The following is a 144,179-nucleotide window of genomic DNA, read 5'->3' on the forward strand; positions in this document are numbered from 1 at the left end:
TCATCTCCACTACAAATAGGAAAAAGAGGCTACAATTTGCAAGAGCACACCAAAATTGAACAGTTGAAGACTGGAAAAATGTTGCCTGGTCTGATGAGTCTCGATTTCTGTTGAGACATTCAGATGTTAGAGTCAGAATTTGGCGTAAACAGAATGAGAACATGGAACCATCATGCCTTGTTACCACTGTGCAGGCTGGTGGTGGTGGTGTAATGGTGTGGGGGATGTTTTCCTGGCACACTTTAGGCCCCTTAGTGCCAATTGGGCATCGTTTAAATGCCACGGCCTACCTGAGCATTGTTTCTGACCATGTCCATCCCTTTATGGCCACCATGTACCCATCCTCTGATGGCTACTTCCACCATGTCACAAAGCTCTAATCATTTCAAATTGGTTTCTTGAACATGACAATGAGTTCACTGTACTAAAATGGCCTCCACAGTCACCAGATCTCAACCCAATAGAACATCTTTGGGATGTGGTGGAACAGGAGATTCGCATCATGGATGTGCAGCCGACAAATCTGCGGCAACTGTGAGATGCCATCATGTCAATATGGACCAAACTCCCTGAGGAATGCTTCCAGCACCTTGTTGAATCTATGCCACAAAGAATTGAGGCAGTTCTGAAGGCAAAAGGGGCTCCAACCCGTTACTAGCATGGGGTACCTAATAAAGTGGCCGGTGAGTGTATTTAGCCTTATGAGTGTTTAAAATTAGTTATATTAATTAATATTCTAAAAGAAAACAAACAAAAAGATAATGATGTAAAACACTAAACTAATGTCATTTAGGCTATTTTATTTATTAGTACCATAGGTATGGTATTGTACTGTAGGCCTATTGAATGTCTGTATATTTAAGCTATTGCATGTCAATCATAAACATAATTACTGTGGAATACTGTTCATTATTATTTGTTATGCTTATATTAAATTAGGCTTTACCTGAGATTTCTAGCTAACTCTGTAACCAGTAAAATCTCAAACTCAATTTCTTTAACATAAAAAATTGACTTCTTGGAAAATTTCAGCTTCCTATATCTGACCCCACAGCGTAGATATCAAAACCTGAAAGTGAGTAGCCTAGTATTTTAAATTGCACTTTATTACCCCTATGAGAAAAAAAATTAAGAGAAGTTTCAAGCCTGAAATGTTCTGCCCGAAATGTTTTATTTAGGACTGAGAATCGAAACCTTCCTATAATAAATTGAAATTAAAAGTGGATCCTTGTGTGATCTTGTTCATTACATTTGGACATACATTCTAAGTCAAAGGAACAAGAAACTGCCTTTTGGGAGCAACACCCATCCTTGAGGTTTCTGTACACCCCTATAACCACAATTTCTTGGGAAAGACAGCTATTGTGTTTAAACCAAGTAAAATAAAAAAATAAAAATTAGTGATTTTGCAATACCGACACACATAGAGGCAATCAATCAATCAATCAATAAATCAATCAATCAATCAAACAAATTTAGAAGAATTGAAAATGGTCAAGCAATCTCAATTGGACATCTTGAGATACACTGACCCTGCTGGTTTTACTACATTTTATTTTCATGATGTTGACACTGTCAACAATAATAATCCTAGACATTTAATCCAGTGGGATGGGTTATAACAGTTTAACTATAAGTAGTACCTTTATAAACTAAAATTACTGCGCTAAAGACATTTAAACAAACTGTGACATGTCATGAATATGCATGAACTGTGATGCATTTTATTGCAATGCATTATTTTGTGTATAATACGTTCTTTTCTACACTTTTTTTTATTCTATACTTTTTATATAAAGGAAAGAAAATGTATAGGCATATAAAGTTCTGTATCTTTAGGTTTCTTTCTCTTAATTATGTCTAGATAAGCACTTAGAATTACCATTATGATATGCCATATATAAACTTTGCCATTTATTTTGGTTGTTAAATTCTGTACAGTAAAAGTCCTTTATTTAAGCTTTATATTATTCAACAGTTTTATTCGGAATATTTATCGAGTAATGCTAACTCTTGATTTGTTTAAATATGTATTATTAAATTAATCTCAAAGAAAAAAAACTAGCCAACAGGTTGCTCCAGAAGAGAATTTGTGTCTCCTAAAAGACATTATGAAATGTTCTGACTACAAGCTTGACAACATCAAACTTGAAAATATATTATTTTAATAAAAATTGTTTAAATAAAAAACTACAATAGGACTTCATGTGAAGCACCGATAGTATTCAACTTAATGAATCTGACTTTCCAACAATAGTAAGTGGCTCAATATTTCATTATCAGTAAAAGCATCACGTCTGTGTACAGACAAAAGTGCATTAGGTAAAGGGATGTTTCATACAAAACATTATCCATTAATGAGGTGCTGTACCTTTAAGAGCGGAAACAGCTCCTGTTCGCTCCTCCACCCTCCTCTGTTCAATGACGCTTTACAACATCGCTTTCATCAAACACGACACGAATGAACGCAAGAATCAATTACAGGTAAAAAGCCATAGCATAGATTTCCTTTATCTATGAATTTGCATGTTTATGTTTTAATGCTTAGATTTGTCGTTAATGCGAAACATAGCGGGGCAGTTTCTCACCTGTCTTCTCGACTCCATACATCAACACCTTGTGCTTTTAGCTCAAGGGAGGCTGAAAACAAACGTCTGTCACGAGGCTGACTCCAGCTCCTTTTTCGCCAGCTCCTTATTCATCGAACTATTCGTTCCACCTTAAAAATGTTGGACAGTTGTTAACCCCTCTCTTACTGCGCTCTCGGTGCTTTTGGCCGTATTTTTTAAAGGAACAGTTGTATGTGAATTACAAGCCTGTGGATCGGGCAGCATTTTTCATTTAACAGTGATTTTCATTTAACAGTGAAAATAAATAGCCTATTCCTGAAAAGATCATTTTGTCTGCCTCTATAAATGGTGTAAGCTATGTGGTAAATTATTATTTTATAATTACTAAAAAATTTTTTTAAGTATGGAGAAACGTGACAGTATGTTTCCAACTGAGATTTAATGTAATGTAATTTCTGTTCTTTATTAGAAGTTATCCATTACTCCAGTCTAACATATTTATAATGTATGTATATATATATATATATATATATGTATATATGTGTGTGTGTGTGTGTGTGTGTGTGTGTATACTGGACAAAGCATACTAGAGGTGTCATTACTTTATTATTTCACAAGGTCTCAAAAAACAGGAACGTAGAGGCATAGATTAATTCATTCCTAAATGAAATCTTGCATTACAACATTTTCTTATGTGTTATTGTTGAAATATGGTACCCAGAATATGCCTCCACATGCAACTTTATGTACCGATGTAGCATACTGGAGGTGTCATTACTTTATTATTTCACAAGTTCTCATAAAAACAGGAACGTAGAGGCATAGATGAATTCATTCTTAAATCATATCTTGCATTCCAACATTTTCTGATGTTTTATTATTGAAATATGGTACCCAGAACATGCCCCACCATTGCAACTTTATGTGCCGACATAGCATACTGGAGGTGTCATTACTTTAGTATTTCACAAGTTATCAAAAAAACAGGAACGTAGAGGCATAGATTAATTCATTTTTAAATGAAATCTTGCATTACAACATTTTCCGATGTGTTATGTTTGAAATATGGTACCCAGAACATGCCCCACCATTGCAACTTTATGTGCCGACATAGCATACTGGAGGTGTCATTACTTTAGTATTTCACAAGTTCTCAAAAAAAAACAGGAACGTAGAGGCATAGATTAATTCATTTTTAAATGAAATCTTGCATTACAACATTTTCTGATGTGTTATTATTGAAATATGGTACCCAGAACACGCCCCACCATTGCAACTTTATGTGCCGACAGCATACTGGAGGTGTCATTACTTTATTATTTCACAAGTTCTCAAAAAAACAGGAACGTAGAGGCCTAGATTAATTCATTCTTAAATGAAATCTTGCATTACAACATTTTCTGATGTGTTATTATTGAAATATGGTACCCAGAACACGCCCCACCATTGCAACTTTATGTGCCGACAGCATACTGGAGGTGTCATTACTTTATTATTTCACAAGTTCTCAAAAAAACAGGAACGTAGAGGCCTAGATTAATTCATTCTTAAATGAAATCTTGCATTACAACATTTTCTGATGTGTTATTATTGAAATATGGTACCCAGAACACGCCCCACCATTGCAACTTTATGTGCCGACAGCATACTGGAGGTGTCATTACTTTATTATTTCACAAGTTCTCAAAAAAACGGGAACGTAGAGGCATAGACTAATTCATTTTCTAAATGAAATCTTTTATTACAACATTTTCTGATGTGTTATTATTGAAATATGGTACCCCAAACATGCCCCACCATTGCAACTTTATGTGCCGACATAGCATACTGGAGGTGTCATTACTTTAGTATTTCACAAGTTCTCAAAAAAACAAGCATGTAGAGGCATAGATTAATTTATTCTTAAACGAAATCTTGCATTCCAACATTTTCTGATGTGTTATTATTGAAATATGGTACCCAGAACATGCCCCACACATTGCCACTTTATGTCCCGACATAGCATACTAGAGGTGTCATTACTTTATTATTTCACAAGTTCTCAAAAAAACAGGAACGTAGAGGCATAGATTAATTCATTCTTAAATGAAATCTTGCATTACAACATTTTCTGATGTGTTGTTATTGAAATATGGTTCCCAGTATATGCCACTCAATGCAGCTTTGTGTGCCGACAAAGCATTCTGGAGGTGTCATTACTTTATTATTTCACAAGTTCTCAAAAAAACGGGAACGTAGAGGCATAGATTAATTCATTCTTAAACGAAATACTGCATTACAACATTTTCTGATGTGTTATGTTTGAAATATGGTACCCAGAACATGCAGCTGTATGTGCCGACGAAGCATACTGGAGGTGTCATTACTTTATTATTTCACAAGTTCTCATAAAAACGAGCACGTAGATGTATAGATAAATTCACTCCTAAATGAAATCCTGCATTAAATTTTCTGCTGTGTTATTTGTAATGACACCTCCAGTATGCTTCGTCGGCACACACAGTTGCATGTTCTGGGTACCATATTTCAACAATAACATCAGAAAATGTTGTAATGTGAGATTTCGTTTAAGAATGGATACATCTATAACTCTACGTGCTCGGTTTTTTGAGAACTTTTGAAATAAAATAATGACACCTCCAGTTTGCTTCGTCGGCACGTACAGTTGCATGTTCCGGGTATCATATTACAACAATAACACATCAGAAAATGTTGTAATGCAGGATATCGTTTAAGAATTAATTTATCTATACCTCTACGTGCTCGTTTTCTTGAGAATTTGTGAAAAAATAAAGTAATGACACCTCCAGTATGCGTCGTCGGCACATTATTTCACATTATATTGCATGTTCTTGGTACCATATTTCAACAATAACACATCAGAAAATGTTGGAATGCAAGATTTCATTTAAGAATGAATTAATCTATGCCTCTACGTTCCCGTTTTTTTGAGAACTTGTGAAATAATAAAGTAATGACACCTCCAGTATGCTATGTCGGCAGATAAAGTTGCAATGGTGGGGCATGTTCTGGGTACCATATTTCAATAATAACACATCAGAAAATGTTGGAATGCAAGATTTCATTTAAGAATGAATTAATCTATGCCTCTACGTTCCCGTTTTTTTGAGAACTTGTGAAATAATAAAGTAATGACACCTCCAGTATGCTTTGTCCAGTATACACACACACACACACACACAAATACACACACGTATATATATATATATATATATATATATATATATATATATATATATATATATATATATAGATATATATATATAGATACATACATACATACCTATATACATACATATACTATATACATACATATATATATATATATATATATATATATATATATATGTGTGTGTATGTATATATGTATGTATATACTGTATGTATGTATGTATATATATATACATACATACATATATATATATATATAGGCCTATACATACATATATACATACATACATTATATTAGACTGGAGTAATGGATAACTTCTAATAAAGAACAGAAATTACATTACATTAAATCTCAGTTGGAAACATACTGTCACGTTTCTCCATACTTTAAAAAAAACATTTAGTAATTACAAAATAATAATTTACCACATAGCTTACACCATTTATAGAGGCAGACAAGATGATCTTTTCAGGAATAGGCTATTTATTTTCACTGTTAAATGAAAATCACTGTTAAATGAAAAATGCTGCCCGATCCACACAGGCTTGTAATTCACATACAACTGTTTGTGCAAAAAGCACCGAGAGGGAGGGGTTAACAACCGTCCAACATTTTTAAGGTGGAACGAATAGTTCGACGAATAAGGAGCTGGCGAAAAAGGAGCTGGAGTCAGCCTCGTCAGCTGTCACTGTATAGTTCAATCAAACGATAGAAAATATCGTTGATTCTTAAATGTGAGCTTATTTGACCTCTTTAAAATATCACTACAGACTCAAATACATGTCGAGTTAGATTATTCGTGCTGCGTTTTATGGAGAAAGGTGGTGCATCAACATTTAGCTTGTATTTCATATCAGTTTTTTAAGTAAAGTGAGTTGTAAATTCACTGTACAATGGAGATTTCCAGATAAGGATGACATGTGTGACGTCACCCAGGGCTCGCTCCAGCAGTGAGTCTAGAGAAGCAGCGGATATGATGTGATGTGAACGGGAATCACCATCTGCCATCCGCAGCATCATCTGTGTAAACTGTGGCCTGGTTACATCTCCACATAACTGCTGCTGCATATTATAATTCATTCATTTAATCAAAATGTTGAGGTTTTATTAAGCATTAAACACTATTAAACGTTTATGTTGCATATTCCAAATAATTTATGCCAGGTTAATATGATTGATAACTGAAATTAGTATTCAGTTTAGACTTTTTAGGAATTCTTTCTGTACCATATATATGGCTGCGTTTTTTGGCTACCTGCAAAAGGTATTGTCACTAACTTAATACATAGGGTCAATTATATACATTATGGCATAAAAACAAATATTACGGCTCAATTATAGTACAAATAATACCAAGGTCCTCTATTGCCTACCTATTGAGACCAGGGGAAAGGAAGCCCATTCATTAAAATTATGTACCATGATTTGTAGTGATGGCCCTGTGACTGTGTGTAAATTATGCACAACATTTCATAACACAATAAATGCATGTTGTATAATTGACTGGTCTCTATGTTATATTACACAGCTCTCTGCTCTGTACTTTCATAGTAGATTTGTATGTAATAAAATTTACTGGAAGCTGCTGGATGTAAATTCTTCATATTCAATCAATGTTTTCAGATAGATATCTGATAACTACAGGATACAAAGGGACTAAACCCATCACTAGGCCTAGAATATAATGTTATGAAATATATAAAATGTCCAATAATAAGATTTCATCACCACACTTTAAATATATAAATTTGGCCTAAACAATCATTACTTTTTTGACCTTTTGACATTTTTCTGACATTTATGACTGCTTTTCAGTATAGTATATTTATTCATGTTTATTTTCATTTCAGGTTTGTAAGGCCTGTTTGACCTTGAAAACTATGGACCAGGTGTGACCTTGGCGTATTTCATATCATCTCTTTTACCAACTCTACGTTCTCTATCAAGATGGCATCATGTGTTTCTGGATGCTCTTCAGTGATGAGGTTCTGTCAGAAGCTCAACAGGCTAAAGACGCTGGAGGATGACGTAATGGCAACATCACTGAAGCGTTGTCTGACCACAGTGGACCTCGCTCTGCTTGGTGTCGGTGGAATGGTGGGTTCAGGCCTGTATGTTCTCACAGGAACTGTTGCTAAAGACACTGCAGGACCAGCTGTCGTGGTGTCGTTCCTCATAGCAGGAGTCGCGTCTCTCATGGCAGCGCTGTGCTATGCTGAGTTTGGCGCCCGTGTACCAAAGACAGGCTCCGCCTACATGTTTACTTACGTTTCTGTTGGGGAAATCTGGGCGTTCCTGATTGGTTGGAATGTCATTTTGGAGTATATGATTGGAGGGGCTGCAGTAGCTCGTGCATGGAGTGGCTATCTAGACTCTATTTTCAATCACCGCATCCAGAACTTCACTGAAAGTCATGTGATGCGTTGGGACGTGCCCTTCATTACTCATTACCCAGACCTCTTAGCGGCCTCCATCCTTCTAGTGGCTTCATTTTTCATCTAATTTGGTGTTCGTGTCTCATCTTGGCTCAACCACATCTTTTCGGCCATCAGTATGGTAGTCATTGCCTTTATCTTGGTGTTTGGCTTTGTACTGGCCGACCCAGTCAACTGGAGCGCTCGGGAGGGAGGCTTTGCCCCGTTTGGATTTTCGGGTATTATGGCAGGAACTGCAACATGCTTCTATGCCTTTGTTGGCTTTGACGTGATAGCGGCTTCCAGTGAAGAAGCCAGTAATCCTCAGAAGGCTATTCCTATAGCGACTGCCATCTCATTGGGCCTGGCGGCCACAGCGTACGTCCTGGTGTCCACAGTTCTTACATTGATGGTTCCATGGCATACACTCGACCCAAACTCCGCTCTGTCAGATGCGTTCTTCAGACGGGGATACAGCTGGGCCGGGTTCATCGTGGCTGTGGGTTCCATCTGTGGTGAGTATGAGTTAGTGGTTGACATAGGATTTTCAATGGCCGGTGTTGATATATAGTGGGCAGGGTGGTTGATTTAATATAAATATAATTAAATGAAAACAAAAGATGTACAAAAAAATTCATTTAATAACCACTTCTTTAACGCAATAATTATTCATTCACAAAAAATGTTTAGGTAATAGTGGCCAATCATATGAGCAAATTATTCGGTCTTGTTGAAAACTGTCTTGTTGAGGCAACATCACATCACTTTTCTGATGCGCTTTTAGGAATGTATTCAATAAAAAACCATCCTGGTTTGTTTGCATGTCACCTTACTGATTAAAAAAAATGATTACCTCCTTTAAAAATTTACATATTTTTTATGGCCTTGTATATAATACATTTATATTTTTATACAGCTAGGATGCACTAAAATAATCAAAAGTGGCCTTTATAATGTTACCAAAAATGTCTAATTCAAGTAAATGCTGTTCTTTTGAACTTTCTATTCATCACGGCATCAAAGTATAACAAAAATATTAAGCAGCACAACTGTTTTCAACTTTGAAAATAATAATAAATGATTCTTGAGCACCAAATAAGCATATTATTAGATTTCTGAAGGATCATGTGACTGAAGACTGGAGTAATAATGCTGAAAATTCAGCTTTGCAGTGAATATACAGTCTTGCAGTTTAAAATATAGGCTACTGACTTAGAAAACAGTTATTTTAAATTGTAATAATATTTCACAATATTAATGTTTTTACTGTCTTTTTGATCAAATAAATGCAGCTTGGTGAGCAGAAGAAACTTTTAAAAACAAAAAAATCTTACTGACCTTAAACTTTTGAAAGTGTGTGTAGAGATCCATAGTGTATGTAGAGATCCATACTGATGTTCATTTGGTCACATTGACGTAAAATATATATTTTTCTTTTTATTTAAGTTTTTTATTTATTTTTGGAAGACATGACTGAACTTTATAGCAGTCTCTATTATTGTTATGTTGATATATATGAAGAAATATGGAGTTATACTGTTTCCTATCTTGTCTAATTAAAACTGTCTAATCTCTTTCATCTAGCCATGAACACTGTGTTGCTCAGCAACCTCTTCTCTCTCCCGCGGATTGTGTATGCCATGGCGGAGGACGGCCTCTTCTTCTCTGTCTTTTCTCGTGTCAACCCTGTAACCAAAGTCCCGGTGATCGCCATTCTTGTTTTTGGCAGCCTTATGGCATTTCTTGCCCTCATCTTTGATCTAGAAGCACTAGTCCAGTTCCTCTCTATCGGCACTCTGCTTGCTTACACTTTTGTAGCGGCCAGCATCATCGTGCTCCGCTACCAACAGGATAAATGTACTGGAAGCTCCGGAGGAATCAAGACCGATGCTTCATCCACACCTTCACTGAACCAGTCAGGGCAGCAGCTGGATCCATCTGTGGCAGTGAACGAGACCCAGACCTTTGCACAGGACAGCGGAGAGCCGAAGGAGTATGAGTCATTCTCTGATAAACTTCAGCTGGTGGAGAGGCAGAAGGCGATGAAGGAGAGACGCGCTGCTGGGACACTGAAGGCTCGCTGGGAACCGTATCTGGGCCGTATACTGGGGGACTGTGAGCCGGGGGAGGTGGTGGCGTTCTCTGTGCTGGCTCTGATGGTCAGTGCAGTCTCTTTAAGTGCTGTGTTGGTGTTTGGGAGTAACCAGCTGCATCTGCCTGTGTGGAGCTTCACCCTTCTGCTGGTCATCTTCAGTCTGGTCTTCCTGCTCAGTCTGGCTCTCATCTGGGTCCATGAACAGCAGCCCAATAACAAGACCTTTCAGGTTAGTTACAAATACTGCAGTAATGAGGTAAATGGACATCTGGTAAGACAAAACCACAGATATTATACAGTTAAAGGGTTAGTTTACCAAAAAAATAAAACTCTGTCATCAATTACTCAGTGTCATGTCATTCAAAAACCATAAGATTTTCATTCATCTTTAGAACACAAATGAAGTCATTTTGAATAAATTGTGAGAGATTTCTGTTCCTCCATTGAAAGTCTGTTCTCCCAAAACTCTGATGTTCAACAAGTTCATAAAGAGATAGTAAAATAAATCCATATGAATTTAATTTAGGATTGTATTCACATATTGATCAGGGAAAATATTCACATATCGATCAGCAAACATGCATAGAGCATTCTCTTTATGAACTAAGTTTTGGGTGATTAGACCTTTCATGGAGGGACAGAAATTTCTCAGATTTCCTTAATTGGAACAAAATAAGTAATTGATGATAGAATTAAATTTTTGGTTGAATTATCACTTTTACAAAATGTATTGCTCACATGATTAGTTGAATTTAGTGTATTACTGAAGCAAATATGTTTTTATGCACACACATATTTGTCCTGTGTGGAAGCCTAAATCATATGTTACAATTGCTTATACTGTACAGTTGTGGTCATAAGTTTATATACACCTTGCAAAATCTGCAAAATGTTAACTGACTGAGCTTTTGAACTCAAATGTGTAATGAGTGACAACCGATAAGTACTAAGAGCATTTAGGAGTGAACTGAGGATATTGATATCTGATATAAAATCATGCAAAAAAAAATCAGTCTAAAGATGTAAATAGATTTCAGCATTGTTTAAAGCAGCACTAGGTAACTTTTCAACCTTCATAATATATTTCCAAGTCTCTTGTGATGGTACATCGACTTACAATAGGTTGAATGACACGTCTGCCATAGCCTGACGGGGTCTGTAGCGTTTTTAATCGTACTTTTAAACTTCGGGTTTCGTGTAGTAACCGGCGAACAAAGAGAACTACAAAATTCGACTGCTTTACGGCATATACGTCACTTCCCCCACTTACTCAAATTCTTACACGAGAGCCCAAGAAGCGTTTTTTTTTTACCTCTGTATGTTGTCATGGCCGAAGCAGCAAGTAAAACCAAGAAGCCAAAGGTTTTGTCGGAGGACAGTCGAGAAAAAGGGAGAGTGACAAAATAAAAGGCTGGACGAGGATCAATATTGGTCCAGTGTTCGCTCGCTGGCGTGAGCTAAAGGAGGAGGAGGGGTGCATGCCCGATGCTGGCCGTCAACAAATAAATAAATCAGTAAGCCTATGTCTTAACGGTGTGTACAAGTTTGGTAGGGGCTACATTCTTGCAAGTAAATAATACATGATTAGACGGACAAAATAATCTTTCAGGATAACTATGTCTGCAGGCTGATAGTCATGTTTGTTATTTATTTTTCTGGTGAAAGTGTCTTGCCTCAGGCTATAATGCAAATACATTTTTACAAATTTGCAGATTCATCTATGGTAGCTTGATATTATAATATTGACGATATGGCTATTACCTATCACACAAACATTGAATTGAATTAGCATATCTATTATGTAAAACAGTAGCCAATAGGCTACTATAAAGACGCTGGCTTGTAAACGTGAGCTACGCGATCTTTTGGCGTTATATGCCAATGTACCTGGGATGAAGACATTTCACACGCAACGCTGGCAGTCTGCCCAAGATGTGAGAACTCCTTCTGCAGAGTTCGGGGGTATCGCTTGTCAACATGCACGCTTGTATGGGATCAAATTCCCGCCAAATGTATTGCGGCCACGGATCAAAATATAATACGCGTGAATCAAAAATTGACAAACATGAATAAAAACTTTAAACACATTAAAAAATATTTTTCACAAAACTTTAACTTGTGTTCATGCTTTCTTTAAAATGATGTTTTCCTTGGTTTTATTACTGTACTTTGCGCTCTCTTTCATTTTCTGCTCATAATTTATTTTTTTGTATGCTTGTGCTGTTTTTCTCTTCGCTCTTCTTTCCATGTTCTGCGCTTGCTCTTCCAAATGTTGCAGTTCGAGTTTCATGTAAATTAGGGTGGGCTTAAGCGTCACCATTGGTCCACTAGTTCTAGATTGACAGCTCCTCCTCTTGCCAATCTAACGAAGAGGGGAGTTGACGTCACTCCAATGCGACTCACGCTACTGATGCTCACTCGTAGCTACAGGTGAAGAAGATAACCACCAGCTCAGCTGGCAAAAATCTTTCCGTGGCAGGACACCGTTAAACTGTATGTGTGCCTGCAACTCGACCTGTTACATCTACCTGGCGATCCGTTATCGTTAAATTCGTCACCCTAACGACGACAACCTGTTGTGTCGTCAGTTGACAGTTGTGCCTGTCTGACGATCCATCATATTCACCTTTAATGCCCTGGCCTTACTTCTGGACCTGGCACTGTGAGCGTCGATCTCCTGCGAGCCACACAACAGTGTTTCATTAAAGAATTCCTGATTTGAACGAGAAGTTTGAATGATTGACTCACTCATAAAGATAGTAACTTTCCACCACCTACTGGCCGTTTTACTTTCATATTTAATCTATGACATGGAAGGGCAATGTCGGTCCTGGGTGCAGAGTTTAGCTCCTCCAACCCTAATCTAACACACCTGAACCAGCTAATCATCATCTTAAGGATTATTAATACTGCTGCTAGGTTTTTATCGGAGTTGACGCTAAACTCTGCAGGACAGCGGCACTCCAGAAACGACGTTACCTATCCCTGATCTTTTCAATAATTTTCAGGTTGCTGTATTAAAAATTGAAGCTATATTTAAAACAATCCTAAAGTAATATGCAATTATGTAGCTAAATGAACACAATAACTAGGCTATAATAAATCACTGCATATCAAATCCACCTGGTTTCTGTAATCTCTGTAGGCTACACTATAATTTTCATTCATATTTTGTCAAATATTTCAGGGCGTATTTAACTGTAACGGATCACCATGGCTGTGTTTTTTTTTTTTCTTTTACAAAGGCTACAGGTTTATTTAAAATTTTAATGGAATTTTTTTGTTCTTTTGTTTTACATACTCTGAACTGTACCACAAATGCCTTTGTATTTGTCTTGCACTTTTTGCACTGCACTCAAAAAAATGATTCATTGGATGAACTCAATTTAGTTGTGGGCAGGATTTCCATCCAATAAATATATGTAGTCCCAACTCAAACTGAGTACATCCATTCAACAGAATGTAAATCAGTCAGCCTAACTCATTTGTATCAAATAGATGCAAAATAATATAAACGAGTGAGGCTAACTTATTTTTATCAAATACTTACAACAGTATGTAATTGAGTTAGCCTAACTAACTTTTACCAAATACAGCTGAAATAAAATAACTACATTAACTAAATGAAATTGATTTACATTTTTCCAACTCAAACTTACATAATTATTGGAAAACAAATTATTATCATCAATTAAATATATAAATAATTTTTCATTTGACCCATTCACATACACGAGACAAACCAAAATTTATGTTTTTTATTTTATTTTATTGAAATACATTTACATTTGAACTTCATTTACTTAGAGCCCCTTCACTCAAAAATGTTTTTCTTCCTGTTGGATGTTTAATGTTCGGATCACATAAATCCCCATGACTGTGGTTGCTAGGTCCCTTTCTGCATCCTCGGTCGCCGGTGCCTGAACACCACAAACACAGAAAACACAGCAAGTGTTTAATAAAGATGGACAGAGAAATAAGAGGACATAAAGTGATGCAGGGTTCCACAGGTGATGGCGACAGACATAAAAATACATCTAGAAAACATTTGTCCATTATCAACAGCACAACTTCATCCCCCAGGCCAACAGAACTCTAAACAACCTCCCCACTCCAAGCGCAGACACACTCACACACCCCCCTAAACTCAAAAACATGTACGATCACTTGTCTACACCAGTACATAAGAACACCTCTGTAGGGCTCTGTCAATATAGTGTGTAATGAGAGAAGTAAGAAGGAGTAACAGTTCAACACTACATGACAAACATATTGTGATGAATTTACCAGATATTCTTTGAAGAAGGTGTCTGGATCTTCATTGAGGTAGATGATGAGGCATCTCAGGATACACTCCCTCCTGGTGTTGATGTTGTCACGCTGAAGCAGGGGTGAAAAATTAGACCCAATTTAGCCAAATGTGGTTGTTATGGTGACACAGGGAAGGATCAGGTTGTCTAATTAAGATCAGAGGGTAATTTCAGTCTGAACAGGATGCCTAACCCCTAAATGCCCCCAACAAGCAAGTTGGTAGTTTTCTTGCATGTTTTACATTGGTGTGTGAGTATTACCCCTTTCCCACAAGGCAGAGCTGGTGCTGGTTCGGAGCCAGAGCCTAGTTTCAATTCGGTTCTTTGTTTTTCCACACGCAAAGCACCAGCTCCGAACCAGGAAAACTGGTTCTTAAGTAGCACCAAATCATTGCTGGTCTAGAACAGAGCCAAGTAAGAACCGCTTGCGTCAGGGGCTGGGGGCGGGGTTACCGTGACCAACAAGACGAATAGAAACTTGTGACCGCCATTTTTAAATAGCAGCTAGTCGAGCTAATAGCAGCTTGATTATAATATCTGTCTATGTAAGTTACGGCGAGCTGCACGAACGCGTTGGATTCCGATGTATTTTTGCAAACCCATGAGCATCCATAGTAACGCAACGTCCGTTATTGTTGATGGCTTGTTCGAGATGCATCGGAGCAGCGCGGACCGATCGGAGCTGCGGGAGTGTTTGGAGATCATACGACTCCTTGTGCTTTTGGATCGCTTTTGCAGTGCTTTGATGTCATGCGGCGATCGATCTGCGAGAAGCCGATGCATCTCGAACAAGCCTGGCGTGTTTGGCGCTACCGCACTAGCGTTGCTGGGCAACATGAGACGTATGCAGTGACGTAAGAGCTGGCTCTGTTGTGGCTCTCTAGCCGGTGGAAAGACAAACCGGTTCTTAGTAAGCTCTCATTCCTGCGTAATAATCAAGAAACTTTACTGCCGTACCATGAGTGCAGCAGGCGTAATGATATGACACAGCGCCTGAAAATAGGCTTCCTTCCGTCAACATAACGGAACTATTTTCAGGCGCTGTGTCATATCATTACGCCTGCTGCACTCAAGGTACGGCAGTAAAGTTTCTTGATTATTACGCAGGAATGAGAGTATAGTTCTTAGCCATATCAGCCTAGAAAATCGCTACTTTACATTTTCCGTCGGTCTTAGTGCACGATGTAACTACAGAAGAGTCAAGTTTTTAATAGGAAAAATATCGAAACACTTTGGTCATTTTTTTTTTGAGAAATGCTAATGGTCTTGTCCACTTCAATGATGTATGCTAAGCTATGCTAAAAGTGGTACCGCCAGAACCGGAGATCGGCTGAATGTATTCAAAAACGGTAAAACTCAACAGTTTAACTCTGGGGAGTTGTAAAATGAGCCTATTTCCAAAAAAAGTGGAGTATCCCTTTAAATAAGCAACTATGCACAATAAAACCTTACAATAACCACCCCAATACATGCAAAGGGATCTTAGATGCATTTCGACTAACCGAATCTGAGATAGACAGGACTTCCTTAATCCTCTGCCCCTTCACTCCTCCTTTGCTTTTGAAGATCTGCATCAGCTTGTTTGAGAAGTGGTCCAGCTGTGACATGAACTTTGACTGCAGTGGCTTGGTGGTGATCCTCAAACTCTGCATTTACCTGAAAAATAAACAAAATGCAGTCATTAAAATGTGTTAATTACCACCATCACATGACAATGATGCAAATAATTTTGTGCTAGCATTGAGCAAGTAATGTTAGTCTTATACCTACCATTAATAGGAGGTTGCCACAAACTGCTTTTCAACTTAAACTGCAAAAGATGAGATGCATATATTAGAGGTGTGAGCAATGGAGGAAATACTCTCCAATAAAGTAATTATTAATTATAGTCAAACACGTTAGTACATAGGTTTATATTGTAGGTTGAAGTAGAGCACCTATTAAAGGGGAAATGAAGCAGTCAATCAAGTTTACCTGATTTACAAGATGGATTTCCATTATAAACAACAATTAAATAAGAAACATGACAAATGTAAACATATAAAAGAAAAAAGAAAAACAGTTATATCTTTTGCGGCCAGGGCGCCGCCATTGTGCAGTATTCTATCCTGTGACGTCACGGGGTTGGTTGGCTTTAAAGGCTCTGGGCTGAGTTCAGTAAAACGCAGTGAAAGACATAAAACTTAACATTAAAACTACGCATAAAAAGCGTTCATCTGCTATCATATTATCATTTCAAACCTCTCATACATGTTTGCATCACACTGGCTCGTTAACAAATGCATGTTATTATTTTTTTATAGTGTTATACATTTCTTACAGATTATCACGATGATCATTGCGTTTGTCTTACCGAATGTGGTATCTTCCTGTCAGCAATTACATTTCTTCTATAAGCTTTTTTTTTAATTAATGCCGACAGTAAAAGGTTGCCAGATATAGCTACGAAAAACAAGCAAAAATGTAATATAAAAATATATAATAATCCGAAAGAAGTTGAAAGCTTGTGTTTGGAAATAAGACTAATATATCACGAACCATAACATGCAACTTCACACCTTAATAACTTCCTAAAGTGTGACATTAAATCAGAAAAACGAGTCCAGAAGACTACTGCCACGGTGTGCCACCTTTCCATTAGGTGGATCTGGCAACACGGAGGCTGCACCCGCGCCCTCACAACGCGCTCTCAAGCCCGTTCACTGCGCTAGCTTCTCACAGCTAAATGGATTGCAAACATTCATATGAGGTGGTTTAAACGGCTAATTAATCATTCAGAGAGCTTGACATTTTATTTTTGAATGTAAAAAAATTACCGAGGTCCGAACCTCTGTGGCCTCATAGCTGGCTACGGCTATGTCCACCACCGGCTGTCCGACATAGCGACGTACCACTGCTCGGTTCCCACGCCGTATCGGCTCAAATGCATAAGCAATGGGACGCACGGACTCAACAGGTCTTTCAACTTTGTCTTCCACCATTTCAAATCGAGTATTGAGTCCGATCCAGGAACGCTTCACTCACCAACGGAGCCAAGTTCAGCCAACCAACCCCGTTACGTAGGCTGTGACGTTGTAACACTTTTCAATTTTCTTTGTTGTCAACAGGTGTGTCACTATAAACGCACAAGGGGATCTTTTTAGAATGAAATCAATAATCAGAAAAATCATATACTTCAATCATAACACATTCTTGATGTTTTCCTTTATCAAATAACCATGCTCAAGCACAAATGCATGGAAATTAATGACCCACACCGTACCAAAACAAATCTTCAGACGGCGCTGAAAATCATTCAAAGGAAAAACCCATATCAACCCGTTCATTTGCTTGACGCGCTGAGCGCCATATAAACAAAAAAAAAACCCGTGCGTGTAACCCCACACTTTCCCCACTGTCCCAGTCCATAAACTTAACCCGAAAAGATTTTCAGGCTGGCCCAAGATCGCGCTACAGTCTTTCCAACCAAGATACAGTCAGTTCGCGAGACATAATCCTCTGTTGGCTGCGTGACAAAAAACGTAATCCACAACAAGGAAAAAATAGAGCGTTGAGTCTCTCGTGTTCCACTCCAATAAAAAGAATGAGTCAGATCTCACCAGCTCTGTCGATCTTCGGGCAATGTTTACTCACACAGTTTCTCAAACTTGGGTTCAAGCATGTCCTTCTGCTGGAAACGCATCCCCGAGTAAACAGTCCAGGTGGTTAACATATTTTTTGTCCCATTAAAGCCATCTCTTGACGTATCGGTTGAAAAAATTCTCAAACCCTAAGGAAACCCAGCTTTAACTCTGTGACGCTGAAGTTAACAAAACTGGCGCGCCTCTCTCTTCAAAACACATCACCACCATTAAAAAAGCTTAGGTGCGCCTTGTCCCGTAATCAAGGCCATCCGCAACCTTAAAGGGATATCCCCCATTATTACCAAAATACACAGTAGACACTTAGTATATTAACCAGGAATACATACGAACCATATACATGACATCCATCATTCATCATACATGAACATTACTCATAACCCATGTAATACGTTCTATGACACCATAACAGTTAATATTTTAAAGACACCTTTACATTAATGTGATAATGTTACAACGTCACTCCAAAATGGCGACTCACAAGCTAGATAGCTTGCTAGAAATTACTAAATTAATTTGGTCATATCTGTGGTTTTAACAACTTTTTTAAAATAAAAATTTAGGCAAAGTGATTTTTCTAATATATGTAGTTACTACCAGTGCCGAAACATGGACGTTTCATTTCCCCTTAAATATGAATTATTTTTAAGTTAACATGCAATACAGATACAGATTTAACTAACGTTACTGTGACTGTAAAAAATCTTAAAATTAAATAAAACCACTTTTCCTAAAGTAAAACAGTCTTCTTTTCAATTAGTGATATATGCATTCTTTAGAACTACTTGCATACATTATTCTTTCAAGCAGACATATTTATTTGTATGAATTAAATATAAATGAATACTTATTAAAGCTATTAACAAACAGTGAATGCTTTTTTCTTTTGTTGCTTGATCAAAATGAAGGACACAGACCGCATTAAGTTTATTACCCACTGTCACTTTAAGACATCGGATCCAATTGCACTGATGCACATCCGATACACTCACAACCGTTTAAGACATAACCAACCAATGTATAACCAACATGAATACTCTCCAAAACGGACATTTAGACATAATGCTATGTGTATTTGTCCATTCAGACGCGAAAGAGAGCTCAGTTTAGGACTCGCGCGCTGTGTCTCTATGTGTATGGCTGCACGCTTGTGTGTGCGTGCAGAAAACCGTACTGAATAGAGCTCTTTTTTGCGTCGTCACTCTTATTCAGATCTATATGTCTGCCCTACTCATTCTCCCAGACGTTTTCACTTTTTTTTTTTTTTTTTAGTTTTATGAGACCGCTGTGTAACGATCAGCAAATTACAGTACACATGTGCGCATCTAACACAAACGCAGGACATCAGTTCTGACTGAATCGCTTCCCAAATAGTCACTATTTAACATTTTCGTCTAGTTTTTATTAGTTGACGAAAATGTCAATAGATTTTCGTCATTCAAAACTAGGTTTTATTTAGTTATCTCGTTTTCGTCTGTGAAAAAATGTCGATGACGAAAATAATGACAAATACACTGGCCGCCATTAATGACACATGGCAGAAAAAACGCAGCTAACATTACCCAGTGTGTAGCCCGGTCTCGGCAGGCCGCCACAACTAGTCCACCTATACAGCCTAAATGCATAAATACTGAACGAGCCATAGATATTTAAACTAACGTTAACGTTGAGGTATTGACCGCTTCGGTCCTTGGCTGCTAACGCTTGTCGCCGCCATGTTAGACACACACACACAACAGAAATTCGGCATCTCTTCTTTTACTTTTATTTGTCAACAGGCCAGTTTTGCCCCGTCCAAAATTGCGGCGACGAAGAGCAACACATAAGTTAACCAAAGCAGTCAACGTGACTAACGTTAAAAGTACAAAGGTAGCACTAACGTTAGCTAGCCACCATAAGTTAACGTTAGCCAGCCAACTCCCTTAAACTTTGAAGAGTGAAATTAGGCTCGATTTTAACTGTTGCACACATTTCGGTCAATATTACCGTATTAACGATATTTGACAGTAAGATTCTAATCAGCTACAACAAATGAATACTTACCTACTTTTATGTAGTCTCGACCACCAAACGTTGCCCTGGCGTTGCACCCAGAGGATGGAGAGATGGGCGAAAAGAGCGCGCTGTCCCGCACATGCGCAAAGGGCGGTCCCGTATGACACTTTTTTTTGGCGATCCAACGTAAATCAATCTCATAGGTGGAGCTATTAATACATTTTTAGTTAAACCACTTAAATATATATACATTTGATCTTAAATAGATATATTTAAATAAAGCTAATTATATTTAAATGTGTCACCTCTAAGAAGGACTTGAATCATTTTTTTTGAGTGTGTATGCCTTGTCTGTAATGGAACTAAATAATATATATATATATATATATATATATATATATATATATATATATATATATATATATATATATATATATATATATATATATATATACAGCCTACCTTTATTTTTATATATATATATATATATATATATATATATATATAAAGGTAGGCTGTGTGTAGCGTTGAAAGGTCAAAGTCCTAAATTCTTCAGACGGGTAAAATGGCCGTTTTTAACTTAATTTTTGCAAAGAAATGTAGTGTTTCAAAACTGCATGATGTTTTAGAGCTGCCTTAGCATATTAACATCATGAGCCAAGTATTGTTTAACACCAATTACCAGTGTGCGCATTAAAATGTCGGCTACCTCAAAAAAGAGGAATTTAATTATTTGTATATGTCCAGTTCAGATAGCTTTACTGCTTAAAAGTCCTAAGTTTAAAATAAACTGATGTGACGTCTTCCTCTGTAAGAGTGAGCATCAGTAGCGTGAGTCGCATTGGAGTGACGTCAACTCCCCTCTTCGTTAGATTGGCTAGAGGAGGAGCTGTCAATCTAGAACTAGTGGACCAATGGTGACGCTTAAGCCCACCCTAATTTACATGAAACTCGAACTGCAACATTTGGAAGAGCAAGCGCAGAACATGGAAAGAAGAGCGAAGAGAAAAACAGCACAAGCATACAAAAAAATAAATTATGAGCAGAAAATGAAAGAGAGCGCAAAGTACAGTAATAAAACCAAGGAAAACATCATTTTAAAGAAAGCATGAACACAAGTTAAAGTTTTGTGAAAAATATTTTTTAATGTGTTTAAAGTTTTTATTCATGCTTGTCAATTTTTGATTCACGCTTATTATATTTTGATCCGTGGCCGCAATACATTTGGCGGGAATTTGATCATACGCTTGTATCCCCTGGTGTAACCATGACAGATTTTACGACAGTAGTAGAAGACAATACTGTTTCCCAACTGTAGGGGGACCCCGAGAGAAAAATTTCAAAAGTTACCTAATGCTGATTTAAGGGCTGCAGAGTGGACAAAATTGTCATGAAAAACTAAAATACTATATTATTACTGTAAGTGGACCTCAAAATCTAAAACCAAAACTGCATTCAAGGTTGCAAGATATGTCCCCAATCCATTAACCACCAGCAGAAACACAAAACATTACATTACAAAAACACAAAAACAGCTCTGAGGCACATCCAGTCTACAGCTCTTTAAAAGTGTAGTGTCAGCTCTATCCTTAAACAAAAGTGACTACCACTGTGTACAATCTGGAAAAATGAGTAGATCTGTAGATCTCTAAATCTGTAGATCTGTATGGAGTAATAATTGCTACCAATGAATTCATTTTAAATTTTGCCACAGGTTATACTGGACACCAAAGAAGCATTTCCTCATTAAACTATCTCCAAATCCCCACTGCAGTTGTTGTCCTTTTGACAAACAGTTGTGCATGTGTCAGCTCAGGGTTTTTTGTTTTGTTTTTTGTTTTCATGTGAAGAATCTGGACAATCTGTAAGAGACCTTCTTCATAAAACAAATACAGAACAGCTGATCACACAACGCTATCTCACGACCAATTCGTACGAATTCATACGAATTTTAATTCGAGTGATTAAAAGGTGGCTAATTGGTACGATTTGTCTAAACCCACGTGATGAGTAGGTTTAGGGGCGGGGTCAGGGGTAGGTCATTCGTACGAATTCATACGAATTTGGTAACTCGTAAAATATGTACGATTTAGCAAAAATCGTACGAATTCGTACGAGTGAGGTCGTATGAATTCGTACGAATTAGCCACCTCGTCAAATTTGTACGAATTGCCGTGAGATCGGGCTGGATCACAAATAATAATGCAGTTTTTCTGAATTGCTAAAACACTAAACCCCATTCTCTGAACTAAATTCTCAATAGCCTAAACCAAATAGTCAAATACATCCCTCTTTTTGTAAAACATTAACCTGTTAACCGTTGCCAGAGCGCCGGCGCACTGAAGCGTTTTTTTAGTTGTAGCAACATTGAGAATGTACCAAACACGAGGGAAGCGTTCGTACATAATCAAACACAAGGGGCTGCATATTCCAAATTATCCCTGAGGCTATGAGCCAAGAAGACCTTTTGTTGCTTAACTAAAGGAAGAATGTTGTCAATGTTTTATAATTTGGCAAGAACAGATCTGTTCAGAAATATTGAAACAAGAGGCCCTAACAAGGAGTCACCTGACCCCTGCGACTAAACAGACTGAACCATTCAGGATCCCGAGCTAGTTTTCCCCTCATCAATTATTATAACTCCTTAAGGCTGAAAAAGTGGACTTGCATACAAAATACCCTTTGTCTTGAAGACAATTATGCGAACTAAACTCTCACGTGGTACACACCACGGATGTGACAGATGCGGACCATAAGGATACACACACACACATAAGGACTTTCCTCCAATTCTCCAATACCAATAAAACTCATCCCAGGACAATTCTCGATGGACTTTGATTATATGTTGTTTCTACAATATATGTGTGTGTGTCTCTCATATGCTTAAATGCCATACAATTCATAATTGTTATACATATTAGGTGTGTGAGTGAAATTGTGCGTGTTTCCTATCATTATGCTCGTATGTTTTTAATTCAAAAGATGGCTTGATTGAAATCTGTGTAAAAATGTTTATGTTCTTATAATTGTAATAATGTCTAAACTGTCGCCTCTTGTTCTCTCTGCTAAGGCCTGCAGAACAATGAGACCACAGATGACACATGATTCCCGTTGAGAGGAAGGGGGGGGGGGGGGGCTGGGGGGGGGGTAGAAAAGACCCCCTTCTCAAATAATCATATAGTATCTTATTGTCCGAATTCCAAATTCCTCCTGGAGGCGGGATAAACATTTTTGAGTTTAAAACCTTAGACCCGAACACAGAAAATCCGCTCTTGCTCTCTGCTCTCTCTGAACTCTCTGGTCTTGCTCTCTTGTGATCCTCTCTCTTGTGATGCGCTCTTGCGCTCTTGTGATGCGCTCTGAACGCTCTCGGGAAAAGCTCTCTGGACTCGCTCTCTAAGCTCTTGTGATGCCCGACGATGGTAGTAACCATGTAGACGCAGAGACAAATGACCCAAATCAAGATATGGGTTAAAACAGATTTAATTGAAGCCATCTCGTCACACTTTCCTTTCTTTTCTTAGTTTGTTTCTTTTCCGTTAAAAGTCTCGGTTCTAAGTTAAGTGTTGCTGCAAAGTTTCGTTTTAACGTTTCAACTGCAAAACCAGCTTTCAACTTCAAAGACTTTCATTCATCCGCGCCAACACACCACGTGATTGGCCGCCCCAAGACATCTATCCAGGCACGAGACAGCCAGCCAACCAACGGACCGGGAAACCCCCTTTACGACAAAAAGGAGAATCCCCAAAGCAACGCAAAGGACAAGCAAGTAACGCCTCCAGACTCTTAACTGGTGTTTAATATAAAATTGAATCACCCGCCTAAGAAACGATAAAAGGGTGAAATTAATTATTGATGCTTCGTTCAGGTTGTGTCTTATAAGTGCATAGAATCTTGGGAATCTCACCATCTAACTCCTAAAACTCATTCTTCCTCACTCTCTGTCTTTCTTCAACTTGTATGAATGCGTGTGCGTGTGTTTGTGTTAGATATTTGTTTTGTGTGTTAGTCATAGGCTTATAATCAATAAAGTATTGTTTGTATTTGAAAAGAGATGCATTACTTGTGTTATGTGCTTACCGATTTATTGTCTTGAACTTCGATCTAAGTTACCTATGCTTTGACCCTTGATTTATTTCTTAATTTAGCTGTTAGCTGGGAATTAGTCTTTCTTGGCCAAGAAGATATTATATTTCCTAGAATTAATAATTGTTTATGCTTTCCGTTCATTGGATGAACTGATAAACTGATCATACTATTGATTTTGCTACAGTAAATTCTGAAAATAATTCAATTATTAATTATTGATCATAATCCGTTATGAATAATAATTAATTATATTTATACGTGCGTGCAATCGCTACATTATTTATGGTGGAGAAAAATGCGGGAAGTTTAACCTAAATTGTAAGCATATACGAAGTAATTTATCTTTTCATATTGTGCGGATGCGAGATCCGAACCTGCGAAAGTCTGTGTGTGACGGATGGAGAGCGCGCAGCGCGCGCCCTGTTTGAATGAATCTGCTGCTTGAGAGACGCACCCCAGAAAGAGCTGTTAATCTGTCTGCCTCCATATATGTTATTTTTCAACTGCAGTAAAATAACCCAAGATATAAAATATCACACAACAATAAGGTGAGAATTGAGCGTGTTCCTCAATTTCTGAAATACCTTGATTATAGCTTACTGACGTCTGCGTGTTCCAGCGTCTGTCAAAGCTATACATGTGTGTGTATCAGCCAGAGAGCTTAACAAAATTATACTGCAGTAATTAAAATAACTATATAAGAACGAATATTCTCCTCACAGAGCGATGAGCGTGTTCCTCATCTAACGTTATATATTTTTATCCGACTCACAGTGCGTGTTCCACTGCGACCCGTGATAAACATAGAAGCAGTTATATTTATCTGATTGTCAATGCGTGTCCCATTGCAATCCCAGTAATAAACAGCTGTTTGTCTATGTTTGCTTGTATGTTGGTGTCTGTTCAATGAATTCTCGTGTAAACACTGCGTGTGTCCGAATGTAGTTGAATAAGAGTTATTTTTATTGTGTTCAAGTAAAGCTTGACGTTGAAACTAACCAACAGTGAAGAGCCCTGTTGTTCGTGTGCTCAGATAAACTTGCACAGAGACGATCTGCCGAGGTCGTCATCGTTCCATCTATTATAACGCAAAGCTGTCGCTTGCTTAAAGTTAATATCACTCCTAATAAACTGAGTGAACCCCACGTCGTAAAACCAGCTAAAGCTACGAGTGGTGTATTTTTGTACAGTTTGAAATGCGCCGACATTTCCCGTAATATGATCGACTGTTACTGTACATGCATATTCTATGAACATTGTTGAAATGCGCCGACATTTCATGTAACATGCGTAACTGTTTCCTAACTGTTGCAATTCACATGTTTACCCACTAGCGTTCGTTTCGTTGCCATAGTTACGATCGTGACACGGAAGTCTTAACTAACGCTTCCGGGGGAACTCTGACCTCTCGCATGATCAGAGCCACAGTGTAAACAAACCCTTTTGGTGGCTAAGCTAGCTAGCCCTTTGCCAAGCTAACCAAAGCAGTTGTTTACAGTGAGGCCTATATGCTAACGCCTTTAGCATTATTTACGGTTATCAGTAGTATTAACCTCAATGGTTAAATAGTGTCTGTTTGAACAACGTTAAAGTGATTTAACCATTTAAACACCTTGACTTTACACCTGTTGGTCTTTTCTTCTGTCTTATTTGCCTTTCCCATATCTTACTTAACCCATATTTTCCGTGAAAAGGAAGTCGTTTGCAATTATTAATTCCTTTACCTGCATTTTACTTGCAAAAGAAAATACTGGTTTATGATTATTAATTGTCAAGTTCGAATTTGATTTTTTTTAAAGGGAATTATTAAATTAAAATTATATTTTTCTTAACAGGTAATTTCTAATGATTTCTCGATTTATTTTTTAATAAATCTAATTTCATAATTTCTAAATTTCTCTTTTAGATCTAATCACAGGCGAATAAGTCTTAAACTTTGAAAGTTAAGAACTTATTCCACCAACATTTTCCCTATTACAAAATATTGTTAGACTCATACTTGCTTCTTATTGTTATTGCGTTGTATCCTCCTTTTCTCATTTATTTCAGTTGTGGTTATAAACTTAACCAATCTATTTTACTTATTCATTTACCCCCTTTATTTAATTTTCCTTTCTTATTTTGTCCACTATCATTATTACTTTCTTTCATCTTCATTACCTCTTCCTTTTTGCTTGGAAGTGACACACCTGAGCCTCAAAAGGAGACATTGGTATCTCACTACGAGTTTCAAATAAATCAGAGATAACCCTCTCTTACAAAAGTTTATTTGTGAATGTTTAGTTGTTTGGCAACTGTCAATTCTATACTCGTAGTTCGACAAAAGGCTCCAGCCATTTGTGGATCCAATCTCCTTCCCTCCTTCCCTTCTCACATCTTTCCTGTGCTGTCCTGCTTTATTCCATCCCATTCTTCGCACTTGTAGGGAATACACCTGAGAGAACCATCAATTGATTCAAAAGAAAGAGAAAGACAATCTTTCCAAAGAAATCATTAGGTATTTGATTTTTAATCAAACCCTCTCTGTTCTCCGTACTCTCCCTGCATCTGTGTACGCAATTTACAATTTGACATCTCATCCAAGATCAATTAACAGAGACGAGTGTTGAGCAACCGTCGCCTTCAAAGCATCCCTGCTGTAAACGGCCCAACTGACGGTGTGTGGTGTCAATCCTGTCAAACTCAGAAAAGAGGTATCAGCATTATTATTGTATTATTTTTCGTTGTAAACGTAAACAATAATATTGTTTAACTTTCTGGAAACAGATTCTCTTTAATAGGAAGCATTTACGAGAAAAATAATATCTCTCCTAGTTGAGAATTTTCTTTCTTGTTTTTCTTTTTTTTTAAGTTGGTTTTTAACCTCTTTCTCTCTTTTTCCCTTACTCAGTTGAGTGACGTAGTCCTCACATCACGAGCTGAAACCAGCTTTTCATTGATAGAAAATATTTATAAAAAATATTTCTCCCATTGAAAAAAAAAAACCCTTTACAAATTGAGATTTGTTTTAACCTTTTTCTCTCTCTTTCCCTCACTCAGTTGAGTGACGAAGTTTCCCCATCACTAGCCTACCTGCCTACACTGAGACCAACACGTAGACATTACAACATTTCACTATTAGTGTATCGTCACTGAAACGACACTTAGCTGTTCAACCACATATAGGCCTACATTCCACACAGGTCTGTGTCAGTCTCTTCACCCCAGCGTACCAACATGTCGTGGACGACGAACCCCAGTGCCCAAAGGGACGACGTGGAGGCCTGGCTCAGAGGCATTACAGACTGCCTCACACCAAAGACAATTGAACTGTTATTATTTTTAATAATAATCATAATTCTGAGAAGATTCCTGACACGTGATTCAAGCCAGAACCACAACCACATGGAACTAACCAAAATAACCTGTTCCTTAAGCAATGCCTTCACAGCCCAGCTGAAACTAAGCGACAAGCACATCACCCACCTTCAGGAGGAGCTGACACGTGCCCAGAGCCGCATAGACAAGCTGGAAGTGAAAGTCCAGGACAACTTCAAGTGTCAGACCACTGAGTTCCTGAGAGAGCTGATGCACACTCAACACTGCACAGACCAGCTCAAAGCGAAAGCTCAAGACAAACTCAAAGTGCCTGACGAAGCGGAGCAAGAAACAAAGAAACAAGTTGACAAGCTCCAAGAAGCCCTTGCAGTCACTGAACGTGACAAACTAGAATTAAAGACTGTCCAAAAGCACCTGGTAAACCAACTCCAGTCTGCTGAACATCAGCTAGAGAAAGCCAAAGCTGACATTAAAGATAAGAACTCTGAAATTAATGCTCTGAAAGACCACCTGGAAAGGTGCAGCGCTGAAATGGACCATCTGACCCAACAGCGAGATGACGCCAACGACGAGCTCTACGCGGTCAGAGATGAACTCCAGCACATTTTCCAACAGAAACCAGAGCCAAGAAGGGAAAGACCTCCCTCAGCATCACCCCTGCTGAGCAGAACAGAGTCCTCCATCCAAGAACTGCCATACAACGGAAGAAGTGAATGGCCACAACCCAAAACGTCACCGGCCTTCACCACAGAACTCTTCCCTGCTAACAAACGAAGAGAGCTCACCCAGGCAGACTCCAAAGCTGCACAGGGGATGACCTTTAAAGATCTCAACCAGCTGGTGAAGAATATCACTCAGTTCAACCCGAACTCCACAGAGGGTCCCGACATCCAGACCTACATCAGAGATATCAACTTCCACCTAGAGGTGAGACCACATATGACTGACAGAGACAAATTCTACCTCCTCAGATCCACATCCAGTCCAGAGGTACGAAGCTTCCTAGACAGACAACCTGCTCATGTCAAGTCGAACTACCAGCTGCTATGTGAGACACTGATTAAAGAATTCACAGGCCCAGAGTCGGAACACGGTGTGTTAATCGCTATGGAAACCAAACAAGGTCGACAAGAGACTCCCCAAGCCTACTACCACCGCTTTCGACAAGCCTACTTAGGTGCACATAACAAACCTGAACTTGAAGAGGATGTGAACTTCAAAACCCTCTTCCTGAGAAACCTGCACCCCGGATTGAGTCATCATCTTGGCATCATGGCCTGCCCAGGCACAATGACAATTCAACAGCTACGTGACCTGACACACAAGGCCTACATCAAACAAAAGATGAACTCAAAGAAAGGTTTGAAAACATCCACAGTTTCAAACTCCATCAGCCAAGACACAAGCCTTGCACTGGAAGACACCCAGTGGCATGACAATACCACAGTCCTTCGTAAGGAGCACAGAGAACGTGACTCCCATGTCGCTGACACCTACCACACTAACCGCATGGAAATGCCATGGGATCAGCCACGCTTCTCAAGTAACCCACAAGAAGGAAACCACTGGAAACCTGACTGGACATCCAAAGGCCATCAACCAAGGCATCCAAAAGCACTCCATGTGGGTACTCAACAACGAAACCCACCTTGGCACCACTCAGTTAAACACAGCACTGAGTATGCCCAAGAACCAGACAGTTTACCCTCAGAAGACACGGAGCAACTAATGAGGCAACTGAAAGTTTTCATCGGAAATGAGGTAAACATGGATGACGAACAGGATGGCGATGGAACGGAAGACCACCGTTTCATCTGATACACCTTCATAACGAACTTGACGACCACTTGCTCTACAACAACACAGAACAAAGTGGCCTCTCACAGTCAACCACTGACAAACACCCAGAGGTACCAGAAAACACCATCCTGGCTACCCATCACTCATAAAGAAACCACCAAACGAGCTCCAAACTCAAGAACCACGTGTGTGCTACAGCAACAACAGTATGCACAGAAGGTCAGAAAGTCTGTCACAACCAGAAGGCATCATCGGAGGAATGCAACAACGGAGACCAAGTTTCGCACTACATCTTCACACATCCGTGCCAAACTACCTCCCAATGTCTGCCAGAGAACTTCCTGCCTTACTGGATTGACCCCCAGCAGCTCACAGAAGAGCCCTTTTCCAAGGCAAAGATGCAACAAGCTCATCAAAGCTAAGCCATCAAGCAAAAGGGGGGGAGCAAAACAGACTGAGACAGATCTGACCATACATACATACATACATGCACTACACGACACCCCTAACATACCCACTTACATACAGAAGTTAACCACCTCTACCGTGCAAAACATTCAACAAATATGTTTTCCCCCACAGGTAGAAACTAACTTCAGAAACTAGCTTAACAACTTAGCTACACTTACCATAGGAAACATGGTAACTACCCATCCAACAAGTACACCTGAGAACACCTCTCACTACATCATGATACCTGACACCTTAGCTGCGCAACCGTAGTTATAAGTCATATCAGGAACACTCAACTGCTTTGTTTTGTTTTACTTCTTCCTTCCTTTCCTTCTTCTTTTATTAGGTAAAATGCCTGTCCACCCCATAAGGGTCAAGGTCACAATAATAGGATTGACACACCACTCCTATATTTGTAAGTCACCTTAAAACGAATGTGAGCCAGAGAACTCCCTGCATCATTCGTATCACAAATTGAAAGGTAAATTGGTCTAAACCTAGAACAATTTAGAAGAGAATAAAACAAACAAATCAAATTTAGTCACAAAGTTGATCAATCACCGTACCAAAACAAACGAAAATAACGGTCCTAAAATTGAATTAAACTTTATTCAACGTGATTGACTAAATTGAGAGAGTGAACCGGTTTAGGCCTAGGTAATCTAATGCCCTGCACCAGTAAAGTGATCAGTCATGGAGGTGTTGTCTTGTTGTTTGCTGTGTGTGTTTGCTTCCTCTACCCGTTTCTCCAGCGTTCAATGATGTCTTCTCCTCAACCCATCATCGACCGAAGGGGGGATATGTAGCAACATTGAGAATGTACCAAACACGAGGGAAGCGTTCGTACATAATCAAACACAAGGGGCTGCATATTCCAAATTATCCCTGAGGCTATGAGCCAAGAAGACCTTTTGTTGCTTAACTAAAGGAAGAATGTTGTCAATGTTTTATAATTTGGCAAGAACAGATCTGTTCAGAAATATTGAAACAAGAGGCCCTAACAAGGAGTCACCTGACCCCTGCGACTAAACAGACTGAACCATTCAGGATCCCGAGCTAGTTTTCCCCTCATCAATTATTATAACTCCTTAAGGCTGAAAAAGTGGACTTGCATACAAAATACCCTTTGTCTTGAAGACAATTATGCGAACTAAACTCTCACGTGGTACACACCACGGATGTGACAGATGCGGACCATAAGGATACACACACACACATAAGGACTTTCCTCCAATTCTCCAATACCAATAAAACTCATCCCAGGACAATTCTCGATGGACTTTGATTATATGTTGTTTCTACAATATATGTGTGTGTCTCTCATATGCTTAAATGCCATACAATTCATAATTGTTATACATATTAGGTGTGTGAGTGAAATTGTGCGTGTTTCCTATCATTATGCTCGTATGTTTTTAATTCAAAAGATGGCTTGATTGAAATCTGTGTAAAAATGTTTATGTTCTTATAATTGTAATAATGTCTAAACTGTCGCCTCTTGTTCTCTCTGCTAAGGCCTGCAGAACAATGAGACCACAGATGACACATGATTCCCGTTGAGAGGAAGGGGGGGGGGGGGGGGGTAGAAAAGACCCCCTTCTCAAATAATCATATAGTATCTTATTGTCCGAATTCCAAATTCCTCCTGGAGGCGGGATAAACATTTTTGAGTTTAAAACCTTAGACCCGAACACAGAAAATCCGCTCTTGCTCTCTGCTCTCTCTGAACTCTCTGGTCTTGCTCTCTTGTGATCCTCTCTCTTGTGATGCGCTCTTGCGCTCTTGTGATGCGCTCTGAACGCTCTCGGGAAAAGCTCTCTGGACTCGCTCTCTAAGCTCTTGTGATGCCCGACGATGGTAGTAACCATGTAGACGCAGAGACAAATGACCCAAATCAAGATATGGGTTAAAACAGATTTAATTGAAGCCATCTCGTCACACTTTCCTTTCTTTTCTTAGTTTGTTTCTTTTCCGTTAAAAGTCTCGGTTCTAAGTTAAGTGTTGCTGCAAAGTTTCGTTTTAACGTTTCAACTGCAAAACCAGCTTTCAACTTCAAAGACTTTCATTCATCCGCGCCAACACACCACGTGATTGGCCGCCCCAAGACATCTATCCAGGCACGAGACAGCCAGCCAACCAACGGACCGGGAAACCCCCTTTACGACAAAAAGGAGAATCCCCAAAGCAACGCAAAGGACAAGCAAGTAACGCCTCCAGACTCTTAACTGGTGTTTAATATAAAATTGAATCACCCGCCTAAGAAACGATAAAAGGGTGAAATTAATTATTGATGCTTCGTTCAGGTTGTGTCTTATAAGTGCATAGAATCTTGGGAATCTCACCATCTAACTCCTAAAACTCATTCTTCCTCACTCTCTGTCTTTCTTCAACTTGTATGAATGCGTGTGCGTGTGTTTGTGTTAGATATTTGTTTTGTGTGTTAGTCATAGGCTTATAATCAATAAAGTATTGTTTGTATTTGAAAAGAGAAGCATTACTTGTGTTATGTGCTTACCGATTTATTGTCTTGAACTTCGATCTAAGTTACCTATGCTTTGACCCTTGATTTATTTCTTAATTTAGCTGTTAGCTGGGAATTAGTCTTTCTTGGCCAAGAAGATATTATATTTCCTAGAATTAATAATTGTTTATGCTTTCCGTTCATTGGATGAACTGATAAACTGATCATACTATTGATTTTGCTACAGTAAATTCTGAAAATAATTCAATTATTAATTATTGATCATAATCCGTTATGAATAATAATTAATTATATTTATACGTGCGTGCAATCGCTACATAGTTCAGGTAGTTACAGTTTTTATGAATTGCTAAAACACATTTCTTGAAACCATCACTCACTTTCTCAAAAGCTTAAACACAAAACCACATTTTCAAATCACATTCAGAGAACATCTGACTCTTCTGGCAAAATCAAACAATTGCCTCAAAAACATTTTATCTGTGCTCAAAATCAAACAATGCTTTCAGATCATACACACATCAGTCAATATTATAAACACTACAGATCATTCATTAGACATACATAAAAAAAATGGAGAACACAGAATCCAAAGCATGCAGTTACAGAAAAAAGTATATTGTAACTGTTTGCAAATCTCGTGCACTCTTTTTGCAAAACTCAAATTCTCACTCACTCAAACACATTTCGCAATTAGATGCACTTAAGTTTCAAAATGCTAAACACAGGCAGGCGAAAGTTAAACACAACTACAACACAGTTGTCATAGTTTACACACAATGACTCAAAATTGTTCACACTTATTTCTAATGATGTGACCAAACCAACTGTACATAATACAAGTCAGTTCAGAGTCCCAAAATTGCACTGAATGACTAAGAGGTGGTGAACAAGGAGGAAGAGGATGAGGAGGAAGAGGAAGTGAACAAGGAGGAAGAGGAAGAGGAGGTGAACAAGGAGGAAGAGGATGAGTAAGAGGAGGTGAACAAGGAGGAAGAGGATGAGGAAGAGGAGGTGAATAAGGAGGAAGAGGATGAGGAAGAGGAGGTGAACAAGGAGGAAGAGGATGAGTAAGAGGAGGTGAACGAGGAGGAAGAAGAGGTGAACAAGGAGGAAGAGGATGAGGAAGAGGAGGTGAACAAGGAGGAAGAGGATGAGTAAGAGGAGGTGAACAAGGAGGAAGAGGAGGTGAACGAGGAGGAAGAGGATGAGTAAGAGGAGGTGAACGAGGAGGAAGAAGAGGTGAACAAGGAGGAAGAGGATGAGTAAGAGGAGGTACTATACAATATTCAGTACAATACTCGCAGTGGATACAGTATACAACTATACAATGTATTCACATTACTACTGTAAGTTGTCATTACTATACATTTTTAAGTAATAGCTACATTTGTTTACTTTGTTTCAATATACTTTTTTTCTGTGACTGCATGCTTTGGATTTTGAGTTCTTTGATGTAGTGTCTAATGAATGATCTGTAGTGCATAATATTGACTGATGTGTGTATGATCTGAGAGCATTGTTTGATTTTGAGCACAGATAAAATGGTTTTGAGGCAATTGTTTGATTTTGCCAGAAGAGTCAGAGATTCTGTGAATGTGGTTTGAAAATGTGGTTTTGTGTTTAAGTTTTTGAGAAAGTGAGTGATAGTTTAGAGAAATGTGTTTTAGCAATTCAGAAAAACTAATAAATAAACAAACAAACAAACAAACAAATAAATAAATAAATAAATGCCATCTGATCTTGGCCCATCATGATGACTAATAGTTTTGATGTGTGTTGTGATGTGTGACAAATAGTTGTCACATGATGAACACAGCAAAAGACAACAAATGTATACATTTGCACATTTTTATTTCTTAATGTACTGTACAATTCTATACACCAAATAACAAAACAAAAAGAATACTCTGCCCCAGCATCCCGTCTTTGGCCTGGGTCAGGCCAGAGAATCTCATCAGTGTCACAGGCTATATTGGCCCTAGCGGGGGTGAAATCCTCTTTTGCACGCCTGATCCACTCCTGACATGCATCTAGGCAATATCTAGGCAAGCTTCTTCCATTCAATCATCTCTGTGTCCAACAAAAATAGAAGGACTGATTACTGTAACTGCCTTTTTACAAAATGGATGCGTACAGAAACCCTATCTTGTATGTGTTGTAAAAGCAGTACAGTACAGTACTCAAAAGTTGCAGTAGAGAGCAGTATGAAGCACAACCACAACATGGCAGTCTAAACTCTGTGATGTACTGACATCCATTCAGGAGATTTCCCTGTCTTTAACATGAGATACTGAGATATTCTCCAGCATCCCTGCAACCCCACAAATGACAAGCAGTCTAGAGAATGGATAGATGGAAGATTGCAGTCTAGCAACTATTGAAGTAATTCTATTTTTATAGATATATGGTATTTAAATTAAAGGTTTGCTATGTGAACGATTTAGGGTCCAGACCAGTTCTCACTATAAGTTGCTTATTAACATGAATATTTCTAGGATATTGGCTGGTTATTAGTACTTTTAAAGCACATATTAATGCCTTATTCTGCATGACCATATTATACATCCTTAATCCTACCCAATACCTAAACTTACAACTATCTTATTAACTATTAATAAGCAGTAATTTCACAGGACTTTATTGAGCCAAAAGTCAAAGTTAATAGTTGGTTAATAGTGAGAATTGAACCTTAATCTAAAGTGTGACCAGAAAGCCTAATGTCTTTATTTATTTATTTATTTATTCTCTCTCTTATCTATAATATCGGGTAGTCATGAAAATCATAAAAATAAAAAAACAATTAAAAAAAAACAATCAGGTGTTATACAAGATAATTAACATATGCCCATATATAACCTTGGGAGTTACATTAAAATTGATCAAGCTTTAGATTATTCTCAGTCCAACTTTTGTTTCAATCAAACATGTTTGCTTATACCATTACATCAGGGGGGAAAATTAAATAAAATTAAAAAAGAGTTCATGCAATATGCATTGTATATCTTACAGTGCAGTTTTTCAGACACTAAAATCCATTCTAGCCAAATATTCCTAAACATAATCACATTTGCCAAAAAAATATTAATTTCTCAGAACTATAAACACTTATACTGTTTCACGCGTGTTTTAAAGGGATACTCCACCAGTTTTTCTTATTAAACTATGTTATTCCCTTAACTAAGACGAGTTGATACATATCTCTCTCGTCTCAGTGCGTGCACTATATCGCTCTGTATTGCCGCAAAACTATGTTAGCACTTAGCTTAGCCCATGCATTAAATATGGGCCAAGCAGAGAAGCGACCAAACACTTCCACGTTTTCCCTATGTAAACACAGTTACTCGAGTAGTGTAACTTGACCTGGGCTGGTCACACAAAATAAACCGTTGCACTTTTCTTAGCGTTTAAAATTGATGACTATATTGTATGGCGGAATACCATAACAAGTGCTTTTGAGCACTTCGACTTGGCGCAATAATCTTCACTCGTGAAAAGTCCCCTTACCGGCTCCCGCTTCCTCTCCCCCTCCCTCTCCCTCTGACATTTCCGTCAATACAACCAACGTGACATGCGCCGGTAACGTTAGTAGTAGTTCGAGCGGAGTTGACGAAGTAACAGGTTGTTGGAAGCTAGTTTGTGTACAATAATGGTTAAAGCGTGCATCGTAAAGGGTTGTGAAAATAAGGAGAATGTACATAGTGCTGTCATTTTTCACCGAATTCCAACACACCACATACAGCGGAGAGGTTAGCTGCTTTGAACAAGAATCCCAAAACACCATTGATGACTCTGAAGAAGTGGCGTGTTTGCTCCGAACATTTCACAAAGGAGGACTATACCTGCACAGGAACACGCCTAAAGGATGAGGCTACACCAACAATATTCAGATCACTTACAGAAAGCCTGTCTTTCGCCAGCTCCGGTCTGTTCTGGATCATATCTTTCTTGCCTCTCACGGTCCATAAGAGCTAATTCCTCCTCCGTGTACTCGGTTTCAAACAGAAATGGCTCTGGGTCTTCTACAAAGAAGTCATAATCATCTACAAAGTCCGCCATTGCAAATGATCTGCAGTTTGCTAATAGCACAGGTAGTAAAAGTCACGTTGGTTGTATTGACGGAAATGTCAGAGGGAGGGGGAGAGGAAGCGGGAGCCGGTAAGGGGACTTTTCACGAGTGAAGATATTATTGCGCCAAGTCGAAGTGCTCAAAAGCACTTGTTATGGTATTCCGCAATACAATATAGTCATCAATTTTAAACGCTTAGAAAAGCGCAACGGTTTATTTTGTGTCACCAGCCCAGGTCAAGTTACACTACTTGAGTAACTGTGTTTACATAGGAAAAACGGGGAAGTGTTTGGTCGCTTCTCTGCTTGGCCCATATTTAATGCATGGGCTAAGCTAAGTGCTAACATAGTTTTGCGCCAATACAGAGCGATATAGTGCACGCACTGAGACGAGAGAGGTATGTATCAACTCGTCTTAGTTAAGGGAATAACATAGTTTAATAAGAAAAACTGGTGGAGTATCCCTTTAAATCTGTTAAACCTTTTCAAAACTTCAACACAAATTTGGCATTTCACACCATGTGCTCATGTAAAATGTACTAGCATTCAAAATCACAATGTCATCACATCCTGAACACATGTACAGTTGATGCGACACCTTTCACAAAACTGTTCAATATTCACTGCATAATGAATAACTGCATTTTATTCTATTTATGCATTTATTAGATATAAATACTAGCATCAAAACTACAAGTGTGTTCTCTGTTGATTTGATAACAAATTTGACTGTAGAAACAGAAATACAACTGTATCAAATTGATTGAGAAAAAACTGTAACACACAACTTGTGAACAACACAAAATTGTTTGCACACCAGTTAGATCCACAGATTAGATTATTGGTTTAGGGTTGAAACAATAGGAAAGGGCTCAAATTATAGGACAACGTGAATGTGAAGGAAGGCCAAGAAGAACATTAGTCTCTGATGAGATCTGTGCTACTGACCATGTGCTGCTCTTACCTAAAGAGGTGATTAAGGGATAAATGTGACTTCATATTTTTTATACAAAATTTGTTTGTTTTTTTAACAGTTTTTCCCAATTGGTTCCACAGGCTTGCTGAATCGTTTGGCCCATTGTCCCAAAAGTCTAAAAACAAAACCACAAACACGAAATGCAAAACAAGAATCTATAGCAAATACTGCATTCAAAACTGTTACAAAATGTGTTTTTGCTCCAAAATGATATACACACATGAAGAGATCTATCTACCAACCAACAACACACTGATGTGCTCAACACAAAACACTACTGAAACCCCAACAGTAAGTTTGTGCCTTTTGCATTGTTAGTGTTACACTGTTGCTGGTTGTAAAAGATTGTTACACTAATGTATACAAGCTCAAATATTCATTGACACACAAATGAAATACAGTAACAAAAACTTTTGTCATTTACAGTATTTCCAAAATGCATTATTATTTATGTAACACTGGGGTTTTGAATGTAACACTTTCACATCCAACACGAGTAAACTAGGAAAAACATACAGTAGGATAAAGAGGAAAACATTTTTTAAAAGCCTAAACACTAAAATACTAAAACACATGCAACATGTATACAAAAAACACAGCACTTCATCTTCATCACAAGCAATGTTGTCCCTGCTAAACAGTGGGGAAAGAATCTTCTGGAGTGACGGATCCATCGACCGCAGGCCTGCACATCAACTTCACCATACGCATCTTTAGTGTGTGGAGAAGAGGCATACTTGCATACTTGGAATGGCGTCATACTCCATCATCATGCCGGGGGGAAAAAACTCGGGAAAAAAAAGGAATTGGGAATATGTTGGGAATATAACTGTCTTTGCCCTTATCCTCCTTACTCTCACTCCTCCACCTCTAGCTCTTGCTTCACCATCGACTTCCATTATCCTCCAAAATAGGAAAGCTCATCCAAGTAAACAATTCTGAAACTGTTTACAGCGGTGAGTGTGTTGCCAATCGGTGTAAAGAGATCTGTGTGTAGAGTTCTGCAAACAGTGTGATATAGAATTTATAAACTGAGTGTCAAGCTGGAACTGTGCTTGCAATTTGAAGGACTTGGTTTAGTGATTTGGTACATGAGTTTCAGGTTTTAGTGATTGTGTTTCAAGTTTTTGATTTTAGTGTGTGAACAATTGGAAAAGAAACTACTTTTTTTCCATTTTTCTTATACTGTATCTGGTTGAATATTTTATTAGTATGTTTTACACTACAGTATATGAATTTAAAATGCTTTACACGTTTCATAACATTTAATGCTGTGCTTATTCATCCATACATAAAGGTATTTCTTTTCAAATAAATATATTTTTACCCAAAAAAACATATTGAGGAATTTATTTGATAGTACCTAATACTCACTATACTGTAATTTATGTAGATTACAGTAGTATTATGTTGCAAATTTCAAAGGTTTGTGTACAAAACAAAAACAATCAATAAAGTATAGGCCATGATTATTTAAAAAAAAAACTGCAATGAGTAGAAAGTGTAATTGTGTATGTGATGACATTGTGAACAATTTGAAGCCAAAGTTGAAAAAGAATAAAGATGCTTTCATTTTAAATAGTCTTTGATTCGTCATTAAAGTGTGCACTTTGTATGTGAGTTTATAGTTTTGATTTTGTGCTTTCATAATTATTTTAGTCTTGTCCTACATAACTTTGTATGGGGTGTGGTTGAAATTCAGATCACTGTGACCGAAGAGATTTTTATATTACAGACAGTTCACTGAGAACAATGTTGATCATCACAGATATAGGTTTATGGTTTTATTTGATTGTTGTTGTGTTACCCTTATGTGTTTTTTTTTAAATGTTTTTTTAACTAAACAGAATATTGTCTTCATTATTTACAGACAATGTAAAAATTTGAAGCTTTAAAATAAATTGTCTTTCCTTGTTGCATGCCTGTCTCATTATGGTCATTATCATTATCTTTCACCGGAGCCATACAGATGTCCATAATGTCAAATATTACATTCAGGAATTTTCTCAAGATTTGATTTGATTACAGCTGCTGAATTCATCAAATTGGCATCGGCTTCAATGAGACAGTGATCCCACTTCATATTTTAACATAAATCATCAAACATGAATCAAATAACTCAATAAATGATTGTACGACTACGCATGTTCTTGTGACGGAGTAGTGCAGATTTCAGACAACAAGAATTTCGACTACGCCACCCATGGGAATTTCACCCCGGGAAATATGAATGAAACCTAAGAATTTAGGTCACACAGGTTCGATCCCCTTAAGAATGTAGGCAGAAACGTGGGTATCATGAAGAAATACAAAATTTTATTAATACAAAGTCCTATTTAAAAAGAGAATGCAATTCACATTAAAATAACCTCAGTTGCACTAGGATGTGTCTGATGACTCGTTAGTGCATTGCTGACATAGGTTTCAGGACAAACAAACAAAAAACAACGTGACATACAACAATTTACATAACTAATAATTACACAACTGACAAAAGAAATACAACCTTACAGGGCCGAGGTTCACCACGGAGAAGTGATCACAAAGCTAGTTAGTCAAAAGCACACTTGCACGCACACACACCACCGTGTACTCAGATCACGCAACCAAAACACTTCAAAAGTGTTGCACGGCAACCGTAGGAGGAGCACCACCACCACCACAAGAGACCCTTCACCCGTGGGACCCCGGCGACTGAAAGAAAATAACAAACAAACTTAAAAACAGTTACAATAAATCACAATTTGATTACATCACTGTATGGTCACAGGAACAGGCAGTGAAAAAGTCATATCAAATCACAAACAATATACAGATTTTAATACAATAAAAAAAGAAAAGAAACAAATTAACTCAATTCAAATAATAGGGTAGACGAGCTTAACAGGAGCACCCGCGGGGTTATCTTCTCCTTATTTCACAAATTAGTGAATGTCAACCCCAAAATACACTAAACTATAATTTAAAGAAACCAAACAGCGACAATCCCCCTGAACAGCTGGACGATACGGCGTTCTCGCAGTATGGCAGCAGAGAAGCGAACGGGACTTCAACTATGGCAGAAACAAATTGCTCACGAGCGAGAGAATCCGAAAAATGGAGATAAGCTCTATTATCCCTTTACAGGCACGGGTATACGGTATTCATATAGCTGCCGTTCAGCGGAGACACAGGAAATACTGAGAGGTTAGCGGTCTTAACATCCACTTAAAACAAGCCGAGGGAACCAGGGAGGAGAAAAGACAGGCTAGGATACACCATGAATCATTACTGCCATGCACACAGCAAACAACAGAACTTGCTACATGCTAATGAAACATACCTGTGTCCACTGTCAACAACAGAGAACGGGGAGGAGCCGGACGTGACGCATCCCAGGCCATAACCAGCCAGCTCTTAAATAGTGGATACTCCCTGCTGATTGGTGCTCACAACCGTCAATCAACACCACTCATCTCATTCATTCGGTTACATTCTCAAATGTCATCTTTTATTCCTGTTTATATTATTTGACCCAGTCATCTTTCCTTTGGTTCAGATAAACATTCTAACCATGTTACAGAAACACATCCCCATGCTGTCATGTGCCAGAATATTTCACTTCTGTGTTGGTATTAGCCCTTTTCCTTTATTTACATTTGTGCATTTTGCATGCCAATTTTATTCTATTGCATTCAATGTATACATTTTATTAGTTCATTTATTTCCTGGAAATCGAACCCATGACCTTTATACGCCTTAATAAACTTAGTTATGCAGTTAATTTATTACATTGTTGTAAAGCACTTAATGTGAAGAAAAATGTTGGTAAATATGAAGGAAAAGCTCTAAAAAAAACTTTTAATGGTTTTGTAAAGAAATATTTAGAACTAAAATGTACAGATTAAAAAAAAACATTCCTCCATATGATTTTCCATATTTTATAGATGTTTTTCTGCTAGTAACAGTAGTATTAGTAAGATTATTTAAACGAAGCAATCACACACTGGAAACTATATGCAATTAACAATAATGACAGCAGGGGGCGCTAAAGCTCCATGAATAAAAGTTTCTGTGCCTCTCTGACTCAAATCAAACCTTTGATTGGTTTCATAATAGTTCTAAATGTTATGAAAATATTGATTGAAAACCTTTATAACATCCTCATTCACATTGGTTCTATCCACATACGATCAGCTCTAGAGAGTTCAAGCTAAATCATTACACATAATAAAATACACGTTATTTTATCACTACCAACATTACATAGAGATGCTCAAATACAAGTCGTGTATGTTTGATGCAATTTAAAAATTGTCATTATTACTTTAATTATTAAAGTAAAAAAAAAAAAAAAAAGTTCAGTATAAGGAGACTGTATGAAAGATGTGACTAAAGAGAATGCATCAGTGATCCAAGGAGGTCTTCTTTCAGTCGGCATCAGGTAACATTAGACTTACTGGAGTCAGTTTGGCACCAGGATCCTCCCTGACAAAGTAAAAAAAAAAAAAAAATTTGACAAGTTAGACTCTGGCCCTCGAGGTCCTGCAGTGTTTGGTTTGATCAAACCTTGATCACCTTGATCATATTCACATGCCTGTATAGCTTCTAGAAATATTTAAGACCTTTATTAGCTTGTTCAGGTTTGTTTGATTAGGATTGGAGCTAAACTGGAAAGTCGAGATCCAGTCGAGATCCACAGATGTATGGATGAGTATCAGCATGATCTGCTCTCATCTCCACTGACCTGATGATTTCTTTTTGTAGTAAATGAGTCCAGCAGCGGCTATGATGATTCCCAGCACCAGACCAGAGGATCCCATAGCGATTTTATTCCTGTCAGACTCAGAGGGATCTGTGGGGAACGGAAATCATGCTCTGTTAGCGAATGATCTTCATTCTCAATATTTACATGTTTAGTATTTGTTTAGTTGTGCAAGTGTAATAACAAAATAATTTCCATATTTTCAATTTTCTCCCATAAATATGCCAAAACTATTAATAAAGGAAAGACTGTAAAGTAAATGTTTTGTCTTACTCCAGTCTTCAACAATAGGTTGAGGTGAGCTGGCGTGCTCCACCACACAGGAGATCTTCTCTCCAGATTTAGGAGTGTATTCCAGCTGAGAGTGAATCTGGTAATACCAGTCTCCATCAGCCATCTCCATTGTTGAAGTCACGTCTGTGGTCACCACTTCACCGTTTCTCAGCCAGTAAACTTTGATTTTTTCAGGGTAGAATTCATATGCACTGCACATCAACACAGCTGGATGGGCCTTCAGCCTGCTTCACTGAACTGATTGTAACCGTCGGTAGAACTAAACCAGGAGAAAAAAAACCCCTCAAAAATGAGCTTTTATTCTAATGTATAACACTAGAATGGTGTCACTAGAACTAGAATGTAAATTTCCTGAAGAAAATGTGAGTGGGCGCTTGCAGTGGCAAAACTCGACACTCGGTTAGCATGCTTTTAGCAAGATGCTAACACAATTAGCATGTTGTTAACATGATTAGCATGTTGCTAGCATTATGCTAACATTATTAACATGTTGCTAACATCATGCTAGTTTACCAATATTTAACATAGTTACCATGATTTAAGTCAAGTCAAGTCAAGTCAAATATATTTATATAGCGCTTTTCACAATACAGACTGTACCAAAGCTGCTTTACAGTATCAATCAAAACAACCTAACAGTGCTTGTTTATTACTGGAAAAAATACATCCAAGTTTGGTAGAGCTGATCAATGGTATGATTGGTTATTTAATTTGAATATCCCCAAACTGAGCAAGCCAAAGGCAACAGTGGCAAGGAACCGAAAAACTCCGTCAAGTGACCTACTGGTGTCCTAAAACTCCATCAGATGACCCAACGGAGAAAAAAAAACCTTGGGAGAACCCAGGCTCAGTCAGGGCCAGTTCTCATCTAGCATTTATGAACTAGAGGCCAAATTTACAGTAACTGTAAGATAAAAAAATTTATATGAATGCCTGGCTAAATAGATGCGTCTTTAGTCTAGTTTTAAACTGGGAGAGCGAGTCTGAGCAACGAACAATATCCGGAAGGCTATTCCAGAGCTTCGGAGCTAAATGTGAAAATGCTCTCCCTCCTTTGGTGGATCTGGATATCCTAGGAACGACCAGAAGCCTCGAATTTAGTGATCTTAAAGAGCGCGATGGATTATAGGGCGATAGAAGATCCGTTAAATAGACTGGAGCTAAACCATTTAGAGCTTTATAGGTCAAAAGCAATACCTTGTAATTAATATGGAACTTTATAGGTAACCAATGTAGTGATGATAAAATCTGTGTTATATGATCATATTTTCTTGATCTAGTAAGAACTCTAGCGGCTGCATTTTGGACTAACTGTAGCTTGTTTATTGAGGATGCAGGACAGCCAGCTAATAAAGCATTACAGTAATCTAGTCTCGAGGTCATGAATGCATGAACTAACTTTTCTGCATCAGAGATTGATAGCATATTACGTAGCTTAGCAATGTTTCTAAGGTGGAAAAAGGGTGTTTTTGTAACATATGAAATATGATTTTTAAAAGACAGGTTGCAGTCTAATGTAACACCCAGGTCTTTTACTGTAGCGGATAACGTAACAGGGCATCCTACTAAACATGAGTTAAAGTTAAAGTCGTGCTGTGAAAAGTTTTGTGGACGGTTTTTAGAACCGATAAGTATTACCTCTGTCTTGTCTGGATTTAATAAAAGAAAATTACGCATCATCCAATCTTTTATATCTTTAACACAATCTGTCAATTTGGATAATTTAGCGTATTCATCTGGCCGTGATGAAATATATATTTGACTGTCATCAGGATAACAATGGAAACTAATTCCATGTTTCCTTAGAATATTACCAAGTGGCAGCATATATATATTGAGAATAATAAAGGGCCTAACACAGATCCCTGCGGCACTCCATAGTTTCCCGAAGTTACGATAGATTTTTCTCCATTTAAGTAGACAAAATGGTAGCGGTCAGATAAATATGACCGGAACCAGCTTAATGCTTGTCCTTGAACACCAGTGTAATTTTGTAGTCGATCTAAGAGCATTGTGTGATCTATAGTATAAAACGCAGCACTAAGATCAAGTAAAACTAGTATTGAGATACAGCCTTGGGTCCGAAGCTAAGAGTAAATCATTTGTGATTCTAACAAGTGCAGTTTCAGTGCTATGATGTGGCCTGAATCCAGACTGAAACTTTTCATAGATGTCGTTTTCTTGCAAGAAATAGCCGAGTTGAGCGGACACAACTTTTTCTAATATTTTTGACATAAATGTAAGATTTGAGATGGGTCTGTAATTTGCTAGGTTATTTGGATCTAATTGTGGTTTCTTAATAAGAGGTTTTATAACCGCCAGCTTGAACGTTCTTGGAACATGACCTAAAGATAAAGATGAGTTAATAATATTGAGAAGAGGTTCTTCCACTATAGGTAACACTTCTTTTAATAGTTTAGTTGGTATAGGATCTAATAAGCATGTTGTTGTTTTAGATGAAGTGATAAGTTTATTTAACTCTTTTTGTTCTATGGTCGTAAAGCATTGTAATTGTTCTTGTGGGGTAATAATTGTGGCTGAATTATAAGGCGCGAGCAAAGATTGAGCGTTTACGATTGTGATTCTGATGCTTTCAATTTTCTCGGTGAAGAAGTTCATGAAATCATTACTACTGAACTGAAACGAGGTATTTTGTTCAGGCGACGTCTGTTTATTTGTTAGTCTAGCCACGGTATTCTATTAGTTTGCTGAGGTGCTCAGCCCTGGCTGTTTTAAGGGCCTTTTTATAAAGGCCCGTGACATACTGTCTTTCCACGTGATTCTAAAGACCTCTAAATTAGTTTTTTTTCCATTTACGCTCTAAATTACGGGTTTCTCTCTTTAAAACATACGTAGTATTATTGTACCATGGTGCTATACTGTTTTCTCTGACCTTTTTCAATTTAATGGGTGCAACAGTATCCAATGTTCTAGAGAGAATGGAGCTCAAAGTGTTAGTTAGTTCATCTAGTTCATCTGTTTGTTTTGGTTCAGGCAGTAGCTGAGACAGATCAGATAAGCTATTTGAGAAATGATCTATGGTGGATGGAAGAATTGTTCTGCCTGGTCGATAACGTGGCGCAGCATGACATATTACAGCAGTACGTAATATACAGGTTACCATGTAATGGTCAGTGACATCATCACTTTGTAGAATGATATCTATATCGGTTGGATCGGTTCCATATGATATAATTAAATTGAGTGTGTGATTAAGACGATGAGTTGGTCCGGTGACGTTTTGCTTGACCCCGAAGGAGTTTAATAAATCTGTGAACGCAGCCCCTAACGCATCATTTGAATTATCTACGTGTATGTTAAAATCTCCAACAATTAATGCTTTATCGACCTTGACCAATAGATCTGATAGAAAGTCTGCAAACTCTTTTAGGAAATCGGCGTAAGGCCCTGGAGGTCTATATACGGTAGCCAATGCTAGAGATAATAGGGATTTTTTTCTTACATCTAAGAGCGTAACATTTAGCACAAGTACTTCAAACGAATTAAACCTATGACGAGTTTTCTGAGTAACATTAAGGATATCTCTGTAGATTGTTGCAACACCGCCGCCACGACCGATCAGACAATGATCTAACACAAAACATTATACATTATACATTATACATGCTTATAACAGTATCCTGGTGGAGTAGACTCATTTAGACCGAAATTATCATTTGGTTTAAGCCAGGTTTCAGTAAGGCACAGAACATCGAAATTATTATCTGTGACCATTTCATTTACAATAACCACCTTAGGTGTGAGCGATCTAATGTTTAGAAGACCTAGCTTTAGGAATTGTTTTTGTTTACTAATAGCGAGATTTTTTGTTTTACAGTTTTTCTCGATTGCTTAAACACTATAACCAGGCTTTTGAACTAAAATTTCAAAACCATAATACCATTTATCAAAAAGCACACCCATTTCCCTGAACTATAAACACTATTCCCCTGTTTTGACACATGAGTCAGATTTGTTGAACTGTTACTGCAAAACTCTACACACAAATCCCTTCATTTCTCATTGCCTACACCATGTGGTCATTTAGAAAGCACAAGCATTCAATATTGTTCACTCAAGTCAGCACAGCTTCAGCTCAGTTAGCACACAATTACCCAGGTGAAAACACTAAGAGTCAAAATTTAACACACATCAATCAGATCCTTCAATAGATAGATAAAAGGGCCCGAATCAGTTTATTGAGTTTTGGAACAATGAATCCAGAAAGACATAGAGGAAGAGGAGGAGGAGGATGAGGAGGGGGAGGAGGATGAAGAGGAGGAGGAGGAGGAAGAGGAGGAGGAGGAGGAGGAGGAGGAGGAGGAGGAAGAGGAGGAGGATGAAGAGGAGGAGGAGGAAGAGGAAGAGGGGAGTTGGAGGAATGGGAGGAGGAAGAGGGGGAGTTGGAGGAAGAGGAGGAGGAAGGGCAAGGACAAGAAGACAAGCAGTCTCAATGAAATTCAAGCCACTTTAGTTGACCATGTCTTTGTCCATGGTGTGACTATGAGGGAGGCTGGGCAACGAGTACAGCCAAATTTGAGTCGCTTCACCGTCGCCTCCATCATCAGAAGCTTCAGGGAGGTGTGGTGGCAAACACATGTCTATCACTGAATAAGAGACAAACATTTCCAATAGTCTTTGATGAGGTTTATAATTTCTTACAGTAAAAGAAAAGGCCAGCAGTCGTACAGTCACACAGAGTGGCACAGAGTGTGACCGTGAAGGAGGGCATCCTTCATCCTTTATAGTCTTGACTCTCAGAATGTTTTTTTTATAGGCCAATGATGGTATTTCAACTATATGTGGAGCATTCTTAGACTTGTTCATATTGTATCCTTGAGTGGAGGCCCTTCTGTCACGTACCAACATTCTTTACCATTCCAATACAATTCCATATTAGAATAAGGTTTGTGTTTGCTCTTTTACTGTCATATGATGGTCACACATCATATGACATACTGTAAGTAAATATAAAACATTTTTTTAGCAGAGAGAGTAAAAAAAGAAGAAGAGTAAAACGGGAATTTTTGTGTGTGTGTGAGTTGTACTGTGTAGTACATGAATGAATGCAAATGTGCCAATGTATGCATTGGTCGTGTCTTTTGGGTTCATCATGTGAAAAGGTTTGTGAGGGGGGAACCACAAGCAACATAACTTACCAGTTTTGGAAATGTTGTTTTGAATTTATTGCAAAAATTTATTTATTGAATTTATTGAATCCTAACCCTAACCCTAACCTGTAAATACAAAATACATACTTTATACGTGTTTCTGCTTGTGCTTTCATCACACATCAGCAGGGCTCTCAAGTGTCACGCATTGAGCGTGACAGTCACTCATTTCGGTCTTTTGTCACGCTCTCCCGCCACACATTGTATTTCTCATTGAAAAACTATTTTTTTTGTACAATATTTTTTGTATATAATATATGTATTGTACTGTATAATAGAGAGCAATTTTCACAGACAGCAGCCACAAATTACTTACAAGAGAAGTGTAAATACAAAATACATACTTTATACGTGTTTCTGCTTGTGCTTTCATCACACATCAGCAGGGCTCTCAAGTGTCACGCATTGAGCGTGACAGTCACTCATTTCGGTCTTTTGTCACGCTCTCCCGCCACACATTGTATTTCTCATTGAAAAACTATTTGTAAAACTATTTGAAAAACTATTTGTAATATATTTATGCCGCAGCGTCCAAAACTCTGGCCGCGCGACCCGCGCCGCTCTCACTGTGGAACCGGTGTTGTGCCGAATTTCGACTCCCTGCCAAATTATTACCCCCCTCATTGAAGTCAGTACCTGATTGCCTAATCCTAACCCCACCCCTAATCCTAACCCCTCCCCCACAACTAATCCTAAACCTACCAATACTACTAGGGGGGTAATAATTTGGCGGGGGTCAGAATTCGGCACCACACCGGCAGGAATCAAGCGCGTCTCCTATGGTGTTGTTCGTCTGGTGTTGTTAGCCAATCAGAAAATAGCACTATTGTTTCTGGGTAAGATTTAACGCAACAACCAATGACACCCCGTCGGCGTTGTTGTCCGGGTGGAAATCGGGAGAAATTCGGGAGAAAGGTCGGTCCGGGAGATTTTCGGGAGGGGCTTTGAAATTCGGGAGTCTCCCGGAAAAATCGGGAGGGTTGGCATGTATGGCGAGCTCACCGAGTTCTACACTTTTCGCAAACCTGACATTATTATTGGGTATTGGCAATAAACTTAAGATGCAAATAAGAGATTCTCTGCAATGTATTTGATATTCTTGATGCTGCTCTGATGCACTCCATACGCACCGCTCTGTTTGTTTTCATGATGACTAAAAGTTCAGCGGTCTAACGTTCGCTCAACAATGTCAAAATGATGAACTTTTATAGAAGCCGGGGCTTACTGTTCACAGAAGGATGTTAACAGTGAACGAATACCTGGTAAAAATGTAAGTAGCGCCACACGTTGCTTTTCAAATTGTCAGGAGTGTAGATTTCGAACTCCTGTCAGGCGTGGGTGTTGTAGGAGTTGGCGCGTCCATTGTTTGATATACAAAATAGGCGCTGCTGCACTAACTAGGACGCTAACGTCACCTACAGGAGCCCAGATGACCAATAATTGCCTTGCTAATGAGCTCGCGATTCACAACTTCGGAATTGAAAACAACATTTAGGGCCTACAAGCAAACACATTTACAAAAAAAATAATGCCCATAACAGGTTAGAATATTAAAGGCTGCCTAATATTCGTTCGAATATCATTATTTTTTTAAATATTAGAATTATATTCGAATAACGAAGTTCGGTGTCAAAGCCGCGACTCAAATTTGGCTGTACTCGTTGCCCAGCCTCCCTCATAGTCACACCATGGACAAAGACATGGTCAACTAAAGTGGCTTGAATTTCACTGAGACTGTTTGTCTTCTTGTCCTTGCCCTTCCTCCTCCACTTCCTCTTTCTCTTTCTCCTCCTCCTCTTCATCTTCCTCTTCCTCAACCTCTTCCTTCATGTCTTTCTGGATTCATTGTTCCAAAACTCAATAAACTGATTCGGGCTCTTTTATCTATCTATTGAAGGATCTGATTGATGCGTGTTCAATTTTGACTCTTAGTGTTTTCACCTGGGGAACTGTGTGCTAACTGAGCTGAAGCTGTGCTGATTTGAGTGAACAATATTGAATACTAGTGCTTTTTAAATGACCACATGGTGTAGGCAATGAGAAATGAAGGGATTTGTGTGTAGAGTTTTGCAGTGACAGTTCAACAAATCTGACTCATGTGTCAAAACAGGGGAATAGTGTGTCACGAGTTCACACTTACATCCATTAAACAGAGTAAAGATTATGCGTATTTGGCGTGCTGTCCGCGAGGAGGGCTCCGAGCTCGGAATTTTGCCCGAACCCAGAGTACTCCCCCCGTTGTTGTAAGAGTATTAGGACTATAAGTGAGGAGATGGGGTGGTGGAGGGATGCTGTTAAACTGTCAATGAACGGAGGTAAGTTTGCTGTATATATGATTGAGTGAGCTCCACTCGTGTCTAATTAGGTTTGATTATTTGAATATGCTCCACGTGTGTTTAATTAGGTTTAATTATCTGAACGTGCTCCTCCCGAACTTTGTTAATAAAACATAATTTATAGTTCAGGGAAATGGGTGTGCTTTTTGATAAATGGCATTATGGTTTTGAAATTTTAGTTCAAAAGCCTGGTTATAGTGTTTAAGCAATCGAGAAAAACTGTAAATCCAGGCAATTGGTTGATGAAACAATTATTAAAATTAAGATACAATTTATACAAAACTAAATTCACTTTAAAGAAAGACTTTCTACAAAATAAAACTTAATTAAGTGGCCAAAATTATAAATTTTTGGATTTTTCTTTTGAGGATTTATAGTTTTGAAAAGAAAAAAAAATAACTTTGAATTTATCATCAACAATATTTGAATAATCCAAGATTTAATAATCATTGTTCAACATTTTCAGACTGAGGGGAAAAACATTTTAACAGGATAAATTGATATATTTTAGATATATAGATATATATTTTTTAAATTTCAATACTCTGAATAGGCTACTGGATGGCAAGTCTGGAAATGGTCCAACCAGTAAATATGTACATGTTTATATAAAATAGTTTGTCAACTAATGTAATTTAAACTAAAAGACTTACTTTTTCGAAATTGTATCCACGGCTGGATCAAGTCGCTCTTCAAAATACAAACGTTCATCGTCGGAGTCCTGCTCTTCTTCTGAGGAAAATGTGAATTCTTCGTCACTGTCCAGGACGAGCTGAAGACCCTCCGCGCCGGTGTAGCGTGCCATCTTCCAAACGCGCAGGAAAGTGAATGAATCTTATGAATAGCCGCTTTGATGTTAATGTGAGTGTACACAAAAAAAGAAGACCCTCTATAGTTTATAATCATGTATTGATTGTATTTATATGACCATAAATGATGGAGTATTTTAAGTCTATGTTGCTGCTATGTGAAAAAAAAACAGTAAAACGCGCCGGCGCGTTTTCAGACCCCAGAGGGTTAACATCTTGGAGAGAAGATCTGCCCCGATTCTACTTGGGTGTAAACCATCAGCGCGGAAAAGCCTTGGTCGCTCCCAAAACAGATTCCAGTTATTTAGAAAGAGCACTTTCTGCTCATTGCACCATGACAATAACCATTCATTTAGCGCGAATAATCTACTGAACTTTTCATGCCCTTTTCGGTACGTAGGAAGCGGTCCAGACACAATAATCAATGTTTCAGGCGATGTGCTGCGTACCGTATCGATAAGGTTCCTGAAGTCTTTCTTCAGAACCTCCGTCTGTCGAAGCCTAATGTCGTTAGCTCCCGCGTGCAGCACAACAGCTCCGACGCGCTCGTCACCGTTCAAGATCTCAGGTACCCGCGCAGTGATATCGAGAACATGAGCACCAGGAAAGCAATGACTGTGCACCTTACTTTTACCTGACGTAGCGTGGATGTGTCGGACCGTGGAATCGCCGATGATCACAGCATCGCGTTCCGTTTCACGAAGAGGGGAGAAGCGGTTCTGGGTGGAGATCTCGAAAACCGGGAGGGGCGGAAAGATTTTTGTCCTGGATTGCGGCTTCCGCGGAACCACCCAGGCTTCGTGGTGATGTGTTGGAGCCGGAGTGAATGAAACCATGGCTGAACGTGACCTGTATGGCGTTCCGATAGGCTCAAATATGTAACTTTGTAGCACGCACTCGTCTCAATGAACGTGACGTCTGCGTCTGCCGAACGTGACGTCTGCGTCTGCAGAACGTCTCGTCTGCGTCTGCCACATCACTCGTTCGTGTGCCGAACGTGACGTCTGCGTCTGCCGAACGTCTCGTCTGCGTCTGCCACATCACTCGTTCGTGTGCAGAACGTCACGTCTGCGTCAAGGGGGTTTCCATGGCTGCGTTTCCCAAAAGCATTGTAAGCCTAAGTTGATCGTAAAAACGATCGCGACTGATCTTAATATTATGGTCTGTTTCCCAAAAGCATCGTAACTTAAGTAGCACTTGAAAATCTTCGTAGAACTACGAGTGCTCTGGAGTAATCGTAAATCCCCAAGTTCATCGTAAGAAGACAGAGTTATGAGATCACCTGTAGGACAACCGGCAGATTACACTTTTATCTAGATTTAACAGACTACACTACGTGAGTATAATATACTATAATAAATATGTTTTGATTGTACTTTATTGTACACTTTGTTGTACTCGTGTTTTGTTTAAATTAATATAGGAAATAATTAAAAAGAGAAGAAAAATAGAAATACACATCTAAATTAAACGAATGAACAAAAAAATCATAAAATAAGAAATCTGGGAAATATGCTTTAAAGACTGGGCAAAATAGGGATGAATTCAAAAAATTCTGTCAACGACTTGCTGACGTGCACGAAAACCAGCCATGTATTGGGCATTTCTTGCGGACCTCCTTCCCTGATCTTTGAACACGGTTGCAGTTAGTTTGCAATGTCCTCCCAGATGTTTTGTTTTTCCTTATTTGTATCCTTTAAATCTGTTAAAAATAAAACCCCTCTATATATCTTATCTAAAAGGACATTAATTTGATCTTTTTGAAAGGTATCTTCTCTTGTTTTTTTGTTTTTGTTCAGCCATTTTGTCAGCCTGTAGGCCCTATTGGTGCTTTATATCTATATAGACTTGTCTTGATTTAATCCACAACAAATGACGATTATTAGGTTAAACGTTCAGAATACGATTCCATATAAGGTTATATTTCAGCACTTCGCGAATGGACAGCGATGCTTAAGTAGCACGTAGAACGCGTTCTCGCGCTTTCATGTTAAGTGCATTTTTGGGAAACGCGCGTGGAATTGCGGCGAGCGTTCGTAACCTTGCACGTAGAGAGCGCTCTTAAGAGCTAAGATACATCGTTATCGGGAAACCCGGCCCAGCACATTCCACACACTTATTCGTTCTTTATTATTTTCCCCCACCGATCTTCAATTCTAGCAATGAAGTGCACATTACCTTGCTTATACATAGCTTTTTATAATATAGTTAGTAGGCTAAATATTAATTTACACAAATTATCATGTTAAAATTTGTGTTTGCCATTTTTTCTTGTCAACATGTCCACATAGCCTATAGCCTACTTAATCATAAAAACATTAACCATAAAAACTAAAAAGCATGTAGGCCTATGTACTATTCACCACTAGGAGTCTCGTGACCAACACAAAATAACTTAGCCTAGTTGTAAACATTTGGGCTGATTTAACTAACAAAATAAAATGTGTTATTTGTAATGTTTAATTTTAAAGTTGTAATATTTGGTTTTTAGAGTTTCACCGAAGTTTGATTGACGCCTACTGCAGCAAGATTTCTGCGTGCGCTTGCCCATTAATTAATATAAGAAAAATCTTTAGTCTATGGCTACTCTAATCAATACATTTATTTTACATTATTTACTTATTTATTGGATATTAGTAATTAGTATCCAGTTATTTAGATTACATTAGTTGAGTTAACATGCAGCTAATTAGTAAATGAACGAATAAAATAATAAAATAAAGATTACATTAAGATGCTATGCTAACCACATATTTCTAGCATTGCTTGTTCCTACACGAAAAGGATTGTATTGTATCTTCTGTTATAAAGATGATTGACATTTCGTTAATTAAAAATAATAAGCACAAAATATATAGTAAAAATATTAAATGTAATGTTCTTTATGCCTTTTGACTAGGCTACTTTTTGTATTTTGTATAATTATATCTCTATGTAATGAAGATAGCCTATTAACAAAAAAATATTATTAATATTTTTATTATATATATAGGCTAATATAAAACTTTTGTATTCAATTATAGGCTATGGAACATTTGGAATAAAAATACGCTGAAAACCCAAACAATAGCATGTGACAAACGAAACACGTCTTGTTTATTATGCTGCTGCTACAAAAACTGAATAGGCTAAATAAATAAATAAATAAACAAACAAACGACGTCCAATAGGACATAGCCTAAACTGTTTTGTGTTCATAGCCTTGAGTTTGCAGATTGTAGTAGCCTATTATTCAGGATATCCGACATTATGTTTTTGTAACCATTTTAGTAGCCTATAGCCTAATAGTTTTATATAGGCCTATTTATAAAAAATATTATTTTTTAATTCTATTCTTCTATTTAAAGGATCTACAGAAACAGTGGTTGTGCGATCGAGTTGTCTGTTTTCTAGTTTACCAAAGTGCTGGCCTTTTAAAATTATATATATAAAAAAAATCCTATATATAAATCACAGACGCAGACGTGACGTTATAAGACAGACGCAAGTGTCAGGTTCATTGAGACGAGTGCATGTTGCAAAGTCATATTAAAGAACCGATCGCAACCGCTGGCACACTGCACTGAGCTGTGCTGAGTAGAGTGTTAAACCCGTGTTAGAGAAAAAAACAATTTATAACTTCACTGCTACACGTGAATGACACGTAAACGTCTGACAATACACTTCACTGCCACACGTGATTTACGTGACGTCTGCGTCACGTCTGCGTGACGTCTGCGTCACGTCTGCGTCTTAAATTGAATGGAATAAATAGCAGAATAAAAAAAAAATTAAGACGTTGAGTGAGACGTTCATTGTAACGAGTGCATGTTGCAAAGTTATATTAAAGAGCCGATCGGAACGCCATAGACCTGGACGCTCGGGACCAATGCTGAGAAACGCGTGGAGTGGACGAGGTCAGGGACAGCGGGTTAAGGCCAATTTATACTTCTGCGTCGGGTGCGCGCAGTAGGTACGGCGTAGCATACGCACAGACGCGTACCATACGCCGTACCCTTCGCCGTAACCTGACGCGCACCTCCTCAAAAATGTAACTACACGTCGCGACGACGCGGACCGCAAGATCTGTGATTGGTCGGCTTGGTAGCATCGCGTTTCCTCCTATGCATTTCCGGCGTGTTCTTCTGCACCGCCCGCCATTTTTAAATTCTAAGTACAGCGAAACTGTTAAAAAAAACAAAAAATTTACCTTTTCCACCTCGATAAGCTCCAACTCCAACATGATCTGCTCTCTTTCAGTCGCCATTGCTTGTAGTAACCTAAACTCAAAACAGCCGCGAGGAATCTTCTTCTTCTTGCCGCGAGGAATCTAAACACAGTGGAACATTAAAACCCTCCGCCGCCAACTAGCGTTTCGGCGCTGTACTGCAGAGCAACGCAGACCTAAACGCAGAAGTATAAATGCTCATGACGGCGTCGCCTACGTGCGTAGCCCACGCCGTACACTACGGCGTACACTCGACGCAGAAGTATAAATTGGCCTTTACTAACGTTAATCACTGATCCGTGTGCATCAGCGCGTGATGTTTCAAGAGCTAAACGCCGGTCTCTCAGCTCAGCTTGTCTCTCTAAAAGGTCACGGATCTGCTTTTCTACAGCCTCTAATTCAGACTGCACCGCGAGCAAATCAGATTTGTTCTCATCTGCACCAAAAGGTAAATAACATAGATCTGATATATTCGCCATTTTAACAGATGGACAGTAAGTTAGCAATGATGCAACCAGTGATGCTATTAATATTTATACTAATTTATGACTCAAGTCTTGGGTATAATCCGTCTTTTTAGTGGTACGGGTGTAATGTAGACGCACGATAGACGGGAAAATGTTCGTTTGTAAGTGAGTGTAAAGAACGCGTTTGGCAATCGATCGTAGGGCGAGCAGCAGTGAAGCGGTGTCTCGCTCTACAACCAACAACCAAATGTTCCAACCGTATTTGCGGTTCTAGCCATATATTGGCTTGAGACGCGTCTGGCCAACAGTCCGAGTTGTAATTATGAGTTAAATGATGGTTCAGAATAGAATAAAAGAAAGAAATACGGAAAAACAGAAGGAAATACGAAGCTAATACGAGGCTTAGACAGCCACGACGCAAACAAACAAACTCACAGCAGGCAGCGAGGCAGACAGAAGCAATCGAGCAATCGGAGTGTTACAATGCATGTTCTAGAACGATTTACCGTGATTTACTATGTTCTATTATGATTTACTATGATATACCACGTTCTAGTATGATTTACCATGATTGACCATGTTTCTAGTATGATTTACCACGTTTTACCACGTTTTAGCATGATTTACCATCATTGTAGTATGATTTACTACGATTTACCACGTTCTAGAATGATTTAGTCAAAAGAGCCAACCCCATCTCTATATGATGTTCTAGGGCTGGCCGGGCGATATGGACAAAAAATAATATCTCTGTATTTTTTGGTTAAATGGCGATATATACCTCTGTACTTTCTACGTTTTTCTATTTGGATAAAGAAAATCTGTATTTATTTTTAAAAAAATTATTTCACATTCTGCCCAATAATATCCTACAAACAATGTTGATATTGAAGGATATGGAAACAAATATAGGCCTAGTGAATGTAATGTAGGCTATGCAATATATGATGTGCAAAAAGGTGGTTAAAATCACATTACATTCTAACATTGTAACATTACAATCTAAAAACAAAAATAATGCTTTTGTTTTTAAATTGACTTAAGGCTAAACTAAAAATGAAAATAAAAACACAAACAAAAGCACAAACTATATTAGCCTGCATTTGATTACCCCATTATAATGGGCACTTAAAATGTATACTTGTAGCCTACGATTAAAATTCCACACATGGCACATTTATTGTCTCCAACAACAAATATTTGAGCAATATGTATTTTAGTCAGAATTATTGCGCTACTATTGTGCTCCGTCTATTTGGCGCGCATGCGCCCGGCCGCGCTCGTTCACAGACGCTTGAATATCAGCGCAGATTCACTTGCAGAAGCTCGTCCTCTCCTCTCCTGACAGTGAAATGGACATATTTGTTTGACTAACATTAACATATGGAGAATATATCTGTGAAATGTAAGTTAAACACAGAGGAAAGCGCCACATCTCAAACGCATTAAACAGCGCCAGTGTTTATCTGTCAGTCAACAACAGTAGTCAGAGCATCTGACAGGGCAAGCTACTTTAAACTTGTTAACTATATCTTACCAGTTATTTTGAAGCCCTTAATATAAGCTTGTGTCATGTTTAGGACAAATAGTAGGCTACTAACGTTACTTTCACTGCAGCCAGCAGATCACACTGCGTCCTCGCTATTTTTCAGATGTGCTCGTATCAAATTACTGTATCGATATAAACGGTATTGCCTCATTCCATATCGTTGCAAAAAAAAAAATCGATATATCGCACAAACTCGATATACCGCCCAGCCCTATGATGTTCTGATGCAGAGATATTGGTCTTGCAAAATGGTTGCTAGGGTACTCTGTTTGGTTGTTAGGGAGTGGCTTGGCAGCTACAAGCAAACTACAAAGGCTGCTTGTCAGTATGAATGATATAAACCAACTCCCATGCCTCTGTGACATTCAGAATGGAAGATATTCCTCTTTGGATTTTGGTTGCTAAGGTGCACGACAATGGTTTCTAGGGAAGGGCTAGGATGTGTTGAGGTGAATCATGATTGGCTGTTTGCTGCCCTGAGTCAAACGAGACCACCCTCGTGTTTCTATGACAATTCAGTCCGGAGATATCCCTTTGATCTCTTTCAATGGAAGTCTATGGAAGTTGTTGCTAAGTTGCTCTGAATGGTTGCTAGGGCATGGCTTGAAAGCTTCAATGATCCTGAGAGACTGATTGGTCGTCTGAGTAAAATGAGCCCACCCCGTTGTCTCTATGACACTGTGATCCAGAGCTATATTCAATACAAAATCCCTATGCAATTTACCACATGCTATCTAACACATATGAGGCCCTATCTTGCACCCAGCGCAAGTGACTTTGTACAGCGACGCATGTATTATTCCTATTTTGCACCCGCGCACAGCGGACTTTTCCCTCCACAGACGCACGTCGGTAAATTAGGGAATGAACTTGCGCTCGCGGGGGCGGTTCAGCGCAAAGAGGAGGCGTGTTCCGGCGCAAATCTTCCCTGGTGCTATTTTCCAGTTTTAGAAAGCAATTGCGCCACTGACCAGGAAAAAAACAGTCTAAAGACAGTGGCGCGTTGCGCGTTAGTGATATGGTATTTTAAGGGCGCGTGCTTGGCCATAATGTAGCGTGTTAACGCGCATCCACTTTGATTCTCTAATAATTATAAACAGACGCAGCAGTTTTCATTTTTGCAAATCATACATTATTACAAGGAAAAATATTAAATCATTGTTGTGTCCGTGAAGATGTGAAAAAGATCTATCTAGATTTTTTTTTTTTTTCTAGATTAGGCTACAAATTTACCCAAATGATACGCCTGTTTAACCGAAGCTAATTTGTGTGGTTTCTCCCATCCCCATACAATGTCACTTCTCTGTGTTTTACGACCCTGACGAGAACGTCGGTCTCCTCGGCTGTGAACCGCTCCTGGCGTGCGCTGGCAAATCCGCCGTTATAATAGCGATCCGCCATGGAACAAGCGCGCCTGCTCTTAAAGGGAATGTGAGAGGACACTCTGATTGGTTTATTTCACGTTACGCCCAAACCACACCTATGAATAATGAAGCTACTTCAGACCAACCCCTTTTAGATTTGCGCCAGGCGCAAGAGGCATTTATCCCGCCGGGAAAATAGCAACAGCGCCGGGATCCGCCCACAAAGTTACTTGCGCTTTGCGCTTTGACACTTGCGTTTCAGATCGTTAAAATAGGGCCCATGGTGTGGGATGGCCAATGTAAATCAATGGGAAAATTTGGGCAGCTCCTGCCCCCCAGAGGTACAACTTTTACCCCATTGTGAGGTATGTTCTTACAGAGCCTGTCCGCCTTTGGCAAGCACCCACTAATTATAAATACATTATCTGACAAGTATAGCTATAATACTTGAATGAATTAAACTATATGAATTATATGAACTATAATGTAATTTCTTTAGATTCGGAAATGGATTGTTAAGAAAAAAAAAGACCATACATGTTTCCTTATATTATTCAGTTTGGAAAAGTTAAAATTTTGTCAAATAACCCCTGTGTAAAGTTATCCAGTTGTAATATATTGATTTTGTATTAAAAACAATCATAAATCACTGAAGACAACCACATTGTGCAGACACAACACCACCAAAACAACAGACATTTTGAGTGTTTCTTCTCCGTCAATGAACACACATGTTAGAGATCTTTATAATGCAGTGAAGATGAGACAGGAGTCTTGCAGCACTCACCTGTTTTATCACGGACAGCTAAGTCATTGTTCTGAGCATTATTTCTGCAGACTGTGTCCACCAGAGCTTTCAGCTGCTGCAGAAGGGTCTGATCTTTGTTCCAGTTCTCTGCCTGCTTCACTCCTTCCTCAGTGTACCCCACATACTTCCCCACAGTGCTGTTGTACTGTACATCCAAACCTTTATTGAAGGAATATGAGTGAAGAAACACCATATCACTGTAATCACTGGTGCTGTGGACGCATTCACTCATCTGGACTTGATAATATCCATCAACTGAAACATAAAAAAACAGAGTGGTAGATCTTCAGTTTTTGATAATATCAGTTATAAATACAAAAGTACCAGTATTCATTGGCTATTTGCTATCACTTTGTTTTGGTGTAGTTACTGTGTGTTATAGATCCAATCCCATTAAAATACACCCCAACTACTGGCTCATCTCACTCATATATTCTGGAATATTCAAGATCAGCAAGGCAACTGAATTAACAGCAATAACATTAACTCAAATATCAAATATAAAAACTCATTACATTAAAATGTATAAATCACAAAAAAAAATGTTTTGCTCAATGTTTCATTGTACTTGCCTGCTCCAATAAATGCAGACAGCATCAATATGGGAGGAAAAGTCAAGAGTTTTAGCAGTGACATATTTACAGTCTATGAATATGCCAAATGAATAACTTTCTCTCAGTGCTTGTTCTTTTGGTAGATGTCTAAATAATCTGGCAAATCAGCTTCTCAGTGGTGGGCCGTCAGGGCCAGCAAGGCCTTCTCTGCTGGCCTAAACACTATCAGAATCACTGACTTGCACTTTAATATACAGTATTTTTTCCATGAATGAGTATTAAATTATTCCCAATAGTTCATTCTCTTAATTTCATAGCTTTTCTCTTGGTTGCGCTGCTTCCAGTAGTGTATATTTATTTTAGCGCTTTTATCCAATCATATTTCAGCCATCATGCGTTGCCTGGGTCAAAGAAATCTGCCTTCAGGCCTTCAGAATCGACAGTGCGGGCGCCTGTAGCTTACAATGAATGGCAATGAAACCGTTGCTTTAACCAATCAGATAAGCAGTCAGATTTAATCAGCCAATCAGATTGCGCTTTGACTGCAGCGGGGCCATCTAGCAAGCGTACAATAACGTCGGCATTTTATTACTGGTAGTCAGTAGGCTATCCGCATCTGTAGCGAACTGCAAACTAAAATATATTCCTGTAGATTTAATAGTTTTTCAACCCACAAATTAATGTTTCTTTCCCTCCTCGACCCCCAGCAGGTTCAAACCTACCGGTAAAAATCCCTTATTCAGCCTGAGCTTAACGCAGAGTCACGGAAGTCTATTCGATATGTCCGGGTAAAAACTGACTAATGTAAGTTATGCCACGAATGATTTTGAAGGCAAAAGTCCCGCTGATCTCATTGCTTTCGTTCAAAACTCTGTGTGAGAGCATGGGACAGCGGTACACATCGTCAGGTTATGCGGTGACTGTGTCCACTGCTTCTGTCGAGCAGACACTCTCTAAAGCGAATTAAAACTTATGCTAGAAATATGACGGGGCTCGACTTTCAGCATTATTGTTGGAACTGAAACGCACAGATAACCTGTACAACAGAGTAATTTAAGTCTTCTTGAGGAAAGAAATAAGGATGGATTTTGTGTAAAAAATAATCAGTAGTTTTGGTGAGTATAATGCTTTTTTTCCCGTGGTGAATATGATTTTCTTCTTAATTTTTCTTTTAAATTTATGATCAAAGCTTAATTTTTTTTCAAACATCCATACTATTGTAACGTCTGAAAAGGGACTATTGTAACCCTTGAACGACAAGATAAGGGAGGCTCCGTTTCTGAACTTATAATCGGAACGCAAGAACAACTGTACACAAACGCACCAGCCGAACTCACGCGCTCGTTTCTCTCTAGCGGCCTTTTACAAACTCACCGCATTAACCCAATAACTGCCGGTGCAAAATAAAAACAACAATTATAGAGAGTCTTTGCGCTGCTACACTATTAAAAGTTATTAATTCAGGTAGGACAGAAGGCCTAGGTGTGAAATGCACGGCCCGCCACTGGCTTCTACTCACATAAATGTCAAGTGTTGTTAGGTGGAAAACTGCTTTCATTTTCCTATTTTCATTGGACAAGTACTGCATAAAATATATGTGTAGATAGCCATAACTACGGAAGCGTATTGCATTCACTTGAGGAAAAAAAAATCTACTCTGTTAATTATCGAGTTAATTATCTCAGAATTACGAGATAATTTTTAATGAATAAAAAGGTTTTGCTCGGTTTTTCTGAATTATCGAGTTAATTATCTCAGAATTACGAGATAATTTTTAATGAATAAAAAGGTTTTGCTCTGTTTTTCTGAATAATGACTTAATTATCTCAATTATGCAAAAACTTTTTTTTCATGAAAAATTATCTCGTAATTCTGAGATAATTAACTCGTTAATTCAGAAAAACAGAGTAGTATAGATTTTTTTTCCTCAAGTGAATGCAATACGCTTCCGTACAATGTACTTAAAAATGTACAAATAATTTATATTTATTTTATCTGTGTAAAAAAGGAACACTTTTACTTGTCTTTATCTGTATCTTTATTTGTTTGACCTTCATTGCAAAAGTTTGATTTCAGTAGGCTCTGCTCATGGAGGACTAGATCTTAGAAAATATACAACAGTTATACGGTATAACTGTTGTATATTTTCTAAGACCTATCTAGTCCTCCATGAGCAGAGCCTACTGAAATCAAACTTTTGCAATGAAGGTCAAACTTATAACTTATAACTTATACCACAAATATATGAATTATATATTGTATCATTTAATTTATTTATGCCTGGTTTACAAAACAATCTACAGTGAAACGCTCCAAACTAACATTTTTATAAATAATTTATAATGTATAATTATAATAATATAATATTAAATTATATATATAAAATAATATGTAATATATATATATATATATATATATATATATATATATATATATTTAATTATTATATATATAATATAAATTATATATATAATAATATATAATTTATAATAATTCTCTTTGAGAATCCTTAAAAATAAACCATCCACTTCTTAGTACTGCTGAGTCCTTCGCATGTTTGGCAGTAAACACAATAGTTAATAACTACAACAACTGTCTCCTTGAAGTGTCCAAATGGCTGTCAAAAGTGTCCAGGTATACTACTATCTCTTCAGGGAAAGTGTATGTTTTCCAATGCTGTAAATGACCCTATTTCTTATGTTGTTTACATTTGCTTTTTGCAGTTCACTTACAGTGTTTCTCAAATATGTGATAATTTTTTGTTCAAATTATTGTCAATGCTCATGAAAAAACAATGAACATATCCATTTAAATGCTTTGTAATATTATAAAAACACAGTGCAACAAAATGTATCAGATATTTTTACAATATTTAATAAGGCCAACCAATAACCACCTGCAGAGATCAGTGATGCTTGTGATAGACAGGGAGGACACTGACATTTGGAAACTGGCATTTTTCCAGAATCACAGCAGTGTGAATGTAGATAGTGGAAAGAGCAAAAGATCACGCTATCTGCATTAATCCTCTTCTCTAGCTTGCTTTCTAGTATCTATAAACATGCCATTGTATTACGAATATTAACAAAGCTATATTGTTTTCTTTTAATGTTTTGTTTTGTTACTTTGGAGTTGGATGGCTGCGCAAGACATAAATACTTCTATATCTATGAAGCTGGCTCCAAAAACAAAGAGGAAGAAGAAGAAGAGGGCCATATACACACAGAAAGACTCATACATTTTAAAACTTCTCAATAAAACCCATTTCCACAGGATGATCAGGAGCAAATTTAGTGAATCTTCATCAGTGGTTTGCATCAAATGTTTAATCAGCTTTTTAATTGTTTCAATAACTTTGGACCATTGTTTGAAGAAATAAAATCGGTCAAGAAAAACTAAATAGTCCTGCACTGTGGCAAATGTTTGTTTTTTAAGGGCTACAAATATTACTGTAAGTCTCTGAAACAATATGAGCTCATAAAACTGTGTATAATAATTATACAAGAATTGAACAGATTTAAGGTTTCTTAATTGCCATGGTTTAATTTTCACAAAGGAGTAGGCTAAACTTTGTCTTCAAAAGAAAATCTTACAAAAACAAAACCTGACCATACACAGCAAATCATTCATTTAAAACATGCAAAACATACATTTGTTTGTTTGTTTGTTTGTTTTCCTTTCATATAATCATTGCTTTAAAAGCCTTATACATGTGTGACATGTAATGAGAACATTTAATTTACAGTAATAACCAAAATACAACAAAATGATTGTCTTTCATTTTAGTTATTTCAAAGATTTGGTTATTCAGTATCAAACATTTTGCACGAAACATGTTTCAATTTTAGAGATACTGTTTGAGTACTGTTAATGCAAGTACTGTTAAAGTACTCATCACCTAACCAAATTGACATAATCAAATTACTGTAAAGGCAGTAAAAATAGTACTAAAAGCAAAAAAAAAAACAAAAAAAAAACGATTTTAGTTTGAAGATAAACAAAACTTATCATAACACAAAACCAAACACGGAAAGAAATTGTAGGATTGCCAGAAGGATTTATTAGTTGCCAAAATATAAAATAAGTAAAAACAAACCAATCAAATTGTGTGTGTGTGTGTGTGTGTGACGTGTGTGTGTGAGTGTGTGTGTGTGTGTGTGTACAGGTTTCTTATACTTGTAAGGGCCAAGTGTCCTCACTAACATAATGCAAAGTCAAACTGTTTTACATTTTATGTGTCCTCACTAAAAAGGCCAATAAATGGTTCAGATGATGTTACTCTTTAAATCTAATAATGTGCACAGGTTTTTTTTTAGGGTTAACTTTAGGTTTGGAGATATTATTCACCTGATATAAAAACAATGGAAGTCTATAAAATGTCCTCAGTAATATAGTTTCTAAGGTCTGTGTGTGTGTGTGTCTAGGATTTTTGGGGGTATTTTCTGTATTTTGTATTTTCAAAACTATCATTATCATTTTCAGAGTCACTGTGACATATAGCACAGCAAGGCATGGGCAACCTGTATCTCTGTATAACTGTTCCAATAAAGGCAAAAATGCCAGAAAAAAATATTATAATAAAAAACTATCATCATCATCTATTACAAATAATTTGGCAAATAAACTTCCAGTAAGCGTTTAAGACAAATACATGTATAGAATTTGAATTAATGTTAAACAAAAGTTATAGGTAATTGTGCAGTAAATGAATATTGTTTGTCCTGAATATTGTTTGTTAAGAGTGTTTATTTTGTTTAATATCAGAGCCCTGTGTCTGTAGACATTAACGTGTACTGTAAAACATATGTATTGCAGAACTGTACTATAGAACATCGACTCTTACTTTATGAAAACTGAAGGATGAATTATTTTTCATTAATATCAGGTGAATGTGAGGATCCACTCGTTTAGCGACCTTCTATTAAATGCACCTCAAAAAGTTGCATGGGATGTTTGTCTTGATTTTTAATGGGAAAATAAATCTGGATCACACAAATATTTTAACAAATGGAAGAAAATCATGCTGTGTCAGAACAATACTTCAACAAGGACCCTAGCCAAATTTGAATATAATTTGACATGTACAATGGCACACAAAATTATTGTTTACAAAACATTTACAAATAACTTTAATTGGAGGAGAATGTTAATTAGAAGTTAAAAAAAAATCTGAATTACAAAATAAGAACATATTCATTTTTAAATCAGTTGCAGTTGTTCCCTTTAATGAGGAAGAAAGTTCCAGCAGCGACTCCCAGCAGTCCCAGAGACAGACCCACTCCACAGAACACATCTGGACCAACACCTGGGAGGGCAACATCAACATCTGAAATACACAAGCACATCAGGCACGTGCACACATAGACATCAAAAGGGGCTTGAGCACCTGCCCTTTTTATTCCTGGAGAGAAAGTGCCCTTTTTTCCAAGTACTCCTCGCTGCAGACTGTAGCGCGGTGACGTCACGTATGTACAATACGTCACGTACGTAGGTCACGTATTTGTTACCACGCATGCGCCATATCGCGGCGACAGCGCATGCGCGTTACGCGGTTACGTCACGTGTTTTGACGTCCCGCGTCAATTTGACATAATATTTAACAAAAATGTTAATGTATTAAAAAACTCTAAAGTAATAATGAAAGCAGCAAAAAGAAGTAAAACACACATCCATAGTTTTAACTATGCCTGATTTAAGGTAAACTTATAAGAAATTAGAATGTATTATTGTGTAATATCTGTGTAGTATTTTATTTAAAGTTTATTTTCACATTCTATTGAATTGAATTGAATGCCTTTATTGTCATTGTACTTTACAATACAACGAAATTGGGATCACTCTCCACTGGTGTATACAATAAATACATTTAAATAATCCTTACAGTACATAAAATATATATAAATAAAACAAAAATAAAAACAGTATAAAATCAGTATAAAGTTGAATTAAAACAGTGCATTTGGAAAGAAGCTATTTTTGAATTTGGTGGTGCTGGATTGTATAGACCTATAACGCCTACCAGAAGGCAACAGTTGAAACAAAAGGTGACCTGGATGAGTATTGTCCTTGATGATGTTTTTGGCTCTTGAGAGAGTGCGACTAAAAAAGATGGTAAAGGGCATCCTATAATGTTTTCTGCAGTCTTGATGATTCTCTGCAGAGCCTTTTTGTCGGCAGCAGAACACGCAGCAAACCAGGGATGCAATATGAAAGAATGCTCTCAATGGTGGATTTATAAAAGGACACCAGCAGCCTTAGATTCATTCTGTCTTTTATTGCACTTCACTTTGTAAATTACAAAATTACTGTAAACACTGATGGCACCTTATATATTTCTTATTTTAATCATTCCCCTTTAATAGTTAATAATTGTTTATTTTTGTGCATTATATAGGCTATCATAAAACATTTATTCCAATAAAGTAGTTTGAAGTTAAACCAACTACATACAGCACATTGTCAATCTCTGTATCCGATATTATGCATGCCAACTCAAAAAAACAAACTCATAACAGTCATAACTTTTATTTCAAAACAAAGATAATTGTGTAAAAGAAATATGTACAAATACAGATAATCACATACATCTGTACACACACAGACAGACAGACACACACACACAAGCACAGAGACAGACACACACACAGAGACAGACACACACACACAGAGACAGAGACAGACACACAGAGACAGACACACACACACACACACACACACACACACACACACACACAAACACAGACAGAGACACACAGAGACACACACACACACACACAGAGAGAGAGAGAGACAGACAGGCACACACACACACACAAACACACACCTACTCAGCTTGAAATTCCCCTCCATCATTGAAAAAACAATCAACTGAGCATAGCCCTCAACCTCCTTATCAGAATAAAATCAACGCAGGACTCCCCTTCTGCCATCACCCACAGACCCAGCCCCAGGTGGGCAGTCCTCCTATATTGCAGTGCAAGCACAGAGTTAACGAGTAGGGCACCCGGAACTCTTGCTTGTATTGCTGGAAAATGCACTCCAGTTCACAACACCTAATTTAGATAAAATACAGAACAAACAATATGAATCATTTTGAAGAAAGGCATTAATATAGTACAGAGTCATACAAGGAATTTTATATATATATATATATATATATATATATATATTATTTTTTTTTAAACAAAGTTATTGGCTTTGTCTGTAAAGTACCTAAGAGACTTTTCTTTATTTATGAACAACATAAACTAGTTAAAAAAAAACAAAAGTTATGCTGTCTAAATGATAAAAACAACTAAGGAGAATCACAATGAATCTTATTTGAGCAAAATACAATGTTCAACTCCATTACTTTTTAATTAATTTCACCACAAATGTATTTAACATAACTTACAGTACACTCACTACATTCATGAATGTAACTTTTACAGTACGATCTGATACTGAGGAACAACATTTCTTTTGCAATGGATGGAACAATCAACTACATTACTTACATAAGTCTTTCTGCTCTATTTGAAGACATCTTTCAAACCGTAATTTGTTTAAAGGCGAATTAAGACTTATACATATCATTTTAAGACTCGCTGAAGTCATTTTGATAATATGAGATCATAAAACATAACATTTTTTGTAAAATCTAAAACATTTCTGATGCGCTCTATGGAATCTCTTACAATAGGTGGTTTGCAGTCACGTGATTGTGTTGACGCGCGAAATTCAGATGGAGGGCAGGAAGTGAAGAACGCAATGGACGAGATGGAGGAAAGTCCGTACTGTACTACTTTAGACGCTATTAAAAGAGAAATATATAAACAAAAATCGAAACATATGTGGGACGTGATCCTTACGTTATGAAGAGGACCGATTTTCAACTGAATAAAGAGATTTGCCTTCCATCGAGGCGGAAGATATCAGCAACTACCTTGTCTTACAGACATACTTTGACTTTACAAAGTTCGAAAACTGGTACGTTACACAAACATCCCCCCTCATAAGTTGTATTAACTCACATTTGACGAAGTGATCACTGCACACACACACGGGCATTTTTCCATTCGGCTCCTTCCGACCGCAGACCAGACGTAGCAAGGCATTTTTTCCGGTGTTTTTCTGTCAATTTCTTGTATTTTTCCCCCTTATGAACAACAAATTTTGGCACACGATAAAAACTCCTCGTGGTTTGATCGATTTGAGCAACCATAAACGACGCAAAACATAGGCATTTTGAGTTTGTTATATAGTGCTTCCTAATATAGCAAATCACTTCCTGCCCTCCATCTGCATTTCGCGCCATGGCAACGCAGTGACGTGACGTCATATGAAAACAAGCTATTAAAAGCCGTTAACACAAAAGAACAATTGTTAAAACAAAATAAATAATGCTTATTGACTTAGGCCGTGTGTCCACCAAAGCGTTTTTACTCGCGCCTGGCGTGCGTTTTCAATTGTTTTCAATGGGAGCGCCGCGTTTTTTAAACGCCATGAGCGCAACGAGGCGCTGAGCGTGTATTTAACGCTCAAGCGCTGAGCGCCCGGCGTTTTTACTGGTCGCCGAGAGTTGAAAAATGTTCAACTTTGGATAAAACGCAGCGCTCATCACTGTCACTTTTACCCAGCCGTCCAATCACAGTGGAGGAGGGGCGGGACTAATACCACACCGACCAACTGTCACAACATTCTTTCTGTACAACGACATCAACCAGCAGAGCAAAGCGCCCACAGCTGGGCGTTTTCAGCAGAGCGTCTAGCGTTTTCAGCTGGCTAAAAACGCTTTGGTGGACACACGGCCTTACTGCCATCGAATCCATCGCCGGAAGTGATTGTAATGAACTGCGCGTGCGCAAATGCGTATAATTTGCGCGTGCGCACATGCGTCTACTTTGCGCATGCGTGGTAACACATACGTGACGTACATACGTGACGTGTATACGTGACGTCACCGCGCTACAGTCTGCAGCGAGGGGTATCTCCTTTTTTCTGGGGTGCTTTTTTTTTATTTTTGAAAAATAATATATATTCCTGTTTGCGCACAGCTTCCCTGTCAAACAAATATATTTATTGAATAGTATATCTAAATATCAGGTCAGGAGTTCTGAAGCGCTCCCTCTCTCTCCCGTATGACGCGTCCCATCAAATCAATAAGGGACGCGATTTGTCCCGTATTTTACATAAGGCCCACACAAAGTTGAGTAAAAACTTTAAACCTGCTTCAAACCAATGCGCGACAAGTCAAAAGAGAGCGCGCTGCCTGTGAATGTCCTGACTGTGACTCACAGAAAGACGCGCCCCAGTATCGTGCGTATGCACAGACCGCGCGCCAGAATACAGTTCTCTTTCGCGCTTGAACGAACAATAACACACACAATTATGCCAAAATGTAATTTGTCAAGTATCTTCATAACATAAGAGCAGTCTTTTGATGGACAAAGAGTTGTGAGAGAATGAGGCGCGTGTGAGATCCGTGCCTCTGTCAGAATTAAGCGGCTTGTCTTAAAGGGCCAGCATCCAATAAAGTGTTCTGTCAGTAAAGTTAATCAAAGAACAAAGGGAACAGAGAAAATTAACCACTGCTCTTGACTAAAGAACTTGCGTAGCTTTAATAAGGATCAGTCTATATATAATGTATCATTTATGCAGCGCAGACTGTCAGATAACTTTATTCAATTTATGTATGTCCTACCTGTTAGACAGGAAGGGCACAGGTATATATGACATTTATTATGGGTTTATGTGAGGATTGTTTGAAGTTCACTTAAATTAAAAGCTGTTTTATTTTTTGAAGCCTAATAAATGTTTTTTAAAAAATGTATAGCTTTCAATAATGATGGAATCACTGTAATGCTGTAATGTTCCTTTGCTGCTCTATAAACCTAGTGAATACTAAGGAGACCATGGTTTCTGTGTGAACTGATTATTTTGTAGACATCTTTTGAAAATGAAACAATTGCGTGAGTTTGAGGAAGATAAAATTAATTAAATTTTTAAATAAATTTTAAAAAGGAAGTCAGAGTTGTGTTAATATAATATACTTTTTTGTTTAAAAAAAGTAAAAAAAAAAACGTAATTATGAGAAGTGCCCTTTTTTTCACTTGAGCCCCTGCCCCTCAAAATGTCTGTGCACGTCCCTGAAGCACATGACGTATATACCACAGAATGTAAGTGCATATATTTCATGTTTACTGTAAAGTGACATTTTTAGAGTTGTACTTTTGAAGTTTTCTTCCAAATTGTTCTTAGATGGTCAATTAACTGTATTTATGACACTGTGTTTATGATAAATGTCTCCTTAAGTCTTTCTAATACATTTCTTAAGAAGTAATTTTTTAGGATGTCATGTTTGCCCTAAATTGTTTTAAAGGAGAACTCCGGTCAATTTTAACATTGAGCGAATTTTTTTGTACATTTGGAGTGCTGTCAGTACAGAGAACAACGACAAAAATCGGTGTTGCCTACACCGTGTTATCCTCTTTTTAAAATTCGCACCCTGTTGACTTAAACAGGGCAAGTTTTAAACCTGCTTTTAGTCTCTTAACATCCTTGATGTGTCATTAAAAGTGCACAGCCATGTGAGTGATTATATTAAGAGTGGACATGGTGAATCTGACTGCAGTAGATGTGAAAGATATGATATGAATGTTTTATTAGCCATTGAACATACCGTATTTACTTCCTGTTTTCGGTCGAAGTCCACAGTAGTCGATTGTCGAGTTCACGCGCGCGATCATTGGTAACTAAGCAATTCAAGAGAACGCGCGTGAACTCGACAATCGACTACTGTGGACTTCGACCGAAAACAGGAAGTAAATACGGTATGTAATAAAACATTCATATCATATCTTTCACATCTACTGCAGTCAGATTCACCATGTCCACTCTTAATATAATCACTCACATGGCTGTGCACTTTTAATGACACATCAAGGATGTTAAGAGACTAAAAGCAGGTTTAAAACTTGCCCTGTTTAAGTCAACAGGGTGCGAATTTTAAAAAGAGGATAACACGGTGTAGGAAACACCGATTTTTGTCATTGTTCTCTGTACTGACAGCACTCCAAATGTACTAAAAAATGAGCTCAATGTTAAAATTGACCGGAGTTCTCCTTTAAGATGATTTCTGTTGTAATATATCAGTTCATCTAAACTAAAGCAAAGAATTTGTGAACAATTAGGATTAAAAACAATCGTACATCCACTGAATCTATGAAGCAGTCTCACCCCATGTTTTGGTTTGAGGTTGGCCTGGAATGGATTTGTGGTTCACAGTGCAGCTGTACATGTCTCCCTCTTAAGGCGTGAACTTCAGAGTGGAGAAGATGTTGAAGGTTCCGTCACTTTTTATGCGATACTGGCTTAGACTCATGCCTTCTGTCACAATCTGATTGTTTTTAGTCCATGACACATTGACAGGTGGAGGGAAGAATCCAGTCACATGACAGATGAGTGTGTTCTCAGCATCATGCACCACAACAGCTTTTGGATAGATGGAAGTATCTGGGATGTCTGTGCACACAGAAATAGATGCTGATTTGTACTTTCGACCTCTGTCTTGTACATTTTATCTTGGACCACAAATAAGTAATTTGCATCTCCAAAAAAGTAAACTTTGTATTATTATATATCTATTATTAATATTAATATTATATACTAATTATATGTATTGTGTATGTCTTACCTAGTCGCTCAACCGGAGATTTGTAAATCTGAATGATTTTTTGTAAGTTTTTTTTTGCAGTTCTCTATTTGACTAACACCAACCTCATATCCTCCAGGAAAGCCGACAGGATCTGCAAAGTCAGGCAGTGTCACTACTCCTTCTTTTCTAAAGAAGTCTGAATGCCACAGTTCCTCTCCATCAAATCCCATCAAATATTCTTTCTCTGTATCAGAACATCCAGTAAATTGAAGATCCCTGTGCTCAACTGAGGCAGATAAAGTGTCATGTTAGACAGAATGGATTAACAGTATGGATGAATAACAAGGGATGAGCTTTATCTGATGTGCAATCAGTAAAGTGATAGAATTGGGGAAAAAACAATTTAAAACAACATATTGTTTCTCAACCATAAAAAAAGTGCTATTCAATAGATAATATATTATATTGAAGGGTCTAGGGATTCTTAGTAGCTGTCACGGTGTGGGTTTTGTGTTTTGTTCCTTGTTCTTGTCTGTCACATGATCCCCTGTTCCAGTCATGTGATCTTGCCTTGTGTTTCCCTGTTTTTTTATGTTCAGCTGTTCCCTGTCATGTTGATTAGTCTCCCCATGTGTTTCTGATTCACCACGCCCCCTTGTTATCTTGTTTGCCTGTGTATTTAAACCCCTGTGCTTCAGTTGTTGTTTGTCGGTCGTTGTTTGATGTTGTTGAGGTCTATGTTTCCTTGTTCCTAGTTTTGAGTACATTGTGTGAGTTTACCCTGGATTTCCTGTTTTGGATTATTAAAGTGCTTGCGATTGGATTCACTCTCTGCTTCATTCCTGCCTGATCATAACAGTAGCAACCTTTGTGAATAATTTCAAGAAAACCACAATAGTTTTTATTACTATTAATAAATTAATTTATATTTATTATATAAATATATAATATTTATATAATATAATTTCACTGATTCATTCATTGATCAGTCATTTTATATTATCTTCCATAACTGTATAATTGTATGTTGTGTTCTGAGCTGTCCTCACAAACAAGTTAGAGAATGTCTCAGTTTCAATGTTTTAATGCCACATGATGTTGTGAAGCATTTTTCATTTGGTATAATAACACTTGAATTTGTGCTGGTCAGACAATGTTTGACTGAGCATTGAAACGTGTAACTAAAATGTATTATTCTTCTGCTTTCTGCTCTTCACGTCCTCTGTCTGACTCTTAGCCTGATAAAAGGCTGTTAATACAGTTTCTATATCAGACTAAATAAAGTCAAGCTACTGATTTTGGGTATCAGACAATACTCTGCAGACAGGTTTTGGGTACCAGACAAACATATTTAAACATTGTTTGGGGAATATGATCATGATCGCTTATACTTTAACTTTATAAATCAGCAGATATAATTTTATTAAACAGTTTTCTGACTTACCTTGAGTCTCAGTTCTCACAATAACAGCGAGCATAAGCAGGACACCATACATCTCCATTTTCTCTGATCATGTAGAAGCCTCCCAATCACAGCATCCAATCAGAAACTGAGCCTACTCTGACATCACTGTATCCAGTTAAAATCATGTTCTATTTCAGACTTGTTTGATTGTTAAGAAGTAGGTTTCTTTACTCTATATTGTATTCTGCTTTGCATTTTGATATCTGTATTACATAAATCTATGAATAATATGTATAAAAGAATGTACATGCATTTATGTGAATGTGTGTGGATGTCTCTCTCTCTCTCTCTCTCTCTGTGTGTGTGTGTGTGTGTGTTTGTGTTATGTAAATATGTTACGTATCTGTTAATGTTTATTCTAAACTTATTCTGCCTTTAAAATTGTATTTTTTTTATACTTACATGTTGTCTTGTTATACAGTAGTTAACATTTGAAGTGGATCAAAACCTTTCATCAAATTACATGAATTTTGAACAATAACGTTACCCATTCTTGTCTTTGATCCACTTTATTTATTTATATGTGTGTACTGTAATCTTCAATACCAGGGTAAATTCCTTGTGTGTGGCAATAAAGCTCTTTCTGATTCTGATTTCACTCTACATAATATCTTCAAGAAGTGCATAAAACATTGAGACAACATTACCAATATCACCAATTTACAGAATTAGAAGAAGTTCTAGTATGTCCACTTTTCATATTTTGGTGGTTTTAAAACTTTCAAATGTAATACTTTCTTTAATGCAATCCTTATTTGATTTTTAAAACGTCTACATCAACTGAAAACCTCACTAAAGCAAATGTACTGGAGTCCCCTGCAAATCTTTTCAAGAATTTTAACAATTAATATTTTTGTAATGACCACTAAACTGATTTTGCCAACCAATCTGCTACACTTTTCAAGTTTCATGTCTCTTAAATGCACTCAGCACAGTATCTACTCACACAATAAGTTAAAAACAATGGCCTCTTACTACAAAAAAGCTTTTTTCAGAGTAACCTAATCATTTTGAACATTGTAAATTTTGAACCTTTGATACGTGTCACGGTGTGGGTTCATGTCTTGTTCCTGTCTGTCTTGTGTTCCCCCCTTTATTGTGTATTTGGTTTAGTCCTGTCTAGTTTTCCCGCTCCTCGTTTGTGTTCATGTTTTCCACCTGTGTTCTTAGTTAATTGCCCAGCTGTGTCTTGTTTCACTCACTCGGTCCTCTGTATTTAAACCCTGTGTTTCTGCCTAGTCCTTGTGAGTTCTTATTTTAGTGTTATGTGGTAGTGTTGTTGGTTTCTGTCCTGTTCCATGGTCTGAGTCTTTGTACTGTTTTAAAGTATAGCTAATAAAGTGTGCTGCGTTTGGATCCTGCTTCCTCCTTACTTCAACCACCTTCATAACAGAAGAACTCACCAAACTAGTGATGGGCAGATCGAGGCTTCGTGAAGCAATGAAACAGTTGAACCAAATGGTTCATTTCGTTTCGAGGCTTCGAATCAATCCGACACCCGTCTCCACGGTGACACCTAGTGGTCACTTGCAGGTGTTGATCTGAAACAACCTTGACGAGCCATGAAATATATATATTTTTTTTTTATTATTGTACTTTTCTAATATGTGAATCTTGTAACCTATAGGCTCCTCACTGTGCATAATGTTATTTTGGTCCTGCAAAATTAATATTAATAAAATAATCAAGCCACAATGTCTCACTTTTTTATATATTTTTATTCAAAAATATTAATTTCTCTGCTGTGGAAGGACTTAAGGTGATGATACACAGGGCAACTTTTTGAGCAATTTTCTAGGCAATGTTGACGTCAACGGGCAACCAGATGAGACACAGGGCCCACGACCGATCCAAATCATCCAGATAGAAATGTATTGCCCTTTTTCAATGGGAAAGTGCCCAAACAACAATTGCTCGGCAAGATTGCCCAGCAACATTGCTCAAAAAGTTGCCCTGTGTATCATCACCTTTAGCCTACTTCTTTTTTTACAGATAATTTCTCCAGCCTTTGAAAAAATCCTCTCACAAGGGACACTTGTTGCTGGCATGCAAAGATATTTTTTAGCTAGGACATACAAATGAGGAAAGATTACTGCTCTCTCTTTCCAGTAAGTTAGTGGATCATGAGATCTGGGCAAATACGCATCGTTGATGTATTTTTTCACTTCCACTGTGGCATCAGCTGTAGCATTGTGTATCATCTGGGTTTGATGGATACGAGTATCAAAAAGTTCCCATAAACTGTCCTGTGTTTCTGGTGTTGATGTTGATGTCAATGGTGATGATGTTGACATTTCTGGCTCTGAATAAAAATGAAAAAAGCAATTAATAACAAATGCTAAACTGACGGCATATATGAAGTATATATACATGAATCAGATTAAATAACATAACACAGACTGAAACTGCTCACCAGGATTTGTGTTTGAACGCATCAGTGAATCACATTCCAGTGTCAGTGTCAAATGGCAGGATGAGTGCTCCTCAAATGGCGCATCATGGATGATGTATTGTTGCAGTAGGCGAGCTGCCGATCACAATACACACATCTCACTTTATTTGGGGTTTCTAAATGGAAATGCTCCCACACCACTGATGTACGGCATCTCTTCTGGGGAGCCTCCATTTTATCTATCTATCCAAATCTATCTATGTATTTATGTAGCCTATCTTTAATCTATCTATGTATCTATCTATCTATTAATCTAGCTGTCTATATATATATTTATATCTATGTATCTATTAATGTGTCACTATATGTATACTCTGTGTCTCTAGCCTATCAGTCAATGTGTTGTGTAAATTTAAATGTAAGCCTAAATATAACTAAACAAATCGCACTATAAATGTCACTATATCATCGCTATCTCAAAATCAAACTCCTCTCACAAAAAACCACGAGGTCAATATGCGTTGATTTCACTTTTATACAGATGTGCGATTGTGTGGTCTGTTTCCGACCGTGTCAATCAAACGCTGATTCGGCGGATCACACCTGATGAAACACTTAGTGAAACATTTTGAGGCTTCGTTTGGCCATAGTCACGTGACAGGGGTGTTTTGAATCACGCTTCGAATCAGTGTTTCGAAACATCTGCGCTTCGGGATCTCGCAAAGCTTCGGAACGACTGTTTCGCGTCAGCCATCCCTACACCAAACATGGATCCAGCAGCTTTGGGTAATCTCCAGCCAAGTTGGCGGCCACGCCTGATGCTGATCCCCAGAATGGCTGCCGTCATGTCAGCCGAGCCCGCACCGCTGGTTCCGTCCAGTCCAGCCGAGCCCGCACCGCTGGTTCCATTCAGCCACGTCCAGCCAGAGACCGTCCAGCCAGAGACCGTCCAGCCAGAAACCGTCCAGCCAGAGACCATCCAGCCAGAGACCGTCCAGCCAGAGGCTGTTCACGTCACGCCTGCCGAGCAAGAGGCTGCTGTTCACGTCACGCCTGCCGAGCAAGAGGGTGCTGTTCACGTCACGCCTGCCGAGCAAGAGGCTGCTGTTCACGTCACGCCTGCCGGGCAAGAGGCTGCTGTTCACGTCACGCCTGCCGGGCAAGAGGCTGCTGTTCACGTCACGCCTGCCGGGCAAGAGGCTGCTGTTCACGTCACTTCTGCCGATCCAGAGACTGAGCTTCACGTCACTTCTGCCGATCCAGAGACTGAGCTTCACGTCACTTCTGCCGATCCAGAGACTGAGCTTCACGTCATTTCTGCCGATCCAGAGACTGAGCTTCACGTCACTTCTGCCGATCCAGAGACTGAGCTTCACGTCACTTCTGCCGATCCAGAGACTGAGCTTCACGTCACTTCTGCCGATCCAGAGACTGAGCTTCACGTCACTTCTGCCGATCCAGAGACTGAGCTTCACGTCACTTCTGCCGATCCAGAGACTGAGCTTCACGTCACTTCTGCCGATCCAGAGACTGAGCTTCACGTCACTTCTGCCGATCCAGAGACTGAGCTTCACGTCACTTCTGCCGATCCAGAGACTGAGCTTCACGTCACTTCTGCCGATCCAGAGACTGAGCTTCACGTCACTTCTGCCGATCCAGAGACTGAGCTTCACGTCACTTCTGCCGATCCAGAGACTGAGCTTCACGTCACGTTTGCCGATCCAGAGACTGAGCTTCAGGTCACGTTCGTTCCTGTTCCTGAGCCAGAGTCTGTTCCTGTTCCTGAGCCTCTGCCTGTTCCTGTTCCTGAGCCTCTGCCAGGGCCACCTGAGGGGACGTCTCCACCCTGGCCGCCCGAAGGACCTGCCCTGTCCCGGCCGCCTGCACAGCCGGATCCGCCGTGGCCGCTTGAGTGGTCATCTCCGCCGCAGCCGCTTGAGTGGTCGTCTCCGCCGCGGCCGCCCGAATGGTCGTCTCCGCCCTGGCCGCCCGAATGGTCGTCTCCGCCCTGGCCGCCCGAATGGTCGTCTCCGCCCTGGCCACCAGATGGACCGTCTTCTCCGCCGTGGCCGCCCGAGGGGTCTTCACCGCCGTGGCCGCCCGAGGGGTCTTCACCGTCCTGGCCACCCGCAGTTCCAGCTCCGCCCTGGATGCCCGAGGGTCCGACAGTTCTGCCATGGTCACGCCCACAGCCTGCTCCGCCCTGGCCTTCGCCTCATCCTGCTCCGCCCTGGCCTTCGCCTCATCCTGCTCCGCCCTGGCCTTCGCCTCATCCTGCTCCCCCCTGGCCTTCGCCTCATCCTGCTCCCCCCTGGCCTTCGCCTCATCCTGCTCCCCCCTGGCCTTCGCCTCATCCTGCTCCCCCCTGGCCTTCGCCTCATCCTGCTCCACCCTGGCCTTCGCCTCATTCTGCTCCGCCCTGGCCTTCGCCTCATCCTGCTCCGCCCTGGTCACCGGTCCAGTCTGGTCCGTCCACACTCTGCGGCCCAGGCCCGCCTTGGCTATCTCCTGGTCCCGTTCCCCTGCATGGGCCTGGCCCTCCGTCCCTCCCCCAAGACCGCCTCCGCTTCACCACCCTCCTGAATGTTGTTGGTGTTATGGGCTTCAGGAGCCGCCCATAGGGGGAGGGCTATGTCACGGTGTGGGTTCATGTCTTGTTCCTGTCTGTCTTGTGTTCCCCCCTTTATTGTGTATTTGGTTTAGTCCTGTCTAGTTTTCCCGCTCCTCGTTTGTGTTCATGTTTTCCACCTGTGTTCTTAGTTAATTGCCCAGCTGTGTCTTGTTTCACTCACTCGGTCCTCTGTATTTAAACCCTGTGTTTCTGCCTAGTCCTTGTGAGTTCTTATTTTAGTGTTATGTGGTAGTGTTGTTGGTTTCTGTCCTGTTCCATGGTCTGAGTCTTTGTACTGTTTTAAAGTATAGCTAATAAAGTGTGCTGCGTTTGGATCCTGCTTCCTCCTTACTTCAACCACCTTCATAACAGAACGTAAGTAAGTTTCAAACTATCTCTGAATATACAGTTTTGATTTTATAGTATTGTTTTGGGAAAATATTGAGAAACGTTGAATAAAAACGGTTAAAAAACCCCCACTAAACTGGAATATCATGGTTACAACAAAAACATTGTTAAAAAAAAAACAATAAAAATTTTTTCTTAATTTTTAACCCAAAACAAACCAAATAAAAAATAAAAAACAAGATAAACAGTTAGCATAAAGAATGTAAAATGACCACGCTGCCATATTTGTGACCAAAACATGGCCTACCTTCATGCTGCGTTGTAAAATGTTACAGTACCCATTGAAACATTTGTTTCTACTGATAAAGAAAGATGTGTTTTAGGTCTGCACTGGTTAAGTTAACACCTGGATGTGTTTCAATAAACATCGCTTTATTGCCCTCACTTAATTTTTTCCATTTAAATGTGTTGTTGCAGTCAGCACAAAATAACGTGTGTGGTGCTTGAACTCTAGCGTTCATGGACGTTTATTTTTATTCCACAATCCATCTCTCTATAAAGCACCGGTATAGATATAATGTGGATTTGATGCAGATCACTGGTCGCCAACATGAATCAAGCACAAAGAATTGTAAAAAAAAGTCATTTTTTAAATTTAGCTCAACAGCTCCTTTTCACTTTATGCATTCATTAACTGTTTAAGTACATCACAATAATAATATGATGCTTCTAAAACATCTGTCTTTGTGCTTGTATAATATCAACCGAGTCTTATACATTTACAGACCTTACTAAACAGCAGCTGGCTACAAATTCATCTTGTAATTACAACATTAATAATTAGACCTACTGGAACTGTAAAAAATAGACATCATCCACGACAATTCTCCCCTCATATAGAATGATCACCCTTGATAAATCATGTCTTCAGTTAAAACAGGCCTACATCATTTTGACAGAAGTTTGCGTATCCGAATCAAAAACAGGGAAAGTGTTCATTTTCTTGTAACACTTTAAAATGCTCTAAATAATTATGTAATGAATATGAAAAATTGTCCATGAACATATAAAAATAAACAATATATTTTATACTTTTTATTGGTCAGCTTTTGCAATAAATACCTGTGACAATATTTTCTATCTGCCCGTTTCGAGTTCTATATTCTTGAGAAATGGTTCGGTTTAGGGAAGAAGTGGGGTTAGGTTCTCAAAAATTTATAAGCTATAAACATCTAAATCATTTCTACTAATAAATGCAAAAATGCATAATTGATCTGACAGATAAGGCAAGCAGTTAAAGCAACAGTTTCTAGTTTGTCAATATGTCCTAGGGCTACATTTAAGGTACAATATGTAAGATTTTTCAAATATCACTTGCACAGTGTGATATATTTCCTGCAGTTGTGTACTTACAATATCCTAAAAGTTCCCAAAGATTTTTAATTTCAGAAAAATTGCCATTTTAAATAATGGCTCGAAAAAATATATCTTTAATAATGACGCACTCATTGCCCTTCAAAATATATTCTTATTTAGGGGCTATATGACACTATAATTTAGTGAAATCTTTTTAAGATAAGATGTGCCATGTTTTGACCTCTATCAACAGCAATTTGCAAATCACAGCCAGTCAAAGGCAGGGCAGTGGAGAGACGTTTTGAGGAGCAGTGGCCAAAACCAAAAAGAGGGGCACTATAAGGAGGATGCCTCTGAGGCAATATCATCTTAAAGGGGGGGTGAAACACTCAGTTTCACTCAATCTCATGTTAATCTTGAGCACCTATAGAGTAGTATTGCATCATTCATATCTCCAAAAAGTCTTTAGTTTTATTATATTTATAAAAGATTGTACCGAGTCTTTCCGGAAAAAAACGAGCGGGTGGAGGCGTGCCGTGTGGGCGGAGCTAAATAATCACGAGCGCGCGAAGCTTACGTTGAGAGAGTCTGGAAGCTGTGAGTGACATCCCAAAACAAACCATCAGATTCAGCCATACATTTTTGATCCCGAATCAGATCCCGAGGCTGAAATTGAAGACGAGCAGCAGCAGCAACGACTACAGCAGGACGTCTCTATGCGGTGTGTAGCTACTGGAACTGTATAACTTATATTTGCTTAGCGGTTTTTGTAAATGACTAATTTTCACTTTATGTCGTTGTATTTTTTTTAAAGGTGTACATGTGGGAAGTGTAGTTTTACATTAACTATACGTGATCATGTTGTTTACCCGCTGTGCTTACACGCCGATAGTTAAAGGTGCTATCAGCGATCTCAGGCCCAAAAATAAATGATCACATTCATGTAATCTTTCCTAACGATCCGCTAGCTGCCCGCCCCATAAGCATGCTGTCCAAAAACCGCGTCTCTGTAGGCAGCCTAGGCTCTGAGATCTGCACACAAAAACAAACGGATAAAACCACCACCAAAACCGAAATAAACAGTGTTCCAACCAATCACCGACAGGGGCGGGTTTTGCTCTGACTTCGCATCCAACCTGTGCACGAGCGCAAAACCTCACAACACCCGCCCCTGTCCGTGATTGGTTGGAACACTGTTTATTTCGGTTTTGGTGGTGGTTTTATCCGTTTGTTTTTGTGTGCAGAAAAAAACTGCCTACAGAGACGCGGTTTTTGGACAGCATGCTTATGGGGCGGGCAGCTAGCGGATCGTTAGGAAAGATCACATGAATGTGATCATTTTTGTTTCGGCCTTTTCTGGGCCTGAAATCGCTGATAGCACCTTTAACAACTCACAGACATTTGAAGCAGTTTTACTCACCGCCTGCGGTTCCAATGCACGACCGTGAACCTTTATCGTTGGGACTGCTCCATCTCTGGTTATCTTCGGGGTCTTTTTAACCCGCAAATGAGTTTTGGTCAAATAAAAAAAATGTTCTCTTTGTCCAAATGGTATGAAACTTTCTACAGCTCTTCATAGATCTACCAAAAAAAAATAAAAAATTGGAATGATATCTGTTATTATGTTGGCGTGAAAAAAATAGTCACACTTGTTGTCTTCGGGGTCCCTGGAGACCCCGCATAGTAAATATATAATATTCATCATCAAAATCAGAAACAACGCAGATCACATGGACAGAAATGAAATGGCACACTTCCAACAATGTAAAAAACATCCACAATGCAAAATTATCATGCTCGCCACACACACACACACACACACACATACACAACCACACATACACATACACATACACATACACATACACATACACACAGGAATACATTTGTAAGGCTATAAAAAAAAGTCTTATAATTTGTCAAATAAAATGCAGAACCACCACAAATATAAATTGGTGACACTGACACAACGAAAATACACACACACACACACACACACACACACACACACACACACAAATACAGTATACAGGCAGTATACTACGCATACTGCCTGCAGGACTCGTAAACACCTTCAGTGCACCACCAATTGTTGTTCCTATTTGTTCAAAAAAACAAACATTTCCCAATCTGTTTTTTCAACAAAATAATTTTTATATTACAACGATTTTATTTTTTTACTGCTTTTTTGATCATTTGTTATTGCTGGTCAGTTCATTGCAGTTTTGTTTTTTTTCTCAATATGTAATATAACTGTTCATTTCTGTTAATTTTTGCACTTTTGTTTTTTTTCTCAATATGTAATATAACTGTTCATTTCTGTTAATTTTTGTTCTGTTACAGATTGTAACTGAAACGTTGATTTAAAATGATAGAATTATATTAAAAACAGATGATTGAAATAAATGATCAAATCTAAAGACTCCAACATTTCTCTTTGTAACATCTTGTTCAGGTTTGATTCTAATCATAAAGTAACATTATTGAAACACTTTTTTCAATACAAAATATGCTAAACTTTGAACAAAAGTATATAATTCTTTTTTATAATTTTTATTTTAAAATATTTATATATGAATCCAACTCAATCCAACTGAATCCAACTTGTGAAAAGATGTATTTTGGTCAATCAAACAGCAAATAGCATATAATGGAGCTCTATAGCCATCTAGTGGCTTAAAGTGTTTTATTTTATTTTAAAACTGCATTTTCCAAAAAAAAGGCCAAAAATCTTACATTAAATCATGTACAATTATCCATGTTATCCCCATAAATGAAAGTTAGAAATCTGGGTCTTTTATAAAGTGAATTTTACATAAAATGCTGTTTTTTTGTAAAAAACCTATTTATTTAAATATTTATTTCTTTATTTTTAGAAATTTAACAGATATCAAAAATCCTCCAAAAACTGCACAAATGTTGAGTAAAAACATTAATAAACAGAGTAAAATTACATTTGTAAAAAAAAAAATTATTATACTGTTACAAAATGCAATGTTATTGTCTGGGGTCCCTGGAGACCCCAAAGATAACAAGTGTACATCCTAAATGAAGATAATCAGAGGGTTAAGCATTAGACGATCGAACTGGGCCTTGTTTATAAAATAATCACAGCCGATGACTTCCATAAAGCCGAGCACAGCGCTTTGATGGGCATAACGTTACTTCTCTCGCTCTAGGCTACAGCTGCGCGCGCGCCCTTCCGGGAGAAGTGCCCTTAGGACCCGTATAAGGACATTCCGGTGACTCTGACGTCACACACGCCCGTACTCGGAAAAAACTATCCGAAACTTGTGACAAACCGGAAGGAGTATTTGTTTCACAGAAATACTCCATCAAACGTACAACTTAATTTTTTAAACTTTGTCCATGTTTAGCATGGGAATCCAACTTTTTAACAGTGTAAAAAAATCACTATGCCCCCCCCCCCCCCCCCCCCCCCCTCCCTTAACATAGAGAATTAATAACAAACCTTTAACAATCATATTTTAAATACTATAGGCTATAGTGCCAATTCAATTTAAGTTGTCTATTTCAATTTATGTTGTTGTAATTACACTAACATTCAAACATTTTAATGTTTATCTTTCTTATCACTCTCTAGCATATTCTTTTACTGTACCTGTTGTCTGATTTGGCTGATGCTCAGTGCACTCTCCCTCGCTCTGAGCTGCCTCATCTTGAATGAAAGTATTAGACATTTAATTTAATATTATAAAGCATAAATCTATAGTACCGGTATATAGGGTAAACTGGGCTAAAGGCGCATCGGGGTAAAAGGCGCATTTTACTTTATTATCTTTTAAACTATTAGCTCATTCAGCTCTGCACTTTTCTTAATAACCGTTTTTGACGATGCATGTGGAAATTTGGCTGATCGAGATTTATGGAGCAAATGAGAATCGCTAACATTATTGAATATATTTTGAGACAAAGGTCTTGTTAATGCGTTTCAGTTTTGTTCAAGGTAAATGAAGCAACAGTTTTCAATATCGGAAGAAGTTTCTACAGGAGTGCCATAGAGAATATCCTTTATCACTGTGTGGTATGCCAACGCTATCTCACGACCAATTCGTCCGAATTTGACGAGTGATTAAAAAATGGCCAATTCGTACGACCTCACTTGTACGAATTTGTACGATTTGTCTAAACCCACGTGATGAGTAGGTTTAGGGGCGGGGTCAGGGGTAGGTCATTCGTACGAATTCATACGAATTGGGCAACTCGTCAAATATGTACGATTTAGCAAAAATCATACTAATTCGTACGAGTGAGGTCGTACGAATTGTTACGAATTAGCCATCTTTTAATCACTCGTCAAATTCGGACGAATTGGTCGTGAGATTGGGTTGGGTATACAGCTGCACAAAACAGGACAGGAAGGACTTGGTTAAAACAGTGCAGTGGATTGTAGGGAATCCAATTTTAGATCTGGAAAAGGCCAGAAACCTTGCCGTAGATCCCAACCACCCAGATCATAGACTGTTAGATCCTCTTCCATCAGAGCAGAGATACAGAACTATGAAAACACACACAAACAGACGGAGAAACAGCTTCTTTCCGAGAGCTGCATGTGACCTCCATTACACACCTTGCACATATACTGTACATACACATGGGACTCGTAAATTTTGGGGCATCTCGCCCGGGGGGCGGGGTTACGTCCTGCTTCACATCTCTCATGCGGGTTCTCTTCGACCAGGGTCAGCGCGCACAATAGCGCACACAGGCAGGCACAGAACTAGCTAGCGAACCTAGGTCTAAACCTAACCCTAAACCTTACTCTAACCTAACCCTAATCCTAACCCTACCCGCCACCCGGGCGAGATGCCCCAAAATTTACGAATCCCACATACACATACACCTTCCAGCTATCGTAGTATAGTATAGTGACAATAATATGGGATGATTTTAGTCTCATTATGATTAACACGTACAAGCACACTATCAATGAACTTGATGCATGTTGCAGACATGTTTTATCCATGCCTTTCAATTTGCGTGTGCAAAATTAAAAATTGAATGAATGTGTAGCAATTTGTACAAATAGAGACATTTTTGTGAATACAAATGTTTTCTTTTGTATTAGTATATCATAATTTGTGCATGCAACAAAGAAGATGTGCATGTGTGGATCAGGTGACACGCGTGCATTCATTGAGTTCTTTTCTGAGTCGATCTCATTTGATTCATTTGGATTTTGAGACTTTCATTTCGTGGTTTTTAAGCATTTCACAACCCACACACAAACAACTACAAATGAATATTTATTGGTGCTAATTATTAATGTGTGCACAGCTACCCATTTATTTGACAAATTCACAAATGTGCGTCGCTACATTTAAACTAATACAATACAACTTGTGTGTGCAAAATCCAGAATCACATGAATGTGCAGCATTTTGTACAAATAGAGACATAGTTGTTAATACAAAACCTCAATTTTGTATTAATCTAGGCCAGAATTTGTGCATCCAACAAGTAAGATGTGCATTTGTGGATGAGGTGACACGCGTGCATTCATTGACTCGCTTCTGAGTCGATCCTATTTGATTCATTTGGATTTTGAGACTTTCATTTCGCAGGTTTCGCCTTGCACGATCCACACACAGCTGTCTGAGAACCTGCTACCACTAGATGGCAGTATTCTGCTAAAACCGACAACGGCAGCGTAATTAGGTATTAGCTTCGTATTTCTTTCTGTTTTGAACCATCATTTACTACCATTTCTAGTTGTTTATATTACTAAATACAGTTTACCCACCATCTCAGATTAACCTTACATCGCTAGCTTTCGTTATTGTTAGCACAGCACGCTAGTGTTAACGCGCCACCCGCGCTCATTTATTTATTTATTTTCTCTCGGGCGCCCGCGCCTTTGAGTTAATAAAAGCCCAGGTAAGTAAGAATCAGTCAACAAAAACGGTGAGTAATGTCTTGTCCTGTTATTGTCACCTGTATCACATGTCATATGTTTAGTATAGCCTTCTCCAATGGCAATATAGGATTTAATTGTGATAAATGCAAGGAGACAGTCAGGCTGACGGAGAAGATTTCAGAGCTGGAGACACGCATCCAAACTTTAATTGAGGATAGTAAGAATGCTAGAGCTTTAGATACTACTTTGGATGCGCCTAGCATAGTGAACTCTGTACATAATTCGGTTCCGGCTGAAGTAGGGCCCGAGCAGCAGGGCAGATCATGGGTGACAGTGAGAGATCGCAGTCGCGGATCAAAAAACCACTCTTCCGTTCCGATTACCATAACAAATCGATTTGCCCCGCTCAGTGAAACACCCACTGAGAATTCTGTTGATTGTGCCCTGGTAATAGAGAGCCTAAGTCCCGCCCCTCCGCTTCCGGCTCATGGGACCTTATTTCGGAAAAAATATGCATGGTAGTCAATGGCGAGAGACAACTTATCTTTTTATTCCGTCTGAACTGTGCCCTGAATTACACATATGATGTTTGTCAATTTAAAAGATAATTCTGAAAGTCAAGAAAGTCGCAGTTTGTCATAAAACAGAAGAGTAACATTTAGTTTTATGTGAAAATCGCTCAATGAACTACATCTCCCGGGAAGCGAAACAACGAGCGAGATCCGTTGCTCGTGTGTGTGCAGTCTGGTACAAAACACTCAGGCATGACGGCGTAACGTTACGATTATAACGTAAGACTATAGAAAAAATGACAGACGTTAGCTTCAGTAAAGTTAGCTTCATTCATTGAGAGAAAATGTGCGGCTTTTGGGTTTGTAGTCTTTCTTTGTAATTACGTATCTTCACAGTCTTATACCTCAACAGTTTTACATCAAACTGCGACTTTCTTGACTTTAAAATGTATATTTTAAATTGACAAACATCATATGTGTAATTCAGGGCACAATTCAAACGAGATCAAAATATTTGTTGTCTCTCGCCATTGACTACCATACAATATTTTTTCGAAATAAGGTCCCATGGTGGTCGACCGGAAGGGGAGGGACTTAGGCTCTCTATTGGCGACTCGATCACACGGAACGTGAAAATTGAGACACCAGCCACCATAGTCACATGTTTGCCGGGAGCCAGAGCGCCTGACATCAAAGCAAATTTAAAAGTGCTGGCTAATGCAAATCGTAAATTCTCTTAGATTATTATTCATGTCGGCACTAACGATGTTCGACTCCGCCAGTCGGAGATCACCAAAATGAATATTAAAGAGGTGTGTGAATTCGCAAGTACGATGGCAGGCACTGTAATTTGCTCTGGCCCCCTTCCTGTACGCAGGAGTGATGAGATAGTTAGCAGATTGGCCTCACTAAATGGCTGGCTGTCTGAGTGGTGTGTCCACGTAATAATGTTGAATTCATAGACAATTGGAAAAGTTTTTGGGGCAAACCTGACCTGTTGAAAAGAGATGGTATTCATCCCTCCTGGGATGGTGCTGCTCTTCTCTCTAGTAATTTGGCTCATAGTCTTAGAGCTAAAACATGACAATCTGGGGCTCAGGTCAGGAAGCAGACAGACTGGCTAAACCGACCGTCTGCTAGCGGCATCACGTCACCAAGGTCAGATAAATCCCATCACATAGAGCCTCTTTCACCTAGATATCATCATAGAGACTGTGTCTGTTCCCCGAATTTGGAAATCCAAAAAACGTCAGGTAAAAAATTTAATTGATGTTCAACAAATAAAAAACAGATATAATACAGATGAGCAAATGATAAAGCTTGGGTTGCTGAATATTCGATCCCTTACTTCAAAATCGCTCATAGTTAATGATATGATTTCAGACTATAACTTAGATGTGCTGTGTTTGACAGAAACCTGGCTAAAACCAAACGATTACATTACTTTAAATGAGTCAACCCCACAAGATTACAGTTATAAACATGTACCTCGTCAAAAAGGCAAAGGGGGAGGTGTTGCTGTAATTTATAGTAATATTTTCAAAACCACTAAGAAATCTATTTTTAAATATACTTCTTTTGAAGTGTTGGTGCTTAATGTAAAAATATATAGTGTAAACGATAAATCACGTTTGAGAATTCTGCTGGCTACTGTATACAGGCCACCAGGGCACCATAAAGATTTTATCATAGAATTTGCGGACTTTCTATCAGAATTAGTATTGACTGCTGATGAAGTTCTAATTGTTGGGGATTTTAATATACATGTAGATAATGAAAAAGATGCATTGGGTTTGGCATTTAAAGACATTGTAAACTCAATTGGAGTTAGACAACACGTGTCAGGACCTACTCATTGTCGTAATCATACTCTAGATCTAATACTATCACATGGAATAGATGTTGATGCCGTTGAAATTCTGCAGCAGAGCGATGACATCTCAGATCATTATCTAGTCTCATGTAAATTACATTTAGCCAAGGCTGCAAAGCCGACTCCGTGTTATAAATATGTTAGACCTATAACTTCTGCCACTAAAGATTGCTTTATCAATAATCTTTCTAATCAGTTTCATCATCTCAGCATCCCGGATAGCTTAGAAGAACTTGATATTGTAACAGAAACTTTTAACTCTCTCTTTTCCAGCACCTTAGACGCAGTTGCTCCATTGCGCTTAAAGAAGATTAAAGAAAATAGTCCAACGCCGTGGTACAACGAGCACACTCGGGCCCTTAAGAGAGCAGCCAGAAAAATGGAGCACAACTGGAAGAAAACAAAACTAGAGGTATTTCGGATTGCATGGAAAGAGAGCTCGATTGCTTACAGAGAGGCCTTAAAAGCTGCTAGATCTTCTTATTTTTCAACCCTATTAGAAGAAAATAAACATAATCCTAGGTATTTATTTGAAACAGTGGCTAAACTAACGAAAAAGAAAGCTTCAAGCTCAGAAGTGTCCAAGCAACACAGCAGTAATGACTTTATGAACTTCTTCACTTATAAGATTGATAATATCAGGGACAAAATTATAACTATGCAACCGTCTACTACAGTATCATATCAGGGAGTGCATTGTAGTCTCCCTGAGGAAAAACTTTATTAATTTGTTGCTATAGGAGATTCATCTAAATCGACAACTTGTATGTTAGATCCTATACCGACTAAGCTACTGAAAGAGATGCTTCCAGAGGTCATAGATCCTCTTCTTAATATCATTAATTCGTCTTTGTCTTTAGGATACGTACCAAAAACCTTTAAGCTGGCTATGATAAAACCGCTCGTTAAAAAAACGCAACTTGATCCCTCAGAATTAGTCAATTACAGGCCGATCTCAAATTTGCCTTTTCTGTCAAAGATATTAGAAAAAGCAGTATCCTCACAACTGTGTTCCTTTCTTGAAAGAAATGATATCTGCGAGGATTTTCAGTCAGGATTTAGACCGTACCATAGTACCGAGACAGCTCTCATCAGAGTCACAAATGATTTGCTCTTATCATCCGATCGTGGTTGTATCTCTCTATTAGTGTTACTTGATCTTAGTGCTGCATTTGACACTATCGACCACAACATTCTTTTAAATAGACTAGAAAACTATGTTGGCATTAGTGGAATTGCACTAGCATGGTTTAAATCATACTTATCGGACCGTTATCAGTTTGTAGCAGTAAATGAAGAGATGTCTTATCGATCACAAGTTCAGTATGGCGTACCACAAGGCTCAGTACTAGGACCGCTGCTGTTCACTCTGTACATGCTACCATTAGGAGATATCATTAGGAAACATGGAATTAGCTTTCACTGTTATGACGATGATACTCAGCTCTATATTTCTTCAAAACCTAACGAAGCCTACCAATTCACAAAATTAACGGAATGCATAGCTGATATAAAAAATTGGATGACCAGTAATTTCCTACTACTAAATTCCGAAAAAACTGAGATTCTAATCATTGGACAAAAAACTTCCACACGTAATAACCTAGAATACTGTTTAACACTTGATGGCTGCTCTGTTAAGTCTTCGTCGTCAGTTAGGAACCCGGGTGTGCTCTTTGATACCAATCTTTCATTTGAAAGTCACGTGTCTAGTATCTGTAAAACCGCATTTTTCCATCTTAAAAATATATCAAAATTACGTCATATGCTCTCACTGACAAATGCGGAACAATTAGTTCATGCGTTCATGACCTCAAGGCTAGATTATTGTAATGCTCTACTGGGTGGTTGCCTTGCACGCTTAATTAACAAATTACAGCTAGTTCAAAACGCAGCAGCTAGAGTTCTTACCAGAACCAGAAAGTATGACCATATTAGCCCGGTTCTGTCAACACTGCATTGGCTGCCTATTAAACATCGTATAAATTTTTAAATATTGCTGATTACTTACAAAGCACTAAATGGTTTAGCTCCCCAGTACTTGAGCGAGCTCTTAACGCATTATAGTCCTTCACGTCTATTGCAATCTAAAAATTCTGGCCAGTTGATAATACCTAGAATATCAAAATCAACTGCTGGCGGTAGATCCTTTTCTTATTTAGCACCAAAACTTTGGAACAATCTTCCTAACATGGTCCGGGAAGCAGATACAGTCTGTCAGTTTAAATCTAGACTAAAAACACATATCTTTGGCTTAGCATACACATAACACATTATAGATTTCTATAATTCAATGTTAGGTTGCATAGTTTAGATCAGCCGGAACCAGGATTTCCATTACACGAGAGTAGATGTTAAAACTTCATGCTGATTTGTACTCGGCTTTCGCCAAGATAAGCAAAACTAAGACGTAGCTTTACAGTAAACTATGCTTCTCCATCCATTTACGCTTCTTTCCATAAGGTAGTGTGACTCCCCTTCTGTCCGGCGTTAACGGCAGCAGTGTACTTGGCACGTTAGCGCACGCGACGGCTGCAACTACAGGACCAGCACGACAACCGTCTGGATTGAACCGAGTAGGGGACATCTCTAGGGTCTTCAAGTGGGCACCTTCCGTCCTCAGTGTTTCGTCGACTAGCCCACGACACCTCAAGAGGGCTCGACAGTGACTCTGGCGTCCCAGAGTCACCCCCCTCCGTCCCCCACTCAACTCAGCCCAGCTTACTGACCTCTACATCCCTCCTGCTGCTGAGACCTAACCGCAATATCACAATCTCTCCGCGACCCAACCATACGCGCCAACCCGTTGACTAAGGCTGTCGAGCCCCACTGGTGCGTTAATATGCAGTTTCAGTGGACAACGGTTCCGTATGGCATACCACCTACCGCAAAACACAATATCTACCCAACCACCCGTCATTCACGCAATATCCACAGGAACGTATACAAACAAACCAACAGACTCTTCAAGTTTTCAAGAACTCTACGAAACCGTAGCGTGGCGGCCTGTACACAGCCAGCTAAAATCTTTCCGTCTCAACCACAGCCAGTTGCTGCTCCTTTCTGCTGCTTCAGATAAGTTCTTTACTGTGCGACGCAACTCTTGGCCACTGAATCCGACGTCTCTGAGGAACCGGGTTGTAGAGTGTGCCACAAAACCTCGACAACCCACTTCCACTGGATAAACCTGGACTCTCCATCCTCGCTGTTCTGCTTCAGTGGCCAGATGAGCATACCGCAGTTTCTTCCTCTCATATGCCTCATCTACCGCATCCTCCCATGGCACTGTTAACTCTATCAGTTGAACAATGCGTGCTGATCCAGACCACAAAACAATATCTGGTCGTAGGTTAGTGGTGGCAATCTCAGGTGGAAAAATAAGCCGTTGGTCAAGATCAGCCAGCATCTTCCAGTCCCTAGCAGCTTCCAGTTGTCCTGGGCGAGAATTGGTGTTAACACCTTTTCTTGGTGGTTGCTCGCCTGGGCGGAGGAATATTGTCTTCTGCGTGTAATGTTTTGCTAGAACAGGTGGCAACTTATTGGTCATGTTACGCTTGCCTTCTAATGCTAAAGCCAAACATCGCAATACTTGGTCATGGCGCCAAGTAAACCGACCTTGGCTAAGAGCCACCTTACATCCTGTCAAAATGTGCCTTAATGTGGCAGGTGATGAACACAAAGGACAAGAGGGATCCTCTCCTACCCAGAGGTTTAGGTTCTGCGGTGATGGGAGAACATCATATGTTGACCTAATAAGGAAACTGATCCTACTCTCTTCCATTGACCAAAGGTCTTGCCAGCCCATCTTACGTTGTTCCACACTCTCCCATCTCATCCACTCTCCCTGCTTGGCCTGTGAAATGGCCTTTATACACCTCATCCTCTCCTCCTGCTGTCGCACCTCGTTGACTACCAGCTTCCTCCTTTGAGCTGGGCCTGCCTTGTGCCATTTAGGAGGAGCTAAACTGAGCCCAAAACCCCCTCTTCCATGCTGTACCTGTCCCACGATATCCCTAATTTGAAGGGCAGCCTTTGCCTCTACTACAGATTTCTTTGCTGACCACTTTCTACCAGTTTTTAACACAGGGGCTGCCTCCCTTACACATTTGTCGCGTGACTCTACTAAGGTCATTTCCAGTCTGACCTTGGCACACTTGAACTCCTCGGTTAAAGCAGAGACTGGCAGCTGCAATATTCCTTTACTATAAAGTCCTACTCTGCTGAGGCAGCGTGGAACTCCCAACCATTTCCTGATGTATGAACTTACCAACGCTTCCAGCTTCTCCACTGTTGTCAAAGAAACCTCGTACACGGTCAGTGGCCACAGCAACCTCGGCAGTAGACCAAACTGAAAGCACCAGAGTTTTAGTTTACCAGGTAGAGCACAGCTGTTTATGCTCTTCAACCCTTCCACTGCTTGTCGTCTAACTTCTCCCACCCGAACTGTGTCCTGTAGATCCCCATCGTACCATCTCCCAAGACTCTTCACTGGCTTCTCAGAAACTGTTGGTATTGCCTCACCATTAATGAAGAATGTTGTATCTACTACCTTTCCTTTAACTATCGAGATGCTCCTTGATTTAGAGGGCTTAAATTTCATTCGTGCCCATTCAATATTATCTGTTAACTTCCCCAATAACCGATTAGTGCAGGCTACTGTTGTAGTCATGGTTGTCATGTCATCCATGCTCTGATTGGTGGTAGTCGCATCCCAGAAGCCAAGCGCTCTCCTCCTACTACCCATCTTGATGCCCTCATGATTACTTCCATCGCCATGGTAAAAGCCAGTGGAGAAATGGTGCATCCTGCCATTATTCCAACCTCTAGGCATTGCCATGCAGTGCTGAATTTTGGAGTTGAGAAACTGAATTGCAAATCTCCAAAATAGGCTTTCACTAAATTTGTTATTGACATTGGTACTCTGAAAAAATCAAATGCTGCCCAAAGAAGCTCATGTGGCACTGAACCATATGCATTAGCCAAATCCAGGAATGTCACATGGAGCTCCTTCCTCTCCTTTTTAGCTGACTGAATTCGTTGCCAGATAACATTGATGTGTTCTAAGCATCCTGAGAACCCTGGAATACCCGCTTTTTGAACTGAGGTGTCAATGAAGCCATTCTTTAACAGGTAGGTGGACAATCTCTGGGCAATAATGCTGAAGAAAATCTTACCCTCAACGTTTAATAGTGAAATAGGACGAAACTGACTGATGCTTGTAGCATCTTTTTCTTTAGGTATAAAGACTCCACCTGCTCTGCGCCATGCTCTAGGTACAACCTGTTTTTCCCATGCCACTTTCATCAATTTCCACAGAATTCGCAGAACTCCTGAAGCACTCTTGTACACTCTGTACGGAACTCCATTAGGCCCTGGAGCTGATGAAGCCCTTGCCTTTCTCACAGCCTGCTCTACCTCTTTCCACTTAGGTGCACAGACCTCCATTTGGTATTCTGGTGGGTTGATAGGTGGTATGTCTGATGGAATTGACATAGGCTCATGCCTTTTTGCATCTGTATGCGTGTCCTCCAAATATCTCTCTAGCTCAATCCTAGATGTTTTTAAAGTGCCATTCTTCTCACTGGTGAATAACTTCTTTACGAATTTGAATGGGTCTTTATAGAAATTAGCCCTCGCACGTTCCTTCTTTTTGTAGCGTTTCCGTAGGCGCTCAGCTCTGCGTAATGTTGCCAGCTTATCTTTTATGGCCCTTTGTAAGAGATTGAGTCCCTCCTTCTGACTTTGTTCTGCTCTTTTCCATTGCTTCCTCAGCTGTCTCCTTTCTCTAACTAACCCTTCAATTTTCTGCTGCCGTCTAGACATTCCAGGAGTAGTTTGTACTTTTTCCTTCCTTTTTTCCACACCAAACCTCTCACTTCCATATGCGTAAATGATGTCCCCAAATTTATCCAGCTTCTTTTCAACTGTACCAGTTAATCTTTCCAATGCAAAGCATAGATCTGTTTTGACCGTGTCCCATGCAGTTTTCTCACAAGCTCTTGGCCATCTAACTCCAGGCCTATGCCCGTTGAGGTTCTTTTCATGATGTTTTATAAACAAAGTTCGGGAGGAGCACGTTCAAATAATTGATCCAATTATCACATCATTCGAACCAGCTGTCGACAATCAGTAATCAACATGTCTTTCCAATCAGCTTGAGTTGGAGACCTGTATATATATACACTCATTTGACTCACCAATGTTCCTCTACAGTTTTTCAGCATCTTGGCTCGCTGTTTTGCTACCATGTCACACCAAAGTTCTTCATCTGACGAGGAAACAAACATTCCCAGGGATTCGCCGTTGCTTTTCGTTGTTGTTCTGATCATTTCTGCTGCATTGTCAAAAAATGCTACCATTGCACGAATCGATTGCAGAGTCTGACGATTTGTGCTGCCTCGTCAAAACAAATGCTACCCAAGTGAGAATCGATCACAGAGAATGTCGATTCATTCTCTGTTTCAATAATGGTGTAAATCTCATACTATTATGACATTGTTATTTAATTTAAAGCAGGGTAAGCGTATGGGGAGCATATTTGATATTTTAAAGGGACTAGCAATTATCACATTTGACAAGTAAAAAATTGCATTATTGTGTATTATATGAAATACAATTATACTAAAATTCGAAGTTATTAGTATTGTATACTATACTGTTTTTTTATTGATAAAACGGTGAAAAAAAAAAAAAAAAAAAAAAATTATCATAAAATATTCATCTTTGACCTGTCTCCACAGCAAGGATGCATAGATTTATGGTCGTGGTAATGCAGAAGGAAACTGAGTCTACACATGCGCATAACCTGTAAGTAGCACATGTTGATGGGTAGCATGAATCGTCAGAACACCGGCCCCAGGACTATTCCTCCTACGCCGGACATCGCACCTGAGCCCCAGGCTTCTTCACACGGCCACACGCCTACCAGAACAGCGTCAAGGCCAGTCTTCGCCGCCCCCGGCAAGACTTTTTATCTTCCTCCCCTGCCTCCGCCTACCACTCAGACGATCACACCTATTGGGAAACGGACTGTAACAAGATTGAGGCAAGCGCTGGGTGATCTGGATGTACAGGCTTCGCGGAAAAAAGAACAAAGTGGAACTATGTGATCTGTACGTTACCTTACAGTCAGCCAATCTCTCTCCAAAGTCCACACCAACTCCTAAAACGACTCACAGGTAGAGCAAACCCGCAGGTCCAAAAGCCGCCTCCCCAGACACCACCGCCATCCTCGCCCACAAGATCCGACTTGCTTCACCCATCGAGCCGCAGCAACAGGCCTTCAGCGAGCCGGGGCCGTGCCCCAGAATTTGCCGTGGCAGGTCCTCTCCTACCTCTCGACAAGGCTCAGTCCTTCACTGTGGCTTCTGTGGCCACAGCGCCACATGCAGCCGGGCCCAGCATCCTCCCCACAGCCTCTCAGTTTCATAGTCCCGCTGTTCATAACCCATTTTTCTTTTCAGTGGCTTCCAGTCTCCGTTGCAGACACTAGTGCGTGGCTATCGCCACTAGCAGCACAGGCTCAACCATTTCAACAGTTTACCTTACAGGTTATAAACCCGCCCACTTCACGTGGCCTGCAGCTCCAGTAGCTCAAATAAGCGTGAGCCCGCTTGCAGCACAAGCCCACACTTCATTCTATCAACCTTCCTTTCCTTTCTATCCTCAAACTATTTTTCTTTTCCAAGCCATACATGGTAATCTAAGCGTGAGGCCGCAGCCGACATTCGCAGCCATGGCTTATACCCTTCCCAGCTCCATCCAGATTGCTCCACTGCCGCAGCAGTGCCATCTACTCCGCTCCCGCAGGAGCTCCATTACTCCATCCAAACTTGCTCCACTGCCGCAGCAGTGTCATCTACTCCGCTCCCGCAGGAGCCCCATTATTTCAAGCAAGTCTGGTCCACTGCCGCAGCAGTGTCGTGCACTCCGCTCCCGCAGGAGCTCTGTTACTCCATCCAGCTTGCTCCACTGCCGCAGCAGTGTCATCTACTCCGCTCCCGCAGGAGCTCCATTAACCTAAAGCAAGTCTGGCCCACTGCCGCAGCAGTGTCGTGCACTCCGCTCCAGCAGGAGCTCTGTTACTCCATCCAGCTTGCTCCACTGCTGCAGCAGTGTCATCTACTCCGCTCCCGCAGGAGCTCCATTAACCTAAAGCAAGTCTGGCCCACTGCCGCAGCAGTGTCGTGCACTCCGCTCCCGCAGGAGCTCTGTTACTCCATCCAGCTTGCTCCACTGCCGCAGCAGTGTCATCTACTCCGCTCCCGCAGGAGCTCCACCAACCTAAGCAAGTCTGGTCCACTGCCGCAGCAGTGTCGTGCACTCCGCTCCCGCAGGAACTCCGTTACTCCATCCAACTTGCTCCACTGCCGCAGCAGTGTCATCTACTCCGCTCCCGCAGGAGCTCTGCTACTCTATCCAGATTGCTTCACTGCCGCAGCAGTGCCATCTACTCCGCTCCCGCAGGAGCTCCAGTTACCTAAAGCAAGTCTGGTCCACTACTGCAGCAGTGTCGTGCACTCCGCTCCCGCAGGAGCTCCGTTACTCCTTCCAAACTTACTCCACTGCTGCAGCAGTGTCATCTACTCCACTCCCGCAGGAGTTCCGTTTAACAAAGAAGTCCGGTCCACTGCCGCAGCGGTGTCTTCTCCTTTTCCATCCACCTTATTTCCACCGTATCAGCCATACCATCCTCCTCCGCCCCTGCACCATTTACAACCTTCCACCCAAGAGGCACACCCATCCAACTTTGAGTCAACCAACTCCCGTCCTACGTTAAAGAAACCTCCCAGCAACCACCCCTTCCCGCAGCTGATATCTTAAGCTTCATATTTCGCAGCTTTTTGGGGGAGTACTCTGGGTTCGGGCCGCATACCGAGCCCGGAGCCCTCTCCTCGGACAGCACGCCAAATACGCATTTATTTTATCTGACTTATTTGTAAGTGTGAACTCGTGAAATGATGTTTTATAAACAAAGTTCGGGAGGAGCACGTTCAAATAATTGATCCAATTATCACATCATTCGAACCAGCTGTCGACAATCAGTAATCAACATGTCTTTCCAATCAGCTTGAGTTGGAGACCTGTGTATATATACACTCATTTGACTCACCAATGTTCCTCTACAGTTTTTCAGCATCCCTCCACCACCCCGTCTCCTCACACTCGCCTGGTTACTTCTTAACCAGCAATACGGGGGGAGTACTCTGGGTTCGGGCCGCATACCGAGCCCGGAGCCCTCTCCTCGGACAGCACGCCAAATACGCATTTATTTTATCTGACTTATTTGTAAGTGTGAACTCGTGAATCTCTTATGCTGGTTAGCCTGACCGGGTTCACAAGTATGAATATGTTCATCACTAACTGTGCAAGCCCTCCTTTCGTCAATGACAGGGGTGCTGATATCCTGCGAGCTGTGGTTTGCTTCCTGTCGCTGGATTTCATTCGACTGACTTGACTGACTTCGTAAGAAGTACTGATCAATGCGAGGCCCTTGTCCCTTCTCCCTCAAGCATTTCATTTTCCCTTGATGAACCTTCAAACCCCTGACCGTTGTCACCTTGCTCCAGCCACAGACACAAACTTGGAGTTCAATGACTTTACTTACTGCAGATCTTGAACTAGTCTTACTCTCCATACTCATATCCGTTTCCATTCCTAAGTCGTTAACCATGTTGTCCAACATTGAGTCATCTTCCGCCCCCGCTCTCGCAGACTCTAGGGGTATTTTTCTCTTTAATTTCTCAGAAGCCTTGGGCGGGTGTCTCCAGCATCCTGTAAACACGGAGCTGGATACTGCCGACAAGGGTAGCTAACCCTTACCAGCCCCATTGGGGTCTCTTTCCTCCTGTCAGCTGTCTCTCCAGGCTGTCACAAGGTCTTTCCCTGGTTGCCAGCAGCACTATTCACCGCAGTCACTGGATGTATCCAGATCTTCATGATTTCCATTACACGAGAGTAGATGTTAAAACTTCATGCTGATTTGTACTCGGCTTTCGCCAAGATAAGCAAAACTAAGACGTAGCTTTACAGTAAACTATGCTTCTCCATCCATTTACGCTTCTTTCCATAAGGTAGTGTGACTCCCCTTCTGTCCGGCGTTAACGGCAGCAGTGTACTTGGCACGTTAGCGCACGCGACGGCTGCAACTACAGGACCAGCACGACAACCGTCTGGATTGAACCGAGTAGGGGACATCTCTAGGGTCTTCAAGTGGGCACCTTCCGTCCTCAGTGTTTCGTCGACTAGCCCACGACACCTCAAGAGGGCTCGACAGTGACTCTGGCGTCCCAGAGTCACCCCCCTCCGTCCCCCACTCAACTCAGGCCAGCTTACTGACCTCTACATCCCTCCTGCTGCTGAGACCTAACCGCAATATCACAATCTCTCCGCGACCCAACCATACGCGCCAACCCGTTGACTAAGGCTGTCGAGCCCCACTGGTGCGTTAATATGCAGTTTCAGTGGACAACGGTTCCGTATGGCATACCACCTACCGCAAAACACAATATCTACCCAACCACCCGTCATTCACGCAATATCCACAGGAACGTATACAAACAAACCAACAGACTCTTCAAGTTTTCAAGAACTCTACGAAACCGTAGCGTGGCGGCCTGTACACAGCCAGTTAAAATCTTTCCGTCTCAACCACAGCCAGTTGCTGCTCCTTTCTGCTGCTTCAGATAAGTTCTTTACTGTGCGACGCAACTCTTGGCCACTGAATCCGACGTCTCTGAGGAACCGGGTTGTAGAGTGTGCCACAAAACCTCGACAACCCACTTCCACTGGATAAACCTGGATTCTCCATCCTCGCTGTTCTGCTTCAGTGGCCAGATGAGCATACCGCAGTTTCTTCCCCTCATATGCCTCATCTACCGCATCCTCCCATGGCACTGTTAACTCTATCAGTTGAACAATGCGTGCTGATCCAGACCACAAAACAATATCTGGTCGTAGGTTAGTGGTGGCAATCTCAGGTGGAAAAATAAGCCGTTGGTCAAGATCAGCCAGCATCTTCCAGTCCCTAGCAGCTTCCAGTTGTCCTGGGCGAGAATTGGTGTTAACACCTTTTCTTGGTGGTTGCTCGCCTGGGCGGAGGAATATTGTCTTCTGCGTGTAATGTTTTGCTAGAACAGGTGGCAACTTATTGGTCATGTTACGCTTGCCTTCTAATGCTAAAGCCAAACATCGCAATACTTGGTCATGGCGCCAAGTAAACCGACCTTGGCTAAGAGCCACCTTACATCCTGTCAAAATGTGCCTTAATGTGGCAGGTGATGAACACAAAGGACAAGAGGGATCCTCTCCTACCCAGAGGTTTAGGTTCTGCGGTGATGGGAGAACATCATATGTTGACCTAATAAGGAAACTGATCCTACTCTCTTCCATTGACCAAAGGTCTTGCCAGCCCATCTTACGTTGTTCCACACTCTCCCATCTCATCCACTCTCCCTGCTTGGCCTGTGAAATGGCCTTTATACACCTCATCCTCTCCTCCTGCTGTCGCACCTCGTTGACTACCAGCTTCCTCCTTTGAGCTGGGCCTGCCTTGTGCCATTTAGGAGGAGCTAAACTGAGCCCAAAACCCCCTCTTCCATGCTGTACCTGTCCCACGATATCCCTAATTTGAAGGGCAGCCTTTGCCTCTACTACAGATTTCTTTGCTGATCACTTTCTACCAGTTTTTAACACAGGGGCTGCCTCCCTTACACATTTGTCACGTGACTCTACTAAGGTCATTTCCAGTCTGACCTTGGCACACTTGAACTCCTCGGTTAAAGCAGAGACTGGCAGCTGCAATATTCCTTTACTATAAAGTCCTACTCTGCTGAGGCAGCGTGGAACTCCCAACCATTTCCTGATGTATGAACTTACCAACGCTTCCAGCTTCTCCACTGTTGTCAAAGAAACCTCGTACACGGTCAGTGGCCACAGCAACCTCGGCAGTAGACCAAACTGAAAGCACCAGAGTTTTAGTTTACCAGGTAGAGCACAGCTGTTTATGCTCTTCAACCCTTCCACTGCTTGTCGTCTAACTTCTCCCACCCGAACTGTGTCCTGTAGATCCCCATCGTACCATCTCCCAAGACTCTTCACTGGCTTCTCAGAAACTGTTGGTATTGCCTCACCATTAATGAAGAATGTTGTATCTACTACCTTTCCTTTAACTATCGAGATGCTCCTTGATTTAGAGGGCTTAAATTTCATTCGTGCCCATTCAATATTATCTGTTAACTTCCCCAATAACCGATTAGTGCAGGCTACTGTTGTAGTCATGGTTGTCATGTCATCCATGTATGCTCTGATTGGTGGTAGTCGCATCCCAGAAGCCAAGCGCTCTCCTCCTACTACCCATCTTGATGCCCTCATGATTACTTCCATCGCCATGGTAAAAGCCAGTGGAGAAAACTTCCCATAATTCCTGATGTACTTTGTATATCATAAGAAGGATGGCGTCTACGCTAACATTGAGGTTTACCGCAAACCGCCGGATCCAGGCCATATCGAGATCTGAGGAAGGACCATCACCTGGACACGACAACGCATCCCTGAAGTGCCAGCCTCATCAACACTGAAGGCTCGTTTCCACACCGGCGTGATGACTCCGACCCCAACCAGATGAACTGGATAAATATCGTGAAAGTTCTGATCCCATCTGACTTCTGACCTATTATGCTGCCTAAATCATAATCATACACTGTTCGTTCGTTGGCCAAAGGAGGACTGGCCCCCTGACTGAGCCTGGGTTCTCCCAAGGTTTTTTTTCTCCATTCTGTCACCTGATGGAGTTTTGGTTCCTTGCCACTGTTGCCTTTTCGCCTCTCTTCGCCTTTGTCGCCATTGGCTTTTGGCTTGCTTAGTTGGGGACATTTAACATTTCATTTCGAATTGAACAATACTATTACAACATTATTTTCCTGTTATCTCTGTAAAGCTGCTTTGAAACAATTTGTGTTGTAAAAAGCGCTATATAAATAAAGATGACTTGACTGACTTGACTTAATCAAGCGTGATCCCCATTTAAAACGCTTAATGTGAGTGATATTGAAGCACCAAATTTAGTACACAATATAGGCCTACTACCTTATTAATAAAGCATACTTCTTTATAGAGGCAATAAGATTATGATCAACACCCATAGAAAACCATTATAAAACGCTTCACGTGCAATAGCGCATTGCATGCTCAATAAGGTGTATCGGCTACTGAGTTTTAATATCACCGTGTTACTGCATTGACGTTAAGCTTTTTCGTAATAATAGGCTCTATGGGTTTTCCTTCCTGAGCCTGTTAAAAAGAAAAAGCTTAACATGAAATTCTGCAGTTGCGTTTAACTTTGCATGTGTAGGGGAGAGCAACCGCTCCGAGAGCGTAGTAAAGTAAGTTTTAGGTTTGATATTCGCCGCATTTTCTAAAGGGACAATCTGCAAATTCCACTCACAGTCAAACAAAAATATATAAACGTCCAGTCATTAATTCAAATGAACGATACCAAGGTTATAGTAAATGCCAAGTGGACAGACGGACTTAGCCTACTGTATGTCCAGCCACTATCTCAATTGAACTGTAACAAAAAAATAATTACTGTAAATTGTTTTTCTATTCATGTTCCAAAGGTTGTAGTACATTCCTAGTGATAGTCAGGTGAGATTTTGCATTATTGACCTGTAGTACCAAAAACCCTTTTGGTGAATTACAGTATTTTTTTTATTTTTTATAAAAAAGTAATTGTTTACTGTAAACAGTCTACATGAAGGGATATATTGGGACAATTTCACCTGTAGTAAGCCAGTCTAGTCACTAGGAACATTTTGAACATGAAAAACCACTTTGGTGAATTACATTATTTTTCTGCAGAATACAGGCTACGAAGGGAAGTATTGTTAAAATTTTACTTGTAAGTCAGTCTTACAGGAACCTACGAGCTTTGGAATTTGAAAATGTCTGTTTTTAAATATTAAAAGTTATTTTAATTAAACAAATTATACGTTTTAACGCAGTTAGTGGAATTGGCAGACGTTCCCTTGTGCATCATGAGCTGTGGTAGCGCGTCAAAACATTCTCATGTAGGCAGCTACACACACACGCAGGTGATTTTCAATTCATATTTAATGTCGATATACAATGGTTGCATATTGTTAAAACTCATCGTGCTATAGTAAGACTATATAACAGTGGCAAGGGTCAAGGGAAAACAAATGTCCTGCGAAAATCGTCTTGTAAAAACAGACATTTTCAAATTCCAAAGCTTGTAGCCTACAATGTGTAGTCATAAAAAAATAAACCTATAATATGAACGCAACTGCGAAATTTCATATTAAGCTTTTTCTTTTTAACAGGCTCAGGAACGTGAAACGTTGCGCGTCGCGTTCATATAGCCTATTGTATGTAGGCTATAGTTTTCCTCCCATAGAGCCTATTATTACGAAAAAGCTTAACGTCAATGCAGTAACACGGTGATATTAATCTCAGTAGCCGATAGGCTACACCTTATTGAACATACAATGCGCTATTGCACGTGAAGCGTTTTATAATGGTTTTCTATGGGTGTTGATCATAATCTGATTGCCTTTATAAAGTATTCTTTATTAATAAGGTAGGCCTATATTGTGTACTAAATTTGGTGCTTCAATATCACTCACATTAAGCGTTTTAAATGGGGATCACGGTTGATTACGCTGCCGTTGTCTGTTTTAGCAGAATACTGCCATCTAGTGGTAGCAGGTTTTCTCAGACAGCTGTGTGTGGATCGTGCAAGGCGAAACCTGCGAAATGAAAGTCTCAAAATCCAAATGAATCAAATAGGATCGACTCAGAAACGAGTCAATGAATGCACGCGTGTCACCTCATCCACAAATGCACGTCTTACTTGTTGGATGCACAAATTCTGGCCTAGATTAATACAAAATTGAGGTTTTGTTTTAACAACTTATGTCTCTATTTGTACAAAATGCTGCACATTCATGTGATTCTGGATTGTGCACACAAGTTGTATTGTAGGCTATTAGTTTAAATGTAGCGACGCACATTTGTGAATTTGTCAAATAAATGGGTAGCTGTGCACACATTAATAATTAGCACCAGGCCTATTCATTTGTAGTTGTTTGTGTGTGGGTTGTGAAATGCTTAAAAACCGCGAAATGAAAGTCTCAAAATCCAAATGAATCAAATGAGATCGACTCAGAAAAGAACTCAATGAATGCACGCGTGTCACCTGATCCACACATGCACATCTTCTTTGTTGCATGCACAAATTATGATATACTAATACAAAAGAAAACATTTGTATTCACAAAAATGTCTCTATTTGTACAAATTGCTACACATTCATTCAATTTTTAATTTTGCACACGCAAATTGAAAGGCATGGATAAAACATTTTTGCAACATGTATCAAGTTCATTGATAGTGTGCTTGTACGTGTTAATCATAATCAGACTAAAATCATCCCATACAATAATGTCTAAAGTCGAAAAAAGTAAATAAAAAAAGTAAATATATATATATATATATATATATATATATATATATATATATATATATATATATATATATATATATATATATATATATATATATATATATATATTTATTTATTTATAATGAAACCATCATATTTAAAAAAGAAATGATATTAATCATATCATAAAATATCACATTTATTTGTTACTACTGTAAAGCTATATTAAATTGTTTTGTCAGTGCTTTCAGAATCTACATTTTTTTAATAATTTTGTTCCTGTATTTTTAAAATGAACATTTTAATGACAGTATATTTATTGAACAAAAATGAATTCTTTAATTTATCAAAATAAACTGAAAAAAAGTGATACTATCTTGGATATTATTAAACAAATTGCATAAAATATTATAAAACTATATTTATTATAATATATATATATTTAACCCTCTACTGCACTGTGTTGCCATATGGCAACATACCCATTCTTTGGACATTTCTTGAAATTTGAAAATAAATATGAGCTCTGATTAATCTTAAATTCATGGTAGAACCTGGTGGTAACCAATGATAAGCTTTGATGACATCACATGACACTACCATAGACTGGACACTACACACCCTTGCACTGTCATTCTTTTCACACACTTTTGATGACTCCAGTTGCTGAAGAAGTGCTTGTGAATATGTGAAGATTTTCCTCAATTTTTCATATTTCTTCAGAATTTAAAAATTACATCAAGCATCTGGGGTTAGTTCTAATCTTTTTTCAATCATTGTCAAATTGTTTTGATACTACTATTAGGCTACCTTTTTATTCAATAAAATAGGTATGTTGCCATATGGCAACATTGTGCGGTAATGGAACAATATTTTGCCCATGCTAATGCAGAGTAGTTTTTTATGAATGACAATATTAGGATGCACTGATATAGTTGGATGGTTGTATTCTACTCATATATTTATATATATTTGTATATATTTATAAAGTAAAGTAAAAGTAAAGTATAAAAGTAAAATATATATCCGTCTTGACCGCTTTGATCACTGGCCAGAGATGGGTGCACCAAAAGGAAGGTGCAAGAATCCTGGCTGCAAGGGCATCGTTAGGTTTGCTCTAAGTGCAAGGTGCACCTCTGCCTTAAAGGTGGGGTATGTGATTTGCAAAACGGCCGGCAGATTTTGTAGCGCTTTACCAGCTCGCCTCGGCTCGACTCGACTCGACTCGCCTTTGTTTGGTTTTCCACTTTTTTTCGTACCACCTCCGGCGGGTTCTGAGCGAGCTGAGGCGATACTAAAATGTGACGTGTAACCACGGCAGACTGCTGATTGGTCAGAGAGAATCGTCACTATTCACTGCGTCATCATTGCACGCGCCAGAAGGAGTATCCTGAATAACCCTGCTATTTTTAAATAGTTTGGCCAGAGATTGCATGATATACCCATTACTACTATTATTATGGCAACTCGGAAGAATACGCCGTGGTCAAACGATGAGTGTGTGTCGCGGGTGTGTGTTGCGACTCGCGTAGAAGATTACGTCACGGCAGTTTCCTGCGGCGTCGCTATGACGACCAGCCAGGTACTATTTGTGGAGGTAGGCCTAGTATCTGCAATGGAAAACGGAGCGAAAAGCGAGCCGAGTCGAGTTGAGTCGAGCTGAGCTGAGCTGGACTGGTACTGGTAATGGAAAAGCGCCATAAAACTGCTAGAAGCTTTTAGTAAGATTTTGTTTTGGCGCAGTACCAAATATTCTCCATTAGATGCCAGCAAAAAAACTCCACTGGTGCACACAGTGGTTAATTTGTGATTTGCACAGTAGAGTTTTTCTCTCTCAAATATTACAAGCATGCACACACACACACACACATTTATTTTATTGCACAATGCACACATAAAAACCACAATCTGACATCCATACCAACACACTCACACAATTACAGCTGCATAATTCATCCAATTGGCTTTATAATATGCAGAAGCAGAAAACAGGAATACAAGTATTTTATAGTGAGTATTTGCTTTATTGGTCAAATGGCAAAATCGTATTTTTTTTTTAATTATTTTAATTTTGAAGCCAACATAATGAAAGCCTATTAACAAAGATTGCATAATTTCATAGTTAAATGCCCCTGCGGTTAATAATTGTAGTTTCGGTGGGTTTCAATGGGGACATTTTTGGTCCTGAGTGGAACTATTTTGTATATAGTGCAAAATAGATTTATTAAAGGAAATTGGGGTGACAGTAAAATTCCAATAAAAATACACACCTGTGCAAAAATGTATGCAGTGTGCATTAACACAAGCAAAATGATCAAATTAAAAAAGAAAATCCATAACACTAACTTAAACTGCACTGTAAAATAAACAAGTTGCTGCCATAAATTTGAAGTACAAACGACTTGGATGTTTAAGTCATTTCAACTTAAATTACATTAAAATGACTTTAAAAAATGAGTTGAACCTTGAAAGTTGAAAAAAGTTGCAAATTGCTTAACTTATCTTGATGAGTTAAAGTAATGTAAAAACATATGTTGTGATAACTTATTGATCATATCATGTTTTACAGTGTGGAGGACAGGTGACCACTAGGGGGCCTCAGCAAACTTCCAAGGGAGACCTATTTAGCCTTATGAGTGTTTAAAATTAGTTATATTAACATAATATTAATTAATATTCTAAAAGAAAACAAACAAAAAAATAATGATGTAAAACACTAAACTAATGTCATTTATTAGGCTATTTTATTTATTAGTACCAGAGGTATGGTATTGTACTGGCCTATTGAATGTCTGTATATTTAAGCTATTGCATGTCAATCATAAACATAATTACTGTGGAATACTGTTCATTATTATTTGTTATGCTTATATTAAATTAGGCTTTACCTCAGATTTCTAACTCTAACTCTGTAACCAGTAAAATCTCAAACTCAATTTCTTTAACATAAAAAATGCTCCCATAGAGGACTTCTTGGAAAATGTCAGCTTCCTATATCTGATCCCACAGCGGAGATATCAAAACCTGAAAGAGTATTTTAAATTGCACTTTCTTACCCCTATGAGAAAAATAATTAAGAGAAGTCTCAAGCCTGAAATGTTCTGCCCGAAATGTTTTATTTGGACTGAGAATCGAAACCTTCCTATAATAAATTGAAATTAAAAGTGGATGCTTGAGTGATCTTGTTCATTACATTTGGACATAAATTCTAAGTCAAAGGAACAAGAAACTGCTTTTTGGGAGCAACACCCATCCTTGAGGTTTCTGTACACCCCTATAACCAAAATTTATTGGGAAAGACAGCTATTGTGTTTAAACCAAGTAAAATAAAAAATAAAAATGGGTGATTTTGCAATACCGACACACATAGAGGCAATCAATCAATCAATCCATCAATAATTCAATCAATCAAACAAACAAATTTAGAAGAATTGAAAATGGTCAAGCAATCTCAATTGGACATCTTGAGATACACTGACCCTGCTGGTTTTACTACATTTTATTTTCATGATGTTGACACTGTCAACAATAATAATCCTAGACATTTAGTCCAGTGGGATGGGTTATAACAGTTTAACTATAAGTAGTACCTTTATAAACTACAATTACTGCGCTAAAGACATTTAAACAAACTGTGACATGTCATGAATATGCATGAACTGTGATGCATTTTATTGCAACGCATTATTTTGTGTATAATACGTTCTTTTCTAAACTTTTTTTTATTCTATACTTTTTATATAAAGGAAAGAAAATGTAGGCATATAAAGTTCTGTATCTTTAGGTTTCTTTCTCTTAATTATGTCTAGATAAGCACTTAGAATTACCATTATGATATGCCATATATAAACTTTGCCATTTATTTTGGTTGTTAAATTCTGTACAGTAAAAGTCCTTTATTTAAGCTTTATATTATTCAACAGTTTTATTCGGAATATTTATCGAGTAATGCTAACTCTTGATTTGTTTAAATATGTATTATTAAATTAATCTCAAAGAAAAAAACTAGCCAACAGGTTGCTCCAGAAGAGAATTTGTGTCTCCTAAAAGACATTATGAAATGTTCTGACTACAAGCTTGACAACATCAAACTTGAAAATATATTATTTTAATAAAAATTGTTTAAATAAAAAACTACAATAGGACTTCATGTGAAGCACCGATAGTATTCAACTTAATGAATCTGACTTTCCAACAATAGTAAGTGGCGTAGTATTTCATTATCAGTAATAGCATCATGTCTGTGTACAGAAAAAAAGTGCATTAGGTAAAGGGATGTTTTAAAACATTATCCATTAATGAGGTGCTGTGCCTTTAAGAGCGGAAACAGCTCCTGTTCGCTGTCCTCCACCCTCCTCTGTTCAATGACGCTTTACAACATCGCTTTCATCAAACACGACACGAATGAATGCACGAATCAATTACAGGTAAAAAGCCATAGCCTACTTTCCTTTATCTATGAATTTGCATGTTTATGTTTTAATGCTTAGATTTGTCGTTAATGCGAAACATAGCGGGGCAGTTTCTCACCTGTCTTCTCGACGATGCTCATCAACACCTTGTTCTTTTAGCTCAAGGGAGGCTGAAAACAGACAGCTGTCACTGTATAGTTCAATCAAACGATAGAAAATATCGTTGATTCTTAAATGTGAGCTTATTTGACCCTTTTAAAATATCACTACAGACAAATACATGTCGAGTTAGATTATCCGTGCTGCGTTTTATGGAGAAAGGTGGTGCATCAACATTTAGCTTGTATTTCATATCAGTTTTTTAAGTAAAGTGAGTGTAAATTCACTGTACAATGGAGATTTTCAGATAAGGATGACATGTATGACGTCACCCAGGGCTCGCTCCAGCAGTGGGTCTAGAGAAGCAGCGGATATGATGTGATGTGAACGGGAAACTTTGAAGATTTTTAATACAGAAGTTACATTTGTAATGGTGTAGGGCCTAGCCTATTTTCATTTAGATGTGGTATTATTATTTGTGGTATTATTAATTACTGCATAAATTAATTAAGATTATTAAGTAATAAATTCATTTTAAGACAGCATGGAATAGATTGTATAATATGCTGTTAGCTATAATTTGGATGGTAGTATCATGAGCCACAATTGAAGTCATGTGACACTCATGCCAGGCGGCAGGCGTTATTGTTGTCGAGTTTCCGCGCGCCGATTTCTTTGGGCCGGGCCTAGTCAAAGTCCAGGGCCGTTTTTTAGTCCCAGTCCGTCCCTGGGAATCACCATCTGTCATCCGCAGCATCATCTGTGTAAACTGTGGCCTGGTTACATCTCCACATAACTGCTGCTGCATATTATAATTCATTCATTTAATCAAAATGTAGAGGTTTTATTAAGCATTAAACACTATTAAACGTTTATGTTGCATATTCCAAATATATTATGCCAGGTTAATATGATTGATAACTGAAATTAGTATTCAGTTTAGACTTTTTAGGAATTCTTTCTGTATGCTACCATATCTATGGCTGCATTTTTTGGCTACCTGCAAAAGGTATTGTCACTAACTTAATACATAGGGTCAATTATATACATTATGGCATAAAAACAAATATTACGGCTCAATTATAGTGCAAATAATACTACGGTCCTCTATTGCCTACTTATTGAGACCAGGGGAAAGTAAGCCCACCCATTAAAATTATGTACCATGATTTGTAGTGATGGCCCTGTGACTGTGTGTAAATTATGCACAACATTTCATAACACAATAAATGCATGTTGAATAATTGACTGGTTTCTATGTTATATTACACAGCTCTCTGCTCTGTACTTTCATAGTAGATTTGTATGTAATAAAATTTACTGGAAGCTGCTGGATGTAAATTCTTCATATTCAATCAATGTTTTCAGATAGATATCTGATAACTACAGGATACAAAGGGACTAAACCCATCACTAGGTCTAGAATAGAATGTTATGAAATATATGAAATGTCCAATAAAAAAAAAAAAGACCACACTTTAAATATATAAATTTGGCCTAAACAATCATTAATTTTTTGACCTTTTGACATTTTCTGACATTTATGACTGCTTTTCAGTATAGTATATTTATTCATGTTTATTTTCATTTCAGGTTTATAAGGCCTGTTTGACTCTGAAAACTATGGACCAGGTGTGACCTTGGCGTATTTCATATCATCTCTTTTACCAACTCTACGTTCTCTATCAAGATGGCATCATGTGTTTCTGGATGCTCTTCAGTGATGAGGTTCTGTCAGAAGCTCAACAGGCTAAAGACGCTGGAGGATGACGTAATGGCAACATCACTGAAGCGTTGTCTGTCCACAGTGGACCTCGCTCTGCTTGGTGTCGGTGGAATGGTGGGTTCAGGCCTGTATGTTCTCACAGGAACCGTTGCTAAAGACACTGCAGGACCAGCTGTGGTGGTGTCGTTCCTCATAGCAGGAGTCGCGTCTCTCATGGCAGCGCTGTGCTATGCTGAGTTTGGCGCCCGTGTACCAAAGACAGGCTCCGCCTACATGTTTACTTACGTTTCTGTTGGGGAAATCTGGGCGTTCCTGATTGGTTGGAATGTCATTTTGGAGTATATGATTGGCGGGGCTGCAGTTGCTCGTGCATGGAGTGGCTATCTAGACTCTATTTTCAATCACCGCATCCAGAACTTCACTGAAAGTCATGTGATGCGTTGGGACGTGCCCTTCATTACTCATTACCCAGACCTCTTAGCGGCCTCCATCCTCCTAGTGGCTTCATTTTTCATCTCATTTGGTGTTCGTGTCTCATCTTGGCTCAACCACATCTTTTCGGCCATCAGTATGGTAGTCATTGCCTTTATCTTGGTGTTTGGCTTTGTACTGGCCGACCCAGTCAACTGGAGCGCTCGGGAGGGAGGCTTTGCCCCGTTTGGATTTTCGGGTATTATGGCAGGAACTGCAACATGCTTCTATGCATTTGTTGGCTTTGACGTGATAGCGGCTTCCAGTGAAGAAGCCAGTAATCCTCAGAAGGCTATTCCTATAGCGACTGCCATCTCATTGGGCCTGGCGGCCACAGCGTACGTCCTGGTGTCCACAGTTCTTACATTAATGGTTCCATGGCATACACTCGACCCAAACTCCGCTCTGTCAGATGCGTTCTTCAGACGGGGATACAGCTGGGCCGGGTTCATCGTGGCTGTGGGTTCCATCTGTGGTGAGTACGAGTTAGTGGTTGACATATAGGATTTTTAATGGCCAGTGTTGATATGAGTGAGCAGGGTGGTTTAATACAAATATACAAAATTAAATGACAACAAAAGATGTAAATTTTTTTTTTAAATTTAATAACCACTTAACGCAACAATTATTTATTAATTTTTCATCAATTCATTATTCATTAATTTTTTTTAGATAATAGTGGCCAATCATATAAGCAAATTATTCAGTCTTGTTGAAAACTATCTTGAGGCAACATCACATCTCTTTTTTTATGCCCTTTTAGGAAATTATTAAATATTCCATCCTGGTTTGTTTGCATGTCACCTTACCCATTGAAAAAAATGATTACCTCCAGTGAATGTCTTTTAAAAATGTAATTTATTTTATGGCCATATATATAAAAAATGAATACTTTTATAGCTAGGATGTATTAAATTAATCAAAAATGGCATTAAGACCTTTATAATGTTACCAAAAATGTCTAATTCAAGTAAATGCTTTTCTTTTGAACTTTCTATTCATCACACCATCCATATTGCAGTTTAAAATATATTGACTTAGAAAACTTGTAATAATATTTCACAATATTAAGGTTTTTACTGTATTTTTGATCAAATAAATGCAGCCTTGGTGAGCAAAAGAGACTTTCAAAAACATAAAAAAAAATCTTTCTGACCTCATACTTTTGAACGTGTGTGTAGAGATCCATTAGCCTGGCATGCCAGACCTACATCAAGATGTTAGGTCTGGGAACTCTCCATTGACATGCCTCAATCCGAGGGGCGGGATAAACGGTTACCTTTCAAAATCCCTCTGCACGCAATAGGATAACGCTACAACCAACCAGAGCAACGAACGGTTGTGGATGAGTGAGTCCCATGCGTTTTTCCACCAGCGGAGCTAATTGATATATTATACTTTTGCCGTATCAGGACGGCAAAAATCCGAACACATCTTCCTTTTTTGAGAATGACTTAAGTGACGTTCTCTTAACTCCAAGTCCTCCAGAGTCGCGGCCAAAGCCGATTCGAAAGACCGCTGCATCTTCATTGTTTTCAAGTAGCAGGGAAATCACCTATGGAAATCACGCGGAACGTCATGAACTGTGCCGTCATTGTGTTAAGCCCGCCCGCCGACTCTATACACGATGTGATTGGCCCGACCAGTTTTTGGTTTTTCCAGCTCAAAAGCCTATGGAGAGTTGCTAGACCACACTGGCTGCGAAATAATTTTCGCTGCCGCTAGGGTGCGTCTAGATTTCTAGGCTAGAGATCCATAGTATATATAGAGATCCATACCGATGTTCATATGGTCACATAGGCGTAAAATAAAATATTGTTTCTTTTTATTTTTATTTTTTTATCTTTGAAGACATGATTGAACTTTATAGCAGTCTCTATAATTGTTATGTTCATATAGATGAAGAAATATGGAGTTATACTGTTTCCTATCTTGTCTAATTAAAACGATCTAATCTCTTTCATCTAGCCATGAACACTGTGTTGCTCAGCAACCTCTTCTCTCTCCCGCGGATTGTGTATGCCATGGCGGAGGACGGCCTCTTCTTCTCTGTCTTTTCTCGTGTCAACCCTGTAACCAAAGTCCCGGTGATCGCCATTCTTGTTTTTGGCAGCCTTATGGCATTTCTTGCCCTCATCTTTGATCTAGAAGCACTAGTCCAGTTCCTCTCTATTGGCACTCTGCTTGCTTACACTTTTGTAGCGGCCAGCATCATAGTGCTCCGCTACCAACAGGATAAATGTACTGGGAGCTCAGCAGGAAGTGGAATCGAGAGAGATGCTTCATCCACACCTTCACTGAACCAGTCAGGGCAGCAGCTGGATCCATCTGTGGCAGTGAACGAGACCCAGACCTTTGCACAGGACAGCGGAGAGCCGAAGGAGTACGAGTCATTCTCTGATAAACTTCAGCTGGTGGAGAGGCAGAAGGCGGTGAAGGAGAGACGCGCTGCTGGGACACTGAAGGCTCGCTGGGAACCGTATCTGGGCCGTATACTGGGGGACTGTGAGCCGGGGGAGGTGGTGGCGTTCTCTGTGCTGGCTCTGATGGTCAGTGCAGTCTCTTTAAGTGCTGTGTTGGTGTTTGGGAGTAACCAGCTGCATCTGCCTGTGTGGAGCTTCACCCTTCTGCTGGTCATCTTCAGTCTGGTCTTCCTGCTCAGTCTGGCTCTCATCTGGGTCCATGAACAGCAGCCCAATCACAAGACCTTTCAGGTGAGTTACAAATACTGCAGTAATGAGGTGAATAGACATCTGGTAAGACAAAACCACAGATATTATACAGTTAAAGCCTTTAACTGTATAATATCTGTGGTTTTGTCTTAACTTAAAGGGTAGTTTACCACAAAAAAAAAAATCTGTCATCAATTACTCACTGTCATTTAGTTCAAAAACCATATAATAAGACTTTCATTCATCTTTAGAACACAAATGAAGTAATTTTGAATAAATTGTGAGAGATTTCTGTTCCTCCGTTGAAAGTCTGTTCTCCCAAAACTCTGATGTTCAACAAGTTCATAAAGAGACAGTTAAATAAATCCATATGAATTTAATTTAGAATTGTATTCACATATTGATCAGCGAAAATATTCACATTGTTCAGCAAACATACATAAAGCATTCTCTTTATGAACGTTATGAACTAAGTTTTGGGTGATTAGACACTTCATGGAGGGACAGAAATTTCTCAGATTTCATAAAAAGTCTTAAGGGGTTGGAACGAAATAAGAGTGAGTTGATGATAGAATTTTATTTTTGGTTGAAATATCACTTTTAGAAACAATTTAGTGTATTACTGAAGCACATATGTTTTTATGCACACACATATGTGTCTAATATTTGTCCTGTGCAAGCCTAAATCATGATATGTTACAATTGCATATACTGTACAATTGTGGTCATAAGTTTATATACACCTTGCAGAATCTACAAAATGTTAACTGACTGAGCTTTTGAACTCGAATGTGTAATGAGTGACAACCGATAAGTACTAAGAGCATTTAGGAGTGAACTGAGGATACTGATATCTGATATAAAATTATGCAAAAATTGTTTCAGCCTAAAGATGTAAATAGATTTCAGCATTGTTTAATATAAATGCAAATTAGATGAGTTAAAAATTACTTTGTTTTTTAGGAGCTGATTGGCTGCAACAAACTGAATGAATACATTAAATTACTCTAAACTCCCTTATTAATAAAACCATATAAATAAATGTAAAAAAAAAAAAAAAAAAAAAACATGTTTGTATGCTATGGACCATGTGATTATGCATTCATGTAGGATGTATGTAAAAGAATCACTGAATAGTTTTCTTGAACCAGTTGATTTAAACAAACCGTTCAAACCAACTGAGATTGAGTCATAGAAATGAGTCAGGCTTTCCATCACTAGTATGTGTTTCATCATTCAGGTTCCTCTGGTGCCATTTATTCCTGGCTTCAGCATCCTCCTGAATGTATTTCTCATGTTGAAGTTAAGTCCGCTCACCTGGATCCGTTTCACCATATGGCTCGCAGCAGGTACCAGTTCATCACATTTCACTTCTCCTTCACCACAATATTGTGAATTACATAACATCAATTTAGTAATTACTGTACTAAAGTAAAGCATCTAAGGAGATATATACACTTTATGAACTGACCGACTCAGTACAGAACAGCATTATCTCATTAAAGACAATTACTGAAAACAATGAACATATCGCTGTCTTAAGGTGATAGTTCACCCAAAAATGAATATCTACCCTCATATTGCTCCATTATGTAAGTATTTATTTCTTGTGTGGAACACCAAAGGGATGTTCAGAGTGTTTAACCTACTTTTTTCTTATAATTAAAGAGAATGGCAGCCATTACAAGCCGCGGTTCCATTACAGATTTGCGCAAAACTTTAGCAATATTTTATAAATGTTGATAAAAAACTATTGTGAAATGACAGCATTTCCATTACCTATTGTTATGCGACTAAAACACTCACAAAAAAATTCCTCTCGCGATAAGTCATTCCACAAAAAAATAATTGTCTGAAAAACCACCTCATGTGAGCGTAAAATCGTTTTTACGATTATATGGGATTTTTTTGCAAAATTGCTGTTTCCATTGGGCGTATTTTCAATTCGCAGTTGAAGGGTAATGGAAACGTGGCTTCTGTCAAGCTCCAAAAATACAAAAAAACACCCTTAAAGTTTTTTAAACCCATCCAATAGCTTTGTGTAAGGAACATAATGAATTATAAATTGTTAGTCACAGATTTGGAGAGTAAATGTTGACAGAAAACACATTTTGAGTGAACTGTCCCTTTAAAATATTTTCTCACACTGACATTTTGCTTGGAAATTGCTTGTAGCTAATAGCCTCGAGTTCAAACTATGAAAATGTACTGTTACCCTGACAGTGAATAAAAACACCATCTTGTTTTAATGAGAAATAAATTGTAAATGCCATGTCTATAGACTTGTTTTGTTAGTTTGTTAATCAAAGCTAATCGCTAAATGGCTGCTGCTTCGCCATGTGCAAACTCTTAAAGAGACAAGGCAACTATTGTCTTAGTGTCTCAGCATTTATTTGCTTTGGACTCATCTGTGGGAAGAGAAGATCAGTCCAAACATGATTATGTTCAGCTCCTCTCAGCACTGCTACAAACCATTTAAACCGTTAAACCAGCCTGGTCACATAATCAAATTTGTCGTCTTGCTCTGTCACAGGTCTTCTGGTGTATTTCGGGTATGGCGTCTGGCACAGTAAGGAGGGCTTACGGGAACAGCAGGGGCAGGAAGTGGCAGCGCGTTACGTGGTCCTTCCCAGCGGCAGCCTTGTGGAGACAGTGCAGAACGTCCAGCCTGAAGGACACACTCACAACACACACACACCAACCCTCGACAATCCACCTGCCAGCAGATGATCTGATCATGCTGAGGTGTGTTTACAGTACACCTGCATGCCTACCTGTTGTATTACTCTTGCTTTCTTTATCTTGTGTTTCACTTCCGTTTACTCCGGCTGTCATCATGTCAAGATACTGTTCATCAACTAAATGGGTTAAAGGAATGTTTTGGGTTCAATACAAGTAAAGCATAATGTTTATTACCAGCGTCTCACTGTAACTCAGATTTTTGCTTTTTTTAAAGAAAAAGGAGGGACAAGTTTAAATACATTTTAGTAGTAATCAACATTATGCCACAAAGGCTGTAGATTGAGCTTAACTTGTACTGAACATGAAATATTTCTTCTAAAGTCAGTGCGTGATTGTTTTGTATGCAATCATCGCCCTTTGTCAGCATCCTATTCATAACTGTGGGCCATTTACTTTCTTTCTTACATATCATATCCACTGTGTTAAGCTACTTTTAGCAACTATGCTGGCTTGTATGTAAATTATATATGAGAATAAGCGAAGTGCACCATAATTCTGTGGCCCAACCGGATTCATTATCTCCATTGTCTTTTTAATGGTGTTTATATAGAGCCGAGTGGATCCGCATTGCTGCTCTGTGAAAGCTGAAACCTTTAAGACAGACTACTGTTTATCATTCAAACACTGATGTAAGTTGTTGCTTGAACATATTCTGAGGAAACTTTATTTATTTGTGTAGTCCAAACACTGAAATGCACAGGTATGATGGTTCATTAATCTATAATGCAAGAATCTGTGACTGTTGAAAGGTAATTTGGAGTGTATTTACTGGCAGATACCTGATATTTTTATGGTTTCTGTGGACCTGTGGGAAATACTGACAATCACTGGTTGGTAGACAGAAAATATAGGGTCTGTTTAAAGGTCTATGAGTGTCTAAGCAAATGCTGTTAAGGGATCATGTGGATCTACTCAAATCTATCTCCCTTCCCGTAATATATCCCACACACACTCACTCTGATGGCCATAAATTGAATTTAACAGAAGGCAGGAACCAACAATGGATCACATGAATATACTCAAACATTACTGTATTTACACATACATTATTTTTGGGTGTTTGGGTCACGAACACACTCCTTAAACACACACTAACCCCTGTGGGCCTGATTCCAACCCTTTTCTCTGTGTTTTGTTTTCCACCACTTTTCTGCACCTCATGAATATTTATTTATAATATAGTATAACTGTATATTTATTTATTTTTCAGTGTATACTCAGACCAAAATCATGTTTTAATAATGTTCACTATTCATGATGTTTAAGTGAATTGAGTTTTTATGTGTATTCCTGAGTGATCGTGTTTCATTTGTGTCCACTGACACTCCTTACTTGCATTACCTTTGCAAACACACTTACCCAGCATTCACTAATCCTTATTCCCACACTCAGATTTGCACATCTCATGTGACGTCCAAACACACACACACACACACACACACACACACACACACACACTAAACTGCCCTTATTCTCACACACACTCAAACAGTGTGATGTGACTGAGCTGGGACATTTACTTGGCATTGGTACCTTGGAACTGACTGGTTGTTTTAGCTTCTGGACATTTTTGTCCAGATCTATTAATTTATTGAAAATATACATTTCATACATACAATTACTTGAATACACCTCTTTTATAATAAACATGTTTCTAATATAAAACAAATAAATGACAGGGTGATACAACTATCCTGATTTCAAAATGAAGAAGAAAAAAACTATTTAAAAGTATGACGTTCTTGAAAAGAAATAACCTTTTATTCTATTATTTCATAGAAAAAAACAAGTGTTTTTTAAATACTATAAATATTTGAACAACTATTTGAGAAGAGTTAATTTCTAAGAACATGACATGCATTTTAGTGTGTTCACACTTGTAGTTCAGTTCTCTTTTTGGACCAAAAAAAAAAGATCAATTTACTCCTTAGTGTGTACACTGTCACCAAACCTAAAGATGCATAAGAAAGGGCATGAGATAAGGTCAAAACCTGATTGGACAGCTTTTATGTTTTATATTTTGCATCAGATCTTGCCGAACATCCAAAATAATACTGTGTGCTAAATGCGCTTGTTGTATGTGTGTACATATGGTGGTATTTTTACCAACTTATAACTCACAAACGGCTTATAAAATGTGTAAAGGAATTAAAACATCTAGGAATACCTCCATTGCACATTCAAATTTAAGAGCTGGTGCAAAAGGACGCAGTTTTGATGCGTCCAAGTATGCTTGAGCATTATGTCCTTTTTAGTGTCAAATCTTGTGACATCACATCCTGTTTTTAGTTTGTTTATCTTTGGTCTGTGTTGTGTTCATATTTCAGTCGACCTGCTCCAGAGTTTGTTTGGAAGTAGACCGAGAACCCCTGAAAATGTGGGTCTCGGTCCCCTTGTTTGGTGTGCACCAGGTTTTAGAAGGCAGTGTTCATCACACTTAATCAAATGAACTGAACTTACAGAGCAATAGCACCAGAGTTCATTTTAATAAAACCAAACATGCCAAGTATAAACAAACCCTTAAAATGTTTCTGTTTGTCATTGACCCAGCTTCATGTGTGCATTAGAATGTGTCCATTGAGCTTTAAATTGTATGTTGACCATGAAGATTAAGTCATTTTTATGTTAGAATAGAATAGAACACTCAAAATGATATTGTCAAACTTACACACACATACACAGTTTTGAGAATGACTGGCATCCCGATCACCAGTGTGCCCTTCAGAGCACTTCACCTTGAGTTTCTCAAAGTGGACTGTCCCTGTTAGTAGTAAAGATAAATTTGCTTTAAATGGGAACTTAAAACTATTTATACGTCTCCTTAACACTATAATATTGACAAACAAGCACAGAACAGACCCTTTCCTCGGTACAGGGTTAATAGAAGAGTGCATTTTATACGTAGTGGATACTGGCTTGACAGCAGATTTTAAAAATGATTCCATACAAAAGCAAGTATGGGATATTCTGCTTCACAAGCCCCTTAATCTCCCTCACCCCCTAGATTTACAGCGTTCCCTCCCTCACAGACTGACCCAGATTATCCCTGTAGAGAGAGTCAGTGCATCGGAGATTATTATTGTTGCTCGGATAGCTTCAGCTGCACTAGACACATTCAGAAACATGATGTGTCATTCTACTTCCTGCTGTTTCTGTTTAATCATGCACTCTTAATACTTCCTCACTGATATAAAGAATGTGACTGCTCCCTCGTAATCCTAAAATTTCCTGTTTATGTCCTTTATCCCATTTTTATCACATGATTAGGGTAAAAAGTCCAACACATCACATTGTGGCTGCCCATACACTGATTCAGATCGAATGTCCATATGAAATACTCCCTTTACTGAGTGCACTGGCCCTGGTGTTTATTCAGACGCTTCTAATAGAGGTTTATATTCTCAGTCCGTTCCCTGCTTTTGTTCAACAGCTGTCTTGAATTTATATCTACACATGTCTGCCAGTCCACTCTGCTGTATCCACTTCATGTCTTTCTGGCAGCCAAATGTAGTTGCTTAATGAGGATCTGAAGACTAGATGAAGGCACAAAACCCAGTTAACAAGTAAATATTATATCTATATGTTTGTATAGCACATGTAACCAATGGCCTTAATGATTCAGATACTGAAGCATTCCCAAAGTTTTACATACAGCTTCTGTAGACTTGTAATTTTAGACTTGTATTTGTGGAATTTAAGATTATTGAATCAAAGATGAAAATCATTATAAAGCTGGGATCTTGTTTTAAAGAAATTTTGGAGCACCTCTTTTTGTCTAAACCTCTTTCTACACCTTTTCCTGTATACCAGTTTGGTTTGTTTATGCCATTTTCACTTGCACTCTCATCTCTCTCAAAAAGCACCACTTGTTATTAAGAAATGTCCTCTGTTGTGTCATGAGCATATACCTCTGTCTTTGTAACTTTCTGTTATGAGAGATTGTATTATATAGTGATGAATAAATGTTTTGAAGCATCATATGGTTTGGTTATTCATAGAATGTGTGGGGTATTCTTTGTGGAGTTGTTTTTATTTTTATATAAAGTGTCAATGATAGTATCGTGTTTTTTTTTTAAATAATCAACGGTAAAAACTTTAACATCAGGAATGACAGATATATCTATCCTGACAGGAATGGATTATTAGATTAAGCAGAATTTGTGAGAAGTCACATGGGAATTTTTTTCCAATTACCAGTGTGACCTAGATGACCTCGGCTGAACTAGGTGTGGATAGATAACTGGAGCGTTTGCTTTTGCTATGTGTTTGCCAGATGCTACATGAATGATTCAGCTTGACAACCAAGATCTACCCAGACTCCATAATATGACACCCATCATGCTTAGCTGCACATGAGATTCCCAACAATGCCACAGTACAAAACACTGGGGTTACATTTCTCTTTTACATGCTGAGTTTGTCAGTCATATAAGCACAATACAGTAATATGTACAGTGTCTACCTTGAGTTTAGGCTACCACAGGAAACAGTGACACAAAACATTGTGTGTGCAGTCGATTCAATATTACATAAAGCACTGATAGACCGATGGATCTCTGTAGTGAAAAGATAATAATGTTTCACTCCAGCCTGAGGGTTGCCATGACAACACTGAGGTCTTTGTCAGTAAACATTCACATCTATTCAGTTGCCAAGGTTGAAATTATGGGCAACACTTAAATAAATACCCATTTAATAAATAATACAAATAAAGCCAAGCAAGCCAAGAAACAGCTGTAGAAATGTTTAGAGTTTTAACCTTTCTTGAAGTAATATCCTGTATGCATGTTGCCAAGTCAATAGAGGGATGATTGATTAAATAATTAATGTAGTAAATACATAATAGTAAGCAATCATACATAATGACTTGAATACATCTCTTCTGTGATGAACATGTTTAAACATGCATTCATTGAAGTGAAAAGAACTTTAAACAATTTTTTTAGAAACATTGTTGGTATTTGAAATCAACCCAAACGAACCCTCCCCTCATTGCTCCGCCCACAAAATGCACAAACACACAATGTCTCTTTACTGTATCTTTATCATCTGAAGCAAAGGAAAAAAATGCTTCCTGAAAAATAATGCTTCCCGAAAAATAAAGCAAAGATGACAAATGAATGACAAAGAAAAACAAAAAATTAAAATACAGTACACAAGAGCAAGAGCTTGTTTTTAGTCGCCAGAAGCACACAATAAAAACCCATGTATATGGAGCAGAAACCAAACAACCTCTGCATCCGTTTTTAGGCCTTCCCACTTAGGACTTTTCTAATATTAAGCTGTTGCCTGATCATAACCCTTCTTTTTCCAGTGATATTTCTCTGACCTTTTCTCTTTTATAATGTCTCTCAGCCATCTCTCTTTCTACAGTCTTTCTTCAAATCTCCCTCTTGCTCACTCTCTCTCCTCCCCCATCATGAGTATATCGGCCTCCTACTGCTGATTGGATACAAGTGTGTAGTGGTGTTTGGTCCAATCCACTTTCAACAGCGTTTTTTTTTTAGAAATCACTTACTGCACATTTAACGGACATGGCTTCATAACACACAACATTTCAACTTAGAAAAAAGAGATTTTGCCACATCCTTTGCTTCTTCCACTGCTTCTATTCATCCACACAAACTACAGTCATTCTCTCAGCTCTCAGCAGACGCTCCTCTACCAGCTGACTGTCACAGTATCCCTCTCTCTTAACGCTGACAATGGAGTGCAGCAGTGTATCATTTAACACCACTATCTGCTCTGTTCCATTGCGCTGTTTGATGGTTACATTGGCCTTGGCTCGGTTTTGAACGCTGTCACACCTGCAGCTTTTTCTGCACTCCTTGCATTTAATACGGAACTGTTTTGAATTGGAGAGAGAGAGATTGGCACCGCATGAACAAAAATATTCAAAGGTCAATAATGCTTCAGTGACCAGCCCTGAGATTATTGTCTCTTCAGGTTCCTGTAAATTGTCTTCTAAAAGAGTAAATGGCTCCAGCGTTGTGAGTTCGGTTGAACGGAGTACATTTCCTTCGCCAAAGTCACAGATGTAAAGACTTTTAAAGGTGCCCTAGAATGTTTTTTTTAATTATTTTATAATGTTTCCTGGGTTACCCTTATAATGTTAGTGTGTTTTTTAGATAAAAAATAATCATAATTTAGAAATAAATGGCATTTTTCCTAGCCTGCTTTTAGCCTCTGATTTGAACACTCTGTTTGAAGGGGCGTGTCTGCTGTGGGATTCAGTGTAACCGTGGCCACTGCTGTGATTGGCTGACATGCTTGCATATGAAATAGCTACGCATTACATGTGAAACTCTCTCCCGAATACTTTTACTACTGCTATTATACGTTTTTACTATAACAGCTATCGAGATTAACGAATCGTGAGATGTTTTTAAAGTATTTAGATCTATTCCCATCACATAAAATGTTGCCGTGATGAGCATTGAGCAGATGACAGTGTGTTGATCGCGAGAATGAAGATCTTATCATTGCAAAGCAGTTTCTGCACTCTCTCTGCTTTCACCAATGCAAACACGATGATGTAAATACAGTAAGAGCTTCGTTGTGCAGTGTAACGTGCGTCATTGATTTCATAACGAGTTTGGCAAGTGTCCAGATAAACTCGCGCTGTGTGGAAAGATTGTTCTTTGATCGCTTTCTGTATATAATTTGTTCACAATTTAAATACGATTAATTTCATCCTACTAAAAGAAACGATGTGAAGCTGATATTTTAGTCACTGGCTTGACTTACTGATGCATAAACAGTATTGAACGATTTTGAGAGAAAGATTACCTGTCTGAACTTGAACAATTACACATCAGAAAGTGTTGCTTGGTAGCTTGATCCGAGGCCAGCTCTGTATTGGCCCAAGTTGAGGAAACAGTCGGTGAAATGTTTGAAAATTTCCAGAGAAAATAAAATTAACCCATTGTTTCTTCAGAGGCTCAGATGAAGGAACTAAAAAATACTTTTGTGTTCATGTGTACATCCACACTGATCAACTGCCGTGCTTCGGCTGCGCAGTTCCGCCTGGCATTGAGGGCTGGCATATGCAAATATTTGGATGCGTACATATTAATGATCCCGACTGTTGCGTCACAGTCGGTATTGTGTGGAGAACCGACCGTTTTTCAGGGGTGTTTTTCATAAACGTGAATTAAATGAGAACGCGAAAACAGTCCAGTTTGAGATTCACTCTATGTCATGTCCATGCACTGAACTCTTGTTATTTGACTATACCAAGGTAAATTCAATTTTGAATTATAGGTCACCTTTAAATATATACCACTGATTGAGGGTTACAGTAAATCTATCTGCTGAACTCAAGGGAACCCTTGCAGTGTTATCATACAGGGTGTGATGAGAATATTGCATCCCTTCTTCATCAGGTAGGATGTTGTTTATTGCAGGCAGATTCTCAAAGATCTTTCCAATTACAGTAACCTAAGATTAAAATGATTTTATTTAGACTTCAAAGAAAAGAAAAGAAACATTTGTAATAGCAATTTTCAAAGGTTAACAGAATATGCATCAAAGGTCAAGAAACTTTCAAGAGGCAAATTGTTTTAAAGAGTAAAGGCTTTATTCTTCTGAGGACCACGTTCTCAACCCGCAGCCACCCAGATTGAAAAAGGAGCCCTGTTTGATTTCACAAAACATGACATCTTATACAGTTCTTTGGCATGGTAAAACCCCTCCTTCCCAGACAGGCCAAATTGTCCTTTGTTCTTGAAGTCAAAAGGGTCTTCATTTGCAACCTAAATCACCTTCTGCTCCCCTGAGGGCAGAAGGTGTGGCTCTGTATTCTCCCGATTAGATCTCTTCTTGTGGGTCTTCCAGCTGTGTAAACATGATACTAGAAAAACAAGATTCTCTGTTCTCGTAACTCAGAAATAAAGGAATAAGGGACCATACGATATTTCAGTGCTATGTCTATTATTAATCAGTCAATATTAAAATTTCCATAACACATTTTAGAATGATTTCTGAAGGATCATGTGACACTGAAGACTGGAGTAATTATGCTGAAAATTCAGCTTTGCCATCACAGGAATAAATAACATTTTAAAATATATTATATTAGTTATTTTAAATAGTTTTTACTGTATTTTTTATCAAATAAATGCAGCCTTGGTAAGCACAAGAGACCTCTTTCAACAACTTAAAAAATCGTAATTTACCAAACTGTTGTAGTGGGTAAAAAGCCAAATGATAAGAAATCAAAATCTGGTACTTGATTTACTAACCTCTCTTGGGTAATTTGTGTTCTTTGTCACCTCTGCAAGAGTTAATGTCGGTTGCTCCTGACAATTTTTGAAGGACAAGCGTCTCTGATGATGTAAGCGCTGAGAGCTTTTACATTTTTGAAGGACCCTACAAGAAAAAGTTAAAAGATTGGAATTTATTTTTATTTATTTTTTTAATCTTTGCTCATTAAACTATTACACTTTTATTGGGCTTTTATTCACTTATAAACATGTGAATAAAAGGTTTGTTTTCACGTGTCAAAGCAAATAATGCAAGCAGTTTACTGTAATGCATTACTTTACTGTAGTAACTCTGGTTGTCCTGCATCCTTAATAAACAATCTATAATTAGTCCAAAATGCAGCTGCTAGAGTTCTTACTAGGTGAAGAAAATATGATCATTTAACACCATTTTATCATCTCTACACTGGTTACCTATTAAGTTCCCTTTCAGTTACAAAGTATTGCTACTGACCTATAAGGCCTGAAATGGTTTAGCTCCTGTGTATTTAACTAATCGCCTTACAATCCATCACACACTTTAAAGTCACAAAACTCTGAGCTTCTGATAGTACCTACTACCTAGAATATCCAAGTCCACTAAAGAAGGGAGAGCGTTTTCACATTTGGCTCCTAAACTCTGGAATATCCTTCCTGATAATGTTCGGCTCAGACTCAGTCTCCCAGTTTAAATAAAGACACATCTCTTAAGCCTAGCATTCATATAGTGCATCTCATAACCTTGTACTCCAGTTATATCAGATCAAATGCACATGATTATCTTTGCATAATGTTATGAACAGCAGCTACGCTTATCTTGGGATGCCCATTCTGAGGTAACTAGAATATGTCAGCTCCAGTTTGGATCCAGCCTATTTTGAAGACTTCAGATGAAGCAAGCTCTAAATCAACACGCACCAATGCTAAAACAAATCTATGCAAGTATGGTTATGCTTCCATTTACCATATTTGACCTCTGCGTTGATCAATGTTTATAGTGAATAAAAGTCTAAATTAAACATTAAATCATGTAAAGCAATTGTGTTTCTTCAGAAGACTTTATTCAAACAAATCCATGGATTTATTTTACGATCTCTTTATGAACGTTTTGAATGGTCAGAGTTTTGGGTGAACAGACTTTTAATGTAAGGACTCTCAAGTTTAATTAAAAAATATCTTTATTTGTGAGTTTTTGAATGACATGAGAGTGAGTAACTGATAGAATTATCATTGTGGTGAACTATCCCTTTAAAGTGTCATGAAACCCCCCTGTTTTAGCCTGGCCGTTCACAACTGAAAAAGCTGAAAAAGTTAGAGGAAATGGGCGTGTAAACTGTGGAAAAGTGGGAGTGTAGAGGGTGGGAAGAGGGGAGACAATAACCAATAAAACACAGACCTGCTACACACTAATTATACAGAACCATATATGACCACAAAATCAGATTTGATGGCACCTTGATGCATTTTACAAATATAACCCTATATAAACACACTCACAAGAACGAGAGAGAAACGCGGATGAACATTTAAAAGGTCTAATAATAATATATATTCATACATTTACGAGCACCACAGTCTCTGAACAAATGAAGTGTAAGTTTAACAGAAAGAATATTGTCTTCTGTGTATCAGAATAATCCATTGTGTCATCGTGTTCATGATCAGACGTATGGCTCCAAATAAGTGTCCTTATTTGCACATATATTTATTTAATTTGAAGAAGACATGTGCGCATTTTGGTTCATGTTTAGAGCACTAGAGTAGCTATATGAAGTATGTCCATAAAAAACAAATCACCTTAAGCCAAGGAATCAGTGGGGAAAATAATTTTGTTTCTAGCCCTTACGGTTCAAAAGTTATAAGCTTAAACATGAGTGCAACTTTGGACAGTTGGTGGCGCTAGAGGGACAGATTATTCCATTCTTTTAACAATAAATTTTTACAGGAACTGACACTAACACCTGAATGCAATAGATTTTTTGCAAGTTATACTGTTCAGTGTTGTGTGAAGGAAGATTTTGATATTCAGCACTTGTCCCCCCATCTGAGAGATCCTAATGCAGAAAGAAAGAAATAAAGGCAGTTAAATTTATGCCACTAATATTTTCAAATGCAATTTCATGAGGTTAAGTTTCAAATATGTATTATTAACAATAAAAATCTTTGACATCTCACTTACCTCAGCCAAAGGATAATCATCAGAGGGATTCTGCAAGACCATAGTAACTAAAGAGGCATAGTATTATTTTTTCTAGATATATTATATACATCATGTATGTTTTACAAATCACAGCTGGTAAAAAAAAAAGAGTACAGTTTTGATTTATAGTTAAGTTTCCTTTCACACTTGTCTGGCTAATTGTTGGAGCACTGACTGGACTTCCATGATCCGCTGAAGCGGTGACATTCAGACGTGAAGGAGTATGAGCTAAAATTGTCCTTACATGGTCCCTTGCGGAGAGAAATTAGAAACAAAAACAGAAATGACCCTTCAAAAACTGATGGTTAACATTATGATAATGCTGTAGACTTGACCCATGATTGAATTATATATGAATTCTCTATAAGTTGAAAACCGAGTAAAATGACAATTAACTGTAAATCCAACCCTCCCAAATGACACCTATTCAACTTACAGTTTTACAGTGTTTCTTACCAGATTTATTTTGCACTGGACTTGGGCAAGGGTTTTCTGATTCTGGGTCCGCTTCAACAGGAGAGATGTGGAAAAACAAAGAGAGGATGGAGACATTATAAAAAGCTTAAAATTTTAAGAATAAGAATTCAATGAGATATTTAATATGCAGTATGCACACATTTTACATTTCAGTTTTGGAGGCGAAAAAGGTTTATTGTTAATAGTGAAGGGTTGGTCAAAATCCCTTGCCTCTTCAAATACATATATAATCATATATCATTTTGAATGGTTATATACTTCCTTTATAAAAATCAATAATCAAATATATTCATTATCACATAATAATTTTTATATTCTTGTGCTTGTGAAATTATATTTTCTTAAATGCATGGATGCAAATAACCAGTTTCTTTTAGGTGCATTCCAATCTTACTTTGAGATTGCACGTAGTACACGCAGGACACGAAGGCCACGTAACCCACAAGGCTGTTTGTCTCTTTCTCTGGGATCAGTAGAAAGGTTAGAGGGTCCTAAAGGCAGCGTGGGCACATATGATTCTTCGCTGGACATATGGTCAAGCTATATTGAGCGTTACTATCGAACTTTAATTGTTGTATTAAAATGTATTCTTTCCAGTATATTTCCTTCCTTGGGAGTAAATGCCAGTTATCTGTTTTTCTCCCAAACAAGTGAAGGTTTTAGCATTATGTTTTGGTATACTTAACTGATAATAAGGAGCTCAGACTCTCTTCAGCCTTGATGGGAGCTGTTATTTGCTAGTGTCTGTTATTTGTGTGTGTGTGCGTATGACATTCTATGTAGGTTCTGGACGGTCGGACCAGACACCCCGGCGCCCTTCTCTAACCTGCGAGGCCACCACAGACCTGAATCCAATGAGTGGACGATCTTTACTAATGGCGATAGGCACCCCTATCTCCTCACATGTGTTAAATTGTTTCGGCTTTCATGTTTCTTAGCCAATGAGAATCATTCAACCTGTAAGCAATGACGTAGCTTAGACCTTGGAAATGGTATAACTGCTGTGATCTTTGTAACTGTAAGCGAGGCGGCCTACGAACTCCTGTGTGAGTCTTGAAGCTGACTTCTGCTGATGAAAATGCAAACTATCTTCAGTAAAACTTTTCTTTAATTTTTTATAATTCTGACTCCGGGTCTTCATTCTTCATATCTGGTTCTGGGTCTTTGACTGTATACCCCTTACAATAGCAATACATAGAGCACAGCTCACACAGAAGTCACTTTCAAACTAGCAAGAAAAGCGGCTTTCTGTTGGTTAATGCAGCAATTTCGTACATGAAATTCCAGATCACATGGATTCCCATTGAATGACTGGATTTTGCCGGTGAAATTTTGCAGAGCAATTGTAAATGTGACCGCACCTTGATTAGCCTTTAATCGGCATCTAGGAATCGCAATAAGAAATAAAAATTAGTTGAGTACTCCTTTGCTTCAGGAACATCAGTGCTATGAACAGATAACTATTCAAAATTAATGTGGGATGGCAGCCTTGTAGTTTTTGTGCTGCTTTAGTGTTTAAATAGGTAATACCTAAATTGAACTTACCTTTGGACCTTTTATACAGACATGGTTGCTGATGATTGTTTGGTTTTAGATCTTTTAACAGAATTTCTCTTCATTTTACTCTGATGGACTTTGACTTCAGATCCTCCTCAATGTCTACATATTCAGCAGACCTGATAGGACCAAGAAAATATATAAAATAAAATAAAACATAATAAATAAATTAAGCAAAATGAATAAATCTCTATAATAATGTTGTAATGATCTCACCAAGGAGAAAGAAAATCCACTATGATGTTGTATATGCAAATCTATTGCTCTTTAAAAACCACAAATTAGATTACACCTTAAAACTAAAACAATGTGTAATTCTCAACTGATAGCTAACTGGGCCATTTAAATATGCCTGTGCCTGGTGATGCAATATTTTGTGCAGATACATAGTTATGCCTAAACAAACTACTTGTCTTGCCTATACATTTTGATACAGAATTTTATTTTATTTTATCACTTCGGGGTACGCGAACCGAATTTCCCACAACGCTTTATCTGTAGAGTGGTAAAGGGATCCTCCATAGGGAGAGGCTAGTTGGCACTTCAGCACTGCGTTGTCATCGGGTCCAGGCAAAGCTCCTTCGTCAGATCTGGATACGGCCTGGATCTGGTAGGCTGCGGGAAAACCTCGGGATAAACAAAGACACTAAAATTAGCGTAGATGCCATTCTTCTTATGATGTAACGAGTACATCAGGATTTAAGGGAAGTGTTCCCAGTTCCGGCTGACCTAATCTATGCAGCCTAACATTGAATTATAGAAGTTGATAATGTATTATGTGAATGCTAGGTCAAAGAGATGGGTCTTTAGTCTAGCTTTGAACTGACAGAGTGTGTCTGCTTCCCGGACAATCGTAGGAAGACTGTTCCAAAGTTTTGGTGCTAAATAGGAAAAGGATCTACCGCCAGCAGTCGATTTTGATATTCTAAGTATTATCAACTGGCCGGAATTTTGAGAACGCAATAGACGTGAAGGACTATAATGCGTTAAGAGCTCGTTCAAGTACTGCGGAGCTAAACCATTTAGTGCTTTGTACGTAATCAGCAATATTTTAAAATGTACAGAATGTTTAATAGGCAGCCAATGCAGTGTTGACAGAACCGGGCTAATATGGTCATACTTCCTGGTTCTGGTAAGAACTCGAGCTGCTGCGTTTTGAACTAGCTGTAGTTTATTTATTAAGTGTGCAGGGCAACCACCCAGTAGAGCATTACAATAATCTAGCCTAGCCATGAACGCATGAACTAATTGTTCCGCATTTGTTAATGAGAGCATATGTCGTAATTATATATTTTTAAGATGGAAAAATGCGGTTTTACAGATACTAGACACGTGACTTTAAAATTAAAGATTGGTATCAAAGAGCACACCCAGGTTCCTAACCGACGATGAAAACTTAACAGAGCAGCCATCAAGTGTTAGACAGTATTCTAGGTTATTATGTGTGGAAGTTTTTTGTCCAATAATTAGAATCTCTGTTTTTTTCAGAATTTAGTAGTAGGAAATTACTAGTCATCCAATTTTTTATATCAGCTATGCATTCCGATAATTTTGTGAATTGGTAAGTTTCGTTAGAATTTGAAGAAATCGTCGGCATAACAGTGAAAACTAATGCCATGTTTCCTAATGATATCTCCTAATGGTAGCATGTACAGAGTGAACCGCAGCGGTCCTAGTACTGAGCCTTGTGGTACGCCATACTGAACTTGTGATCGATAAGACATCTCTTCATTTACTACTACAATCTGATAACGGTCAGATGATTTAAACCATGCTAGTGCAATTCCACTAATGCCAACATAGTTTTCTAGTCTATTTAAAAGGATGTTGTGGTCGATAGTGTCAAATGCAGCACTAAGATCAAGTAACACTAATAAAGAGATACAACCACAATCGGATGATAAGAGCAAATCATTTGTAACTCTAACGAGAGCTGTCTCTGTACTATGGTACGGTCTAAATCCGGACTGAAAATCCTTGCAGATATCATTTATTTTAAGAATAGAACACAGTTGTGAGGATACTGCTTTTTCTAATATATTTGACAGAAAAGGCAGATTCGAGATCGGCCTGTAATTGACTAATTTTGTATGATCAAGTTGCGTTTTTTTAACAAGCGGTTTAATCATAGCCATCTTAAAGGTTTTTGGTACGTATCCGGACAAAGATGAATTCATGATATTAAGAAGAGGATATATGGAAGCATCTCTTTCAGCAGCTTAGTCGGTATAGGGTCTAACATACATGTTGTCGATTTAGATGAATTAACGAGTTTGCAAAATGCTTCCTCTCCTATAGCAACAAATGAATACATTTTTTCCTCAGGGAGACTGCAATGCACTCCCAGATGCGATACTGTAGTAGACGGTTGCATAGTTATAATTTTGTCCCTGATATTATCGATCTTATAAGTGAAGAAGTTCATAAATTCATTACTGTTGTGTTGCTTGGAAATTTCTGGGCTTGAAGCTTTCTTTTTCGTTAGTTTAAAAAATCTCTTAAGGGCCTGGGTGTGCTCGTTGTACAATGGCGTTTGACTATTTCTTTGGAAAATAGAGAGTTAAATGTTTCTGCTGCAATATCAAGTTCTTCTAAGCTATCCGGGATGCTGAGATGATGAAACTGATTAGGAAGATTATTGATAAAGCAATATAGTGGCAGAAGTTATAGGTCTAACATATTTATAACAAGGAGTCGGCTTTGCAGCCTTGGCTAAATGTAATTTACATGAGACTAGATAATGATCTGAGATGTCATCGCTCTGCTGCAGAATTTCAACGGCATCAACATCTATTCCATGTGATAATATTAGATCTAGAGTATGATTATGATAATGAGTAGGTCCTGACACGTGTTGTCTAACTCCCTTTGCCTTTCAGACGAGGTTCATGTTTATAACTGTAATCTTGTGGGGTTGACTCATTTAAAGTAATGTAATCGTTTGGTTTTAGCCAGGTTTCTGTCAAACACAGCACATCTAGGTTATAATCTGAAATCATATCATTAACTATGAGTGATTTTGAAGTAAGGGATCGAATATTCAGCAACCCAAGCTTTACCATTTGCTCATCTGTATTATATCTATTTTTTTTATTTGTTGAACATCAATTCAATTTTTAACCTTAGATGGGTTTGTACGGTGGCCGAGAGAGCTCAACGCGCTGCAACTGAAGAAAACACATGCAAATACAAAAAAACACATGCAAATACAAAAAAAACACATGCAAATAAAATAAAACGCATGCAAATAGAAAAAAACGCGTGCAAATAAAAAAAAACACCCGCAAATTAAGAAAACATCTTCATCAGTTTCACAACACACGTGTGCTCCAAATACTCACAACACCACCAAATACAAACGTGCTGCAAAAGCTCACAACACAAATACAGAAAACGCGCTGCAAATAACACAGAGCACAACGGAAATGTTTCCAGAGGAACCAAATAAGTGACGAACCCGGCTGGGACGTGCTGGAATAGATATCCATAAATCTATGCGTCCATCCATACATATAGTTTTATGTCTATATGTATGGACACTCTTGAAAATGAGATGTTGCATCTCAAGGGGCTATCCATTAATAAAATTGAAATTGAAATTAATTTCCTTATTATTTTCACCTGGGATGTTCCCATGACAACGCAGCACAGCGTCCATCAGCTGAAGAGCTGTTCTTACCACAGAAATATAATGCTGTCAACATAACGGATGCAAATACATTTTTATTTTTAGTTTACAAAAAAGCTTTTAAAATATGCTTTATATCTGTGTCTCAACTTTAAAATTTTGGACCCTACATTACCTAACATTTCTTACGAAACTTTTCTTTATGAAAATGTAATAACATGAAACAATTTGTACAGTGTAACTGATGTATAGATAAATATCTTTCCTTCATGATTTTCTTCTTTATCTTTTTTATTTATTTATTTTAGTTTCCAGCTCATTCTTTTCTCATTTGTATTCTGATGACATTGAACACATTGTTAATACATTTTGTACATTGTATACAAGTTGTATGTCATAAAAAAATGTAATCTCTGTATGTTTTGCAAAAATAAATAAATAAAGTATAATTTTAAGCTGTAAGCACCAGCACGCATAGATTTATGGATATCTATGCCACTGCCAGCACGCACGTCCCAGCCGGGTTCGTCACTTATTTGGTTCCTCTGGAAACATTTCCGTTGTGCTCTGTGTTATTTGCAGCGCGTTTTCTGTATTTGTGTTGTGAGCTTTTGCAGCGCGTTTGTATTTGGTGGTGTTGTGAGTATTTGGAGCACACGTGTGTTGTGAAACTGATGAAGATGTTTTCTTAATTTGCGGGTGTTTTTTTTTATTTGCACGCGTTTTTTTCTATTTGCATGCGTTTTATTTTATTTGCATGTGTTTTTTTTGTATTTGCATGTGTTTTCTTCAGTTGCAGCGCGTTGAGCTCTCTCGGCCACCGTAGGTTTGGATGTTTTTTGGATTTCCAAATTCGGGGAACAGACACAGTCTCTATGTGATGATATCTAGGTGAAAGAGCCTCTATGTGATGGGATTTATCTGACCTTGGTGACGTGATGCCGCTAGCAGACGGTCGGTTTAGCCAGTGTGTCTGCTTCCTTACCTGGTGCCCAATGTGTCATGTTTTATCTCTAAGACTATGAGCCAAATTACTAGAGAGAAGAGCAGCACCATCCCAGGAGGGTCAGGTTTGCCCCAAAAACTTTTCCAAATGTCTATGAATTCTATATTATTATTTTTCTTTTCAGACGAACAATCTGACTTATATCAAAAAAATATGTCTCTTCCAAGCTTTATAATGGGAGTGAATGGGTATATATTTTTGGAAGTCCATCAAAGTGCGTCCATCCATGATAAAAGTGCTCCATACGACTATGTGGGGGTAAAAAAAAAAAAGGCCTTCTTCATGTAAGAAAAATATCCATATTTAAAACTTTATCGACTAAAATTACTAGCTTTCGACAGACGGCCTACGCAAGTCGACTTGCGCCAAAACAGGAGGTAGACTATTCAGGATGATGGACTTTTTCTTTCAGAGTTTTGCATCTGCATAGCGGAGTGGGGGCCTCAATGCTTATTTTTGGATTTTGTCAATAAAAACAGACTGCAAGTTCACAGAGAACCTGTCCTGGGGGTTAGTTTGCCTGTCAAGGACAGATGTTTATGTGTAACGGGTGGAATAAGACAGAAGATGCAATAGCGATAAACCAGGTTTATTAGAGAAAACGTTAGGAACAGGTAAACTCAGTCCAGGGCACAATGGTAGCGCAGGGGCAAATGGGCAACCCAAATCCGTGGTGCTGAGAAGTGTGATGATCCGAATCCGTGGTGTAGAGAAGTGTGACGATCCTCCCGAGTGATGGTGAAACAGTCCGAACCCGTGACGTGAAGAGAAGAAACCAGATACTCAGAATGACAGCAGACAGACAGAACTCTAACACGAACTTCAACAGGAACAGACGAACTCCAACAGGGAACAGCAGACACCAGGCAAAGACCAAACAGCACGGGGAACATCCAACAACGATCTGACAAACACAAGACGAAAACCAAGGCTATAAATAGAGATCGCTGATCAGAATCAGCTGGCGCTGATAACAATCAGCGGCTGATCAGCGACCACGCCCACACTCACACACATACACAAACACAGCGCAAGAAAGAGTCAATGAATTCATGAACCGTGACAGTACCCCTCCCCCTAGGAGCGCCTCCTGGCGCTCCCAGGAGGACCTACCTGTTGATTGTAATCATCAATAAGGGACTGATCCAGAATGTCTCTCGCAGGAACCCAACTTCTCTCCTCCGGACCGTAACCTTCCCAGTCCACCAAATACTGAAATCCGCGTCCCCTCCGTCTCGAGTCCAGAATACGATTAACCGAATAAGTGGGTTCCCCATCTACGAGTCGCGGCGGTGGGGGAACCGGGGCCGGCGGATTAAGGGGAGAACGAAAAACGGGCTTCAATTTGGAAACATGAAAGGCGGGGTGAATTCTCCTGTACGCTGGAGGAAGTTTGAGGCGGACTGTCACCGGACTAATGATCTTGGTGACAGTAAACGGGCCAATGAATTTGGGGGCTAGTTTATTAGATACGGAGCGGAGCGGAATGTTCTTGGTAGAAAGCCACACTTTTTGACCCACGACGTAAACGGGTGGCCTTGACCGGTGGCGATCGGCCTTAGCCTTGGTGCGCGCCCCCACCTGGAGCAGAGTCTCACGGGCTCTGGTCCATGTGCGGTGGCACCTCTGGACGAAGGCGTGGGCGGAGGGGACCGCGACTTCGGATTCCAGGCTAGAAAAAACTGGTGGCTGGTACCCTAAGCTACACTCAAACGGAGATAGGCCCGTGGATGACACTGGTAACGAGTTATGGGCGTACTCCACCAATGAAAGTTGCTGACTCCAGGAGGAAGGATTCTTAGACACCAAACATCGCAACACTCTCTCTAAGTCCTGGTTGGCTCTCTCGGTTTGCCCATTGCTCTGGGGATGGTAGCCCGAAGATAGACTCACAGTCGCTCCCAGTAATTTACAGAACTCTTGCCAAAATTTGGACACGAATTGGGAACCCCTGTCAGAGACCACGTCTGCCGGGAGGCCATGTAGACGAAAGACGTGATCTAAGACAGTCACCGCTGTCTCCTTGGCAGAAGGTAATTTGGGCAAGGGAATAAAATGGGCCGCCTTCGAGAACCGGTCCACTACGGTCAAAACGACCGTCTTGCCCTGGGAGGGCGGGAGGGCGGTAATAAAATCTAGCGCTATATGGGACCAGGGTCTCGAAGGGACAGACAACGGTTGGAGTAACCCATCTGGAGGACGATTGGAAGTCTTACCAGTGGCACAAACCGAGCAAGCCAAGACAAAACTCTGAATGTCGCGAGCCATTAATGGCCACCAGAACCGTTGCTTGACCAAAAAACTGGTGCGATTTACCCCTGGATGACATGCTATACTGGAACAGTGACCCCATCGAATGACGTCGGACCGAACCCTCTCTGGCACAAATAAACGACTCGGTGGGCAACCGGGCGGAGGCGTTACCCCTTCTAAGGCCGTCTTGACCTTCGATTCGACCTCCCATGTGAGTGTGGAGATAAATAGTGTCTCGGGTAAAATACACTCGGGAGTAACCGGGCGTTCGGATGGGTCAAAAATACGAGATAAAGAATCGGGTTTGATGTTTTTGGAACCCGGGCGGTACGAGAGAGAAAAGTCAAAACGTCCGAAAAAAAGTGCCCAACGAGCCTGCCTGGAGTTGAGTCTTTTAGCAGATCTAATATATTCCAGGTTCTTATGATCGGTCCACACGATAAAAGGTACTCCCGACCCCTCTAACCAATGGCGCCACTCCTCCAGTGCTAACTTGACTGCCAACAACTCTCTGTTACCAATGTCATAGTTACGTTCGGCAGGCGATAAACGATGAGACAAAAACGCGCAAGGGTGCATCTTGTCGTCTGAGGAAGAGCGCTGGGATAGAACTGCACCTACCCCCACCTCTGACACGTCGACCTCCACCACAAACTGGCGTGATGAATCAGGGGCAATCAAGATGGGAGCGGAACTGAAGCGGCTCTTGAGGTTGGCAAATACAGCCTCGGCTGTACTGGACCACCTGAACGTCGTTCTGGGGGAGGTCAAGGCGGTCAGAGGTGCGGCTAGTTGGCTGAAGTTGCGAATAAAACGCCTATAGAAATTGGCAAACCCCAGAAACCTCTGTAGGGCCTTACGAGAATCTGGGCTTGGCCAATCCAACACAGCCTTAACCTTGTCAGGGTCCATGCGCACTCCCTCAGAAGAGATGATGTAACCTAAGAAAGGAACAGACTGTGCATGAAAAACGCATTTCTCCGCCTTGACAAAAAGCCCATTCTCTAGCAACCTCTGAAGCACTCGTCTGACGTGCTGAACGTGTTCCTGGAGAGAAGAAGAACAAATCAATATGTCATCCAGGTAGACATATATGAACTGGTCAACCATATCTCTCAGCACGTCATTGACGAGTGCCTGGAAAACCGCTGGGGAGTTGGACAGCCCGAACGGCATAACCAAGTATTCAAAATGACCCCTGGGAGTATTAAATGCGGTTTTCCATTCATCCCCCTTCCTGATGCGAACCAAATGATATGCATTACGTAAATCCAATCTTGTGAATACGGATGCTCCCTGCAACCGCTCGAAGGCTGAAGACATCAACGGCAGAGGATAAGTATTCTTTACCGTGATGTTGTTCAACCCTCGGTAATCAATACACGGTCGCAGAGAACCATCCTTCTTACCCACAAAAAAGAACCCCGCCCCCGCCGGAGAAGAGGAAGGACGAATGAATTCAGAGGCTAGAGAATCAGAAATGTATTTCTCCATGGCCTCCCTCTCTGGAACAGAAAGTGAGTATAACTTGCCCTTAGGCGGAGACGTACCTGGCATAAGATCTATAGCACAGTCATAGGGACGATGCGGAGGAAGAGAAGCAGCCCGAGACTTACTGAACACTTCCTTCAGGTCGAGGTACTCCGCGGGCACGTTAGACAAATTCATCGATTCCTCCTGCAAAACAGAACTGGACAACGAAGAACAGGCAGACAACAAACAAGACGCATAACACTTAGTGCTCCAAGCAGACACGGAGTTGTGACCCCAGTCAACCCTGGGATTGTGCTGGATGAGCCAGGGGTGACCGAGGACCACCGGGGAATGGGTAGAGTCAAATAGTAGAAATGAGAGTTCTTCAGTGTGATTGCCAGAGGTTATGAGAGTTAGTTGATCAGTGGTGAGAGTAATGGCAGGTAATTCTTGTCCGTTGAGAGCGTTGACAGAGATCGGGTTGGTGAGTGGTATGATAGGGATTTGTAGCTTACGTGCTAAAGACAGATCCATGAAATTTCCCTCGGCCCCAGAATCCAGAAGTGCATGGCAATTGAAAAATCGGGTTGCCCATTGCACTCTCACCGGAAGGAGAGTAGAAGAGGTCTTGCTGGTGGAGATCCCGCCCGACAGTAGCCTCCTGCTTACTGCCGAGCTCGATCTTTTACAGGGCAGGTGTTGATGAAATGGCCAGTTCCTCCACAATAGAGACATAGCCCCCGGGATCTCCGTCTTTCTCTCTCCTCCCGGGAGAGCCGAGCTCTACCCACCTGCATGGGCTCGTGATCGAAGGTGTGGCTGACCGTATCACTCTCCCTGACGCGGGGGGGTCCGAAGGTCTCAGGCATCAGGGTCCTGCGGGAATGTTGCTCCACTCTCTGCAGACGGCCATCCACTCGCAGGGCCAGTTCGATAAGTCCATTGAGATCCTTCGGTAGGTCCAAGGCATAGATTTCTCTCTGGATACGGTCAGCCAGCCCATGCAGGAACATATCCCACTGCGCCTCCTCGTTCCAGTGACACTCTACGGCGAGGGTGCGGAATTCAATAGAGTAGTCGGTGACCGATTGGTCTCCCTGCCGAAGATCAGCAAGACGGCGTGCCGCCTCTCTTCCAGCCACCGCCCGATCAAAAACTCTCTTCATCTCTGCCGCGAGTGTCTGGAACGAGTAACAGCATGGGTCTTGATTTTCCCACACCGCCGCTCCCCACAAAGCTGCCCGCCCCGACAGCAAAGTCAGTACCAGAGCCACCTTGGTCTCTTCAGAGGCAAATGTCTGGGGTTGCAGAGCAAAAAACATGGAACACTTAGTTAGAAATGCTCTACAATACTGGGGCTCACCACTATACCTCTCCGGAGTGGGTAATCTGGGTTCAGGCAGATGGTTGGGTGATGAGGGCGTGGGGAGAGTCGGCGGTGTGGGTGGCGCAGTGGGAGTCGCTAGCTGTTGGAAGCGCTGGGTGAGCTCGGATACCTGCGCTACCAAAGCTTGAACGGCACGGCCAGTCACAGCAGTATTCTCCTCCTGCTGGTCCATCCTCGCGGCGCTCCTCGCAAGATATTCGTCCAGATCTGAGGGTCTTGCTGCATCCATGGTGGTCAGATCGTTCTGTAACGGGTGGAATAAGACAGAAGATGCAATAGCGATAAACCAGGTTTATTAGAGAAAACGTTAGGAACAGGTAAACTCAGTCCAGGGCACAATGGTAGCGCAGGGGCAAATGGGCAACCCAAATCCGTGGTGCTGAGAAGTGTGATGATCCGAATCCGTGGTGTAGAGAAGTGTGACGATCCTCCCGAGTGATGGTGAAACAGTCCGAACCCGTGACGTGAAGAGAAGAAACCAGATACTCCGAATGACAGCAGACAGACAGAACTCTAACACGAACTTCAACAGGAACAGACGAACTCCAACAGGGAACAGCAGACACCAGGCAAAGACCAAACAGCACGGGGAACATCCAACAACGATCTGACAAACACAAGACGAAAACCAAGGCTATAAATAGAGATCGCTGATCAGAATCAGCTGGCGCTGATAACAATCAGCGGCTGATCAGCGACCACGCCCACACTCACACACATACACAAACACAGCGCAAGAAAGAGTCAATGAATTCATGAACCGTGACATTATGCTCCTGTTTATAATGTTGGAAAAGTTGTACTGTCAAGCTGTGGTAAGTTCAACGTTGCAAGCATATATATAAAGACTTTAGATGCAAAAGCCCCAGTGCCGTCTGAAGTTTTCATCTAAAATGAGAATTTTTATTTAAAAAACTCACTTTTATCTTGAAAACAACTTCAGACGGCACTTAGAGGCTTTTGCATCTGAAGTCTTCATATATATATATATATATATATATATATATATATATATTTTTGTTATAATTGAAATTATCAAGAAATACATCAAAAGTGTTTGAAGGGATGTTTTATGTCAGTGAACGTAATTTCACCAAGAACAACATGTTCCTGGATCAATCTTAACAGTATTATTTTACAGTCTTCAGCAGATTACTTTAACATATGGGGCCCTATCTTACAACCGACCGGCGCAATGCAGCGCCAAGCGTGACACAAGTGTTTTTTGCTAGTTTCAGTCCAACCCAGTTATCATTTTTTACGTCCTGCGCCACGTTTAAATAGCAAATGCATTTGCGCCCATTTGTGTGCCCATGGACGTGCTGGTCTGAAAACGAGTTTGGTGGGCTTTTTTAATGTGGAACCGGTTGGTCCTGATGTTGCTTTGGAAAGCATCTGAGGACCATCTTCCGAGAGCTTGGATCTGCTGCTGGGAGAGGCCATTTTGGGCTGCTGAGGTTGCTGCCCCGATGCGGAAAGAGTGACTGGATATTTTTTTTTGCTGGGATGCCTGACTGTTGGAGAACGGATTTGAGGTGTTTCTGGAACCAAAAGCATGTCACATGTTTTTTGGAGTCATCTATGAATAGGGGATCAAGAGGGGATTTAGCCTGAGAGCTTCTCCATTGAAGATATGCCTGAACGGATTGGTATGGTTGGATTGGCGATGAGAGGTTGAAGATGTAGATGAGATGTACTTTTTTGGTTTGGTCTGTCTTGCTTTGCTTAATCAAATATGAGATTGTTTCTCTATCCAGTACTGATAAGTCTGAGATGGTGGGGTGGCGATGGCGAGTTCCGAGCATCTAAGAAAACCAAAAAAGGCTAGAATAAACATGGCGTCGAGTGTGCGGGCTGTATTAAGGGGCTGGTAGCCTGTGCAGAGGGCATGAATAAATTTTTTGAGAATGTCTAGCATTATGGGTTGTCTGCTGTCGGGACGGGTGGGCTGAGATCGTTGAATCTCTTTGATTAGGAGGGAGGTTTGTGAATTGTTTATCTCATGGGAGGGAGCGCCATACATACATTTGTGGAAAAACTGGATGCTGCTCATGTAACCTTTGATGGATCCGACTTGGAGGCCCTTTATGCTTTTAAGGAGATAAATGAGGTGATTAAAAGGTGAGAAAAATCGGGGAACGGCAAGTTATACGAGTAGTGGAATGCTTTAAAACACCTCCAAGCTGTCACAGAGGATTGGAGGGTTCTGGGAGAAACTGCTTGGAGGATGGTGTCCAATGATGCGTCGAGGAGGGATTTTAACGGGTGGGTAATGGGAATATTAGTTCAGAATAGTGAGGTACTGGAGTTGGGAATTGGTCTGCCTCTGGAGCCAGCGTCCTGAATTTCTGACAGGATCTGTGCTCGGATGTTGTGAGACACTAGGGGCGGCTCCGCAGCAACTGAGTTTGATGGGACGGGCATCTGTGTTGCTGTGAAGAGAGAGTGCTGTGATTTTGCCTGGAGGAGGGAGCTGGAAGGGACCAAATGGGAGGAGTTAGTAGCTGTCGCGATAAAAATGTTGAAATGATTGGGCTTCAGTTGCTAGCGGAGGCTAACCTGGTGTAAAGTATCTGGGTTCATTCTTGGGGAATATGTATTCAATATTTAATAATTACAAATTAATAACTATTGATACGGGTTTGACCCAGATAACCATACAGTTAAAACCACCCAGCAAAGGGGTTACGTTGCCAATCTGTTATGAACAACTGAATACAATGGATTTATAATTAATTATTCATACAGATCAGCAAGCTAGATCAATTTTATATCAATAATCAAAATCATAACGAATTATAATTATTTATTCATATACAAATTGTCGAGAATAGATATATTCTCAGAATAACCTTTAACGGCAATCAATCTAGTATGAACAATCTGTTTGTCCAGCAAACTGACCGTATGATACTTTAATGAACCCCCATGAAAGGCTATCCATCTTTTAGAAGAAATGCTATTTCTCTGGCCATGAAAAACAACTTCTTTATTCTATAAAAATACTATGTAAAGTATTTTTCAATTTTAAAGCTTGTAGCTGATCGAAACATTTAAGTGACTTGAAATATGAGCAAATGACAGAGTCAATCAATGAATATATGTATTTAATAAATGCGATTACGAATACGGTTACTAACGTTACAAGTAATAAATGTTTTTACAAACACAATACAACATCGACGAAGGAGAATGCATGGAGAAAAGGGAGAGAGAGAAATGAGAGAGATCAAGGAGAGAGATCAAGGAGAGAGAGAGAGAGAGAGAGAGAGAGAGAGAGAGAGAGAGAGAGAGAGAGAGAGAGAGAGAGAGAGAGAGAGAGAGAGAGATGGGAGAGAGAAGATCTGAAGAGATCATGGCAAAAGTCACAAACTACATAACCTTGAGAGACACAAAGATCAAATCCCCTGAATGGGGTAAACAGATCTTAAAGGATTTTAGATCGATAGGAATTACGATACTTGCATGATTCTTTCTCGTGTGGCTGAGAACGAAAGCGTGTGTGTGTGTGTGTGTGTGTGTGTGTGTGTGTGTGTGTGTGTGTGTGTGTGTGTGTGTGTGTGTGTGTGTGTGTGTGTGTCTCTGTCCTCGCGTCACACGTTCACGTGGTCTCTCAGAGCGGGCGAAGCGCGTTAGTTTGAATGTCCTTTGAGGTGCAGTTGCCGGTTGAGTTCAGCTGTGTTCATTTCCTCGCAAGAAGAAATGAAACAGGGACTTCGAAAAGATAAAAGAAAACTTGAAGAAAACAAACAAAACAAAGAAAAGAAGGATCATCACATGAACACGAGGTCCCGACGGACGAAGAGGATCACATGATGAAGCATCGAAGGGAGTGTTGTGGCTTTTTTCTTATCAAACAAACATCATCACTGAGTAAGAGACACTCTGAATCCAAATTGATAGTTTATAAAGTATTTATTCTCTTGCAAGAGAGATCCTCTGTCACCAATACACTTTCATGAGTCAGTGAGGAGCGATAAGGAGAAGCAGTGTCGGTGTTTTTTATATCTTCATGTCCTCCAAGGCCTTATTTCTTCCCTCCCCTCAGGGAGAGAGGTATATTTAGTCTTTTCTATTCCTCCCTGGCCCTGAGAGGTAAATGCCCCCTTAACCCTTTAGGCTATAAAGTACAAATGCACTCAAGATGACCCCTTGACCTCCTGCTTTTCCTTACCTCCACTGACAACCAACCACAGTAAATTATCACAAAGCCCCCTCTCACTACAAGTGAGAGAAACAGATGAGGCCTACACTAGGAATAACTGAAATAAGAATAATAAATGGAAAAATTCCATTACAACTCCTCTCTGTTTATCATACTCTGATAACTGATTAATCACACATTGTAATAATAGTAATAATAGTAATAATAAATGCAAATTCAAGTCATTACATACAAATCACTCTCCTTGAACCTGTGAAGAAAAGTTTAGAATGAAGAAGCATAAGGCTGTTTTTGTGGGGGAAAGCCCCGTAATATTTTAGCTAGCAAGTAAACATTTTTACCGCGCCGGGCTAAGCGAGAAATCACTGTTCCTGCGCTCCTGTAAACAGACCCTCAGTCACGTCAGTAAGGAAAAAGGTAGTTATAACATATTTAAGGAAACAAACAGATAAAATTATAATAAAAATCACTCAGTTTCAAACCCTATCTTTGTACGCCATCTCGTAACACGGATGACTGCTGCTTTTAACCCTCTTTAAATCTTTTGCCCTTAATCTTTCTCAGAAAATAAACAAATAGAAGAAAAAACAAAACAGATAAAAAAATGTAATAAAAATCCCTCAATTCAAACCTCGTCCTTTCACATCTCTTGTCAAAAGGAAACATTTTCTTTACTCAATTAGCACGTTTCGCTGTAGCTTCCGCTACTTGTGTCATCATATTGTTGTTCATCAACATCATCATTCGGATAGACTGTCATTTTAACCAATTGAACAGACATTCCAACTTTAACCAGTCTCTGCACTAAGCTAGACACACATTGTATAATACATGGTACACATAACAGAATCAGTACTATTATGACCAAAATTGGCAACACAGTTTGAGCTAACCAAAATCCCCAGCCCCCTTTAAAATTCATTATCCAGGTCAGCCAGTTCTCATCCACTGGTTCAGGCTCCTGCACCGCCTTTCTCATGTGCTCAATCACATTTGTTATGTTGTCACTGTAATCTGGAATGTTGAAACAGCAAGACACACCCAGCATCTTGCACACACCCCCTCGCTCCGCGGAAATTAAATCCAGCGCTAAACGGTTCTGAATAACTGCCTCTCGTAAATGTCTCATTTCATCATTTATCATATTTATAGCATTTTCAGTGGCATTTGCTATTGCTAGTACAGACCATGCTAACCCATTAACCTTATTAATCGTCACTGCTGTTCCCACTCCCAGGAACAATGACCACCCCACATTTGCCCCAGGTGTTGTCCATGGATCAGATAGTGTATACCCCGAATAATGTTTTGGCAGACCCCCAGGCAAAATCTTAACATTTCTTTTTTCCCTTGCCCTTGGTGTTTTGTTTGGCAAATACACAGATGTTCCCACATTTATCAACGCTGGATAACAGCACCCTGACCACCCGTGTTTAGGCATTCTGTGAAACGCCCTGCCCCCACATACCCACACAGCTGCTGGTGAAGTCTCATGCAGCTCACCAAATGGACATGTGAAGTTCATTACTTTGCCATCGAGTGTCGTTGTGCAATTGTTCACTGTTCCGCCCTTTGTGTTGATTCTGACTCTGCAGTCAGACCATCCTGTTGTGAAAAGTCTCTGCGTGTCTGAACAAACGCACACATCACCTTTCTCGTGTGTTACTCTTAGTGGTGGAATTGCTATATCAGTGTTGTTAAAACGTCGAACGTTGTCACAGCTGTCCTCAGGTCGTTTCGTCGGTGTCTCTCCTTTCTCCAGTTCTGCTGCTGCTAAAAGCACATCAGTCATTTGTTGTGGAACTAGACACTTTGTTTCATTAGCTGTTGCTATAGTCAGTGGGACAGCCTTCCAAGCGTGTGACATCTGCAGACACAGCCAGCAGTTTGTTGATATTTCTAACTCGTCTCTCTGCAGCATAGCCAGAGCACAGGCTTTGTTACCTTGACACTTCATCATGGCTTTCTGCACTTCAGGGTTCCCCTGATCTCGTGTCATGTCTCCGTTCCCCATCCATGCCAGCTCGTCTCTCGCTTCTCGTTCGACCTCAGGCGCTACAAAAGGTTTTAAAGTTGGAACTATCTCATTTACAATAATGTCAATTTCTTCGTACCAGTCTGTTCCCTCTAAATCTAGTCCACAATAGTACTTGCCTTGGTCTGACAGTCTTACTTGTGCTAGCTCGACTGTCATCCCATACCTGTTGTTGCTTAGTCTATGTTTTGCAAATACCCGGAATCTTTTATCAGTGCCCCACTTGTAGTTGGAGGCATATGCTTTCACGTCGCCCCACTTACATGGGTCTTTGCAGAAGTAAAATCCTGCGTAGTCTTCGCTGCGCCCCTGACAGCCTGGACAGTTCATTTGATAGGGGTTGCACCCGAAACTCACATTTGATCCTTCGTGAACCGTCACCGTGCCCCC

At 39.3% G+C, this 144,179-nt stretch overlaps 3 protein-coding genes, 1 long non-coding RNA gene and 1 pseudogene across 5 annotated transcripts; 2 read left to right on the plus strand and 3 right to left on the minus strand.

Moving 5' to 3' along the window:
• The first annotated feature begins 2,377 nt into the window (after positions 1-2,377).
• On the plus strand, positions 2,378-115,541 carry slc7a4 (solute carrier family 7 member 4). Of its 2 annotated transcripts, none has more exons than XM_056246617.1 (5): positions 2,378-2,484; positions 109,348-110,426; positions 111,920-112,665; positions 113,864-113,972; positions 115,157-115,541. In XM_056246617.1, exons 2-5 carry the CDS (start codon positions 109,445-109,447, stop codon positions 115,351-115,353), a joined length of 2,034 nt encoding a protein of 677 aa, XP_056102592.1. In that variant the 5' UTR covers positions 2,378-2,484; positions 109,348-109,444; the 3' UTR covers positions 115,354-115,541. The 2 variants fall into 2 exon arrangements, with proteins under 2 accessions (XP_056102592.1, XP_056102591.1); XM_056246616.1 differs by lacking the exon at positions 2,378-2,484 and adding an exon at positions 107,588-107,670.
• LOC130081914 (uncharacterized) lies at positions 14,126-16,437 on the minus strand. Its single transcript, XR_008806726.1, has 3 exons — positions 16,353-16,437; positions 14,560-14,652; positions 14,126-14,192 (listed from the first exon to the last, which is right to left on the minus strand). It is a non-coding gene; the product is annotated as an uncharacterized LOC130081914 (long non-coding RNA).
• LOC130081758 (uncharacterized) lies at positions 27,695-29,446 on the plus strand. Its single transcript, XM_056246467.1, has one exon. It carries the CDS (start codon positions 27,695-27,697, stop codon positions 29,444-29,446), a length of 1,752 nt encoding a protein of 583 aa, XP_056102442.1.
• On the minus strand, positions 41,679-59,490 carry LOC130081759 (H-2 class II histocompatibility antigen, E-D beta chain-like). Its single transcript, XM_056246468.1, is given in 6 exon segments — positions 41,679-41,874; positions 42,134-42,241; positions 42,425-42,660; positions 42,662-42,704; positions 59,136-59,411; positions 59,481-59,490. Coding segments are annotated over 6 exon segments (696 nt in total). The 3' UTR covers positions 41,679-41,851.
• LOC130081912 (H-2 class II histocompatibility antigen, A-U alpha chain-like) lies at positions 64,826-72,847 on the minus strand (annotated as a pseudogene).
• Positions 115,542-144,179: the final 28,638 nt, after the last annotated feature.

The sequence above is a fragment of the Rhinichthys klamathensis genome, unplaced genomic scaffold (genome assembly GCF_029890125.1).
Source record: "Rhinichthys klamathensis goyatoka isolate OS25496 unplaced genomic scaffold, OSU_Roscu_1.1 h1tg000040l_1, whole genome shotgun sequence".
NCBI lineage: Eukaryota > Metazoa > Chordata > Actinopteri > Cypriniformes > Leuciscidae > Rhinichthys > Rhinichthys klamathensis.

Coding starts and splice junctions, on each gene's coding strand:
- slc7a4 (XM_056246617.1), top strand. CDS start 109,445: ATGGCATCATGTGTTTCTGGATGCTCTTCAGTGATGAGGTTCTGTCAG. Junction 112,666..113,863: donor CCAATCACAAGACCTTTCAG/GTGAGTTACAAA, acceptor TTCATCATTCAG/GTTCCTCTGGTGCCATTTAT. Junction 113,973..115,156: donor CACCATATGGCTCGCAGCAG/GTACCAGTTCAT, acceptor GCTCTGTCACAG/GTCTTCTGGTGTATTTCGGG.
- LOC130081758 (XM_056246467.1), top strand. CDS start 27,695: ATGGAACTAACCAAAATAACCTGTTCCTTAAGCAATGCCTTCACAGCC.